This window comes from Ipomoea nil, unplaced genomic scaffold, assembly GCF_001879475.1.
Source record: "Ipomoea nil cultivar Tokyo-kokei standard unplaced genomic scaffold, Asagao_1.1 scaffold2975, whole genome shotgun sequence".
NCBI lineage: Eukaryota > Viridiplantae > Streptophyta > Magnoliopsida > Solanales > Convolvulaceae > Ipomoea > Ipomoea nil.
In genome coordinates, this window is record NW_017619403.1 from 797,137 (window position 1) to 941,315 (window position 144,179).

Here is a 144,179-nt window from a genome sequence, read left to right on the forward strand (position 1 = left end):
AAGTTGAACTTCATTATTAATGTTGTTGGGGCTTCATGTAAGCGCAATGACTAGTTAAAAGCTGCTCATGCCTCAAATATTGTGCACTTGCTTAGTATTGATGAGCTTGAAAGTGAGAGAGGTCTTAACCAGATTGGTTCTTTACAAAGGCCAAGTGATACTCGCTGGAGTTCTCATTTAAAATCTATATCAAGTTTAATGATAATGTTTAGTGCAACATGTGAAGTTTTACTTAATATTATTGAATATGGAACTACACATGCTCACCGTGGAGATGTCGATGCAGCTTATGAGGTATATATTCACTTATTTTGAATTTGTATTCATCATGCATCTCATGAAAAAGTTTTGGAGATTTCTAATATGCTTTTCCAAGCTTTGCAACTTCAATCTCAAGATATATTGAATGCAATGCATCTTGTGTCATCTACTAAATTGCTTATTCAAACTTTAAGATATAGTGGATGGGATGAATTAGTTGCAAGTGTGAAGTCTTTTTGTGAAAATGTCAATATACGTGTGACGAATTTTGATGCTCAATATATTGCAAGAAGAGGAAGGGCTGGACATCAACAAGATGAATTAACAATTGGGCATCATTACAAAGTTGATATTTTTAATGCGATGATTGATTCTCAGTTGCAAGAGTTGAGCAATAGGTTTGATGATAAAGCAATGGAGTTAATTATTCTCAGTTCATCGTTAGATCCAAAAGAGATGCGTATATTATTCAGAATGGATGATGTTTGCAAGTTGGTAGAGAAGTTTTACCCACAAGACTTTAAAAATTATGAGATTTTACAATTGAGAATGCAACTTGAACATTTTGAACATGTGCAACAATTTCCTAATTTTAGAACACTAGAAAGTATTTCAGATATATGTCAATGGTTAGTAAAAACAAGAAAATCGAACATCTATCATCTTGTGTTCAGATTAGTAACTCTCATTCTCACACTTCCAGTATCTACACCTACTACAGAATAGTCTTTTTATACCATGAATATAGTCAAGACTACACTTCGTAACAAGATGGAAGATGAATTTCTTAGTGATTGTTTGTTAGTCTACATTGAAAAGCAAATTGGAAAACAATTTAGTGTAGATTCAATTATAGATGATTTTCATGACATGTAAGAAAGACGATCTAAATTTTAGTAGATTTGTAATATAATGATTTATTTTGAAATATGTTAAATGAATATTAATGTATTTCATTATCCTCTTTTAAATCGTGATTGGTCCCCTGCATTCTTTAATCCTGGCTCCGCCCCTGGCTACTATGGCAATGCCCCACTAGAGGATGACAATGGCTTCTTAGACATGGCGGAACCTCCCAACATCAACATGGTGGAGGATAACAGTGTTGTTGGCCTTTTTGGCACTGAGGCGAGCAACTGCTTGCTTTATTGGGCATTTTTGTTCCAGTTCTTCCCATGATCTGCTTTTGAAAATGCAGTTGATAACCTAATGTCTGCCTGCAAGAAGGAAGCTAGGGGATTGAAGAATTGGAGTCCTTCTAGAGGTACTCCCAGTTTTACTCCCAAAACAACACTCCCTGGCGTATAATTACTTTTTATTAAAAAAAAAAAAAAAACGTAATTTATGTGCCTTAGATTGTTACAATTTTTTATTCATTCTCAACCCCATTTCTCTCTTTCTTCCATTTTTATCTCATTTCTTCTCCGTATGCTCTTCTCTCTTTCTCTCCGGTGCGTCGCTGATATGCTGCTATTGATGTCTCTCGTCTACTGCCTTCGACGGTTGGACCTTCTTCGGCCTCCCTTTCTTTCCAGCGTGTACAGATCAGCGAGCACGCACGCAGCTTCTCTGCAAGCTTCCTCCGACAAGCCTTGGTTTTCCGGCATTATCATAGTGGTGATGAAAGGCGACGGCAACTACCCCTCTCCAGCGGTGGATCTCCTCCGACGGCGACCTGGGCGGTAGCTAGCAAAATATCTCTTCTCAAGGGAAAAAAAAAAGTTGATGTGACAGCAACCAGCTAAGGAAGCCAGGTCAAGGAGTTTATTTTGGAAGTAAACTTTTCGCACCTTGTAGAATTTTTCGAAGAATTGGAAGGTAGAATGCGTAGCCTGTGATCAGAATAGAGCAGTCGATCTACTTGCGCGCAAGGCTGGTGATCTTGAGAGAGGAACGTACATACTGCAGCCTCCATGCATCGAAGTTTTAGACATTTTAGATGCTGATGTACTGGGTGTCCTGCGTGGCACCAATGGTAATTGTAATTAGCTCTCGGGTACCCCCTTCCAAACGATCTAAAAAAATAGATATTCACCAAAGTGCACAATACACTGTAAATCCTAGTCCATGATATAAGGATTGCAAACTCATGCCACCTATTTAATTTGAATTAAATTGAATTTTTTTTATTGAAACCGAAATATAAGTAATAAAATAATAAATACATAAAACTCTGTAATTATTAATTCATAAATTCAAATCAATTGACAAGACATAACAACATTATCTTTTTAAAAATAAGAATTAAATGCTCTTTATTGTACCAAATCGATGAAACCACAACTCAAAATGGCCCTCGGATCAGATTGGTCACTTTGCTAATGTGTGGTCAACACAAATATCACCATAATTGGTGGTTTAAGCAGCTGGTTGGTTAGGCAGCCCCTTAAGCGCCGACTAGACATTCTAGGCATCACCTAGGCTGCTTAGGCACCAATTAGGTCACTTAGTCGATCGATTAACTATTGTTCCCTTCTTTTTTAAATGAGTTATTTGACTCAAAACGAGTGAAATAAACTTAAATTGTTCAAACTCTAAATGTTTTTAAGTTATATTTAATATTTTAGTATTTACTATTAAAGTATTAAATAGTTTATAATTATCAAGTCTTAAAAAAATTAAATAAATTTAAATAAAATAAAAAATACGCGGACGCCTAGGCGCCGATAAATCGCCGTCTAGGCGCTAGGCTCTCCCGAGCGCCCGATGAGCGCCTAGCGATTTTTTCAACCATGATATACATACACATACATACATATATGTCCGCACGACCGCACGGGAGAGGAAGCCGTGCACGCGGGCACGCGCACACATATATGTGTATGTGTGTGTGTCAAATATCATTCTATATGTCAACATCAAGAATGAATTTGATTGAATATGCAACGCCATAAGGGGACAATTGTCATGACATTTGAGAACCAAACCGGAAAAAATAACACCACCACAGTGAAAAATAGTGTGTAAAGTTTAGATAACCCTTCTATAAGTCTATGATAGTTAACTGCTTTAGACATTTGATTGAATTAAACCAACTCAAACTTTGGAATTTTTTTTACTGATTCTTCGTTATGATACACGCTCCAAAAGATTTCTAACATATTTTTCTCGAGTTAATACCCAAAATCGTCCTCGACTATAGTGGTTTTTTTCAATTTCGTCCTAAACGACTTTGGTGACCTAATATCGTCCCAGACTTTTGTGTTTCGCTCAATTTAGTCCTCCATTTGTTATTCCGTCAAATTGGTGTTAAATAAAGGGACAATTCAGTAATGTCAATATTGATCTCTCTTTACTTTCAACTTGTGAAGTGCGAAATTCCTCTTTCTTGTACGAATTACACCCAGAATTACTCCCGGACCTGCAAATCAAATTTTATATTCGCAGTTTTAGGAGTAATTCTTGGAGTAATTAGTAAAAAAAAAAAACGATTTTGCAGTTCACATGTCTTTGAGTAAAGATATGCCAATATTAAAATTACTGAATTGTCTATTTATTTAACACCAAATGGACAGAATAACAAATGAAGGACTAAATTGAGCAAAAACACAAAAGTCTGGGACTAAATTGAGCGAAACACAAAAGTCTAGGACGATATTAGGTCACCAAAGTCGTTTAGGACGAAATTGAGAAAAACCACTATAGTCGAGGACGATTTTGGGTATTAACTCTATTTTTCTCCTACTGTCGGTTAAAGTAGGGAGACTTTAGGTACATATAAGATGGTGATTTTCTTGTTTCACGATCAATCTTTTTTTTCCCTTTTTTTTTTTTTTTGGGTCAAACAACATTTAGGTAGGGTAGTGTGACTTATTTTTTCTTTGGGTTTACAATTATTACAACATATACTTAAGAAAATATTTTAATTGTTCAGTTAATACTACATCAAAATACTACAGTGAAGTAGAATACATGCCAAACAATATATGTGATGCAACTAATTGATTCGGGTATGCGTGGATCAATTTAGTTCGCATAAAATATAAAGGACGAATGGTAAAAAGAACAAATATTGTAATAATAGTGGATGGATTAATGCAAAAGCATTACAAAGTGTATTGTGCAATAACGAGACCTGATTGAATAGAACATGTCAGTAGGAGAATGAGACATTTAAACAAGTTTGTTGATGGAGACAAAAAATGGTGTTGTCACAGTAATACTAAGACCAACTGACCAAGGGATGAAAAATAAAGTAAAAATTTCACTGCATTATTTTATCAAATTGTTTCAGATCAATGACTTTTTTGTCTAGATGGACGGCTAAGATTAGTTTGTAGTTTTCTCCCGAAAACAGGTTTTCATGTTTGGAGCACACTCACATGAAATGGATTGAATTTCATAATAAGCAAGGCATTAGGACAGAATTAAAGATATAACTTTACTAGCGATGAAGAACTTTCTCACAATTACATTATGAAGCCATATACTACAAAACTAAATTTTGCATTTGCATTTGCATTTGCATTCAAATATAAGGGTTAAGGTTGCCCTACTGGAGCATACAGTACAATTCAAACTAAAATTTATGATACAGATTATTTTTACATTCTAAACATTCATAATCAATGAATACTCCAGTGATAGATATACTTATGAAAAAGCAATAAATTTCTCTTGAATTTTAATAATTGTAATTATGATTACTCTAGAAATCAGTGTTCTATAAGCATCTAAGCTTATACTTCTCCCAGAAATCTCAGACTCAACACACAATCCAGCTATAGTTAATCATCAATGCTTACACTGCTTGTTTTGTGATGTGATCTCTAAATATATTATCTTTTCTACCATCAAAATCAAAATAATTTACACAAATTGAAGGAAAGGCTAATTCCTAAACTGGACTGATGCTTACAGAGCTGACAGACAGTTCTACTTCACGATTCCAAGGCCGATATGCCACAAAAGTGCCATCACTTGAGAACGAACCCGGATTGAAGCATGTAATGCCAGTGTACGTGAATGCCTTCTGTTCACTTTTGTCACCCAAAACTATCTGTGTTGCGGACCAAATACAAATAACAAATGATAATCAATGTTCCATACCATTACACAACCATCTTACAAGTTAGAACTGAAACCCAAAAAAATAAGAGTATATTTTGTTGAGGATAAATATGAAGTAATAAATGTGTTGTCTCATTGACAACTTATAGCCCTCAACTCATGACTCGTGTGTTTTTTCAAACATATCTCAGCATAAGGTATAAACAAGATGGTTCTAGTGACATTGGAAAGAAAACATCAAGAGCTACTACATCTTCAGTCAGATCCTGACGCCTAAATCCGAAGTTAAATTGGTCAAGACAGCAGAATTGGCAGATACGATTGCACAGAAGCACTTGCTGGAGTAGCAAAGAAAGATTCAGACCCAGCAGCAGTTCACTTACATAATGTCCAGAATCCATTATGCACATTCATTTATTTAATGGGAATTTCAATGAGATAGCTTTAGGTCTTCTACATGCCTAAGACAAGCAAAAATATTCCTAATTGCATAGAGTCGAGATGTGCAAGGATTCCAAATTTGGCCAAAAGTAGGCAAGTAGCCTAATACTGGGGGGGGTGGGGGGGTGGGGGGGTGGGGGTGGTGAAGGAGATATTTTTGTGGTTGTCATTCTTTCTATACATCTATTCATGTTATTTCTACTCTCGTATATTTTAGTCTATGATAAATAGCATGACGGCCAGAAACTGTCTAGGGCTCAAATTGAACAATATTTTGTTATTTATTTAATGAGCAAATTCCACTTTTAGTACTCGACTATTGTGGCATTGTCACATTTAATCCTATTCTTTTAATTTTGCCATATTACCTCCCTGACTTTCATTTGATTGCCACCATTAATCCTCCGTTAAAAATTCTATTAATTTACCGTTAGAATAGACAAATAACAAAGGAAAAATCCTTAAGGAGAAAATCTTGGCGCATTATTATGTTAATACTTCCAATGCACATTCAAGATCAAGAATCCTCTCTCATTTTACCTAATGACACATAATTTCCAGTGAGTTAATGAATTTGTGGTGTTCTTCGATCAAAACTTGTTACTCTGTGTATGTTTGTGTTAAATTGTGAATTGAATGGATTGTATTAACATAATAATGCATCAGGAATTTTTCCTTTGTTATTTGTTAATTCTAATGTGTTCAAAATATGAGTTACGATATGTGTAAGGATTTTTCCTTTGTTATTTGTCTATTCTAACGGTAAATTAACAGAATTTTTAATGGAGGACTAATGGTGGCAATCAAATAAAGTTAGGATGTAATATGGCAAAATTAAAAGAATAGGACTAGATGTGGCAATGCCACAATAGTCAAGGAGTAAAAGTGAAATTTGCTCTTTATTTAATTTAATTCGAGTTGGGAATTGAACTTGTAAGATCCTACCAAGAGTCATAGATTGACGTCACTAAAGTGACTAAACTATAAGGTCTTTGACTTTTGTGTTTGATATAAGTTCTTTATCACTCTTGTTTGACCCATGCAACTACAAATTTCACACTACTCTCATATAAGAAAAGGAACTAAATATTAAAGAAACCTAAAAGGGATGTCTTTTATAATCATTTCAAATATAAATAAGAAGTACCGTGTGTGGAGTCGGATAAAGGTGGAGGCTGTGGTCATAATTCCATATTATGGGTTGCACACTGAGAGGAAGGGGGCAGAGATGGCTTTGATGAGTGATAGTAGCAACAAGCTGCAGAAGAAGAAAAAAGAAAGCCATCACATCTTGGATTCCAACAATCTATGATTCAAGATATCCTCTGCATATGATTGAGGGTGGTAATAAAAGAATACTTACATGCTCAAATGGATCACTAGTCTCTTCTGTAGAGGGTGCCATTAGGCATGACCTCCTCATTCTATAAAGCAGGTCCTGCCGGAAAAATACTATTTCTTGTGTATAAAACTTGACTCTGGTTTCAATATAAGCACAAAGTGTTAAAAAAAAATGCAACATGATCATAAAACATATACATTTTAATACTAATGAAGTAATAGCAATAATCTCAGGCACATCTGTCAACATAGTAATTATTATTATTATTATTGTTTTGTTTTCCTTTATTAGCAGTACAGACTTGAAATAAAATACCTCGTTTGACATTTGGTCAATGTTGAATTAAAAATAATGTGGAAATAGTTGGAATGACTGCCGACAGATTAGATCCTCCACTACACACAATTTATCAAATAAAGTATACCTGCATGGATTGCTGGAGAATATGGCAGTTGGAATATGCTTTTGAAGCTCTTCCGTAATGTATTTTGGCAAACAACATCTAGGCAAAACTGTTGAAGGACCTGAAAATGAAGATATTTATTAACAGCTGCATAATGCTTGTCAAATAAATTTGAAACAAACCTGTTATAATTTATTCAACAGACCTACATCATCAGGACCAGGAATGAAAAGGAACCGACTGTGCTCTTTCAGTCGTTGGTGGGATGCAATAAGCTCCCCTAGTTTTCCAAACTGTGACCTAGACATTTGGTAGCTTTGTTACTTTTGTTGTTAGCTCAAGTAGCTGCATTAATTGAAAGAACAGAAGAAACTTTGCTGAGCACTTACCTGAGACTTGAGAAAGACTTGAAGGATAGATTGCAAGGATGAGAGCAGAAATTTCCCATGAAAACAAATAATGAAGGAACTACTTCTTCTTTCTCAAAACCACTGAGGACAATCTCCAGATTTCTCATAGTCTTCTCTAAGGTAAAGATAATAGTGAATTAGAATATAATCTTTGGACCAAAAGAAAAAGTAATGCAAAACTCACAGAAATAGCACACAAGAAAACCATATACCTCCTTGTTGTCCAGCCAGATATCAGAGAGGATGACAAACATGTCATTCACAGCTCTTTTTTCCAGCTCTGCCAGTCTTAGCTATTGCAATGGTTAACAGAACAACGTTTAATAATTTGAAATTTGCACAAATAATTTATAAAGAAAATTTCAAGAGTATTTTCAATATTGGCGATCACTGAAGCCTGCAAAGGATACAGTTTCCTCATTTGTAAGTAGACCACCACCAAAGAAGTCAATCCCTGAAGAAAATGCAGTAGACTTTTCTCTGTCTTCTAGAGGAGGAAATCCGCATGTTCTGACCTATCATAATATTTCTAAGCAAATTACTAATCAAGTAAAGAAAAGAAAGAAACAATAAGATATATGTCTTTAGCCTTACTCAAAAACTAAATCTAATAGACACAATATTTAACTATTAAATTATGTTTGAATACTAATCCAACTACAGACTATGGGGAACTTTCTCATTTAGTAGTTTCATCTGACTCCAGATATTGAAAATAAGAGCCCAAACTAACTTAAGAGATCATGAGCATCTACAAAGACAAAGGTTAAATGCTAAAGTTGCAATCCACAGTTGGACACTCATTGATTAGTCATCACTCATTTCATAATGCATATCCTGCAAGGATTTTTACAATATTCAAAAATCACAAAACAGGGAAAACTATATTATGGCAAAAGCATTTGCAACTAAAAGAGTAAAAAACTAAAAATAGCCAGATTAAACAAAATTTTAATTATTTCTTCATTTAGGTTCCAGAACATAGTACAATGAATTTTTAAGCTCAAAGCCTCAAACATGGCTATATGTTACCCTCTAAAGGTTTTTAAGTCTGCAAAGAGGATTACTTACCATCTTGAACATACAAAATGATCAAGTAAAAAAATAAAATATAAAAATTATGCATTGTCACAAAAATGCAAATTGTATCCAATATATATATAAAGCAAATTTAATAACTTCAGAAGACAAGAAAGGAAAGCGGACCTTAAAAACACCATCCAACTGCATTTCACCTTCTGCTAAGACAACTGTATTTTCTACAAAAAATCCTGTTGTTATTTTGTATATCTTGTTAAGGAAATGTGCATCTTTGTATCAACAGTAAAAACACTAGAACATTTATCTCAAGTAGAAGAGGATGAAGGGATGAATAGTGACAATACTGCAAGTTAGAACTTAGGAATGAATGGATCATGAAGTGCACATTCAATATAGGTTTACCCAAATGTTTCATCTCTCTACCTATAATGTTGACTATTCAGATAGTATCTTCAGATGGATAAATTAAAAGGAATCTATTATCAGGTGAAGCAATGGCAGGACCACAATATGAATACATCCTAGACAAATTCTAGGACTACAAATGTTTAACATCAATACAGGGTAAATAAATCAGATGGATGGATGCATGCAACTAATTTTTAAAAGACAAGTCATAAAGAAATTATGAAATGGATAGCATTGTAGTGCATGTGATGGCCCAGAAGGAACTTCTTGCAATCATTTCTTATCTTCAACAATGACAAAATGAAGACAAATGATTTACAACTACTTATGTGGAGGACAATTTTCCTTTCAACAAAGAAACTAGTGTTTGTGAAAACTATATATAATAAAAGATAAGCTTCAATACCAAAAAATATATATATATATTAAAAATACCAAACAAGCAAACAAACAAAAAGGATATTGAATCAGATAAGTTAACTTCAACAGCTGCAGAAAGGTCTTCCAAGTAGAAATGACCATCTTCCAATTGAGATATTACCCCCATTACCCATCTTCTCCCAGTCTGCCCAACCAGTGATTGGATTGGAGATATCTACCAAGAACAATGCATTACTGTAAGTACAATTTATCACAAGTTGAATCTACATTTAGCATATTTGCTATCTACCAACCAGTGGGAAGTTGATTACTACTTACCTCACAGCTGCCATACTCAGACACAGTGCTCCCAAAAGCAGGCTTGGAAAACCTAGGATCGCGGGAAAGCCGTTGGAATAACAACAGGAACCTATCTTTATATAGGGTAGCTTTTGCAGAGGCATCACCATGAATTGGAAGCTTCCCTACATGCCTACAGACATCAAAGAATGCCCATGCCAAAAAATTATAATCACAGAGTAATCAAGAATGCTTTAGTTAAAATTTCTAGATAAGAAAGAAAGGAATGAAAACCAGTCAATTGAGTACCAGGAACTATTTGAAAATGAAAACATAAAAATTTGAAGTACTTCACATATTAAAACCCAAAAGTTGATCATTAAAAAATGCAATTGCATTAATGTACTCTTACCAATAGCTTCTACCCCTGTTTAAATAGGAAGAAACATGAGAATTAAAACTGCACTATTTATACACTTTAAGGAGCAATATGTGAAGTACTTCACTAATTAAAAAACTCAAATTTGGGATTCATGGGGGGGGGGGGGGGGGGGGGGCATTAAGACAATTTTTGTTCAGGTGCAGATAAACTAAAAATAAAGATGCTGAAAAGGAGTCAAATCCTACATCGAGCTCTCAGAAGTAAAATAAGAATCATTAGTTTTCTTACTCGTAAAAGATCTTCTTGACTGGATCGTATCTCAATTTTGGGACAACAAAGGCATCGATGACTCGAAGCTCAGAGGCCGAAGAGCCGGCGCTGTTAGGATTTTCCTCGTCGGCGGCTTCTGCTTCCAATAATAGGGTCACAACTTTGTGCACCGGCTGTTTGTCAAGAATCGCCGATTTCACTGAAGCACTCAAATCAAAAGGCGCTCAATTTAAGTTGATAGGGTAACTAAAATAATTTATGCAAAAGTGAATAAAATTAAAAAAGGGAATATTTTGAAGAACGAACGTGATAGGTACTGGAGCTCGTCGAGGAGGAGGTCGAGGGCTTCGTCGTGGGCGTCGGAAGGGAATCGGTCGAGGAAGGAGAGGACCTCCGATAGGGCATCCACTTTGAGAGTGTAGCCCCTCATCTTGAATTTCCTCTGTACTTTATTCCTTGTTGCTCCTCCATTCATCTTCTCTCTCTCTCTCTCTCTCTCTCTCTCTGCTGTGACGCTGCGGATCTGCAATCTCTGCGAATGTGAATTGCGCGGGAGACGGCACTTCTTCTAGGTCTAGTTTCGGGGAAATAGCGGGAAAATGAACCTATTTTTTTCATATATACGAACATAGGACAGTTATACATGGAACCGGGTCCAACTTGTTAAAGGTGGTAGGTTTTACCTATTGAATGTTCACAACTCACAATTTGAATGGTAAACATTTATTAGTATATAAATTGTGTATGTAAATTATGAAAATTTAGTTTTAGGCTATCATTTGTTTTATAATTTTAGTAAGGACATTTTTATCTCTTTATATATTTCTTTTGTTATTTTTCTAGTTTCATCGGATTTAATTGATTTAAGACTTTACTAAAACCCGGTTGAAAAACATGATTACTATAAAAATTAGAGGTTACCTAAAGTTCTAAACCAATTAAACCAGTTAAAACTGAAAAATAACAAAAGAAAAATATTAAAAGACAAAAATATCCTTACTAAAAACATGAAAAGTCATGAGAATGACTAAAATTACCTAAAAATAATAATCTGAAATGTTAAAGAACAAAAACAATAATTTGAGACTAAATTTAAAATTGTCACCAAAAAAAAAAAAAAGGAAACTCGGATGGAATTGAAACGCAAGCAGATCTACTAAGCAAGCCTAGTCCATCCACCTAAGTGCTCGCATTAGAGGAAGTTATTTACATCATCTTGAGTGATGACATGTATGCACAAATCTTAACTTCTCATCAATTGAATATTTTCTTTTGGCCAAGGAAATAAAAATCTATAAGGGCATCAATATCAGTTGGGGTTATTAAGGGGTTATTGTAAGAGTGATTAGGAAATAGAATGTAGGATGGAAGAGAAAAAAGAAAAAAAAAAAAAACAAAAACAATAAACAATAAACAAAACTGATTTTTCTAAAAAATATATATATGAAAAGGTAATGGGTCAAGCGCGTGTTCCGAGTTATCCACTATAGTGTATGCTCTAAGGGCATCCCCATTAGGGAGATTTTTGCACATATTATAAGAAAAAAGTTGATGTATTAGAGGAGAGATGAGAGAGAGCGTTGGGGTTGTTAGGTTATTTAAGAAATTTTGTCAAAATTGTGGGGATTTTAGGGGGTTTTGGGGGGTTTTTTATGGTTTTTTCAGTTTTTGATTTTTTTTTTCTATTATTTTTTTTTTCTTTTTATCTATTTCTCTTTTCTAATCACACCTGTAAAATCTCCTCAAAATCCTACCACTATTGAGGATGCCCTAAGGGAAAGAAGCTGGCAGAAGAATAAGGACCATCTAGCGCACATGATGATAATGAAATTCAACAACACCTTCTTGAACGGGTACTTTGGAAATGATAAGAAGTTGGCATTATATTTGAAGCATTCAACAAGGGTGACTTCTATGAGGCTTTCAAGTTTTGTGATATTTCGGGGTACACCAAGGAGAAGCTTCATAACTGAGGGATTAAAAATGGATATAATTCAGGGACTGGGTTGTCACTACCATTATAATTCAAGGATGAAACTCGCCAAAGGAGAAATTAGATATAAAATAAACATAGTTCTTACATAAATAATCTTTTTTTTTTTTTCAAATGAATAACTTTTTGGTGGAGATTTTCGACAAATATTGCCTGTTATTTTATTTAAAATTGTATTTAAATACGTTAACTATGTAATTAAATTAGTTATTTCAAATTAAAATTCAAATAATAATACAAGTAACAATAAACTTTAAAATCAACATAATAATAACATAATTATGTCGTTATTCGGCATATCAACTCGTTAGTTCTCGCGTGATGATTGCACGGTAATTGCCCGGAGGTTCATATGTATGTATATGCATGTATGTATAACGAAGTAAAGGGAGAAAGAAGAAGAAGAAGAAGAAGAAGAAGAAGAAGAAGAAGAAGAAGAAGAAGAAGAAGAACACCAAATGTAGGGCACAACAACCATCTCATTTTATTAAGCTTTCAACCATATATATAGTGATCCATACAACCTACTCGCATGGGCTTAGCTCAATGGTTTAGTGGGCAGTATTTGGGAGATATTTGGGAGAAGAGACCAAGGTTTGAACCTCGACAGCGGCAATGTGAGAATTATGGGGCCCTTGGGGTTGGGGATTCAACATTTTGGGAGAAGTGACTCTTCAACATAAATAAGGGATTACGTGAAAGGCAAATTAAGGGTCTCATGGTTTAATGGCCATCAATATAAAATATTTATAACAAATTAAACTTTTAAAAATATTAGGCTAAAGTGTCATCTAGCACCATGAACCATATTCGATTATTCATCCCGCACTATGAACTTTCATATCATATATATCAAGTCACAAACCAAAAAGAAAAATCCATCTAGAACTTTTAGCAGGTTTATCTGTCTTCGTGTTGATATGGTGCCGGTTTTCCACTGATGTGGCATTTTTTGAACCTAATGTCGTCCACGTAAGCATTTACATATTAAAAAAAAAAATAAGAGACCACAATTATATATTTCGCTCAACCCTAATTCCCCCCAAATCGTATATGAAACCACGCTCTACAAAAGACGTAGCATTCAAACGAGGATGACCCAGGCGATGAAAATCCATGTTAAGTTGATTTAGTGGGTATGTTTCTAGGCGGAAGGCGACGGAAGGTTGAAGGTGACGGCAGGTTGAAAGTGACGAAACCTGCGCTAGCTGGGTTAACATGTATGTTTCTATACTTTTCTGTTATATAATATTTTTATATCTTTGTGTGAATTTGTGTGTGTGTGTGTGTGTGTGTGTGTGTGTGTGTGTTGATGTACTGTTGCTGCGCATAATATATATGATGTATAAAATTTTCTCTTTTCTGTGAATTTTATATATATATATATATATATATATATATATATATATATATGTTGATGTACTGTTGCTGTGAATACAAATAAATGTGTATGCTTTTGATACAATAGGTCCTACTAAGCTTCTTTGATTTGAAAAGATAAGAACATAGTTTTAGAAAAGTGGAAAAGAATACATAAATTAAAAGTGTTTATAGTTCTGCATTCATATACGATTATATGAAATTAGCTATTAAACCATTAGTTTATTAATTAATTAATACAAAATTGGAATATAGTGTTTTATTCTAAGTTTTACTAGCCATTGAATGGGGAAATCTTTTGGCCAAGGACTAAAGGTGATGAAATACTTGCCCCTGTTCCAAGGAAGATGACTGGTAGGCCAAAGAAAAAAAAAAAAAAAAAAAAAAAAAAGCTTGAAGAAAATGAAAAAAAAAAAAAAAAGAAGCAAAAAATGAGTGAAGATGTTAGAAAATTGTCTAGAAAATGAAGAATTATGACATGTCAATTATGCAAGAGAAATGGACATAACAAACGATTTTGTCCTACATTGTCAACCCAACAAGCAGAATCTGCTGGTTCTTCTGCTGTTAGAGGAAGAGGAAGACCATCGACTGTTGTGAGAGGGAGAGGGAGAGGAAGTGGAAGTGGAAGTGCAAGAGTGACAGACTTGTCTCAGAAAATCTTTGTTGGAATGTCAAGTAAATAAATTAAACATAATGCAGATTTAAATAATTCATGTAAATGGCTCTTAGCAGTATATGATTAATTGACAATGTTTTCTTCTTTTATGTAGTTTGCACAGAGTGAAACTCAATGGGACCATGAATGCAAATGAAGATTGATTGAGTCACTTTTTTTTTTTTCTCTCTTTATTTTTATTTTTGTTTTTTTATTGTTAACTAACTGGTGTTTATAGCTAGAGTTTTTACCCATTTTGGTCCCTTGACTATGACTCATTCTCAATTTTACATTCCGACTTTTAATTGCACCCAATGTGGTCCCTTGACTTTTAAAAATTACCCCAAATTGGTCCTCCGTTAGATTTTACGTTAACTGGGGGTTAAGATTGAGGGTATTTCCGTCCATTCACCTCCTTGCACCTATTTCAACTGCTATTTGGATGTCCAGATCACCTACGACCCCTCCCCGAAGTCCATTGGATGCACAACGTGAAGCACTCCAACGCATTCCTCCACCGAGGTCTGGAAACTCTTCGGCCGGCCGAGATCGGCCTCGAAAATGCGCAGTCTCAGCTCTCCGATGATGCTCCAGGCAAACTCGTGAGATAGCTCAGATCTCTGGTCAGTGACCTCACCGTGGTGTTAACGGAGTAGCCATCTTCAAGTTGTCAACTGGACATTTCCCGTGGATTCTGAGTTTTCATATCTATTCAGACTCTATTTTTGCGAGTTTGATCCTGAAATTGATGCCGTCAATGAATGAGTTCTCTCTGTGGACATAGCGAATACAACAGATGAGAGATATTTTGATGTTTTTGAAAGGGCAAGCGGCTCCAAAATATGATCTTCACGGAGTACATATTGCATGTGCCGGCAATAATATTGGATGGTCGCCCGAGCAAACAATATGTTTCAATGGCTATAAGGCCTAACATGGAAACCCGACCTGTATATGCGAATGCACTCTTCTGCGTTGTATTTTTCTCTTGTACGGTTCTAAATTAGATTTACCATCTGGTCCGAAATTAAATGGCAAAAAAAAAAAAAAACATTCTTAATGATCACAGATCATGTGTTAGACGCTAGAATTGCTTCTATAACCACCACAAAGTTAGTTGTAATGGAGTGTACAATTGCAGGCCATCATCGATGCTGCTTCGTATGTCCCACCACCTCCATCAGAAGAGCAAGTGAAAAGAATTGCAAAGTTGTAAGAGTTCACTTGCCCCGTCTTCGCCATTACTGTTTCTTCCATGGGATTGCAAAATTTTAGCTTTGTTAACTTTCCTAAGACTGCATTGCACTAGAGTTATGACTATAGCCCGACAATTGACCCCTCTTTCTTTCCTTACCTTTCATTATTCTCCACAACTCAAAGAGCTCTGGGGAGCGTATAAATTCCTTGACACCAAGAATGCTCTTTCCCAGAAGAAGGGTATGAGAAGAAGCAGGGATTATTGGGATTGAATATTGATTGATTTTACAGGTTTATGAATTAGGCGCAAAAGTTCTTTCCAAACACGGGTATAGATATGGAACTTCATCATCGATCACTTTCTGTGATCTCTATGTTCATAACATTGATAAAATGCACTGAGAAACTCATGCTTTAAGCTCTACAGGTATTTCAGGCAACCATCACTTGTCTCTAAAGGGGAAGTAGAAGTCACCATTTTCCCAACACAAAACAGTTTTGTCGTAGTGAAACGATTGAACAAGGAGGAGTCGAGGCAAGGGGAGAACGAGTTCTGGATGGAGATCAAGATGCTTTCTCATCTCCAGGTTCACCGTCGCAGGAAGGAGATAACGAGTTGACTGGGACGAAGCTTTGATGGCAAACCTAACTAATAATTGTCATGAATGGACAGAAATACCCCCGATCTTAACACCCAATTAACGTAAAACCTAACGGAGGACTAATTTGGGGTAATTTTTAAAAGTCAAGGGACCACATTGGGTGCAATTGAAAGTCGAAATGTAAAATTGAGAATGAGACATAGTCAAGGAACCAAAATGGGTAAAAACTCTTATAGCTACTATGTATTATGATTTTGTCTTTTAACTAGCTAGTGGATTATGAATTGGGAGTTTATTTTTTTTTATTCTTGCCAATATATATATATATATATATATATATATATATATAAAGAGAGAGAGAGAGAGAGAGAGAGATTCAGGTAAAAACACATCTTAAGATACAAACCTATGGACAATATGGGGCCATTGGATGTTGAGATTGGATGGTCCAGATGTGGTCTAAGTTTTAGCGCGTGCGGTAGGGTTTTTTTTACGTTAAGTGGTGTGTTTTTGCTTATAAGGGGTTATTTCTGGTATTTTACTATGTGTAAGACCTAGTCAACTTAGACCACATCTCCTCATCTCGCACGCGCATCACACTTCTGCAGCCTCTTCCTTCCGCTTCTCGCTGTCTGTCCGTGCGTTTGGCCGTACACTTCCGAGCTTCGCATCATTTTTGCGGATTCATCCCTCGCTTTTCATTACCACGTAGCAATGGTCGGCTGCACATCGAAGAGGCGGGGATCACCGGTGGGAGGTGTCGGCCGAGGTATGTTTTTTCGCGGTTTTTGTCTTTTTTCTTTTTTTTTTTGGTTTATTGTTGGTGGGTCTTTGCTTCTGCTTCATTTTTTGTTTTTTTTTTTTGGGGGGGGGGGGGTGGGGGGTTTCATTGCTTTTACGCATCTTGTGTGTTTTGTGGGGTGGTCAAGGGGTTTGTTGTCGAATTTATGCGATATTTTGGAGCTAGGGTTTTCGATTTTTGGGCATTTTTTGGCATGTGTTTGGATGGTTCAGTTTCTTTCTTATTTTGAATATTATGCCTACATAATGTTAGTTAGTTTGATTTGTTTCTAATTTTGATGCCTATATAATGCTAGATTGTTTGGAAGTTAAGAGTTCAATTTTTGTAGTTTTTGATTATCATTTTGCAAAATCTGGAGATGGGAATGGTTTCTGTGTTCGTTTTTGTTTCCAATTCTGCCGTTTTTTTTTAATAAATAATATGCATTTTGCCGTGTCGCTGGGGTTGGCGGGTTGGTGGTGGTGATGAATTTGGTTGTTTTTGGCTTCTCTTTTAATTTTTGGTTCATTATTAAATTGGTTTATGTTGTTTTGAATATAGTAAATCAGTCTGTGTTGTACTTTTAATCAATTTTTTACTATTTTTTATTCTAAGATACTGCTATATTATTTCTAAGTTTATGTTGTCAAGATACTGCAATCAATTTATGTTGTCTTTCACAATCGCCTTGCAAAATATGAAAATGGGAATGCTTTGGGTGTTGAATTGTTTTCCAATTGTGGAATTAAGCAAAATAAGAGGTAGATTTGGTGTTTTTGTAGTTGTAGTTGTTCTGCCTGGTTTTGTTTGGTTTTCCAATTGTGGATTGTATTGTTGTTTTTTTTTTCAGGTAAGAAGTCCAAGGTGTCGCGGTGTGTTCTAGGTGGGGCACCAAGTTGTGTGAGTGATGACGACTTCGTTTCGCCATAGTTGGCCTTCTTGGCAAGGTTAGAACAAGACCCGCTGTGGAATGCCCCTGATGATGATTCGATGTCCGAAGAGGAGTGTGCTCGCAGTTAACATGTGCACAACAGTTTTAAAATTAGTTACTTCTAATATTTTTGAGAGGGTGTGTGCTAGCTTTTGTCTGTAAATGTGCAGGGCACTTTGAAGTCCGGTTTCGTGTAATTGTTTTAGCAACTGTGTTTGTTTTTTGGTTCCTTCACTGTTTGTTCGGCACCATGTTGTAAATATATTTTAGAGGGTGTGTGCTCGCAATTAGCTAAACATGTGCACGACAGATTTAAAAACAATTACTTACTATATTTGATAGGGTGTGTGCTTACATTTGTCTGTAAAGGTGCACGTCAGTTTTAATTCCCGGTTTCATATATTTTCTTTTTAGCTCATGATTTTGTTCCATGGTTCCTTCATTTTTTGTTTAAAAACATGTTGTAATTATATTTTACCGGGTGTGTGCTCGCAGTTAACTAAACAAGTGCACGACAGATTTTAATATAGTTCTTATTATTTTTGATAGGGTGTGTGCTAGCATTTGTCTGTAAATGTGCACAACAGTTTTGATGCCCGATTTCGTGTAATTTTTTTAGCTCCTATTTGTGTTCTTTTGTTCCTTCAATTTTTTTTTCAAAAACATGTACTAAATATATTTTAGAGGGTGTGTGTTTGCAGTTAACTGAAAATGTGTATGGGCGTATGGTAGTTTTTAAAATAGTTATAATATTTTTTAGATGTATGCCCATTGTTTTAATAGCAAATGGTTTATTCAAAACCACACTAATCTGTGTTTAACACAAATTCCGAATAACGTGCACACATTAATTGATTACGAATTTGTCGTTCTTTTTTTGGTGTCTGAGGCTGCGTATGATATGCGTGTGAGGTGTGTGCAATGTTTATAATTTCCTGTGTGCGTAGCGATTCTTATTTTCATGATTTTCGGCCAGACGTCCACGTCCCTCGATTAGGATATATTTTCGCCACTGTGTGCACCGCAATATGTTACAGTGTGCTTGTCTGGGCAATATGGGTTTAATCCTCCAACATGTGTGCGCACATATATCTTCATGTGTGCGTATGTTACTCCACGCAACTATTTTTGTAAAAATCAAGTGCTAGTAATAATAAATCTGATAAATATAAATATTCAAGTACGGGTCCTTTGTATGGGGTCTTCTCATTTTGTGTTGCATGTTACCAGTATTTCGCTCCATCATCACCTATTTCCATAACACACTCTTGTGCATCGTGTTCACGTTGTTCTTCCCTTGTTGACCATTAAAAAATAAAGATTAAATTTGTGTTACATTTTAAATGATGTGCATGGGCATTCCAAAACAATCATTCTAAATAAGATAAAAAAAAAATTGTTCCATTTGGTCGTTCATTCACTGCCCTAATCTGTATGTGAGTTATTTCAGTTGGATTAGGATTTGGGGTGTGTGCATCAGAGTGTCTGATTGTGTGCGCGGTTGCGTAATCGTGTCTAACTGCTTGCCGTAGGGATTAGAATGTGGGATTGGGGGATTACGTCTGTATTGATTTTATATAATCCTATTGTAATTACATCAGAATCACAGTTTCACCATATTTAGGCTACCATGCAATTCTCTTAAATGCCCTTATTATTATTATTTACGTTCCAGGCATGCGTTTTTCTCATTAAATCTAATCTATTAATCTAATCTAATCTTATGGCCCATATTTGTCCACAGGTTTGTATATTAAGAGGGTTTTCATGTGAATGCAACCCTATATAGGGAGCCATCAAGTAGGAACCATTCAATAGGTAAGAACATAAGAACTCATTCCAGCCTTTGAATCTAATACAATTAATGGTTTAGATTAAGCAATCGCTAACAAGGAGATCATTAACATAAATAATTTAAAAGGATATTAGGGTAATTACAGACATCCATCAATTATTAATTAATAATATATTAGATTTGATTCCAAGAATTTAGGAGAAGAAGTTAACAAGAAGTCCACTTGGACTCCAATTCTCCGAATGCAACCTCTGCTCCAGGATTCCTTCCGACCAGTCTACCTGTGAATTACGAAAGATCGTGTGCATCTGGAAAACGAAAGAGGAATTCGCCGGAGAGAATGGCGGCAACAGGAACCCACGAAAGTAAGTCCTTTCAACCAATACCTGACTGTGTTCGTTATTGAATTTTAGATTCAAAAAAATTTGGGATGTTGGGTTTTGGCATGCTATTAGAAAGATCATTAAATCCCATACTGCTGCTTACAAACGCATGCGGAACCGGGTATGTTCACATCTACATGCGACACACAATGTAATTGTGGGGCAACAGCACCCCCTACAACACTAAAGTGCATAGACAGAACTGGGCATCTTTGCGTGTGTGCACCTGTGTGCTGATGTACCTGTCAAATAGGTCTGCGAAACACAGGCGCGGGTATCTTTCGATGTGTGCACACGCATGTAAATGAGAGTGCACATTCGTAAACCATGTGTATGCAGAAGTGCACACGCTCCCCAAATCAAGAGCACACACCGATAACCCAAGAAGGGTGTAGTTCTGTGGCCTTTTACGAACCCAACTTTTCGCAGACGTGAAGAGTGTGTGTGCACCTACGTGGTAATGCGTGTGTGCACCTATGTCGTAATGCGTGTGTGCACCTATGTGATAACAAATGTGCCAAACAGGTTTACGCCACAAAGTGGGCGTGAACAATGGCTATAACCTTAGAGCCATGTTGGTTAACCACATATTGGACTAATAAGTTTACAATGCTCTACAACTGAAGTCGGCTCTACAGGCTGTGTGATGAATATCTCTCCTGGCTCAAATACGAACACCATGATAGTCGCAACTGCTTACTCCGACCGACGACCAAAAACCACAAGCAGAAAAAACGAGAATAGTCGAATGACCCCGGGCGGTCGAACTGTGCACCTGCAACCAACAACGTGTTCCTGACAGAGATATTGTACTACTGTTTTTTACACATTCTTTATTACCGTATTTGTGTACGAATAATTATCTAACAACTTGATTTTACATAGTCAAATAAGTGCTGGCGTGAATTCAGGAAATTCTATCTGTTTGAGATGGCATGTTTATATTTGGAATAGGGAAGGCTGTGTGCACCTGAGATCAGTACTATATGCCTGCCTGCGATCCAGGACTACAAGTTTTTACTCACTAATTAGTATTGCGTTTGCGTAATAATACTTGACAACCAACTACATTTTACAAAGACACTTACGTGTTGGTGTAAATCACTGGGACTCAAACCCCTGGAGATTGAGTTGGCTGTGCCAAAATGTTTGTAAAGGAAAAACTCAAGTTTGTGTGCACATGGGTTAAACTCCGTGTGCCAGAATGCCAAGTAAGCGCAGAACCTAAGTTGATCTCTAGAAATAAGTTGATAAAATGCACTGAGAAACTCATGCTTTAAGCTCTACAGGTATTTCAGGCAACCATCACTTGTCTCTAAAGGGGAAGTAGAAGTCACCATTTTCCCAACACAAAACAGTTTTGTCGTAGTGAAACAAAACACTAAAGTTGGAATGCACATGGGTTATACTTCGTGTGCTAGTACATAAAGTAGAACTAACAGATCAACCCAAAAGGAAACCACCCAGCTGGGGGACCCCATTTCTAAAATTGCCGCCAACGACTGTACGAGCATGAAGTGTTCGACTAATGAACTAGCATGAAGGGTTCATTCTGGTTCGTGCACACTGGGATAATAAACTGTGTGCCATTATGTGTTGCGTAATTGTAGACATGCCCTGATGTGCATGCACGTTGGACTCTATGTGCCATTGTGGCCGATGGTACTGCCAGAATTAAACACCACTCATAAAGGAAAAGTAACCCCAGAAAAAAAGTATAAATTTATCTAGGATATGCTAACAAAAAACATATTCACCAAACGTAACCAAGTGAACTAAATTAATCTACTAACCAACTAGCTAAGAAACAAAAACACAAATCTATCTTTGTCCGATGGCATCATGGTATCCGACTACACTACAAATGTTCTTGGAATGGTGAGCGTTAATCTCAGACGTCAAAATCTTACGCATATAAGACCTCTTCAACAAATCAATACCCCTAGTATCACCCTTCTGTAGACCACAATCCCATGCACTGCACAGATTGGCCCAGAAAGGACTCCATATGGCGCATTGCATAGACACCACAATCCACTTTGTTACGTGCATCACGCCAGCGCATCTGCATCTTTCTCGGGGTAACCCTTCGTACAACAGTCCCATATCGCTCATCAACCTCATCATCAATGAACACAGACAACAAATCTTTATGTCAAAAGACAAAGAGTACAACGAAACAAGGTCAACTAAATAATCCAGAGAAACCACCAATCGAGGAAAGACAAGTGTGCACCCAGGAAGATATGTGTGTGCCATACTGTCCAACAGGATAGACTACCAAGCAGCCATGGTAAGATACAGTGCGCCGTGAAAAAAAAAACAAATGATAACAAAACACATACCAACTCCTGAGGTGTCGCACCGTACTTATCCTCATTAGTCATAGCAACCGAGGAATTGTAAATTATGTCAATTTGTTTCCAGACCATGTTCACAATAATAACATAGTAGTGACCACTTTGTAGAATCGGGAAAATAAACTGCACACATACAACATAGAATGCAAACGACCATAATGACCAAAAACAGCTTACAAAATGTCACAAATATACATTAACAAACCCCCTAAAAAAATTCATCACTCCCCAAAACACAATGAACATTAAATAACCGAACTAAAACCAATAGTTTTAAATACCATGAACCTAGTCGGGATGAGGTCAACAAAAAACCCCTGAACCTAGTCGGCACAAACTGTTAGGAATATATTGTAATAGATTTTGATATGCCAAATTGTATTTTAGAATCCCCAATTTTATTTGTTAAGTCTAGGCGTGTCATAGACCATGAAAGGAAAATTAACAAATTGAAGAAAGGGAAAAATACGAAGAAGAAGATGTATGCGTATGATATGTATACTAAAATAAGCCCACACGCCCAACTCAAAGAAGAAGTCATACTGATGAATCTCATACAAAGAAACGAGAAGCAAACCAGAATTCATGAAGTTATCTTGAAGATCAAGCATCTATGGAAAGAAAGAAGTACATCAAGAGGAATGCTATAATGACTAATAATCCGTACAGCCGAGATGGATGAAAGCTTGATGTATAAACCGCAAGGTCTCAGGTTCGAAACTCACTCTCTACAATTTTATAAAGAAACCTTAAATCAGTTCCAAGAGATAAAGTAGGAGCTGAGGTTTAAAAAGAGGTTTTGAAATTAATTCAAGTAAATAATAGCAGCGGTTGGAGCTCTGAGGTTTCAAAAGAGGTTTCGAGACTAAGTTGGAGCAGAGGTTTCAAAAGGCATCAATTAAATAATAGAGATTGGAGATAAAGTTTTGCAAAAGTCAAAGAGATGCAGTTTACAAGTCAAAGTCAAAGAGATGAAGTCTCATCAAGCTATATATAGTAAGAGCTGAAGTTGGAGATGAAGTTCCAAAGCTATATATAGTAAGAGCTGAAGTTGGAGATGAAGTTCCAAAGCTATATATAGTAAGAGCTGAAGTTGGAGAAGTCAAAGAGATGAAGTTAGAGATGAAGTCTCATCAAGCTATATATAGTAAGAGCTGAAGTTGGAGATGAAGTTCCAAAGCTATATATAGTAAGAGCTGAAGTTGGAGATGAAGTTCCAAAGCTATATATAATAAGAACTGAAGTTGGAGAAGTCAAAGTCAAAGAGATGAAGTTAGAGATGAAGTCTCATCAAGCTATATATAGTAAGAGCTGAAGTTGGAGATGAAGTTCCAAAGCTATATATAGTAAGAGCTGAAGTTGGAGATGAAGTTCCAAAGCTATATATAGTAAGAGCTGAAGTTGGAGATGAAGTTTCAATCAAGGATTGAATTCTCACCATCAATATGTGACCCAGATCAAGAGATCTCATTGGCCGAAACACTTCATCAGTAGCCATACATAGAGAATAAAATACACAGAAGATGAAAGTCCCAGAAGGCGCATGATCTACATCAGAATTATTTTAAAGACCTTCACGTGAAGATAAGATCTGCATCAGAAATATTTTAAGTCTCTTCACATGGACCACATGCTAAGCAACAGCCAAAATATCAGAGATATCATTTTTAATATGATCTTCTGAGAAAGCTACAGATCCTCTGCAAAAGGCTACAAGAATTCAAATCTGAGATTTGGAATTCAAATTTGAGATTTACAATTCAAATTTGAGATTGTCTTTTTCCAACGGACAACTTCTCAAGACCAGCTATAAAAGGATGAAGAATGAAGCAGATCAACTTACTTTCCACAGCACTTCCAACGAGCCAAAAACGTGAGATCATACGAATCCAATCTGCTTGAAAAAGCTTACAAGTGAGAAAATATTCAAGTGAGAAAAACACTCAGAGAGCTCAAAGAGAAAATATTCAAGAGTGTTTAATTCTTCATCATTGAGAGACTTGCTGCATATTGAAGATCCATTCAAGAAGTCTCAAAGTTAGAAAGTCAGTGTAACTTGTTTTTCTACAAACAAGTGAATCAACAGTGTTGGAGAACACTGGACGTGATTAGTGCGGGCTTTGTGATCAAAGCACTAGATCACGGGATACGTCGAAGACGGGGGGAGAGTAGCACGGAGTTGTGAAATCCTGGATTGTCACACGGAGCTGTGAGATCCGAAACAGCAGTGTCGGAGGCACTGGCGTGATTGGTGTGGGCTTGGTGATCAAAGCACCAGATCACGGGATACGTCGACCGGATCGTGGAAGACGGGGGGAAAGTAGCACGGAGCTGTGAAATCCTGGAAAGTAGCACGGAGCTGTGAAATCCGAAGCAGCAGTGTTGGAGGCACTGGGCGTGACTAGATCACGAAAATTCATTGTATCTAGGAACCAAGAAGTGGTGGATATAGTGAATTGCTCTTGGACTATAAGAGCAAGTGGAGTAGGGGGATTACATCACCTCCGAACCACTATAAATTGCCTTGTGTCATTTACTGCTTTATTTACTTACTGCTTATCACGTGATATACTTGACACATTCATCACACACACTTATCTTTATTATTCCGCTGCGTACAAGACTCTAACAATCTAGTTAAGAGTCTTGATCTCTCTGTTGCCTTAGCAATTGTTGTATTCGCGAAAAAGTTTAAAAGTCTATTCACCCCCCCCCCCCCTCTAGACTTTTACCACACCCCCTTTGGGACCAACACAAACAAATGGGCAAATGTGCACACCTAACTAGAAGCAGACATACATGTTAAATTATACACCAGACGAGCACACAAGACCACACAGGAGCACATAGCTAGCAGAAACACACACTCCACGCCCAATGAACAACAAAATAGTACGATATATGTCATGTTTTTCAGAGTAAATTTTCATGCATATTTCTGTATATTTATATTTGAATATTATTCTAATAAATTACAAAAAATTGTTTACGATTCTGTAGTATACTAATCTTTCTGTTGTGTGTTCCTCTTTCTATTTCTTGTATATGTGATTATAAATTGATGTCTGGTTTCTTCATGTGAGCTTGGTTACAATGATGAAGCAATTAACTCCGATCGTTTTGTTTTTCCTTCAATTCAACAAATATTTGTGCAATATAATGAACTCACTTGCTGTTTAAGTAATTTCCAATTACAAGCCAATCTAAATTAATACACTAATTAATACGGAGTAATAGAAAGGACTCGCTGACTTGGGGATCACAACGACAAAATAGTCACACATTCCACATGTGCACACACAGCCTTACTAACATACACACGCCAAGAACGGTAAACCAAACAACACACGGAAGCACACCGAAAGGAAACAACTACATAACATTCAAACAATGTGCACACCCACCTGTCATAAAAGGCACAACCCAACCCCCTACTCCTAAATGCCACAATGAACCGAGGGAAAACTGCATGCCTAAACAAGTGCACACACAATTGTGGAAAAAGGCTCACTCATCCCACACCCATGCCCGATAACAACATCCAGGCTAAACCCATTCAAGGCATAAAAAAAAAAACCCCCAACAAAGGGGGAACTACCACCACACACCCACTCACAACACCACAGATAACAAAGGCACAATAACCCAGCCCAAAAAAACAGACATTGAGGACCCCACACCGCACCACCTAACACCAATAAGCAACATGCTCGAGAAAATGGAGAAGCAAACATGAAAAAGGAAAAATTTAACGTATTAACACCTTGCAAACCAACTTAACAAACACATAAATCATGAAACTAAACTACCTTAGAAACACCCACCAACACCACGAACAATACAAAACACACCATAACCAAAAAAAAAAAAAAAAAAAAAAAAAAACTCCATAGTTTCCGGCCACAAGCACACCTAAAACCCCAACACGATTAAAATAGACATACTGATTGCACATGAAATCGAAACTTAAAAAGGGAAGAAAAAAACACAAAACCCACCTCAAGCAGCGGAAGACGTCGTCTCCGGACGAGGACGCTTGGGGTTCCTCACAACACCACCGGCCATCTGAGACAGAATGCTGGAGAAGAGACGAGAGAACACGATCTGGGCGTCAAACGAAAGAAACAGCGAATCGCGTGGCGTTTGGGGTGAAGGAGTCCAACAATGACAAGTTTGAAAACCCCAGCAACAAAATAGCAGCTTCCAATCTTCCACACACGTAGCAGTACTTAAATGCCCAAAAATACCCCTCCTAGCCTAAAATACACTAGCATCAGCATTAAAAAAAATAACACAAAAAATAAAATAAGAACCGTAAATTAATACAAATCAAGGGCTAAGATTGGTTCTTAAGTTCCTACCTAAAGAGGGGTTCCTATATGATTGTTAATATATATATATATATATATATATATATATATATATATATATATATATATTACAGTTTATATTAGTAACTTCATTTCATTTTTTAATTTCACTTGGTTTAGTTGTTGACAATCTTGTTAAGGAATATATATTTGATATATAGAATCTCTATATATTAGGCAGTTTAGGGTTTTAGGTAGGTAGGACATATCGAAACTTGTTTCCTATTCGTAGTTTTCTGGTACCTATTTATAGGGCTTTGTATTTTCTATCCCTATGAGAGTTTGATATAATATATGACAACACATTAGAATTCACGTTCATAACATGGTATCTGAGCCTTTACGATAATTTTTTTCCGCTCCGTTGTCGTCACGTTTTGACTAGCGCGTGAGCCTCACGTGCCGCCGGCGCGTGAGGCTCCTCCAACGATTGAAAAACGTTTTGGTCAACTTGTTCCTGGGTCGCCTAAGTCTGTTTGTCTTGGTTCTGGACTTAGTTTGGACCATTGCCTTTTGTTCTACGGTCAGTTTGTCTCGTTTTGGTGCTGTCTTGCTTTGTGTTTTAGTGCTGTCTCGTTTTGTGTTTTGGTGTTGTCTTGTTTTGGTCCTATCTTGTTTTGGTGCTGCCTCGGTTTGGTGTTATCTCTCCTTCGTTTTGGTGTTGTCTCTCCTTTTTTGATGCTCGTTGATTGGAGCATGCTTCCCTTTTGTTAGTAAAGATACTTCCCTTTTGCTAGTAAAGAATTTGTGTCCTCCAGTTTGGAGTTTGTCTTCTTTACTTTGTGTGTCCAAGCTTGTTCGGTCCACTTTTGGTTCACCCGAATTTGCGGTATTGGTGGAGTCCAAGCTTCTGGTTCAGGGGAGGGTTCAATCCCAAGCTTGTTCGGTCCACCACGTTGAGTTCACCCAACTGTCCGTAGGTATTGGTGGCGTTCACAGCTTTCGTTTCAGGGGGAGCATCTAATTTCAAGCTTGTTCGATCACTTTGTGTTCACCCATTGTTCGTGGGATTCGTGGCGTTCGAAGCTTTCGTTGGAGGGGGAGTATGAGTATCCAATCTCAAGCTTGTTCGGTCAAATGAGTGTCCTAAATGGACTTGAGTTATTTGTTATTTAGTTATTTTGGGTTATCACTCATTTGTGTAACAAGTTGGGCATTATTAAAATATATGCTCCAACTTGAGGGGGAGTGTTAAGGAATATATATTTGATATATAGAATCTCTATATATTAGGCAGTTTAGGGTTTTAGGTAGGTAGGACATATCGAAACTTGTTTCCTATTCGTAGTTTTCTAGTACCTATTTATAGGGCTTTGTATTTTCTATCCCTATGAGAGTTTGATATAATATATGACAGCACATTAGAATTCACTTTCGTAACATCTAAATGGTTTTATGTGGATGAGTAAGCAATATACATTCAAAGTGCTGGAGGATATATTTATGTGGGAAAATACTAAACAAAAAAAATAGCATTTCTATAAATTAGGAAAACTGGAAAAATACTAAACAAAAAATTAGCCAAAAAATATAAATTCTCGAAGAAAATAAGAAAATTGAAATATTGGAATTGAAAATTTGAAAAAATATAAATTATGAAAATAAAGAGAAGAAAATTATGATTTTTTAATATAATAATTTTTATTCTTTAAATTTTAAATATGTAAATGCTTACATGGACAACATAAGGTTAAGAGAAATGCCACATTAGGCGCCATGTCAGCAGGAAGATAGGGTAACCTGCTAAAAGTTCTAGGTGATTTTTCTTTTCGGGTTTGTGGCTTGATATATACAATATGAAAGTTCATGGCGCGTGATGAATAATCAAATATGGTTCATGGTGCTAGATGACACTTTAGTCAAAATATTATAATATTAACATAATTAAACTTAGTATCATAATATTACAACAATACCTATAAATTTTTGTCACGAGCAAATACTAGTGTACATTATTCTAATAGATAAAGTACATTATTCCAACTTATAAAATTGAAAAACTGTGATCCACACAATAATTATTTGGCAACACAGATCAGACACACCCACGGCACCCAATAATATGATTCTGAAAATTTTAAACTATGAAAGGAGACCCTTTATATTATGGAAAAAGAAGAAGAAAACCCAAAAGAGAAACATCCCTTGCATAATACGGAGTATTGGTTTACCTTTATCCTTAGTTAATTTATAGCAGATGCCAGGTATTAAAGGCACAGAGAGGAACATATGAGTTGCTTGAGTGAGGAGAAAAGATAAAGATGAAAGAATCAAGTTATGAGTGTTGTGCTTCTTCAACATTTTACATGAGTTTCACTCGATCTGCTAGCTTCATAACAGCTGAGTTATGAAGTGAAGTGAAGTATTGGATTCTGAGATTTGAAAAAGTGAAAGCTGGAAGGGGCAAAGATCTGCGACTAAGACTTAGATGTGAGTCCTTAAATATGTGTGTTTGTTTGTAGCATGGATCCACAATACAAAACCCCACATAACAGAACAACAGGAATTCGAGAATCCACAATACAGATGAAAACAACAGAAGCGGAATTAGAGATCATAAACAAGTTGTTTGATGAGTGCATGAACAAAGAATGGAAACAAGTTTCAAGCACTTACTCCACTCATGGCTTTGTTCGTCCAGCGAAGCTCAATAAGTCAGAAGACACGGCTCTGCATTTAGCTATCAACTGTTACAACCCGAGGCATCCATCCAAAGATCATCTGCGGTGCATTAAAGAGATGGTGACTAAGATACCTAATGATGAAGTGTTGTACATCTTAAAATTGAAGAATGACACAGGAGACACCCCTCTTCATCTCGCGGCTCAACTTGGAAACGTTGAAATCTGTACATGTATTCTTACCAAAGTCATGGAACCCCACAAAGCTCATGAACTCATCCGGGAGCGAAATAACTTAAAGCAGACTCCACTTTTCCTGGCAGCTCATCGTGGCACGGTGGATGCATTTCAATTACTTTATGAGGAGATTAAGGCAAGAGAAGATCGAATCTATCTGTGTAGGATGGAAAAGGGGGAAACTATTCTGCACTCTACTTTGTCTTCGGAATACTTGGGTATGTATATATAAACCACTTATTATTAGCACTTAACATATCCATATATATGCTTGGATGTTCGTCTGAAAAGTGAAAACTAGCTAACACTACCTCTCCCCTTCCATTCCTTCATTCCACAGAATTGGCCTATGACATAATTGAAAAATTTCCAGAGCTTGTGAATTATGTGAATGAGGATGGCACATCTCCCCTGGATATTCTAGCCAGGAAGCCACATGTATTCAAGAGCAGCAGCAATCTCGAATCCTATGAGAGCATTATCTACTACTGTAAGAATATACATATATTTGGGAAATTAAATTTAAGCTCACTCACGGCTGGAAATTATGGAATTTCCGACCACCTGAAAGTGATCTTAAATTAAGTCGAAAGCCTTGTTCCGACCACTTTTGGCATCTGAAAAAACCTTTGTTGCTATTTCAGACCACTTTTTGCTTTCGACTTGATTTAAGATCACTTTCAGGTGGTCAGAAATTCCATAATTTCCAGCAGTGACTTGTCAATTGCTTTTCCTACCTTTAATTTAATTGCTTTAAAGTTTTAACTCATCTTTTAATAGGTAGCAATGACCATATAATTATATTCTTCTACTTAAGAAGGCTAGGCTTATCTGATCTTCCATTATATATATTGGGTATTTGTTCTTAGGTACGGACGTTAGACACTTTTACAGACGAATATTTACTGAAGACGATGATCATTTTTCATTCCCGGAAAACTGGAGGACACTTGTGGACTTCTGCGAGCTCATTTGGAATTTCATGAAGAATATTTTGATGGGCATTGGAAATAGTAGATACATACAACTTCTCCTGCATCACTTCTTTACGCTAGCTTAGCTTTATATGGAACCTAACCATGCTAAGCTAGCTTCTTTTCTTTCCAGCTTTTAAAATAACTGCAAAACAAAATAATGATCCAGAGAATCAAGACCGTCAACCTCACGGTATGTAGCTAGACATATTATTATTATATATTGATTTATTGTAAGATGACCCATCCAGCCTTGCTCTATACATATATACATTAATTAAATACTAGCGCAGGCTGCGCAGCATTATTTCAAGTTTCAGGTAACATAAAATATAATAAAGGGACAGATGAAGACGACCAAATGCCTGTAGGAGCATTTCTCAGAATTCGTTACTACACCGTCTACACAGTTATTGTTTTCCTCAAGTTTGTAATCAAATACATGCTCGTCATCATACTGGGAATTGGTAAGTATATATTATATATATATATATATATATATATATATATATATATATATATATATATTTTCCATTTCTTCAATTTTCCAATTGCTTACCGTCACTGCTCTTCACTACATACTATACAATATAATATAATATAATGATGTAAATTTCCTTAGAACAAACCATTTTTTGGTGATTTCTCTAATCTCTCACATTTAATTTTGAAACTGACCAACAAACTGTTGGAAAAAATAGTATAAATTGACATTTTAAGTAGCTATTTTGTGGTATAATTATCAGTGGGATCCACTTCCGATTTGTGTCGGGTCAAAGTGGATTCGGATTCTTCGTAGTGAGACGAACAGATTGATATATTGTATGCTCAAAACGGATAATGGGTGAATGAGATATTGATTCTCAAAGTAGACCCATTTGAGTTGGAAAAATGAAGGTAAAAAGTGAAGCTTTTGTCCCACATTGGTTTTGGAAGTGGATTTGCTCCATTTATACAAGAGCTCTTTAAGATTTATTGAATTGTATAGCATAGAGGTTCTCTCTTACATGCAGGGGGAGGGGGTTGCAAATCAAATCCCAAATTCCAATTTTGAATTCCAGAATTAATCTCCATGTTCAACAGTCAGTTTTTGAAGGTTTTATTTAAATGCCAAAGTAAATGCTATTTACACCACCTTCTCCTATATAAGAAGTAGTAGTAGCAGCAGAGTTTCACACACAATAGAAAAATTATACTTAGCCTAATTGTGTTCAAAGCTTTGCTCTTGTTCGCGGGGTTCTTTGTTTGGGTGCTCAAACACTGAATCGTAGCACGTTTTATCCTGGGAAACCTAGGCTACAACGCTCCTAGCACTTGTGGGATGTAGCAAATAAGGTTTTAAGAAAAAGAACGATTTATTCAACTCGTGCTAACCACTAACCGGATCATCCACCCTTTCCTTCCCAAATATTAGCCCCTTTTTTCCATATAATAATAATCTTTTCGTAGGATTATTATTTTTGGGTTTTCCACCTTATTACCCAACAGTCTTAAAACCTTATCTACCTTGTTTCCTGTTGGTTGTGCTTTGTCTCTAATTTCCTAAATGAAATGGAGAACCCCGTACTGCCTAATCAAGGGGAGGAAAATGTTGTTGAGAACAACAATGGTGGGAATGGCAACAACGTTGCAAATTCCCAAGTACCACCAGTGAACGTTGGTTCACAAGATGGTGGGAGCACCGAGGGATACATCCCTACGATGCAAGTACCTACGGTACCAAGTGATTCGGCTGAAAGACCCGGAGAAGTTCATCGGTAGTGGATCGAACTTCAAAAGGTGGTAACAAAAGATGTTGTTTTACCTGGCAACTCTCGGCTTGGCAAGGTTCTTGACCGAGAAGGTTCCGGAGTTGAAGGAACAAGATGCCCAATCCGTGATGGCGGTTGGCTATTGGAAGGACTCGCACTTCTTTTGCCGAAACTACATCCTAAACGGATTATGTGATGCATTATACGATGTATATCGCAAGATTAGCACAGCGAAAGCGCTGTGGGAAGCCTTGGATCATAAATACCGAAGCGAGGATGCTGGCACAAAGAAATTTGTAGTTGGCCGATTCCTTGATTTCAAAATGGTTGATTCCAAGACCGTGCTAAGTCAGGTAGAAAATTTGAAACTAATCTTCGATGAGATCCGTGACAAAGGTATGGTGCTGAGTGTTGCCGAACGAAAGAATCGTACATTGAAAGATATGATGAATGTGATACTTATAAGTTCGGGCCTACCTCAAGGTATGTGGGGTGAAGCAATTTTGACAAGTAATTACCTTTTAAATAAGGTACCCCGCAAGAAGCTCGATAAGACTCCCTATGAGCTGTGGAACGGTAGGAAACCTTCCTACCAGTACCTGAAAGTGTGGGGGGTATCTTGCCAAAGTGTTGGTGTCAACACCTAAGAAAGTAAAGATAGGTCCTAAGACGGTGGACTGTATCTTCATTAGCTACGCACATAACAGTAGTGCTTATCGGTTCTTAGTACACGAGTCCCATAATCTAGACGTACATAAGAACACAATAATAGAATCAAGAAATGCATCCTTCTTTGAAAATGTATTTCCTTGTAGGTCCAGCGAGGGACTGAGTACGTCAAAATGAACATTTGACGAAACTATAGATAATGTAGTGGGGAATCTGAGAAAGAACTCGAGCTCGAGCCAAGACGTGGTAAGCCGGCGAGAGTTGAAAAATCATTTGGTCCTGATTTTCTAACTTACTTGTTGGAGTATGATTCGGGTACTCTAACTTGTTTATTAGAAAATGAACCCGATGTTCTATCTTGTTTGATAGAAAACGAGCCTCGAACATACGTAGAAGTCGTGACTTCTATGGAAGGACCAATGTGGAAAGAGGCTATTAAAAGTTAAGTGGACTCTATTCTAAAGAATCACACTTGGGAACTTGTTGATCTTCCTCCAGGTAGTAAACCCTTAGGAACCAAGTGGGTCTTTAAAAGGAAGATGAAACCCGATGGTTCCATTGAGAAGTATAAGGCTAGGCTTGTAATCAAGGGTTATAAGCAACGCGAGGGCCTTGATTACTTCGACATGTATTCTCCCGTGACGAGAATAAACTCCATTAGGATGATACTTGCCATAGCCGCGTTACGCAATTTGGAAGTTCATCAAATGGACATTAAAACCGCTTTCCTAAATGGCGAGTTAGATGAGGTGTAATTTTGCATATTCTCTCAATCCAAATAAAGATTTAGTTTCGCTAGCACTTGTATACAGATTGACTGACTTAGATTCTTGTTTAAACAGTCATTCAGACAGAAAGGCAGATAAAGCTTAACGCGGTAGATTAATGCAGAAAGTAAATCAACACATATGATTGTTTACCCAGTTCGATACCGTATGTATCTACATCTGGGGGACGATCACCGATGCGTCCAATCCACTAACTCATAATCCAATGTACAAAGGTAGAGAAAAACAATTTCACCTAAGTGCCCCACACAAGGTCAGTACCCAGTCTACAAAGGTTTAGTGGATTGTTAAGTCGGAGAGCCACGCATTCAGAAGTCCAATGAAATCCCTTCAATTGGAGAGCTAACTCTGATGTAGTCCGCTTCAATGACACAGTCCCACGTTGTTCCCACAATTGAGTGATCTTCGCGTCCTGTAGTTTAAGCAATGTTGATGCTTCTCAAGTTCTTCTACGCAATCACCAAGAACTCATAGTCTTGAGAAGAGGCATGACAACCAGAGATGTATATTCTGTTTAGTATAGAGTGTTGCGCCTTCAATCAATGCAACCCTAACTTCTGAGTTAATAAGAATATATGTACTTCTTTGATTTGGACACTCTCCAAATATATCTCTGATTGTAGATGGTAGGACTTTTTGTGAAGATTTCAAGAAATCTTAAGATTCGGTCCATACCTCTTAAGCTGATTCGCTGATATTCTTTCCAAAACTATCATCTCATAACCGCGTTCCATGTTTTAGAAACTTTCCTTTATCAGATCTTCGGTGGCTTGATCCAGAGGCGCGTCTGTTGGTTGTACTAATCAATCAGTCATCTTCAGGGACAAAACAGACACCAAGCTAAACCCTATCTTAATTTTCCATAATAATACTGCCAATTATATGTTGGGGTTTTTCTCAAAAAAATGCACTAACATGAGAAAATCTATATGGAACAACCCGAAGGGTTTGTGGTTCCGGGCCAAGAAAGGAAAGTGTGTAAGTTGGTTAAATCGCTCTATGATTTGAAACAAGCGCCTAAGCAGTGGCACGAGAAGTTTGACCATGCGATGTTAACTAATGGGTTTAAAATAAACAAAAGGGTGACAAATGTGTCTACGTTAAGAAAACGATAGAAGGCTATGTCATTCTTTGTTTATACGTAGATGATATGCTCATCTTTGGTGGTAACGATAAGATGATCAAGTCTACAAAAAACATGTTAAATGCGAAATTTGACATGAAGGATATGGGTTTGGCTGATTTAATTCTCGGGATTAGAATCATTAGAAGACCTGATGGTCTTGTGTTGAGCCAATCACATTATATTGATAAAATTCTTGAAAAATTTAACAAGGATGATGATCAAAAGACTAGGACGCCATTAGATCGTAGCATTCATCTAACCAAGAACCAAGGAGAGTGTATTTTTCAAGTAGGATACGCTCAGGTTATTGGTAGTTTGATGTATCGTATGAGTTGTACTAGGCCGGATATTGCCTTTGCGATCAGTAAACTCAGTAGATATACGAGTAGCCCCGGTACCATGCACTGAAAGGCAATAGTGAAGGTTATGAGATACTTAAGGTATACTCAGGACCTTGGACTGCACTATGGGAGATATCTTTCTGTACTTGAAGGGTATAGCGACGCTAGCTGGATATCTAATATTAAGGACTCTAAGCCCACGAGTGGCTACGTGTTTACACTAGCCGATGCAACCGTTGCATGGAAATCCTCTAAACAAACCGTGGTAGCTAGATTCACGGAATCTGAGCTGATAGCCTTGGACAAAGGTTGTGAAGAGGCTGAATGGCTACACCATTTTTTAGAGGATATTCCTAATTGGGAAAGACTTGTACCTCCAATATGTGTGCATTGCGATAGTCAAGCCACAATTGGGAGAGTACAGAGTCATATGTATAATGGTAAGTCTAGACATGTGTGTCGTAGACATAATACCATTAGACAACTTCTCGCAACTAGTGTTGTCTTGATTGACTACGTAAAGTCAAAAGACAATATAGCGGATCCGCTAACCAAAGGGTTATGTAAAGAAGTTGTGGAGAAGTTGAAACGAGGAATGGGTCTAAAGCCTTTGGTATAAAGTTCTATAGTGGATACCTAACCTAGCTGGCACCTAAGTTCAATGGGACAACTAAATTATGGAATAGAGCATGTCACTGTGGGGATCTCGGATTCCCTTCCACTCCTCGTTAGAACAGTGGCTCACGCACAAGGTCAGAATGTTGATGCTTTAGTGATTCGAATGTCAGTTGACATGTGTGAGTATGCGGGACACTTGAAAAAGAATCACATATGTGAAAGAGAAGTGAAGGTCGGTTCAAAGGAAAATTAATGGGCACAATTCTTCACAAACTCTTGCAGAACCAGGAATGGTGACCCACGACAGGACACAGTCATGAGAACAGAGCATGGTTGGGAGGTTCCTGTGTGAGATATGTCATCGTCTACACAAACGACAGTCGGTTCAAAGACATCGCGTTCTACCGTACAGACAATAGAGTAAATGTATCTTCACAAGGGAAGGTTTAGTCCCTACCTATCCTATGCAGGGATGGACCGTTGAACACAGTTGTTTCCGGTTTCAAAATACCTTGAAAATTAATTTTTCATTCATGTGAGGGATTGTTGGAAAAAATAGTATAAATTGACATAAATGACATTTTAAGTAGCTATTTTGTGGTACAATTATCAGTGAGGTCCACTTCCAATTTGGGTCGGGTCTTAGTGGATTCAGGTTTTTCGTAGTGAGACGAATAGATTGATATATTATACGCTCAAAACGGATAATAGGTGAATGAGATATTGATTCTCAAAGTTGACCCATTTGAGTTGGAAAAATGAAGGGAAAAAGTGAAGCTTTTGTCCCACATTGGTTTGGAAGTAGATTTGCCCCACTATTTATACAAGAGCTCTTTTAAGGCTTATTGAAAAAATAAGACCGAAAAGGCTTGCTTCAAGCCTAAGCTCGTGTGCGCCCAGTGTACAATAGTATTGATTAGTTCAGTTGATTGTTTGATTGTCCGGTTCAACTCGTGCTAACCACTAACCGAAGATTATTATTTTTGGGGTTTTCCCCCTTATTACCCAACACTAACTTCACACTCAGCAAGCTAAGTTTCTCTGTATAGTATTATGTTACTGTAAAATGTAGTGCTTCAAAATTCACCATTATATTCAATTCCATACAAAAAGAATATTATTTAGCCAAATTAAAGAAACTTGTATATATGACAACAATATAATAAGATGCATGCATGCAGGATCTCGTAGGTTATCGGTAATCCAAAAAAGAAAAGAAATGCACACATGGGCAGTCGAGATTTTAAAAAAATTGATCCTCAATGAAGCTACTTACAAGTATCTGCATTCTGGGGGTAAACCTCTGCATCCTGTGGAAGATCCAAACAAACCAATTGACCTTCCTATCACACCACCTGATACAGAGGAAACAATATCACAGCAAAAAGAGAACCACCCTGCACTGCCTGCAGGTAAACAATATAATCTATTCTCCAACTAGCTTAGATCAGATGCATAATTATTTATACTCAAATTACACACCTATTGCTTTCCTTAACACCTATCTACACATCAATCAATTAAATTCACCTTAATTATTAGCTAGCTTGTAACAAATTATAACATAACATGTAATGTAATGCTACTCATATATTTGTTCTACTACGAACACGTACTACTACAGGTGCAAACAAATATAAGGAGACACCTATATTAGCAGCAGCAAAAATGGGAATCAAAGAGATAGTAGAGAAAATCATCAAAAGATTCCCAACATCTATTTATGATGTGGATCCAAATCAGAAGAATGTCTTACTTTTGGCTGTTGAGAACAGGCAAGTTGCTGTCTTCAATTTCTTACGAAAGCAAACACTCCCAGCATTTGTGTACTATCAAGTGGACAACAAGGGAAACAGCGCAGCGCACCTTGCTGCAATGTACAGTGGTCTAAAATATTGGCAAAGTCCTGGTGATGCATTGCAGATGCAAGGAGAACTCAAATGGTACAAGGTAATTAAATTAAATTAAATTAAAACACTTAAGCTTATTTTTCACAACAACAAAAAAATGGAATTTCATATTTCTCAATATAATATATATAATTTAGGAATAAATTAAAGATCAAATAAGCTACGGATGAACTCAAAAAAACTGCAATTGGGTCCATGAACAATGCAAAATCAAACAATTGAACCAAACACGATTTCCTGTTAGTTGCTAACGTGGCGGTTATCAAATTAAAATAATAAAGTATTTTAAATTTTATTTTAATAATTTAATTTTTTTTTAAAAGAAACATGTGGCTTCGTCTCCGGGCTGTCAGAGATAGAGCCGTCAAAATGGATTTTTCCCGTAGGGTCAACCCGTCCTATTCTGCCGTAGGTAGGGGGCGGGTTCATCAAATGTTCAACCCACCAAGAGGCGGGCTAAACTGCCTGGGTCACGGGCCTAGGCGGGATGCGGGTTTAGCCCGCGGCCTACTACTATAAAAAAAAAAAAATTAAAACTTAATTTAGTAGCTTAGGCGCATCAAAGCTTGGGCTACGTTTTGGAGTTCTTCTACTCTAAATATAAGAAAACTTTGAACATAAAAGTTGTAGTAGCACTCTCTTAGCTTTCCATAGCAACTTCAATTACTTGAATTGGACATTATATGAAGGAGATATGATCAAAACAATATCAACATGTTACAGGACAAATTCCTCAGGATGTGTCCGAACGAATGTTCTGATTTTCTGGTATCAATGTATCTGGAATCTCATAAAGTGTTCAACATTAAAGTTGTAGATGAATTTCTTATCTTTTCATTGATACTTGAATCATCTCAATTGAACTCCGTATGAGAAAAATATGGCCAAAATACTCTAGAATGTCGCCAAAAAAAATGTTTGGCAGGCTTTGGCATGATGGGGGTGGGCCGGCCACCTTCCAACCCTGCCAAAAGGTGGGCTTTTTAGGCCGTCCCGCTATAGGGGTGAGCTTTGACCCATCCCATCCCCGCGGAACCGTTTTGATGGCTCTACATGTTTATGTCGAAAACGAAGATCCGGCCGGGTGTAAACGAAGCCACATTTTTTTAATTTAAAATTATTAAAATAAAATTAAAAAAAAAATTAATTTGGTAACCACTATGTCAGGTAAACATGGCACTTTTGATTTAACTGCTTGATTTTGAGTTGTTGAGAACCGAATTATAGTTGATTTGAGTTGGATAACTCAATTACAATTTTGTATGTAATTCAATGACGGGTCTATTTGATCTTTACTTTTATAATATATATATGAGATGCAGTATGTGAGGAGTTACCTGCCACGAGAATCCTGTGTTCGTTACAACAATGAAGGGCAGTCTCCAGCAGATGTGTTTTTAGACACACATGCTAATCTAACTAAACTTGGCACCACATGGCTCAGCAAGACCTCGGAATCATGCTCCGTCATCGCAGCACTGATTGCATCTGTGGCATTTGCCGCATCAACAACCGTCCCTGGTGGGCTGAATCAAACCACTGGCTATCCAATTCTTGAAGGGCAACCCGTGTTTAGTGCATTTGCATTGTCATCACTCATAGCTTTCTGCTTCTCGATCCTTGCCCTCATTTTCTTCCTCGCAATCCTCAATTCGCGGTGCCAACAAAAGGATTTCAAAACAAATCTCCCAATAAAGCTGCTATATGGACTCACTTTCCTCTTCACATCCATAGCTGCTATCTTGGTCGCCTTCTGTGCCGGTCATTCTTTTGTTATCAAGAGTAAACTCAAACTTGTGACATTTCCTATATACGGAGTAGTGTGCTTACCAATCATAATTTTTGTCTCCAATGGGCTCCTGTTGTACCTCGATCTTTTCATGTCTATCGTCCAAGTAGTGCATTTTCGCAACTTCAGAGTTTCCTATACCGGCAAGCCACCTAAGGACAACAAAGACTCCTCAACTTCAAAGGATCAGTAGCACAACACAATTAAGATAAAACTAAGGAGACACAAGCTAAGTGTGTTTCTATGAGTGATTTTCTTAACTAGAATAAGCTAGCAAGCTAAGGTTTGTCCAAACTTGAATTTTCTATTTCATCCTGGCCGGGCCCGTTAATGTAATGTGTTGGATATTTTAGCATAAATGGCAATTTATAAGTGGTTATTTTGTGGTACAAATATATATGGGTCCACTTTTGATTTGGGTTATGTCAAAATCGATTCGGGTTTTTCGTAGTAAGACGAAGAAATTGATAAATTGTATGCTGAAAATGAGTATTAGGTGAATGAGAAATTGATTGTCAAAGTAAATCTATTTGAGAGAAGTCAAACGTTACGATGCACCTTCGGATGCTCTCCGATCGAAGAGTAAACTTAAGGTGCTTGTTGCACCTTAAAAAAAGGTGCACATGCAGTAGTCACCTAGAGTGCTTATCTTAGCACTTATGAGAAGCGCTAAGTTGATTAGCACTTACGAAGAGTGCTAGATAATTGGCATAGTGCGTGGAAATTAGCACTTTATGGTAGATGCTAATTGTGCACCTTAATTACATAAAGAGTTATGAAAATAGCACCGAATGGTGCTAGGTTGTAGTACTCTTCAAAAGGTGCTAAGCAATTTGATGTTTTGACTGTTCGGATAATTCTGAATGGTCTGAATGGATAATGTAACCGAGAAGCAAACGTACCTTCCGATCACTGGCGAGAGTCTACTTCTCAACCTAGTCAAGAAGTAAGTTGATTTCTCGGAGTCACTAAAAAGTCTTTTTACTTTTCGGGTAATCCACTTCTCATACGTAACCTTCAGGGTACCTTTCGAGTAACCTCTCAGATGTACGTCTTCAAGTGTCCACGATAGCATCGGTAGTGTTAAGTGTATTTGCTAAAGAGAAAAAACAATGTCATTGATAAATTTATTCTTATAAGAAAAAAGTGGAAAACCAACTTAATCGTAGAATTAAGACGGTTAGAAGATACCGTTGTGGTGAATATGTGATTTCTGCACAAGCGTTGGTATTGTACTTGAGCGTACAACACGTCATTCACCTCAATCGAACGGTGTTGTCGAACATATATAAATTGGTTCGGTGCAATGTTAATCAGTTCATCGGTGCAATGTTAGTCAGTTCATCGGTGCAATGTTAATCAGTTCATTGGTTAGGAGCTAATGGCCAACGGGCATCCACTTCACAACAGTAACATATATAGTAATCTGATCAATTGCTTTGAATTAATAAAAGTGAAATAATAAAGTTGTGATCTCTAGCATAGTAATCAAATCAAATGCTTTTGGATTAATAAAAGTGAAATAATAAAGTTTTAATTGGTAACATAGCATGCAATGCATTTTGAAAATCGCGGAGGTCCTACGTACAACACTGTATGCTAGAGCAAGAACACAAATTAAAATAGCATGATGGTGAAATAACAGCATTAGAGTTAAAAACATGTCTACCATAGTAATCTAATCAATTGCTGTGAGTAGAAGTGAAAGAGAAACTGAAGTGAAAGGCAACTGGTGACTATAAAACAAGAATACTGCCAATACAAATACAAACACACACATTGGATATCCCAAAACCACCACCTAAAATGAATTGTGTTAGTCATGTTTCAGTTGGTAATTTGACTAATTTCCCAAAGAATCCAAAACGAAATCATGGATCATAACTGTATCATCAATCATAAATCATATCAATCATCATCATAATGGTGGGGAGGTAGGACTTCACCATACATGAACGAACCTATACAGGCACGGTTACGCATAACCGGCCTAATCTCAATCTCATCACAAAACATATACATAATGAAATCAAGACTGTACCTTAAGTGTGTACACCCTCTAACTGGGATTCCAAGCCCAGCGAGTAGTATATAAGCCCTACTAGCCCAGGATTTTTCGACCAAGCTACTTCAAACTGTCCGGGAATTTTCGACCAGACCAACTTCTATTTACTTCCGAGGGAGCAATGCTCCCACGGGACCTCCAAAAATATACTTTCTCACACGTTTGAAAAATATAAGTAGTGTAGCACTTTAAAATCGATATTTCTAAAAATTGTTTCCATACTTGATTTTTATTCATAAATAGAATATAGATATATCATTTGAAAATAGGGAAAGGGATAGATGATGGAAATAGAAGTTGTATTTGGTAAAAGATGGAAAGTCATTTATGCAAGCAATGCCATTACTAAATGAATATAATACATGTATACTTTTTAAAGAGGGAATAATAATATAAGGGTATGTTTTCAAAACAATGGTTGATCAATGGCATAAAAATCATAAGTTCGAGAAAATGAAGCTAATAAATCAATAATGCCCTAATACGATGAATAGATGCTCACATACTTTAAATACACAGAAGTACGACCAAACATCACGATCAACCTTACTATTATCCCTACCGAACATATACTCCATCACATTAAACACAAAACTCACGCACATTAAGCATAAAACCCATGCACTTTAAAGTTTCAACAACAACTCACATTAAGTACACACTCGCACATTAAATACAAAACGCACGCACATTACGCACAAGACTCACGCACATTAAGTACAAAACTCACACACATTAAGTACAAAACTCACGCACATTAAACATTACACACTCACGCACATTCAGCACAAATCACACGCACATTAAGCACAAGACTCACGCACATTAAGTACAAAACTCGCGCACATTAATACCCGCACAATTGCACGGGAAACACTTAAATGCACCTGAATCTATATATATATATATATATATATATATATATATATATATATATATATCCAAAATCATGACAGTTGAACTTGGTATTGAAGTTGAAACATTAGGGGAGTTGAGCACTGATTGATGTAAAGCTTTAGCAAAAGAAAGAAAAAGAAACAGCCCAATTGGCACAGCATCTAGTATTCTAGCCAAAGTTAAATTATTGCACTCAAACTTGCTAGCAAATTAGCAATCGAATGTATTTGACTATTAGGGGATATGATATCCCCTAAGTAGGGTCATATTGTTTAGGTCTTTAGTGCTGCCAAAAGATGGGGACTGGAAGTGGGAAGACAGTGGAGAGAGGAAAGAGTGGTAAAAAATCCCCTCCTGTGTTTGAGATTGCTTTTGTTAATACTACCGCACTCAAGCATAATCAGAATATATCATCGTTAAGAACATTCACCTGACTCCAATAATCAATGCTGCTTCTCGCCTGGTCATTACGGGTTCAAATCCATCAGGATAAAACCTCCGAACTCGAGGGGCTACTTTGAATGCTTCCCATGCTCTTACTAGGTACCTTGCTCCCAGTGCAACACTTCCAACTGCTGCTCCCATAACCAAAGGAGTTGTCTGAAAGCCAAAATGCCAAAGAGCATTATACTTTCACCTCGAGAAACAGTATCTTCAAAGTACATCAATCCATCTTAAGCATCATTACATTACAAGTACAAAGCTATTATTAATCTATAGCTCAGCAAATCACACACATTGCCAATTACTTCTCTCTGCACCATGAAGCCCAACACCGAAACCTAGTAATTACAAATACAAATTCCCTCCCCTAAAAGAACTAAACACCTAATGCCCATAATTTGAATGATATTTGACCTTCAGGAGTAAACTCATCTAGGCATCTTGTTTCCAATATTCACAATTTACCCCAACTTTCAAGGCCCCATCCATTTGCAAATTATCAATCCCAATTCAAAAGAAGCTAGACCATATGAAGAAATTCAACCAAAAGAGAACAAGAAAAAACTAATCAACCTTTCATATTATTAAATGTTTGCATACTCTGTACTCACAAGTCACAACCAATCAATAACAAATATCAAGAACAAAGAAACTTTGTTCTGATATGCAATGGCAATGATAATACAATGCCTAGAATTTTCCTAAAAAAGGGAATGAAAATAAAAACTTTCTAAAGGAATTCCCAGCGCTGATTATATTATAAAAACTTCCTAGTCTGCAGTTTCGCAACTCAAAACCATTTCTGGAAGACGGAACTAATTAAGCTAAAAGAAGAAGAAGATTTACCATATTGGAACGAATTCAATTTCGAATCTTGTTCTCTCTGCAGCTGACGCTGAATAGAAAGGGAAATAAATAAATAAATAAAAATTGCGACGAAATGAAACATATTTTCAGCAAAAATAACAAATTTCCATAGCTTACCTGGTTATGAACTTCTGATCGCTCGCTAAAAGTATATTGATTGAATTTTGTGCGAAGGCGCGAAGATTCTGGCGGTGAAGTACTATATAGTTTTTAGATTTTGGGAGGGGTTTTAGAGGAGAATAGGTCGGCGATGAATAGATGGCTTGGACAACAAGAATAAGCATCGACGGCGTCCAATGCTCCATCTCAACCCTTACAGCCGTTTTTTTTTTTTTTTTTTTTTGAAACTCCCTTACAGCCGGTTTGGTTGGTCAATTTTTATTTTTTATTTTTTTTTCCCAAAAAGAACATCATTTTTAAAAAAAAAAAATCTTTTTTTTTTTAATTTGAGAACAAATGAATTTTTTTTAATGTCTTTGATTTATGAAAAATATTTTTTAGCAGAAAATTTTCTATTCAAATATGAGGAAAAAATAGTATTTTTTTCTAGAGTCACACTTGTGTGAGACGGGTCGAATCTAGGATAATTCTTTGTTACTTACGATAGAAATCATACTACTTATTACATAAAATATAATACCAATTTCAATTTGAAATAAATAAACTATTATTACTTATAATAGATATTGTAATTTTATATGTAGAATTGTGATACTATTTTGGTAAAATAATTGTTACTAATGATAAATATTGTAATACTTGTTGGTCCTGGTTGGGTTCTGGTTGGTCTACGAGGAATTCACTATATCAATCACCCAAATACAAGATATAGTGAAAGGCGATCCAGTGTCTTGATCACAAAGCCAACGTCGGTCCCAAACTCCAGATATAGTGCCTTGAACACAAAACCATCACTAATCTCAAACTCCACAAATTGAGTCCTTGATCACAAAGTCAACACCAATCTCACAACCTCAGTGCCTTGATCACAAAGCTAGCACTAAGCACAAGATTTCACAACTCCGTGCTAGTATCCTCTCTCTCTCTCTCTCTCTACACTCAGTAGAGATGATTTTACAAAGAAAATATTTTTCTTTTCTCTCCAACTCTTAGAGACTTTTAAAAGAATGAATCTTTTAAAATTTCTAAGTCTCTTTTCTAGATGAAACTCGTAAGAATAATTTTACTTCTCTTGTATCACTTTTGCAGCGTGTAGCTTCTGTAATTAGTCTCTCTCTCTCTCTTGTGTTATCAGTTGTAACTTCTATCACTTCTGTGTCCTTATTCAGTCTTCATCTTCTTTTATAGCTCTGATTTGAAATTTTCTGTTGGAGATAAACAATTTCAAATTTGAAATTTTGTACGTAGATCTTGCAGCAGTGATTTGATATGTTGAATTTTTGATACTATAACTTTCTCATATATTAGGATAATTTTTTACTTTGTAAGATTTTTTTTTTTATTTTGCAAGTAATTTTCAGAGCTTGATTTTTTTGATTTTTAAATTCTTTTTGTGGTAATCCTTAGTTTCTCTCAACGTTCATTTTTAATCCTTGGCTAATCAATTTTGTCTCACTATAAAAAAAATTGAACATAGACAACGGTAAAAAACTGTTGTCTTTAAGGTAAAATTTCTATTGTTGAAATTAGTGTTGTTGTAAGTCCCGCTCAAAGACAACAGTTTTTAATCCTTGAATACTCACCTCTAAAATTTGTATTCAATCTTCTTGATTGAGGGCACTGGATTGAACTCCTTTTAGGTTCTCTCTTAGTAGATCATCTCTCTTGAAATATTTTTTTTCAGTTCATACTTTGTGTTAATTTTTCTCTCAAATCTAAGTCTCTCTTGCCAAGGACCTTGTGATCCAACGGCACCAAGTTGAACTCTCACATGAGAGGTTGTGGATTCGAGTCTCAGTGGGGGCGTTATTAGCTCAAATTTCCAAAATCTCCATATTCGAACTACCTTCAAATTTCCAAAATCTCCATATTCGAACTACCTGCAAAATTAGTATATGAATGAGTGTAGTGCTGAATTGTGTGTGTGTGTTTGTTTTGAAAATGATAATTTAAAAATTCACATTGGACACTGGACTATTTGCACAATGTGCGTGTGGTAACTAATTGATATATAAAAATAAAAAAAGACTAGTTGATATATAAAAATAAAAAAAGACTGCAAAACACAATTGTTTCGCTATAATGCATAATTATAGAATCCGGCTTGAACCTTGGTGTTAGACTAATGAATATTCTGGGGTAAGATAATATATTTTATAAGTTAGAATAATGTATTTTATGTGTTCAAATAATGTACTTTATATGTGTTTGAATATTGAAATTACTGGGGCAAGATAATGTATTTTATGAGTTAGAATAATGTATTTTAATTTATGTGTTAGAATAATGTATTTTATGAGTTAGAATAATGTATAATGTACTTTATGTGTTAGAATAATGAAATTTCTTGGGTAAGATAATGTATTTTATAAGTTAGAATAATGTACTTTATGTGTTAGAACAATCTATTTTATTAATTTGAATAATGTACTTTATGTGCTTTTGAAGTGTGGTCCACACAACTATGTGGACCACAGTCTACGCTATAATAATTGTATTAGCAAATTTTTTTTTTTCAATTCTGAATCGTAACAAGAACCATCATATTGTTTCAGTTCAATTGTTATAGTGTCCGGTTCTTTACAAATCGAATCATAGTCATCTCTACATATAAGTAATAATTTGTTAGAGAAGAAAAATAAATGAAATAATTATTTTAAGGGTAAAAATGTCCATTTAGCATCAAAGGGAGAAAAACTGCCACTTTAAAAATAATTGAGGGGCAAATGTGGATACGTGAATAACTCAGTGGAAAAAGTGCTATAAGCCTATAATTCAGGGGGAAGATATGTCATTTTTCCTTTTTATTATTTTTCATACTTTACCCTCTAATATATTATTTAATTTTCTTAAATACCCATGCATCCTATCAGTGTAAAGTTTAGTAAGGCGATATTCCGTTAACTATATATTATTCTTTAACTTACTCATTTATTTTCATTAAGGAATATCTCAGGTTCGAATCTCATCCCAATCAAAATTGATATAATTGTTAAACATATAATATGAATATGTTACAGTGTATTTAAAAAAATACAATATAAAATTTAACATGAATCTTAGTCAATTAATTAGAATTACGTATTGGGCATTGATGAAACGGTACACCTAATTTATAGTATATATTCAACAAAAATGAGAAACTATGCCCATTATCATTGTCTTTTGGGGAAATGAGGATTTGGTTCTTTTTTTGAATGTACACTGCGCCAAGTCACTAAAATTGCAGTGAAGCACACCAGAGGGATAGATTAAATCAAGAATTCATTTCTGGCGGAAGTAGCAACAAGAGGAAGCATGGATCACGCCAATTAATAGGGTTTTGTGTTGCAAAAATTATGCTTGTGTACTATCCAGTGAGGCTGTTTCCTCTAAAACTGCTATTGCACCAGTTAATTTTTATGAAAAATTATGCCACATGTCATAGTTATGCATTCTTGAAATATATATATATACTTTTATGAAAAATTTGATAATCTTGCGTTGATACATGTCAGATTGCCAGGATACCGAATGATACTATGATAAATTTTGAAACACTAATTTAAAAATACACATTGGACATTGGACTATTCGCGCAATGCATGTGTGGTAACTAGTTGATATATAAAAATAAAAGAAGATGGCAAAACACAACTGCTTCGCTGTAATACATAAATTATAGAATTCGGCTCGAACCATGGTTGCGGAGCTCTGATTTTATTTTTTTTTTTATTTTCCTTTAGTATATTACTCCCCTGTCTCATTTTATGTGTCGAGTTTGGTTAACGATGATTGACTTAAATTATTTACAATTTAATTTTTTTTATAATATTAAGTTTATAATTAGTGTGTAAAATTTATATATTTAGAAATCTTAATTATAATAAACACTACTACAGAATTCACATACAACATCGGGCCTTTAACGTCGGCTATATACATAGCCGACGTTAAAAACATTTTAATTTTTTTTTAAATTAAATTTATAACGTCATAGCCGACGTTATAAATAAAAAATTAAAATATAAAAGAAATACATAACCTACGACGTCGGCTGTATTAATAGTTGACGTCGTAGGTTGTTTATTATTTTTTAAAAAAAAATTATTTATATATAACGTTGGCTAATTCCGATTAGCCGACGTTATATACTAAAAAATAAAAAATAAAAAAGAAATAAATATAATACAACGTCAGCTAACTATCTAGCCGACGTCGTATGCTTTTTATTTTTTATTTTTTTTTGTTTTCTTTATAACGTCGGCTAAAAGCTTTTAGCCGACGTTAAAATTTTATAAAATAACCCCAGTTGGTCAGTTCTCCCGCACCACATCGCCATCCATCTCCTCCATTCATCTCTTCATCCCACCGCCGACGTCGCAGCTGCCGACGCCGACGCAACCATCCGCCGACGCCACCGCTGCAACTCGCCGACGTCGTCGTCCCCGCAACCTCCTTCGCCGTTGCACCATCTCCACCCCGCGCCGGCGCTGCAACTTCAAGCCGCCGCTTCACCCTCTCCTCCCCGCCGCTGCACCGTCTCAGACCGGCTGCTGCATCGCGTCGCGCCTTCGCCGCCGCCGCTACGCCATCGATGCAGGTACGTTTTTTTAAAAATTATTATTAATTAATTTCAAATTTTAGTAATTTTATTTGCAATTTAGGGTTTATTTGTATATATTTGTAAGTTTTATTGATTAATTTTGAATTTTAGCAAATTTATTTACAATTTAGGATTTATTTGTATATATTTGTAAGTTTTATTGATTAATTTCGAATTTTAGTAAATTTATTTGCATTTTAGGGTTTATTTGTATATATTTGTAAGTTTTATTGATTAATTTTGAATTTTAACAAATTTATTTGCAATTTAGGATTTATTTGTATATATTTGTAAGTTTTATTGATTAATTTCGAATTTTATTATATTTATTTGCATTTTAGGGTTTATTTGTATATATTTGTAAGTTTTATGGGATTAATTTCAAATTTTAGCAAATTTATTTACAATTTAGGATTTATTTGTATATATTTGTAAGTTTTATTGATTAACTAGTAATTCACCCGCGCGATGCACCGGAAAAAATTATGTTATTATAAATATAAATAAAAAAATAGAAAAAATAAAAATATTTTAAATTGTTTAATATAATAATATTTTTGAGCTTCCATTGGTCAAGTATTTATTATTTTTATAGAATACAAAATTATAATTAAAATTTTGTATGGTTAATATAATCTCTAATTATGTACCTATTCTAATAAACTTATAGAGAGAATTTACATAATTACATTGATTTATTCTTAATTGTATTTCATCTATATTATAATTTTCACAATACGAATAATAACTAAGATAATTACATTTAGAAAGCAAATTTCAAATTTTGTATGAGTAAATTTAAATTCTAATTGAACATATTTTTTTATATGATTATATAATATATTCTTTATGCACGTGGCATTCCATAAACTCAAATGTCATTTTATAAGTCGAAGACCACTTTTTGTGGAGATAATTCAAATGTATTTTTTTTATTTTAAAAGTTCTAAGTTTAGACATCCAGAAAAAACATTAAAGACCCATACGATATATACATTTGTATATATTTAAATTTTTATTTATGGCTTAAATAAATTATTTTTTTATTCTAAAGTCCAATAATTGACCCACGGCCCGCAACATTTTCTTTCTTCATCCCTTCTCGCTTCTGCCATTTCTTTGAAGCATTTGAGAGGGAGAAAAGTTATATGTAGAGGCTTGCATTAATTGCATTGTTTCAGATATCGAATAAGCTTTCATCGAAAATTTAATTAATATTGTAATTCCAAGAACCACCATAAATAACAAAAGCATATCAAATAGACTTTCATTGTAAAGCTAGAGATTTAATTAATATTGCATCGTTTCATATTTTCTATTAATCGGGAATCGGAATCCTTAATCCTAATATCATAACATTTAATAACTTCATTAATTCAATAAATGCAATCCTTTGTTATGGGCGAGAAAAAAAAATAGCTATTTTATTTTTCAAATGTTGTGTTTTTTTTTTTAATAGTAAAAGATGTTGTGGCTATTTTATATTTATAGCTAGTAATAATAATAATGTTGGTAATTAATTGTGACATTAATTACTTCCCAACCATATAGCTTTATTATATGTAAGATTTCGAATTTTAGTAAAATATTATTTACAAGTTACACCAAAATACATATGTAATATTATTTACAAGTTACACCAAAATATTATTTACAAGTTACACCAAAATACATATATAAAAATATATTTGATGTTTTTATATTCACAAGTTACACCAAAATATTATTTAATTTTCAATTTTATATATAAGTATTCTATTTGTAGCTTTCAATATGTAATATTTTTGTTGTAATAATAAAGTTGACTTTGTTATTAAATACATATACAAATTAGTAGGACTTATTCAATATAATTTATATATTCAAATCTGTCATTAAAAAAAATGTTAAATAGGACTAGGTCAAAGATGATAATTATCATGCATGGACTGTAACACCCACGAATTTCAACAATTTTTAAAACTTAATTTAAAGAGATTAACAGTCTAAACATCAACATTAAGCAAGGCGGAAGCTAACTACACAAATCCGGGAGATGCTATGCCACACCTATATCAAACATAGGTGCACAGGCAGATACTACAACTACAGCAGTCTAACAATTCAACTACTTAGGCTCACAGGCCTCAACAACTATTACAGAAAGGGGTTAAACTATCTACAGGCCACTAGCGCGCTCTCCAAAGCTACCCAACCTGTAAAGCAACAAATAGAAACGGGACAACGCCCGGTCAACAAATAATGCTGGTAACCCACCAATACCTGTTAAGTATCATACATAGATAGGATATATATACAAAATCATTTCGAAACGGAATACATATATATAAGTCAAAAACCAAGAGTAATAGTCAACACAAAACTCAAACACTCTCAACAAGAACACGGGAACATATCCCAAGACTACAAAGAACAACAACGACTCACAAGAAGTCTCAAGGTACAATCTATCATCACACAATAGATTAATACCCGACATGCATAACTCAAGGAATAAGACACGACAAACGGCAACATATGCCAAGGCAACACATGCCTTTGTGACTACACACGTCACAAGAAGAGAACTCACAACAACGGCTACACAAGCCCTCGTGACATCACCCATCACGAGTTGATATGCCTTTCTTATGCCCGGTTCCAACCTTATGGCTACCCCCAACCTTATATCTAATTCCAACCTTTACCTCTAGGACCCCTGTACACCAAGTCCAACCTTATTCCTTCAAGGATCGTCATCCCCTCTCCAACAAATCTCCAACAGAACCACCGATTTCATAGTACACGAGGGTACCGATCACGCACACGACAACACATGCCACCCAAGAAATACGTGAACCTTACACAAAGGTCACAACTCCATAATCACGTCATGGCCACCACGAGGACCACTGCAATACCTTGGTGACTAGTGTCCCATACCACTAATCGTGCAATCCAAGTAAAACCACACACACATCACACCTCAACAGGAATCAATCAACGAATCACAACGAAGATATGAAACCATACTGAATCAAGGAATGGATCACAGTCCAACAACAACAACGATGAATAACACAAGTTATCATCAACCAATAAGAAGGTACAAACAACACACGCTAGCATTCAAACACCGAACTAGCATGCTTATCAAACGAGTAAACCGAACGTAGTTCCGTAGAACACACAAGACCCATCACAGTTCAACGAAGCACAATGTTGAACACTTAGCACGATTCAAGACACCAAAACCTACATGGATTCCTACCATATAGTTCTAGACATACGAAACATCAAGAAGACGCTCAAATAGTTCCACAAAAGAACAACGGGAAGTCAAAAAACCAAATACCGAGTCAAAAGAATCACGGGGAACAAATCCCGAACATCAACCATGATGTTCCCCGCGGGTGGGACCACAGGTAGTGCCCTACCTGTGCTCCTGCCCGCGGGGTACATACCCAGCGCCACATTGTTCCTCACGGGTAGGGACACGGGTAGTGCCCCACCCGTGCTCCTGCCCGCGGGGAACACGAAGCCACACATAAATCCCTTCGGAGATTTTCAACACCAAGGTCAAATTCAAGTCCAAAACATGTCAAATCTCACCAAATACAACAAAATGACTTGAATCAAAGGAATAGCCAAGCAATGACACACAAGAACCCTAAACACAAGCTCTAGATATGTATTTTCACAAGACAATGCATAAGCACTCACATTTCATAGCAAAACACATGTAGAATCCAAGAAATATTCACATAGGTAAGCAAAATAGATTTTGTAGAGCATGGGTTACCTCATTCGCTTATCCAACCAAAAACAACGCCAACTTAGGCTAGTCTCAACTCATAAGCCAAACAGGAACCTGTGAATCACATCTAGTGCTGTCAATACGGGCTGGCGGGGCGGGGCGGGCCAAAGCCCGGCGGGCCGCGGGCCTAAACGGGGCGGGCTAAAAAAACCCACTCCTAAACGGTCCTAGGTTTGACAGGCCCGGACCGCCCCGCCAATGGCCCGCGGGCTAGGCGGGCCCCCGCCCAAAACCCTTTTTAAAAAAAAAAAAAATTGTTCATCAAACATCAAACTAATTAAAATAAATTGATACATAAGTCATAACTCACATGAAACATAATAATCAAACATAAAGTTCAAAGTTCATAGTTTATCAAACATCAAACTAGTCACAACTACAAAGTCCAAAAATATTACACATAAAAATAATTTTAAAGTGCATATTTTAAATAAAAATGTTTTATATAAAATAAAATAAAATAATGGCGGGATAGCCCGCGGGCTTGGCGGGCCGCGGGCCTAAGCGGGGCGGGCTAAAAAAGCCCGCTCCTAAACGGTCCTCTATTTTCAAAACCCGCCCCCTACCTAAGTAAGGGCGGGGCGGGCCGGCCCGGCGGGCTAAACCCGTTTTGACGGCTCTAATCACATCGGCTTTCACTAATTAACAAACAAGCTATTAAAACATTAATAGACTCTAAGGGGATTTGAACTCTAACCCTTCCCTAAATTACCCACAAACTCAATCATCTAAGCTAAGCACAACTTAGTAACCTAATTAAGGCATTAGAACTAATAATCAAGCTCAAATATCAAAGCTACTAATTAAAACTATTAAGCTAAGTGAGATTCAAACCAAAGCCCTTCCCTTAACACTAAACACAAGCTTAACCAACCAAGCTAGAGATCCTATTGTGAATTAATCACAACATTAAAAGACTAAATGATAAGCTCATAACAAAAGGTTAAGATAAAACTAATAATTAAACAAGGGCTTAACTTAATTAAAACTAACCTAGGATTCAAACCCTAGCTAACCCTTTAGTTTAAAGGGCACATGTCTAACCAACTCAGCTAAACACCCACTTAAGAAATCTAATGAACAACAAACTACTTAACCCGAAATAAACAACAACAACCAGATTAGAAGCTCACCACCGTCTTCTTCTTCGTCTTCATGCAAGCCATGCCGCGGGTGGAACGCGGGCACACCACCACCCCACCAACTACCCTCGGGGAACACCTGAGCCACCACGTCGCCGGAGAGGACTTGTCGGAAGGAGGAGAACGCCACTGCCGAGCTCCGCCGTCGCCACGCACCACCACTGCTACGAGCCTCCAACCACTGCCGGAGATGCTCTGCCCACTGGAACAGGGGACGCCGGAAAACCGGAGGGAGGAGAAGAGAAGCTCGCCTGGCCCGTCGCCGTCCACCGTCGAAGAGAACCTGAGGCCCCCGGAGCTCATCCCGTTGCTGCCAAGCTTCCAGCTTTACCGGAGATTCTGCCTTCAAGGGCGTTGTCGAGAGGAGGAGGAGAGGGATGGTTGGTTGTTTCCGGATTTCATGATGCTAGATGCGTGGTGGAGGATAGAAGAAGACAAGATGGAGGGTTGTTTGGTTTTTGTTGCTGCTGCGATGGTGAGAAGAAGCCACGAAGAGGGAGCCGAGAAACAAAGATGTTGGCTGCTAAGTGTTGAGGTCAATGAGAGGGAATGATACAATGCATACACATACACACTATGGATAGGGTTACTCAAAGGGAAAATTGACTGAAATGTGACATTAGGTTTTTGCAATTCCCAGAATATGAAATACGTTTTATCACATTTCGGGTCAACACATAAAACGCAAGTGGGACTTGTGTTTCTTGAACAACGCAAATCCTACTTGCGTTTCTCTCTCTTTTTTTTTTTTTTTTTGGGTCTTCGGCCGCTTCTCTGGTGATGGAGAAGGCAACCACACCATGACCTGTAACGATCACACTTCCGTCAGACCACCACCGATCGCCGCTCCACCGTGCCGGCTTCCCATTAGCCCGAAGCCGCCGCCGAGTAGCATCGTCTACGTTGACCCATCTGTCACCAACGTTCCGGCGAGAACAAACTCCAAAATGAGTCAGGAGAGATGATGCCAAAGCTTCGTTGTTAGTAGTGAAGGAGGGCGATGGGCAATTTTTTTTGTTAATGGCAGATTATGTGGGCGTCTGTCTTGTGAATTGAGGATGTGGGCGGTGGGCAGATTTCAAAAATCTTGGTTCTCTAAAACATGCATGGCAGCTCTCTATAATTTTGGTACTCCACAAAAGTAAGAGCGAAGTAATGGCTGACAGCTTGCGAAAATAATAAGAGAAGGGAAATTCTATTTGCACCACCCATTTTACTATTTGCACCCCTATTTAATAGGTGTAATAGCTTTATCGGTGGTGCAAATAAAAAAGTGCTATTTGCACCACCTCATTAAATGTAGTCAAACATTAATCTTTATTTTTTTATTTTTATTTAATAATCAATCTCTTTATTTTTATTATTATTATTATTATTATTATTATTATTATTATTATTATTATATTATTATTATGTTTTAATGCATAATTATTTTGTGCGTGTAATATTTTTTTAAGTTTCTTTTTTTCAATACATCTTTTTTTGTTCAATACATGTTTTTTTAAGTTTATATTTTCAATACTTATTTTTGTTTATGTTTTAATTTTAAATAAAGAGAAATAATAATTAATTTTGTTATTCTAATATTTTTTATAACTCAAATTTGTTGTATACATTGTTTTAAATTGATTTAACTATAAATTGAAATATAAAATGATTACTAGTGATATTTGAAATGAATAAATATAAATTGATTTTCTACCTATATTTTTATACTGTAAATACCGTAACAATTTTATAAAGATATATGTGGGTTATAGTTCTAACAATTTTGATGTAGTTAAAATTCTATAAAGATATGTGGGTTAGAGTTCTATTGAGACTTTGAAATATAAATTAATTTTCTACTTATCTTTTTATACTGTAAATACTGTAACAATTTATAAAGATATGTGGATTAGAGTTCTAACAATTTTGAGGTAGTTAAAATTCTAATCATAAAATAAGTGGAGGTCAAGGCTTCTAATCATAAAATAAGTCTACTGCATGCCTTCCTACACTCTTTCTATTTTGAATTTTGTATTTATGGTTGTCTTTCCGTCTCTGTAGAATAGTTTCCTGCAATTGTGTATTCTTTGTAGTATATATATTGCTCTATGTACTCAATATTACTCAATAAATTGATTTTTTACCTATCTTTTTATATTGTAAATACAATAAATTGATTAATTTACAACTATATTCACAACAAATCAAATTAATTCAGTATATAGATAGACTCACCAGTCACCCAATAAATAAAATCCCAAATTCATTACTCTTTATACTATAATTTTCTCTCTTGAAATGGATCAAAGAGATTGTTATTTAGTCAATTGAGAAATTATATCTAATTTAAATGAATCCTAATTACCTAGCAAGCAAGAACAAAGTGGCTTAAAATACAAATAGCAACACCCATAGAAATAAATAACAATTCATTAACAATTCAATTCTGTCTATTTGTTTATACTGTAAATACAATAAATTGCTTAATTTACAACTATATTCACAACAAATTAAATCAATTTACAACTATATTCACCAAATTGATTAATACTATAATTTTCTCTCTTGACATGGAACAAAGAGATTGTTATTTAGTCAATTGAGAAATTATATCTAATTTAAATGAATCCTAATTACCTAGCAAGCAAGAACAAACTTGCTTAAAATACAAATAGCAACACCCATAGAAATAAATAACAATTCATTAACAATTCAAATTCAAATAACAACTTAAAATACCTCATATATAATGTCCTTGACTTTGATTTTGATCATTGTAACTAAGTAACTGGCTTTGATTCTGATTATTGTAACTAAAAAAATCTTCTATTCAATCATCCATGGCTTATAGATTGTGTGATACATATACATAACACACACCCCACATATATATAGAGTCATATGAGTCCAATTTGTATTCTCTGCCGCCCAAATTATCAGTAATTTCATCTCACAAACATTAATATTGACTAATTGTTTAAAAAAATATGTATTGAAATTATAAACTTAAAAATATGTATTGAAATTAGAAACTTAAAAAAAAATGTATTAAAATTAGTAACTTAAAAAAAAATATGTATTGAACAAAAAGTATATATATTTAATAAAAAAAAAAAGATGTATTGAAAATAGAAACTTAAAAAAAATATTTATTGAAACTTAAAAAAATATTGCATAAATAATTAGGCATTAAAACAAAAAAAAAAATAACAACAAAAGAAAAATAAAAAACAAAAAAAAAAAACAAACAAAACAAAACAAAACAGTGACTGGGTTCATCTTTTTTTAAAAAAATTAAAATTTTAATTAATTAGGTTTTGAATTAAAATATTATTAATTATACCTCATAAATATTATTAATTAGGTTTTGAATTAGGTTTGAAGCAAAAGCAAATGTTGTTGCTGGGAATCGAACTTGAATTTTTTTTTTTTAAGGTAGACGTGCGTTTTTAATAAAACGACGTCGTTTTTGCATCCGTATGCACTATGCATTGTGCATACGGATGCACAACATAATTTGCCTGTATTTATACAACATATGGGCTTGACTAGTTTAGGTTCAAAGCTTACATAACTTATAATAAATAAATACATTTTGGGCTTAGGAATATTTGGGTACGAAAATATCAGTTCACCATACTAAGTGGACCCGAGCCCATTTTAAAATAAATAGGTATATAAATATTTTTGTTAAAAATATTTATTATCGGGACTATAATTTATTTTTAGGAAAATACGGGGTGTCACATGGACCATGGTCCACCTTCTACTATAGTTCATATTTCATTATTATAAAAGTGTTGGTTTTAGTTCATTATTATAATAGTGTAGGATCATTTGCATGACATCAATTTGAATGTTGTAAGAAGAAGGATTTAATTTGAACAAGTTGCCGCAAAAATAAGGACATTATGATATTGTATATATATTTGTAAATATATTTGCATTTTAGGGTTTATTTGTATATATTTGTAATTATTATTGATTAATTTCGAATTTTAGTAAATTTATTTGCATTTTAGGGTTTATTTGTATATATTTGTAATTATTATTGATTAATTTCGAATTTTAGTAAATTTATTTGCATTTTAGGGTTTATTTGTATATATTTGTAATTACTAGTCTATTTTCACCACAACAATTATTTTAGATAGAGTTGAATCAATGTTAACAAAAGTTTAATTGGAATTAATATTATCCTAGATTGACTTGTGATCGATAAAAGTTGGATGAAAGCTTCTCGGTTGAGTACGGAATATGAAGCCGGAGTTAGAGAATTTATAGAGTTTGCAAAACGTCATCTTCCAAATAATGATGCGGCGTTTTGGTGTCCTTGTAAGAAGTGTTGTAATCTAAAACTATTAAGTGCAAAGGACATATATGATCATCTAATTTGTGATGGAATTAATCTAAATTATACAAAATGGATATGACACGGTGAAGGAGGAAGAGGGACTAGTACATCTAACATGTATGTTGACAACAAAGCAAATAAAGATGATGAGTCTGAAGATAGGTTGGACGAAATGTTCCGTGATGTTGGAGAAGAGTTCACAAATCGATCAAATGAGTTGGATGAATTATTAAATGATTCAAAACAGCCTTTATGGTCCGGGTGTAGTAAATATACTCGCTTATCTGCTGTTTTGAAATTATTCAACTTAAAAGCTGGGAATGGATGGAGCGACAAGAGCTTTACTGCTTTACTTGATTTAATAAACGATATTCTTCCAGAAGATAATGGACTCCCGAAGTATGGCATGTGGATATTATGTGATGAAATACATGCTTGAAATTCTTTCCAAAGAAGCATGTGCGGGAATAGATAAGGCATGTAATTTAATATAATACCTTTCTCTTTCTAATTTTAAAAATGCTAGCTTACTAATTATTTAATAATTATCAACTTTGTAGATTGTTGAGAGAGTTCGTGGATCGAGCTACACTCAACAAGAAATTGATCAAGTAAGAGACGTATGGGCCGACTTCTTTGTTGATGTATGCTTAAGTATGTAAATTGAACAAATTGATATTAGGTTTTGATAATGTTAACTTGTATTATTAATTAGTATCAAATTGTGAGATTTATTACTTTTATTACTTGTTTCATTATAAATATTAGATTCTACATATTTTATTGTGATTGTGGTGCAATAATTGAGCACGTTTTGGTTGTGGTTGTGAAAAATTGAGCAGGTTTTTGGGTGTAAATGGACAAATAAACTGTATATTAAAAAAAAACATACAACATCGGCTAATTAGTATTAGCCGACGTTATATATATTTTTTTAAAAAATAAATACAGTTTACAACGTCAGCTAGTTATACTTAGCCGACGTTGTATATTATTTTTTTTTAAAAAAAAATAAAATACCTACAACGTCGGCTAATTGGTATTAGCCGACGTTGTATATTATTATTATTATTTTTTTAAAAAGATAAAATACCTACAACGTTGGCTAAATGCTATTAGCCGACGTTGTATAGTATTTAAAAAAAAAAAAAGATAAAATACCTACAACGTCGGCTAATTGCTATTAGTCGACGTTGTATAGTATTTATAAAAAACATAAAATACCTACAATATCGGCTAATTGCTATTAGCCGACGTTGTATAGTATTTATAAAAAACATAAAATACCTACAACGTCGGCTAATACCAATTAGCCGACGTTGTAGGTATTTATTAATTAAATTAAAAATATATATATAACGTCGGCTATTTAAATAGCCGACTTTATAGATAATATATACAACGTCGCCCAGAACAACTTCGGAACTTAGCCGACGTTAAAAGTGCTATTTAGCCGACGTTAAAAACCTGCTGTGTAGTAGTGAAAGCTATATGGTCTTGTGAAAATTAAATGTTGATATTAATGGTTAAATGTTGGTATTAACAACATTTAATTTTCACAAGACCATATGGCTTTAAGAAGCATGCATGCACACCACACATGCAACCCCAAAGTCCATAAGTTTGAAATTAATATATAGCATAGCTAGGCGGCCTAATATTTAAGATTGTTGATGTGCATATCAAGGACTACGGAGACAAAGATGTGTTATTCGTGGATTCATCGGATACTATCCAACAACACTCTCCAACTTAATTGACGTGAAGTAGGCTTAGTACCATTAAGATTATATTCTCGAATTATTAGTTCTCATCTTTTATTGATTACACACTTAATTTGATAGTATTTGGAATGAAAAAATCAATGTTCGAACTAAGATTGTGATTGTTTGGTCTTTAAAGGTCAATTGTATGTTGCTACATCTAGAGTTAGAAATCTCAAAGGTCTAAAAATTTTGATCCGTGATGATTCTAAAATTGTAATTCAATTACTATTATAGTTTACTAAGTTGTTAAAAATTTGTAATATTAAATACTATGTACTAAATTTTTAATATAGTTTAAGATTTGTAGTAATCACCCACCTTAAATATTATTTTAATTGTAAATATATTTATATGTTCATAATTTTATCATAGGAATTCACACATAATAATTATTAAATAACAAAAATTTTATATATGAATAAACCTCATATATGGTATATTTTTATAACATATTTTCCGTGTATATCACGGGACAAATACTAGTTACATTAAAAGTACTATTAAACATTTAAAATCAAATTTTAAAATTATATGTAAATGATAATAAAATAAGAAAAGAATAAAGAGGTTGTTTGACCAATGAATAGTAAGTATGACAGATAAAATGAGACAAAGGAATTACTTTTTATAAATTAAATACGGACAAATAATCATAGTTTGCTCTGTTGTAGCACTGGTTAATTCATAAATTTGAATTGAATCTGGGTTTGAATCCCGGCAGTAGAATTATTATTTTTCCCAACTTATTTTGGTTCTGATTTAATTTTTTTTTTTTTTTTTTATGTTAGTATATATTAAATACAGATTATCAAACCAATCGTTATGCCATGGAACGGATGGTGAACACGGTCCCAAGCGGTAATGGTGCCCGTAAGTGGTATCGTTTTCTTCCACCAATCTTTTCTTTTTTTTTTTTTTTTTTAATTAACAGCGCGATTTTTCTTTTTCATTTTCACATTTCGCGGTTTCCCTTACTCTTCGCGCAAGCTTCTTCAACACTCATAAATTATGAATGTGCAGGCATGGATTTATGAATGTGCAGTTACGAAATTATGAATTTTCTTTTATGAGATTATGAATTTTCTGTTATGAAATTATGAATTTTCTATTATGAGATTATGAATGTTCTATTATGAGATTATGAATTTACAGAAAATTCATAATTACATAACAGTAAATTCATAATCTCATAACAAAAAATTCATAATTTAATAAATATTTTTCTTTTATGAATTATGAATTTTCTGTTATGAGATTATGAATTTTCTGTTATGAAATTATGAATTTACAGAAAATTCATAATTAAATAACTGTAAATTCATAATCTAATAACAAAAAATTCATAATTTAATAAATGTAAATTAATAATCTGAACATAGAATGCAAAACGTCGTTAACAGCACATTAACTATTTTTTTTTTCCGTAAAAACGACACAGTCTTGAAACGTGTTCACAAAACATGGTGAACACGTTTCCACGGCATAATTTGCGTTATCAAACACAGTTGGCTCCGCTGTAACACTGCTTAATTCATAAAATCAATTTGAATCTGGGTTCGAATCTTGGTAGCGGAATATTTTTCCGCTACTTATTTTGGTTATTTAGTTACTGACAAGTGACAATTATCTATATATATATATATATATATATATATATATATATATATATATAAACAAAAAATTCTCTTATTTCATTTTCCGCTCAAACTTTTGTAGTAAAACTTATTTGGTAAGCAAATGTAAAATGGAAATTAATTAAAATTTAATTATTGGTAATATTACATAATTACACTTTTTTTTTTTGAAAAATTATACAAGTTTATAATTCTCATATTTTTTGCCTATAAATACAATGGATTGGTGAGTTTGGAAATAATAATATTTCCTTTTGCACTGTTTCCCTCTTCTTCCCTCTCTGTGGAATCATATCTTGGTGTTGCACTCATGAAAATGTAAGTATTTTTTTTTTACAGTTTTTAAGATGATGATGATGATGATGATGATGGTTATTATTATTATTATTATTATTATTATTTTTATTTTTTTTTTATTTTTATTTTTTTGCAATTGTAGCTTGAAGTATTTTTAGTGTCGATGGATCCAACGGATTGGACGTTGATGGAGACCCTAGTAACATTGACTACAAAGCTGATTTCTTAATTTTTTGGAAGGACCGGCGTTTTCCTTATCAGAAATCAAACTCTTCTTCTCCTCACATGCAACGAAGCGCTTTGCCGAACCGGAAAGTGATTCTTTTCTTTTTCTCTCTCTCTCTCTTTAGTCCTCTGAGATAATTACAAGATTTTTACGAAAAACGAAACAGAACCCTGGTTTCAACACAAAATATACAGAAGTTAAGGATAGAGATTGAAGACTAATTCACATATCTGAACTAACAAATATATATATATATATATATATATATATATATATATATATATATAAACAAAATCCTCTTATTTCATTTTCCCGCTCAAACTTTTATAATAAAACTTATTTGGTAAGCAAATGTAAAATGGAAAATTAATTAGAATTTAATAATTGGTAAGATTAGATTTTAAAAAAACAAAAAAAAAAAAAAAAACAAACAAACAAACAATGTACGGAGTATTTCTTTTCACTTTTTTTTCCCGGTTATTTATTATCTTTTTAAATTTTATATGTTCATCTACAAAGGTGTACCCCTTCAAAAAAATAAAAATAAAAAAAATCTACAAAGGTATACACCTTGATAGGGTCGTTTAAATGATAAATGAGCCTTTTTTTTTTTTTTTTTGTGGGGAAAAATTTTGAGATAACTCGAGTTCGATTTTTACAAATGATGATTTTCTTTGCACCAGCTCTCGTGCCTCCCAGAGCGCAAACGGACCGTTCATTTTCATTCAAGATTCTATTTCTGTAAAAAATTTTGACATGAAAACATAAAATACTATTACGCCATATATAGTAGCAATAATATTTCAATATTATTTAACTACTATACATTATATAAATTTTATAATTTATTTAATTAATGATTATATTTTATATAGTAAGGATTTTGTGGTTTAATGGTACCAAGTTGAACTCGCATAAGAGATCGAGGTTGTGGGTTTGAGCTTCAATAGAGGTGCTATTGACTCTCTGTGTTTCAGTAGGTTAAGATACTACATTGTAATGGAGTTAATAGTATTTAAAAAAATGATTATATTTTATATCTAATAGACTATCTAGTTTATTGGGTACTTCTGCTTCATAAACTAAATCAGTCTGCTTTTATGTTTTTTTTTTTTTTTTTTTTTTTGGGTGATAAGGAGGCTTGTCTGCTTTTATGTTTCTGTATATAATTGACACTTGTTAGTAACTAATAAATAACCGAAAAAAAAAAGGAGGAATTAAAAAAACTAATAAATAACCAAAAAAAAAAAAGGAGGAAAAAAATTATAATTCCACTGCCAGGATTCGAACCCGGAATCAAATTATATCAAATTTTTGAATTAACCAGTGCTACAACGGAGCCAACTGTGCCCATTAGTCCGTATTTATTTTATAATAACTAATATACTAACATAAGGGAAATAAAAAATTAAAATCACAACTCCGAAACCACGGTTGGAGCCGGATTCTATAATTTATGTATTACAGCAAAGGCAGTTGTGTTTACAAGATTTAAGTGTTTAAAGTTACATAGTAAAATTGATGATAATTATAAAAATGTTACTGTATTTCTTTGTTAAAATAATTTGATTTAATTCATTAATTTTTTTTCAAATGTAAGGTTAAAATTGATTCTTATTTTTCTTATAAAATTTTTTTCTCATTTGATCATATATATATATATATATATATATATATATATATATATACACTAGTATTTGTCCCGTGCGATGCACAGAAAATATGTTATAAAAATATACACTATATGAGGTTTATTCATATATAAAATTTTTGTTATTTAATAATTATTATGTGTGAATTCCTATGATAAAATTATGAACATAAATATATTTACAATTAAAATAATATTTAAGGTGGGTGATTACTACAAATCTTAAACTATATTAAAAATTTAGTACATAGTATTTAATATTATAAATTTTTAAGAACTTAGTAAACTACAATAGTAATTGAATTACAATTTTAGAGTCACCACGGATCAAAATTTTTAGACCTTTGAGATTTCTGACTCTAGATGTAGCAACATACAATTGACCTTTAAAGACCAAAATCACAATCTTAGTTAGAACATTGATTTTTTTCTTCCAAATACTATCGAATTAAGTGTGTAATCAATAAAAGATGAGAACTAATAATTCGAGAATATAATCTTAATGTTACTAAGCCTACTTCACGTCAATTAAGTTGGAGAGTGTTGTTGGATAGTATCCGATGAATCCACGAATAACGCATCTTTGTCTCCCTAGTCCTCAATATGCACATCAACAATCTTAAATATTAAGCCACATAGCTATGCTATATATTAATTTCAAACTTATGGACTTTGGGGTTGCATGCATGCTTCTTAAAACCATATGACTTTAAGATGTGAAAATTAAATGTTGCATTTAATTTTCACATTTTAAAGTAATTTTCACATCTTAAAGCCCATTTAATTTTCACAAGACTTTCACATCTTAAAGTCATATGGTCTTATGAAAATTAAATGCAACATTCAATTTTCAAAAGACCATATAACTTTATTATATATAGGATTTATTTGTGTTAAACTCATAATAATCATATTAATTAAATTTATGAAGTCAATAGCAATCAAACTTAAATAGTTTATTCCAAGTTACTTTGGGCCTACCATATTTCTTCAAATCATGAGTGGCACAGGGTATCCAGAAGAACAATCATTAGAGCATTCTCATGAGTCAATAGTTATGCTGTACATCCGTATGCACCATGCATGGTGTATACCGATGCCAAAACAACGTCGTTTTATTAAAAAACGCGCGTCTCTGCTTTAAAAAAAATTCAAGTTCGATTCCCAGCAACAACATTATATTGTTCATTCATTTTGGAATTTTAGTTCATAGATTATGGAATTATAGTTCATTGATTATGGAATTATAGTTCATCGATTCTGGAATTGTAGTTCATCGATTCTGAAATTTTAGTTCATAGATTATGGAATTTTAGTTCATTCATTCTGGAATTTTTAGTTCATAGATTAGATTATGGAATTATAGTTCATCGATTATGGAATTATAGTTCATCAATTATGGAATTATAGTTCATTGATTATGGAATTTTAGTTCATATGTTGTTGCTGGGAATCGAACCTGATTTGTTTTTTTTAAGAGGAGACGCGCGTTTTATTAAAACGACGTCGTTTTTGCATCCGTATGCACCATGCATGGTGCATACGGATGCACAACATAATTTGCCCTCATGAGTTGGAGAGATTTAGGAGTTATTTGTGGGTCCCAGCTTCCACCTCATTCTTCACTATCTCATTCAATCACAAATAACTCTTCTCTATATCAGTTTGAAGTTATTTCTTAGTTTTTTGTGGACCCCACCATTTAACCCACTATATTTTAATTATTTCTTTATCCATTTTATTTATAAATTTATATTTTATTTCTTTATCTATTTTACTCCAACATGCATACGGAAAATGTACAAAATATGCAAAGTGGAATTGTTAAAACAAAAAAAGAAAGATAATTAAAGTCAATTACTTAAAATAAATTAAAGTACATAAACATTAAAATACAAAGTCATTAAAAATAAATTAAAGTACATAAAAATTAAAATACAAAGCGGTTAAATTAATTGTCGTTGTTGCTCCATATATGCTCAACCAAATCCGCGCGGAGTTGATGATGCAATTGCGAGTCATGTAACTCGGCATTTCTTTCTAAATAGTGTTGAAACTCTTCGGTTGATCCTTGGGATGCTTCTGTTGTTGTTTCATTTTCTTCGCCCACCCAAGTAGTTACGTATTCACCTTCATCCTCAACAATCATGTTCGCTTTGTGTAGGAAAAGACGAAAATTGAGTAAATTGTATATTACCCGGAATTTGGCCACTTGGTATGTTGATAGGAAATTGAGAAGACCCCGCAAATTGAGAGTTTTGAAATATAGGCGGAAATGAAGAAAATTGAGTATTACCCAGAAGTTGGGCATTTTGTGGAAATTGAGAGTTTTGTAAAAATTGAAAATTTGGTGGAAATTGAAAATTTGTTTGAAATTGAGAATTTTGGGAAGATGGTTGAGAAAAAGGGAAATTGGATTGTGAATTTTGATTGGAAGTATTGTATTTTTCCATTATGATAAAAGAAATTGAGAGAATAATAGAAATGAATTGAGAGTGGGATAAAATGTAAAAAAATTGTGAAGACATGTGGTATTTATAGATAAATATATATTATATTTATATTTTTATTTTTAACTATCCGTTGCCATCAACGGCCGGAAATGTGACCGTTGCTGGCAACGGATACAATTCTGGCCGTTGCTCGGCCAGCAACGGCCAGAATTGTATTCAATTGAGAGTGGCCGCCAGCTGGGTGGTCAACTGCGTCTCACTGCTTTATTTATTATTTTTTAAAAAAAAAATTCTGACATTATGCCTTCATTTGCAGGAGAGTTATTTTTGGATTGAGTTTTACTACATAAACTCCCAAAATTCTACTCCCTCATTTATACTCCCCCTGAGGTGGCAAATCAGGATTGGTTATTTTCATCATGTGGGTCCACTGAAAAGTGTCTATATCAAAAGCATGTGAGAGGGAGTACAAGTTGAGAGTTTAAAATGGGAGTACACCAAGTATTTTCCTTTTGGATTATCCGCACCCCACATCAGCTATTAACTCTAATTGGGAAGAATTCATGTAGTAATAACCCCATATTATCCACTAGTGTGGATGCTCTTATATCGTGCATTGTGCGTTTCATCTTGTCCAAAACGATGTTATTTTGTTAAATTGTGTGAGAAATTGACGTGACGAATATCGTTTTATATGTATTATGCTAAGAATTTATGTGTATTATCCTTTCAAAAAAATTATGTGTATTATGTTAGGAGTTTATGTGTATTTTATTATACAATTATGTACATTCTATTATACGATTATGTACATTCAAAATAGGGTTTTTTTTTTTTAGAGTTAAAAGTTTATGTATATTATGTTAAGAGTTTATGTGTATTATATTAGATTATGTGTATTATCCTTTCAAAAAAGATTATGTATATTATGTTAGGACTTTATTTATATTCTGTTATACAATTATGTATATTCGAAACATGGGAAAATGAAAATTTACAATATATATATATATATATATATATATATATATATATATACACACACACACACACACACACACAAACAATGTTGTTTTGTGCCAAAGCGCACAATGCATTGTGTGCCTTAGTGCACGATATAATTTGCCCCAAAAAACCAATAATTATTTTATGGACTATGTAGACTATATATAAAATGTTTTAAAAGTACATATACATTAGTTAAAAGTATATAATTTGAATATAAAAGATACATTATTTTGTATACTATCAAATAATGTACATTCTGTACATAAATAATGTACTTTTAATATATTAAAAATGTATCTTTTATTATGGTCGTTGGAAGAAAAATTTGCGCCAATAGAACAGTACAAAATTTTCTATATAAAAAGCAGATTAATGTAGTTACCACATGAGTTTGGTTGAGATGTCTACAATGTAGTTCAAGTGTAAATATCTTATCCAATAATGTGCTAGAAACCAGTCGATTCTTTAATATATTTCTATTTGAACATCATAAATAAAAAAGAAAAGAAAATGAACATCATATTCACACAGTCACTTTGTAAATACAAAGGATAGCAAATCCATTATAAATAGCACTTTCCTAGACAGATTGTGATGTAGCTTACAAATTACTATGTGCCTCTTGAAGAATCAATGTTGCAACAGTAAAATGCTTAAATTTTACCAACAAAATTTGGGTTCACAATTACCCGAGTCAATAGTATTAAAAAAATTACCTTTAAATTGAATTATTTAAAACGCAGAATGACTCTTGGTTTTCCCCAGTAAGAGTTCTTTGGCTTCGTTAATTTTAGATGCAATATAATGGCTGCCACCAGCATCTGGGTGGTTTGCTACCATCACTCTCCTGTGTGCCTCCTTGATCTTCTCTATAGCAGCTCTCTCTCTATATGCATAGGAAGCAAACAGAACAGGGAGTTAAAGATTATTTCACAAGAAGAGAACATAAACATGATGAAACTTCAAAGAGCTAAAAAGCCAGGGGCATCCATTTGAAAATATATATATATATATATATATATATATATATATATATATATATATATATATCCAAAATCATGACAGTTGCAAAAACTTGTGTACTCCGACTTTATACTCCCACACACAAAATCTTGATATAGACACTTGTATTAGGACCCACATGAAAAAAAAATAGCTTATCAAAGCCTGCTACATCAGGGAGTAAAATTGAGGGAGTACATGTAGTAGAATTAGGTAAAAAAAAAAACCCCTCCTGTGGTTGAGATTGCTTTTGTTAATACTACCGCACTCAAGCATAATCAGAATATATCATGGTTAAGAACATTCACCTGACTCCAAGAATCAATGCTGCTTCTCGCCTGGTCATTACGGATTCAAATCCACCAGGATAAAACCTCCGAACTCGAGGGGCTACTTTGAATGCTTCCCATGCTCTTACTAGGTACCTTGCTCCCAGTGCAACACTTCCAACTGCTGCTCCCATAACCAAAGGAGTTGTCTGAAAGCCAAAATGCCAAAGAGCATTATACTTTCACCTCGAGAAACAGTATCTTCAAAGTACATCAATCCATCTTAAGCATCATTACATTACAAGTACAAAGCTATTATTAATCTATAGCTCAGCAAATCACACACATTGCCAATTACTTCTCTCTGCACCATGAAGCCCAACACCGAAACCTAGTAATTACAAATACAAATTCCCTCCCCTAAAAGAACTAAACACCTAATGCCCATAATTTGAATGATATTTGACCTTCAGGAGTAAACTCATCTAGGCATCTTGTTTCCAATATTCACAATTTACCCCAACTTTCAAGGCCCCATCCATTTGCAAATTATCAATCCCAATTCAAAAGAAGCTAGACCATATGAAGAAATTCAACCAAAAGAGAACAAGAAAAAACTAATCAACCTTTCATATTATTAAATGTTTGCATACTCTGTACTCACAAGTCACAACCAATCAATAACAAATATCAAGAACAAAGAAACTTTGTTCTGATATGCAATGGCAATGATAATACAATGCCTAGAATTTTCCTAAAAAAGGGAATGAAAATAAAAACTTTCTAAAGGAATTCCCAGCGCTGATTATATTATAAAAACTTCCTAGTCTGCAGTTTCGCAACTCAAAACCATTTCTGGAAGACGGAACTAATTAAGCTAAAAGAAGAAGAAGATTTACCATATTGGAACGAATTCAATTTCGAATCTTGTTCTCTCTGCAGCTGACGCTGAATAGAAAGGGAAATAAATAAATAAATAAAAATTGCGACGAAATGAAACATATTTTCAGCAAAAATAACAAATTTCCATAGCTTACCTGGTTATGAACTTCTGATCGCTCGCTAAAAGTATATTGATTGAATTTTGTGCGAAGGCGCGAAGATTCTGGCGGTGAAGTACTATATAGTTTTTAGATTTTGGGAGGGGTTTTAGAGGAGAATAGGTCGGCGATGAATAGATGGCTTGGACAACAAGAATAAGCATCGACGGCGTCCAATGCTCCATCTCCAAGTCCTTTCCGACTTTGCAATTGACTATGGGGCTCTCTCCCTCTCAACCCTTACAGCCGGTTTGGTTGGTCAAAATTGTTTGTTTGTTTGTTTTTTTTTTTATTTTTTTTTTATTTTTAAATTTGAGAACAAATGAATTTTTTTATGTGTTTGATTTATGAAAAATATTTTTAGCATAATTTTTTTAAATTCAAATATGAGGAAAAAATAGTATTGTTTTTTTTTTTTTTTTTTTTTTTTGGAATTGACACTTTTTATCCCTGAATTATATACTTGTAGCACTTTTCCTCCTAAGTTATTCATGTATTCACATTTGCTCTCTCAGTTATGTTAAAAGTGGTGAATTTTTCTCCTTTTATGTTAAATGGACATTTTTACCCTTAAAAATAAGCATTTCATTTATTTTTCTTCTCCAACAAACTATTGCTTGTATATATGGATGACCACAGTTCGATACGAACCTAACCGGACACTGTAGCAACTGAATCAAAACAGTAGAGACAATTCTGGTTACGATTCTGAACCAGAAAAAATAAAATAAAATAAAATAAAACAATTATTGAATTTAAACTATTTTAAAAATAAATAAATAAATTTATTTTTTCCGGTTTAGAATCGTAACCAGAACCGTCCCTACTGTTTTGATTCGGTTGCTACAATGTCTGTTTAGGTTCGAACCGAAGTACCAAATCGTGATCATCCATACATACAAGCAATAATTTGGTGGAGAAGAAAAATAAATGAAATACTTATATTATCGGTAAAAATGTTCATCTAACATAAAAGGGGGAAAATTGCCACTTTTAACATAACTGAGTGGACAAATGTGGGTACATGAATAACTCCGGGGAAAAAGTGCTATAAGCATATAACTTAGTGGGAAAAAGTGTCATTTTTATTTTTATTTTATTTATTTATTTTTTTTTTTGTTTGTTCAGAGTCATACTTGTGTGAGACGGGTTGAATCTAGGATAATTGTTTGTTACTTATGATATAAATCATACTACTTATTACATAAAATATAATACCAATTTGATTAAATAAACTGTTACTTATAATAGCTGGAGGTTTTTAGGCTTGGCATGAATAGAATTATCAGATCCTCTCTAAACTCTCTGCAATTCTCCTTCTCTTCTCCCTTTCTCCCTTTTCTGCTCTCTTCTTCACCTTTCTCCTACTGTTTGTTCTTCTTCATTACTGCAAAGCCCTAGGTTCATTACAATTGGTATCTGGTGCGGGAGGGGCTTCCCGTGCCGTTGTGCAGTTGGACTCACATTAAACATTATACTGACGCACTTTACGTACACAACACATGCACATTAAACACACAAACAAAATACTTTCAGAACACAAATTCACGCATATTAAGCACAAAACTCACGCATCTTAAGCACAACCTTCACGTAGGGTTGACCACGGTTCCGATTCCGGTTCGGAATCGCCGATTCCGTAAATGGACAAATCGAAACCAGAACCTTATATAAAGGTTCCGGTAAGAACCGCCGGTTCTAACCATTTTTTTTTTTAATTTTTTTTTAATTTTTTTTATTATTATGATGTTTTGTTGCTTGATAGATTTAAAAAGGATTCCAAATTCTAACAAAGTTGGAATTTGGAATCTTTGGCACAAAGGCCAAGCGTGGGCCTGGCCTTTGCGCCAATCTACTCCACTGCCTATGCGAGTGGGCACTAGGCGGTCGCCACACGCCCACAAGCCACCTAGAATATTTTATTTTATTTATTTATTTATTTTTATGGTTTAGAACCGGAACTGGCGGTTCTGATTCCAATAGTTCGAAAACTTTAACCGCAACCTTATTGGTTCCGGTTAAGAACCGGAATCGTATCGACAGTTTCGGTTCGATTCCGGTTAGCACAATAACGGTTATGGTTCGAACTTACGGTTAGAACCGAACCGTGGTCACCCCTACCCCCACGCACCTTAAAGCACAAAACGCACGTACCTTAAGTACAAAAACACACGCATCTTAAATTTCAACAACTGCTCACATTAAGCACAAACTCACGCACCTTAAGCACAAGACTCACGCACCTTAAGCACAAGACTCACACACCTTAAGTACAAAACTCACGCACCTTAAAAACAAAATTCATGCACCTTAAGTTTCAACAACTACTCACATTAAGTACACACCCACGCACCTTAAGTACAAAATTCACGCACCTTAAGCACAAGCCTCACGCACCTTAAGTACAAAACTCACGCACATTACTCACCGCACAACCGCACGGGAAACATGCACCTGCACTAGAGAACTTAGTTATATATATATATATAACTCACGCACATTACTCACCGCACAACCGCACGGGAAACATGCACCCGCACTAGAGAACTTAGTTATATATATATATATATATATATATATATATATATATATATATATATATATATATTAAGTGTTGCAAAAAACGTGCCCAAGTGCGGCGAGGAAGGCCGGAATCGGCCTCCTCCATGGCCGGGTGGCTAGGTGGCCGGCTGAATCGTTCATCATTTTCTGTTTTTTTAAGTGTTATTCACCAAATGACCAAAATACCCCATTTTACAATATTAGTGTTGACTTGTAGAAGTTTTTACTAGTTGCAAAGTGTAGAAACTTTGGTCAGACATAACTTTTGACTCGGTTATTCGTTTTGGATAATTTTTATTTTTTTGAAATCTTGTATTTTTTCGAGATCTATCCAATACAAACAATTTTCGGTTATCCGTAGGTAGTTTGCCCTCCAATTTCTCAAAAAAAAAAAGCGTATTTTGCTCTTAATTTTAATTTTTTATGTATTTAGATGGTTTCAACAATATTTTGAACAATTTTACAACCACTTACGTAAATAGTTTGTAAGGAAAAACTAGAGGAACCTTATGTTTTATTAGTGAATTTTTACAATCTTTAGTTATTTTTTTTTATAAAAAATTAAAAAAATATTTAAAAAAATAAAATAAAAAATAAAAAATAAAAAATCGGGCGCCCCCTCGGCGCCTAACGTATTTTTCAACATTTAACACACACACACACACACACACACACATATATAACAAAAAAAAAAAAAAAAAAAAAAACTAAGAATCAATCTCAGCCTTATATCTAAAAAAATTGTTGATGTGGAAAATATGAACTTGAAAATGAACATATGCAAAATGGATGTGAAAATTATTGATGAAATTGGACATGTTGCATCACCAGTATTCGAACTACCTGCAGAATTATTGTTGTGACTATCAAGTAAACAAGTTATGAAAATATAACAAGAGGTAGTACTTGGAATTAGTATGAATGAGTGTAGTACTTAATTTTGTGTGTGTGTGTGTGTGTGTGTGTATGTGTGTGTGTGTGTGCGTGTGTGTATGTGTTTGTTTTAAAAATGATAATTTAAAAATTCACATTGGACATTGGACTATTCGCACAATGCGTGTGTGGTAACTAGTTGATATAAAAATAAAAGAACTGCAAAACACAATTGTTTCGCTATAATACATAAATTATAGAATCCGTTAGGCTAATGAACATTCTGGGGTAAGATAATATATTTTATAAGTTAGAATAATGTATTTTATGTGTTAAAATAATATACTTTATATGTGTTTGAATAATGAAATTACTGGGGTAAAATGATGTATTTTATGAGTTAGAATAATGTACTTTAATTTATGTGTTAGAATAATGTATTTTATGAGTTAGAATAATGTATAATGTACTTTATGTGTTAGAATAATGAAATTTCTTGGGTAAGATAATGTATTTTATAAGGTAGAATAATGTACTTTATGAGTTAGAGCAATCTATTTTATTAATTTGAATAATGTACTTTATGTGTTTTTGAAGTGTTGTCCACACAGCTATGTGGACCACAATTTACGCAATAATAATTGTATTAGGAATTTTTTTTTTTTCAATTCTGAATCGTAACAAGAATCATCCTACTTTTTCAGTTCAATTGTTATAGTGTCCGGTTCTTTTCAAATCGAATCATAGTCGTCTCTACATACAAGTAAATTTGTTAGAGAAGAAAAATAAATGAAATAATTATTTTAAGAGTAAAAATGTCCATTTAACATCAAAGGGAGGAAAACGATCACTTTAAAAATAAGAGTTAATTATCGAAATGGTCCCTCGACTATTGCAAAATTACTAATTTGGTCCTCGACAATTTTTCTTACCCAATTAAGTCCTCGACTTTAAAAATATTAACCATTTTGATCCTCCGTTAAAATTCCATCCATAAGCTGGTAAATTTAAAGACAAAAAGTAATTTCATATATTTTATTTTATTAAAACTTTTCTTCTTCTTGTTTATCCAGTCCTACTGTTCTGGGAATCCTTGGCAATGGTCATTGAATGGGAACGGTTCACAATCGCTGGCTCTAGAATTGGAAGAGCCGCCTCTCTCTATCGCCGCCCTTGCGGTTGCGGTAGCCGTTGCTATCTCTCTTCCCCCAATAGCCCGTATCGCCGCCGTTGCGGTTGCGGTTGCTATCTCTCTTCCCCCAACAGCCTGTTTCTGAAGACGCTGCTGCACGCGCATTTCTTCTTCTTCTTCTTTTTCTTTTTCAGCAAATATTGAAGCTCAAGAAGGATCAATGGAGGCTGACAAGATTGATGCCTTGCCGGGGCAACCTGTAGGAGTGAAGTTTAACCAGTATGCGAGCTATGTAACCATGGACCAGAAGGCCGGAAGATCTCTGTTTTATTACTTCGCGGAATCACCCTACAATTCTTCTACCAATCCTCTGGTCTTGTGGTTCATCGGGGGTACCAAACTCCTTTCGTTTAAATTTAACAGCTTATGGATAGAATTTTAACGGAGGATCAAAATGGTTAACATTTTCAAAGTCGAGGACTTAATTGGGTAAGAAAAATTATCAAAGACTAAATTGGTAATTTCGCAATAGTCGAGGGACCATTTTGGTAATTAACTCTAAAAATAATTGAGGGGGCAAATGTGGATACGTGAATAACTCGGTGGAAAAAATGCTATAAGCCTATAATTCAGGGGGGAAATATGCCATTTTCCCTTTTATTATTTTTCATACTTTACCCTCTAATATATTATTTAATTTTCTTAAATACCCATGCATTCCGCCAGTGTAAAGTTTAATAAGGGAATATTCCGTTAACTATATATTATTCTTTAACTTACTCATTTATTTTCATAAGGAATGTCTTAGGCTCGAACCTCATCCCAATCAAAATTATATAATTGTTAAACATATAATATGAATATGTTATAGTGTATTAAAAAAATACAATATAAAATTATTTAACATGAACTTTAGTCAATTAATTAGAATTACGCAGGTGGCATTGATGAAACGGTACACCTAATGTATAGTATATATTCAACACAGATGAGAAACTATGCCCATTATCATTGTCTTTTTAGGAAATGAGAATTTGGTTCTTTTTTTGAATGTGCACTGCGCCATGGCACTAAAATTGCAGTGAAGCACACCAGAGGGATAGATTAAATCAAGAATTCATTTCTGGCGGAAGTGGCAACAAGAGGAAGCACGGATCACGCCAATTAATAGGATTTTGTGTTGTAAAAATTAGGCTAGTGTACTATCCAGTGAGGCTGTTTCCCTCTAAAATTGCTATTGCACCAGTTAATTTTTATAAAAAATTATGCCACACGTCATAGTTATGCATTCTTGAAATATATACTTTTATGAAATTTTGATAATCTTACACTGATACATGCCAGGATACCGAATGATACATTGATAAATTCTGAAACACTAATTTAAAAATACACATTGGACATTGAAGTATTCGGCAATGCACGTGTGGTAACTAATTGATATATAAAAATAAAAGAAGATGGCAAAACACAACTGCTTCACTGTAATACATAAATTATAGAATCCGGCTCCAACCTTGGTTGCAGAGCTTTGATTTCAATTTTTTATTTTCCTTATGTTAGTATATTACTCCCCGTCCCATTTTATATGTCGAGTTTGGTTAACGATGATTAACTTAAATTATTTACAATTTAATTTTTCATAATATTAAGTTTATAATTATTGCGTAAAATTTATATATTTAGAAATTACATTAAAAGTACTATTAAATATTTAAAATCAAATTTTAAAATTATATAAAAATGATAATAAAATAAGAAAAGAATAAAGAATTGGTTTGACCAATGAATAATAAGTATGACAGATAAAATGAGACAAAAAAATTAGTTTTTATAAATACGGATAAATAATCACAGTTCGCTTTGCTGTAGCACTAGTTAATTCTTAAATTTGAATTGAATCTGGGTTTGAATCCCGGCAGTAGAATTAATATTTTCCCCTATTTATTTTGGTTCTGATTTAAATTTTTTATTTTCTTTATGTTACTATATATTAAATACGGATTAACAAACACAATTGGCTCCGGTGTAGCATTGGTTAATTCATAAACTCAATTTGAATCTGCGTTCGAATCCTGGCAGCGGAATTTATTTTCGCTACTTATTTTGGTTATATTTAGTTACTGACAAGTGACAATTATTATATATGGAAACATAAAAGCAAACTGATTTAGTTTATGAAACAGAAGGGCCCAATAAATTAGATGGGCTATTAGAATATATAATCATTAATTATATAGATTATAAATTTTACATAATGTCTAGTAATTAAATATTATATAATATTATTGCTACTATATATGGAGTAATAGTATTTTATGTTTTCATGTCAAAAAATAATTTTACAGAAATAGAATTAATCTTGAATGAAAATGCATGGTCTTTAAATTGTAGGCAATTTATATTGTGGTCTAGGATCAACATAGCATTGTGGACCCTGAATCAAAATAACTTCGTTTTAATATTTAAGCTTTAACAGATTATGCAGTTGCTATGATTCTTCTCTTTCAAGGTGTGGGGATCCCTCCTTCTTTTGGAGTGTGAAGAATCACCTCTCTTCACTCCCTTTGTCTTCCTAAGCCGCCTCGAATGTTAGGGTTTGAAGGAAATAATGCTATATACCAGTGTTACGAAAATCCCGCCAAGGCACCGATTAATCGGCGCCTAAGCGCTAGGCGCTGGTCGGCCGCCTAGCGTATTACCATAATCGATGGTCTAGGCGACTGACCGGCTAGGCGGCCGACTAGGCCGCCTAGGCATCCTAGGCACCGACTAGGTCACCTAGTCGGCCGATTAACTATTGTACCATTCTTTTTTAAATAAGTTATTTCACTCAAAATGACATCGTTTTGAGTGAAATAACCCTAAATTGTTCAAACTCAAGTTGTTTTTAAGTTAATATTTAATATTTTAATATTAACTATTAAAGCATTAAATAGTTTATAATTATCAAGTTTTAAAAAGTTAAAAAAATTTAAACAATTTTTTTAAATAAAAAATTCATGAGCGCCTAGGCGCCGATGAATCCCCGCCTAGGCGGTAGGCGCTCCCTGAACGCCTAGTGATTTTTCAACCATGCTATATACAGTGGGGTGGAGAATGGGGGTCAAAAAAGAAAATTTTTGCAAAAAAAATTCGCAGATCTGGAGCTCAATCTCGACGTGTCGAGCCATTAAAACGTGAAATCGGGACCATTCTGCCTATTCTCGACGCGTCGAGAGTGTCCTGTGACACAGGTTCGGTTTGTAGGCTAATTTTGACACTTTTCCCTTCTGATCTAGATTTTGATGTCTTCATAAGAGTTGTAGCCCTTTAAGTCTTCTTTTCAATGGCTCTAGAATAACTTCATTTGGATATTTCTATGCTGAGATATGGTCCAAATACCGAACAGTGGCCAATCTGTGTGATAACCTACGACACACATCTCACAACGCATGAAACATGTAGGGGGAAAACTACCACTACCAAATATCAATATGTGCTTGTAAGATAAAGAGTTAATAGTACAATTAAGATCTCATCATATACACAACAAGACAAATATAAAGCTTCCTAAACCATAATCTTATTGCATGATGAATCCATCTATGCTACCACCAGTAACTCAATTGCACATGACACACTACCAATAAAAAAAAAAAAAAGATGACATATACTGAAGATAGAGACAATGACAATGCTACCCAAAAGAGAATTAAGAAGAATTAGAGAAATTTAAACCAAAAGTAGTATTTATTTAGACTATCGTTTTTAGATTAAGTATTTAGACTAGTGTTACTACAAAGTTGCAAACATTTATTTTAGTGACAATATAATCAATCTCTCATATATTATCTTGCATTTATATACTTTAAATTACGGATTTAAATAAACAAATTCAATATTTATTTACTTATGTATGAACATCTCCGATATAATATTGTCTTGATATACTTTGAAATAGTTATTTAAAAATAATCATTGGACATTATTCCATAAAACAACTAGTAATTTAATAAGATTAAAATATAGTACTAATTATGCCAACTTTGATTGGGATGTGGTTCGAACCTAAGACCTTTTTTATTGAAAAGATAACGAAAATTAACGAAAAAGTTAACGGATAATCATATTCATTAAGGATAAATTAGGAAATCTTTAGGAAAAATTAAAATCTGATCAGAGCCATTCATTTGATTAAAAAATTTGACCGTCCACATTTTTTCTACCCATTATAGGCCTAATTCTCTTGGGCTCTTATTAGTATAGTAGATAAACAAATGAATTAATGCACATTTTGCATAAAATCAAAATATCTTTCACTCAAAATAGGACTTAATTAATGAATTTTATTGTTTAATGATAAGTGTGTTTATGTTCATATTTCTATCTCATATATAGAGTTATTTTGAGTTTATTAATGGAAGAAAAAAAAGTTGAATTCAATGTTTCAAACTCACATTTATTTAAGAATTTGCATTTTAAATTTTAATTAACATTTTTTTAAATAATTTATATTTTTAAGATCAGAAGGAAAGAAAAATCCAACACCAAAAGTTGGCACTATCCTGCAAGGCAAATTATGTTATCGACCCGTGTCCACCATGTGCATAGTAAAGACACTATATATTCATAATTTCTATACAGTAGATTCATAATTTCTATATTGTAGATTCATAATTTCTAAACTGTAGATCTATAATTTCTATACTGTAGATTTATAAAATCTATACTGTAGATTCATAATTTCTATACTGCACATTCATAATTTCTATACTGTATGAATCTACATTATAAATTTTATGAATCTACAGTATAGAAATTATGAATCTATAGTATAGAAATTATGAATCTACAGTACAGAAATTATGAATGTGCAGTATAGAAATTATAAATCTACAGTACAGAATTTATGAATGTGCAGTATAGAAATTATAAATCTACAGTACAGAATTTATGAATGTGCAGTATAGAAATTATGAATCTACATTATAAATTTTATGAATCTACAATATAGAAATTATGAATATACAGTATAGAAATTATGAATGTACAGCGTGTCTACCATACACATAATAAACACGGATCCATAGCATAACGCTCCCTCGTGCAGCATGCCTCAACTGAGGAACTCCCGTTCTATCTTTCTCAATTTTCATTTTTATTTTTTTTATAAATAATGCATTCGATCAAAAGATAGGTGAAATTAAATTTAAAGTCAAACCTACCACTTCAAATCCAATATAATTTCTTTCAAATTGTAACTTTTTTCTCTTTATTTATGTTTGCATCCACCCTAATAATGATGGAGAGGAAGAGGTGAATGAGTACAGAGTTGGATGAAGATGTAAATTAAATGGTTGACCAGCTTTCTACAATTATTTAAAGTACAACTTTACTATACAACTGTATACGGAGTAATTATTAAAAATGGAGCACTTTTTTTCTTTACTTTTGTAAAAGAAATTTTAAAATTGATGGAAAATGATTAGTGAATTTACAGGGAGTAAAATTAAATGTTATACCGTGGACTCCACATTATAAGGTCAACCATTAATCTAAATATTTATTTTTACTTTTTAATATACTAAAAGTTCACTATGTACCAAAAAAATACTAAAAGTTCATTTTTAATGTACTGCCTAGCTACAATAGATGAAAAATAATTTTTCAATATACTACGGAGTAAAAAGTAACTTGTATCAGTGGTCTACCGCAAATTATTATGTGGACTCGGGTCCAAATGTTCATAATTTACATACTAAATGTTTAAATTTACCTTTTAAAAATTCACAATTTGTATACTATGAACACACAATGTTAACATATATGTAATTGATTACCTTGTTTTGTATTAACAAGTTCCTTTCAAAAACTGCACTCACACAATTTTTAACAAATTAGGATTTGATGACCCCATATTGTATTCAATTCACAAATTCTCTTCTACAGTTGTTATGTGTTTTGACTTAGAAACATAATTTATATTCTAGAAGTTCACAATTCCAATACTAAAAATACACAATTTATATGTCATTTAGGACTAAGGTCCACCTTGCAATATGGATCATGATTCACAATTTCACGATATTATTTACTAAATAAAATTATGTCATACATATCCTAATTTTATTGGAGAAAGAAAAAAGAAATGTCATAAAAATTGTGACAAGCTAATTTATTGATAAATTAAATTAAAGTGTGTCAAGTCAATATATAGAGAATAAAAAATTAAGTAAATGTGAAAATATTTTTAGTAGTATTAAGATTATTACTCTATTTGTCCCATTATTATTCATTGTTTATTTTCTAATATTATTATTTGTTTTATATAATTTGACTTTTGTATTTAATTGTACTTTGAATATAGTTTTTAAATATTTAAATTTTATGTACTAAACATCTAAAAAAACGTGTACTAATAATTACTAAATATTACAAAAATGAAATTGTACGTAAATATATTAAACCAAGTCTTGTTAATCAAATCAAATAAATAAAATGGGACAACAGAGTATATAAAAATAAATTAATAATATAAATTAATTCACAATCTTTTGAACTAAATAAGTGCAAATCATTTATATTAATGTAATCTTAGAAAAATTAGTTAAAAATAGCATCTAAAGTGATCATTTTGAGTGAGGTCTACTTTAAGTTCTCCTAGTTGAGAGAATTAATTTAATATATTATATATTCAAAATAGATAATTAGTGAGCGATAATTTAATTATCAATTTGTACCATAAGTAGGAAGTCTAATGTTTGATTAAGTATCTATCATTTGACCAAGGCTCTACTGTGTTGACCATGTATACCACTACCAGTAAAGGCATATATATATATATATATATATATATATACACACACACACACACACACACACACACACATATACGTATTAGTTTCTCCACTGAACAAATATATCAAGTTTACCATTCGAGACTTATTTTCTGAAAGTTAAAGTCTTTCAGAATAATAGTTTTTATCGTGTGTATATCTACAATTTTACCTCTTTACCGAATTTAAAACTTTACTCTTAGAGCATCTACTGAAATTCATTGAACAAATTAAATCTAGTCATTTTTAGAAGTTACATAATTTAACTCCAATTTAATTGAGATTTAATTTTGTAACTGTACTTTTAATTTTGTAACCGTAGATTTAATTCTATGACCATTGTTATCAATTTCACATAAGTGTGGAAGTTAGAAAATTAAGTTTCATGAATGCTATTAATTTTATGTATCATATATATACGTACTATTCGGCAAAAGTTTTTTAATGATACACTTTGAAAATTTTCTATTTCTCTCATTTTCTGTCTATACTCTCTCTAAAAACTCTGCCAACATGCAATTTCTCAAATTCTAGAAGTGTTCACCTTTGTTCTAGTTCACTGAAAGCAATATATATATATATATATATATATATATATATATATATATATATATATATTTGAGTGTTCGAATATATTGTTGTAATTCATTGTATGTTAGGAAACTTACGCTTTAACGCTCATAACACCATCGAGAGGAAGTGAATTGATTTTAATGAAAGTATGAATCTCACACCTCATATTAACCATTTCCAAAATTACTGCACCATTTTTGAATAATTTTTATATTCGATTTATTCCATATTTTTTAGAAAAAAAAAAAAAAAATCAACATGTATAGTAACGCCTTTATTTTACTTTTGCTCTCATAACTATAATAATATTTATACTTTTTTTTTTATCCTCAAAAAAAATATTTATTGACTTTAAAAATTATTTCAATTCTAGCTAGTTCAAAATACACTTAAATCTAGTAAGATAAATTTATATTTTCACGAAGTAATTAAGGACATTTTGAATTAAAAGTTGAACCCTTTTTAAAGTTGAATACTAACAACATGTTTGGTTCACAAAATAAATTTTGAAAGAATAGAAATCTTATTCCATTGAGGATGGAATAGACAACATACGAATATAATATGAATTTAATTTTACTATTTGGTTCATGAAAAGAATAGATTTGTGAAGAATCTTGTGGTCCAATGACACCAAGATGGTCATTTATAGGGGAGGTTGTGGGTTCGAGCCTTAGTGAAGGCGATACTGGCTCTTTATGTTTCATTTGGTTGAGAAAGTAGTTATGAACATATAGATAGGACTTGCGGGCCATGGTCCATGGTATAATTTGCCCTTATTATATGAACCAAAATGTAGACCTTGTGGTCTAGTGGCTATGGTTGAAAAAATCGCTAGGCACTCTAGGCGGGGATTAATCGGTGCCTGTGTATTTTTTTATTTTTAAAACGATGTCGTTTTAAGTGAAATAACTCATTTAAAAAAGAATGGAACAATAGTTAATCGGCCAACTAAGCGACCTAGTCGGCGTCTAGGCGGCCTAGGTGACACTTAGGCGGCCAGCCGCCTAGACCACCAATTATGGTGATACGCTAGGCGGCCGGCCAGCGCCTAGGTGGAATTTTTGCAACACTGCTAGTGTCACCAAGTTGCATTCTCATAGGGGAGGCTCTGGGTTCGAGCCTCAGTGGAGTAGTTATGAACAGATACTGCATTGTAACAAAAGTTCTTTGTGCACCAAGTTGCACTCCCATAGGGGAAGTTGTGGGTTCGAGCCTCAGTGGAGTAGTTATGAATAGATACTGCATTGTAACAAAGGTTCTTTGTGCTTCAATAGGTTGAGAAAATAGTTATGAACAGACAATAGAGGCAGTTATGAACAGATAATACATTGTAACAGAGGCTCTTTGTGCTTCAATAGATTGAGAAAGTAGTTATGAACATATATTGCATTGTAACAGAGTCAGTAGTATTCAAAAAAAAAAAAAAAAAAAAAGTGAAGGAGCAAATAATAACAAAATACATTATTTTTTTTCTATTACATTGTAGTATCTATTCATCTATACTTTCTCAACCGGTTGAAGCACACAAAGCCATCACCACCTCCACTAAGATTTGATCTCATGACCGAGAGAATCACTATATATTTTCTAAGCACAAGGTGCTTGATATTAAAATCAGAGTTAATAGTATAAATGTTCCTTTGACTTTTTTGAAATTCAAAATTGGTCATTGAGTTGTAGTTGAACAAATTAAATCCTTAATTATACATTTGTTACCAAATTAGTAATGTTAATTCTTAAAATTATGGGTATCTCTAGGTACATTAAAAGCCGTTGCCATGTAAATTGTAGTAGTTTCAAGCACCAGACTTTGGCATTGAAAAGGGTTAAATAAATTAAATCTAAGTAATTAATTTTATATATTCCCCATCTTTATGGCTATTTACAATCCTCGGAATTGAAATGCTTTTCAAGATTATCACTTTACATTATCCTTCACTGATAGCAAAATATATTATGGCGTAATATAATCATTTGCCATTACTCAATCTAGAGATCCAATCAATAATAATATAATATAGGCTTTTAATTATTGAAATTATCTAAATCTTTATTACGTACGCCAATGTTTTTTCAATACATTGTTGATGAGGAATAAATTTTGTAGGTTTGAAGAGGTTATTTAATCAGATTATTCTTGCAATTATTATAGATTATAAATAATAATTTCCTTAAAGGCATATAATGCCGTAGATTTTTTTTTCACTCCGTATATATTAATAATAAATAATAATTTAATACACAATTTAAAATTTTTGTATAATTTTATCTGATTTTACTATTTCACCCAAAACAATCATTTGCTCTAACCTAACACTTCATGAATAGTCAATCAAGAGATCTAAATAAGAGTTAATTGTCAAAATGGTCCCTTGACTATAACAAAATTACTAATTTGGTCCTAGACTATTTTTTTAATGAATTAAGTCCCTCAACTTTAAAAATCTTAACCAATTTGGTCCTCCGTTAGTTTTGCCATTAGACTTCCGTTAACTTGGGATCAAATTGGTAATTTTGCTATAGTCAATGGACCATTTCAGTAATTAACTTTAGGGGTGACAATTCGGTTCGATTTTCCCAAACCGAACCGTACCGAACAACCAAACAGTAATGAATTACTGTATACCGAACGATTCGGTTAAAAACCGAAAGGAAATACAGTTTGATTTTATTTAAAATATGATGATAATAATAATAATAATAATAATAATAATAATAATAATAATAATAATAATAATAATAATAATAATAATCAGGGCCGTTCCAATAAAAATGGGGGTCCTGTGCGACATCGTAATTTGGGTCCTTTTCAACTATTTCATATATATATATATATATATATATATATATATATATATATAATAGTTGTTCAATTGTATAAATACGTTGCACTACTCTAAAGGATCAAATCTCTTACTTTGCCACAACTATTTGCAATATCACCATAATCGGTGGTCTAGGCGGCTGGCAGGCTAAGCGGCTGACTAGGCCGCCTAAGTGCCACCTCGGCCTCCTAGGCGCTGACAAAACCACCTAATCGGCCAATTAGCTATTATTTCATTCTTTTTAAATAAGTTATTTCACTCAAAACGATATCGTTTTGAGCGAAATAACCCTAAATTGTTCAAACTCATCTTTTTAAGTTAATATTTAATATTTTAGTATCAACTATTAAAGTATTAAATAGTTCATAATTATCAAGTTTTAAAAATTTTTAAAAATTTAAAAATTTTAAATAAATTTTTAAAAAATAAAATAAAAAATACATGAACGCCGAGGTACCCTAGACGCTAGGCTCCCCCGAGTGCTCGAGGAGTGCCTAGCGATTTTTTCAATCATGTATATAAGTATACAATTTTTTTTTTTTTTTACAATTGTGCTCCCAATTGAAAAAAAAAATTATATATATAATTAATATAATATATGTATATAAGTAATTTTTTTTTTTTTACAATTGTGCCCCCAAATTTGGGGGCCAATTGTAAAAAAAATTATATATATACACATACTATACAGCAGGCAGTGCTGCCTGCTGTATAGTATATGTATATATGTTTTGTAATTGGGGCCCCCAAATTTTGGGGGCCCTGTGCAAGGTCCCTGGGCAAACATGCCTAGGGACGGCCCTAATAATAATAATAATCAGCTCATATTCTCACGGTATCTCTTGTGTAAATCTAAAATCTAATACATAACAAAGCTAACTGATGTTTACTATTTTGTTATAAAATATTTACAAGAGATACCAATGATAATATGAGCTAAGCGGCAGAGCAGGCAGAAAGAGACTTGGATTTACTTATTATTATTATTATTATTATTATTATTATTATTATTATTATTATTATTATTATTATTAAAAAATTCAAACTGTATTCGGTTCGATTTAATTTTTTACTTAAAATTCGGTTCGGTTTAGTGTTTTACCAAACCATTCGATATACAAGAATCTATTACCTTTCGGTTCGGGAAAACCGAACCAAATTGCCACCCCTAAAGATAATCACTGAAATGGTCTATTGACTATAGCAAAATTACCAATTTGGTCCCAAGTTAACGGAAGTCTAACGGCAAAACTAACGGAGGACCAAATTGGTTAAGATTTTTAAAATTGAAAGACTTAATAGGTCAAAAAAATAGTCGATGACCAAATTAGTAATTTCACTATAGTCAAGAGACCATTTTGATAATTAGCTCTCTAATTAATTTGTTGTCAACTAACCAATGGACAAATAGGATCATATTGTAATATTGGATTATACTCCGTATATATTTTAGTTGAAAAGTGTTAGGAATAAAGTGCAAATATAATTTTGATGATATATAATGTAATTGATGATATAAAAAGTATTCTTAAATGGTCCAAACAATGTAACATAGAATTAAAAGATAGTAAAAGAGATGTAAAGAAGGACGTTCACAAGTATTGATAGTGAAACAAGTCTCAGAAGGCTAATAAGACACCTTTATTATAGTAAGACTATCTCACAACGCTTGATAGTGAAACAAGTCTCAGAAGGCTAATAAGACACCATTATTATAGTAAGACTATCTCACAACGCAATAAGAAACCCTCATACTAAAAGTTTAAGTAATAATAAGGAAACATTTTTAATTTCAAGATTACAAGAGATCTAAAAAGCAACAAGGCAATAAAATGGAAACACTAAAACTCAAAGATGACATAAGTCTTATGACAATGAGCTGAGTAGGGTAGGACTCAATAAAATAGCAAGACAATAGTAGATCAAGCAAACAGTAAGGCAAGTTAGTAGTAAGGCAATCATACTGATGGATATATTAGGAACGAGTTCGGGGTAAACCGATCCGGGAAGGCATTGTGCAAGGGGTCAAGGGCGATCCCGGCACGGGCCGACTAAGGCCTCGACTAGGGGACTCCCGCGGCCTGGCCAAGGTCGACTCGGGAAGGCGTGGTTCAAGGGACCAAGGGCGGCCCCGGCACGGGCCGACTAAGGCCTCAGCTAGGGGACTCCCGCGGCCCGGCCAAGGTCAACCTCGGCAAGGGTCTACTTCGACCCGTCGGCCACGGCTGGGGCCTTTCTCGACCCAGGGGCAGAAGGCTGCCCTGGGTCCTCGCGTGGACTCGATCAAACCGCGATCCAACCGCCCCACGAGAATAGGGTGGACGATTGGTATAAAAGGGGGATCATTGTCTTGTTGAGGACATCTACTACATTGTCTAAATATCAAATATCCCTTGTAATTCTCCAACAAAAGACTATCAATACGAAAGTTGTCCCCGCGACACATATTCATTGCTTTTTCCTATCTATTATTTATCGAATTTAGTAATTCGGGTCCACCCGGGTAATTAAATCCATCATTGGTGCTCTTGTTGAGAGTTGACGTACAAGCTCGAGCGTGCTCCATGTTCCACTAGTTATGGAAAGGTCGAGGTCCAACTCTCGCGGCTCCCGTAACACCCGTGCCTCCCCTATCGGGGGTGGCCTCAACGGGACCACCAGTCAGCAACGAACCCTTTCTTTGAGGTCGGCGGGTGACCTCAGAGATCACCTCACCAACCACCGCAATGGTGCGTTGGCCCCCTTCCTCCTCCAAATCTCGCTCTTTTCCGGGAGGGGGCGACCGCCCTTCAGTAGGCCTCAGTGACACTGGCTCGCCTCGCGGAGGGGCTCTAAGGAGGTACGCAGGTCGGCCCGGAGGCCACCCGAAGGGTGCCGACCCTGCCTCCGCCTCCCTCGAGAGGGCGCAGTGGCCCAAGCACGTGACCACCTAGCGTGCTCGGCACCCAGGTCGAGGGGCAGGCCAACTCGCCCCGACCCCCACATGTCGGGCCTCGACAGGGACGTCATCACCCACAGGCTCGCCGTCGACCCCACAATCAAGCCGGTGCAACAACACAAGAGGTATCTCTCCGCGGAGAGGAAGGAGTTCGTGAAGAGGTAGGTCAACACCCTCCTCGAAATAGAGCACATTGAGGAGGTCCTATACCTCCAGTGGCCCGCCAACGTGGTCCTAAACCCCAAGCCGCCCACCTAGAGGGTGTGCGTGGACCACACCAACATCAACAAGGCGTCCCCCAGGGACTCCCCGGGGGGCTTGGGCCGCGACGAGCAATATCATTGTTCCAGAAAAGGGGGCACCTAGAGACCCCACCCCTGAAGCCCAAAGTGGGGGGCTTTGACCCCGAACAACGGCATATGTTCTCCCTAGTAGAATCGGCGAAGTCTAACCTCGCCTAGCAGGAAGAAGATTATTAACCCATGGTCGCGGTCGTGCGCGCCGGCCCGACCTAGACATTCCCTAACGGTAGTATCGGGGAGACGCCCCCGCTCACTACTACCTAACGGAAGAACCTATTATGGGCTGCTTGCCTCTTGACAAGGCCGAGGTCGAGCAGGTATGGAAAACCTACTCGCTCCTCGGTGATATACTCTATAAGAAGTCTTATAACGGCACACTATTGCGATACCTATACCATGAGGAGGCGAGGCCAGTCATTGAGGAAGTACACTAGGGGACCTACTTGGCCCAACCCCTCAACCTTGGTCCGAATAAATCTCCAAGATTGCCCGGTGGAGGACCTCAAGAAGTCCAATTCAGAGGCCTACCTGGTCCTCCCCGTGCAAGCTCGAGCTCTCTACAGGCTAGACCACCTTAAGGAGTATAAGAAGACAGGTGTCCTCCCCAAGACGAGGTGGACGTACTTGGCTTAGCCCCGAACACATCTCCAAGATAGCCCGGGAGGAGGACCTCAAGAAGTCTACATCGGAGGCCTACCCGGTCCTCCCCGTATAAGATCGAGCTCCCTACCTACCTACTCCTCGAAGACACACTCCACGGAATACCTTACAACGACACCCTACTACGCTACCTATACCCCAAAGAGGGTCACCAGGGAGACCACATTCTCCTCGTCCTACGGCTTTGAAGCCTGAACCCCCTCTGAGGTAGCCATACCTTTCCCCCGGACAGAAGAATACGACCCCGACCTCAACGAGGGCAACCACCGGACCTCCTCATCGAGAATTACCAACACCAAGCTAAGGCCTACCGCGACACGTGTGTCCGACCTCGTTACTCCCAGGTCGGCGACCACGCTTGGCGAAGGCGTGAGTCTAGCCAGCCCCAGGAGGGGAGCAAGTTCGCAAATAGGTGGGAAGGCCCATACGTGGTAGCAGCCATGGTCCGTCCTGGCAGCTACAAGCTCAAGACGCCAAAAAGAGAGATGATAGATAGAGTATGAAACTCCGAGCACCCGCTCAAGTATTTCCAGTATTTCTATCTTGTAAGGTGGTCCGTCCCCTTAACTTTAATAAAAGCAGTAAAAATTCACCGTAGACTCATTTTCACTACTCGTAGAAGGGGTGGAGGGTACCCATCCAACCTCTTCAGTTACCTTAAGGGGGCACGAGGCCCGACCTCGTTGGATACCCGATGGAAGTACCTAATGGCCCAAGTCCGGTGACTTGGGGCCGACAGGCTACCCTAAGGGGGCACGAGGCCCGACCTCGCGTACCAACCCCGACGGAAGAGCTTAACGGCCCAAGTCCGGTGACTTGGGGTCGACGGGCTTACCCTAAAGGGGCACGAGGCCCGACCTTGCGTACCAACCCCGACAGAAGAGCTTAACGGGCCAAATCCGGTGACTTGGGGCCGACGGGCTTACCCTAAGGGGGCACGGCCTGACCTCGCGTACCAACCCCGACGGAAGAGCTTAACGGCCCAAGTCCGGGGACTTGGGACCGACGGGCTTACCCTAAGGGGTCACGAGGCCCGACCTCGCGTACCAACCCTGGCGGAAGAGCTTAACAGCCCAAGTCCGGTGACTTGGAGCCGACAGGCTTACCCTAAGGGGGCACGAGGCCCGACCTCGCGTACCAACCCCGACGGAAGAGCTTAACGTACTAAGTCCGGTGACTTGGGGCCGACGGGCTACCCTAAGTGGGCACGAGGCCCGGCCTCGTTTGCCACCCGACGGAAGAGTTCTTGGACCAAGGGGTACCCTTAACCAAGCAACTACACCTACCCAAAAAAAAAAAAAAAAAAAAAAAAACTACTAAAGCTAATCCATGGCAAAAGGTCAAACCTCTAAGTAGAGCCCAAACTCCGGGCCTTGGCCGAGGCAATGAGGATATTCATCAACTGAAATCAAACACGGCTAAGGAAGGCGCAGGGGGACTCGAGCTTAGCCCTCCCAAGGCGACCTTAGCTGGGATTGTCCCGCCTAGAGGCGACCTCGGCTGGGGTAGCCTCGGCTAAGTGTGGCCTAGATCCCGACTCTCTCTAACAAAGGGCTACCTCATGAGCTCGCCCAAGAGGAGAACGCATCAAGGAGGCCACCTCATGAGCTCGTCCAAGATGAGGACGGCTACTTCATGAGCTCGCCCGAGACGGGGATGGCTACCTCATGAGCTCACCCAAGAGGAGGACGCATCAAGAGGGGTACCTCATGAGCTCGCCCAATAGGAAGACGACTACCTCATGAGCTCGCCCAAGAAGATGACGTATCATGGGAGCCACCCCATAAGCTCGCCCGAGAGGAGGACGGCTACCTCATGAGCTCGCCCAAGAGGAGGACGCAACAAGGGGCCTACCACATGAGCTCGCCCAAAAGGATGACGCATCAAGGGGGCTACCTCATGAGCTCGCCCAAGAGGAGGACGACTACCTTATGAGCTCGCCCAAGAGGAGGACGCATCAAGGGGACTACCTCATGAGCTCGCCCAAGAGGAAGATGCATCAAGGGGGCTACATCATGAGCTCGCCCAAGAGGAGAACGGCTACCTCATGAGCTCGCCCAAAAGTGAACTCAGGAATCAAAGTCTCATACACGATGCCAAAGAGTCTAAGACTTATTAGTATTCTTGCGAAAGAGAAGAAGTCCCGATTGCGATAGAATCACACTGAAGTCGGCCAAAGAGGAATGCGGAAGAGAAGAAGTCCCGATCGCGATGGAATCACACCAAAGTCGGCCTAAAGAGGAAGGAGGCGGGGCGGACGTCTTCCCGTGGGCTTGGGGTCGACCTTCGACTCGAGCTACTCTCCTTCGTTGACGACGACTCGCAACTCGGAGAGTGGGGGGTTGATAATGGATATACTAGGAACGGGTTCGGGGCAAACCGACCCGGGAAGGCATGGTGCAAGGGGCCAAGGGCGACCCCAGCACGGGCCAACTAAGGCCTAAGCTAGGGGGCTCCCGCGGTCCGGCCAAGGTCGACCCGAGAAGGCATGGTGCAAGGGGCCAAGGGCGGCCCCGGCATGGGCCGACTAAGGCCTCGGCTAGGGGACTCCCGCGGCCCGGCCAATGTAACACCCCAGATTTTCAAGACATTTAAAACTTATAATAAAGGTAGAATCTTATTAAATCCCAAGATATAAATACAAGCGTTCGGGGTGCTATGCCACACCTGGGCTAGAGAACCCAAGTGCACAGGCTAACTAACTAATATCCTCAAAGCGTAAATACGTAAACGTGGCACGCAGGCCAAAAGGGAAACTATCTACTTCTAAGTTCTAGCGCACTCCAGTGACTTAATCTTCTGTGCTTGAAAGCCAAATATATCTGTTCAGCGAGAGATTCTGGTAACCCACTACAACGCGTTGAAATACAATACATATAGAGATATATATAGATATACGAAAACCATTTTGAGCATGAAGATGTATCCTACGAACTCTAGCTTTAAAACCGGGAATGACTCGACAGATAAGGCCAGACACAAGCAACAGTTATAACGAGCATATGCAGTTCACAACAGAAAAGGCAGATAAGGCAAAGCATAAACAATAATCACAATCCAACATAAACAATCCCCAACATAAATCCCACAGTCACATTCCCCCAAGACACTCATAATCACAACTCATCCATATCACAACACATAGCACACTTTGTTGGCGCCACAGGACCAATCGCATGCCCATACATGAGGGTATAGCTCTGACACGGCCCTGCAGCACCCTGCCCCGTCTCACATTACGGAGGAGCCGATCACAACCGACTGATGGACCTTTGTCCTACATAATATTTATATACCTGACCGGTCTTTACCAGCCTGGTTAACAGTTGGGATGGTTCTCAGCCCATTCAACTGCCCGTATAGTGGACCTTTGTCCTATATAATATTTATATACCTGACCGGTCTCTACCAGCCTGGTTAACAGCCGGTATGGTTCTCAGCCCATCCGACTGCCCGTATAGTGGAACTTAGTCCTATATAATATTTATATACCTGACCAGTCTCTACCAGTCTGGTTAACAGCCGGTATGGTTCTCAGCCCACCCGACTGCCCGTATAGCCCGATTGATCTTAACCAACTCGGGGTTACATACACACATAACACATAGCAAGTACATGCAACCCACATTAACACATTGGGAAGGGGGAGAAAACGTATAACAAAACCTATGCGTGATCCATCACATACTAAGAATAGTCCTAAGGGGTTCATACTTCTTCCACCTAGGTCAACGGGATACCAATTCAACTAGCATGCAATATAATAGACTCATAAACCTACGAACGGTACCCGAAATATCAAACTAGACAAAGGCACGATTAACGGAGTCCGTTGGGACACCACGGGGGACGGGGAAACATCAAACGGGGAAGTCGAGATCCCGAGGGAGATAATTTTCCAGCGGGTAGCCGGTGGGTGGGGGCCACCTGCCGGCTGCCCGCCGGGCATTACTGTTCCGGGCAGCGGGTCGCCGCCGGGCAGCTGCCCGCCCGCCGGCCGCCCGCTGCCGGAGATGTGTTTTCCGGCCGTGGGTAGGTGGCGGGTCCCCTACCCCCCACCTACCCCCCACTGACTCTTTATACACAATTTCGCCCCGGGAACCATTGTGGAACCCGAAACCATGCTTAGACACTTTACAACGCAATTAACGACAACACGTAGACAATTAACGGATCAAATACGAGAAACGAACGGCACATAACCTATCGTGCTTTTCTAAACATAATCAACACCCAAACATGCGATTTCCCCACCCGATAGACCAAGAATAATATCATACGATACAACCTAGGGTTCTAGTCACTTTTATATCAACAAGAATACGGTTCGTCTTCTAATTGCAAGATTCGGTAAGAATAACACATAAGCATCAAGAACAACACACAACTATCAAGAACATTATATAATCATCAAGAGCTCCATATAATCATCAAGAACACCATAACCATCGAGAATCTCCCAATATCAAAATTACCAAGATCCCCCATGGGATCATCACATCGATCATGTTTAATATCATCACAAATCCGCAATATACAATAATATGGGGAAACCCTAAGGGGGAATTATAACTATGAAAATAGGTTTTGTTGAGACATGGGTTACCTCTTAGCCTTAATTAATTCCTTGGCTATGAAGGATCTTTCTTTAAGCTTTCTTGATTTCTTGATTTCTCCTAAGGGGATTCTTGGAACTCTTTGGGTGGTGAGAGATTATTGTGGTGGGGATTCTAGGTGCCTCCTAAGTTCCCTATTTATATATTTAAGACTCCTAGTTAGGGCCTGAATGATATGGGTTTACTAATTCTATTCCTTATAGGGCTAGGGCTTGTTTTAGGGATAAGGGTCCATGGTCCATAGTGGACCATATTAATTAAAGAGGATCCTAATCATAATCTGAATAGTAAAAGGCCTACTTCCTTTATTCCTAACAGGCTTAAGATTCTTATTCGGGCAAGGGTCCACAGTTCATGGTGGACCTCACTAATTATTTAAAGGTAAACCTAACATAATTAAATCATATTTAATTATTATTAACGGGATTAATTAAATAATTAATCCGGGATTGAAGGCCGTAACACGGGGTGTTACACTCTCCCCCCCTTACGAGAAGCTTCGTCCCCGAAGCTTGGAAATCATTGCAGGGTTAACGAGTCAAGAGAAGAACCGTGGTCCTATAAAGAAGGTATTCCACGGGGAAATTGTATACTTGCACGCCTATGTGTGTTGGGTTTTTGGGAACGATTAGGTTTACAGGGCTAAGAGAGTGGGTTTCAAACTTGAGGACACGGTGAAATCAGGAATTAGGATCAAGTTTTCGAGGTTGCAACTTAGGTTGTGAGGTTGTCACTTGTATGGAATCGTTAAAACATGGGATTGAGAATGGGGTCTGAAGGGTAGAAAGGGTTTTGAAATAAGGAAGGGGCCGATTTTCCGAGGGAGGGAAGGGAATTCGGCTAGGATGGGTTAAGGTTTCTCGATCCCAAGTGACTAATCTGGTTAGATGCTTTGATCACGATGCGCCGACGAGCTGATGATCCTCCTTCTTTGGTGTTGGTGCTTGTTTGACTTTAAGATCCTTGTTAGACCTTGCTTCCCAGGCTAAGGTTTCATCCTTCTCTTCTTTCTTGAGGGAATTTCCCGTGGTGATTCAACACTTACTTCTTTAATGCGCCCAAGGTCTTGACCGAGTTGGGTCAACCAAGCCAATCTCTTAGGGCGCACTTCCCAAATTCTTCCCAAAGTCTCTTGGGAGTCGATGGACTTTGGGTTGAATTTCTCTTCTTATTGAATTTCATCTCCTCTTTAGTGGATGAAATTCTTAGTAAGACTTCATGTCTTACCCGAGGTTCGGCATTGTTGTGCCCTGTTTGTGTTATTTTTAATGATGAAGGTGTCCTTGCGTGCCCTTTTTCTTTTAAAGCGCAGTCGGTTACCAAATCTCGTTGTGGGATGACTCGGCGACTTTACGAGTCACCTCATTTCCTTGTGGGTCCTTAATGACCCTTGAAGTCTTGGCGCGAATGTGTTCTTCACCCTTTTGCTTAGCACCATGGGCTACGTAGTTCTTGATTCCATACAACTTGTAAGGAGTCCTCTGATTTGCTCGAACGATGTCCATGGTTTGGAGGAGTCCCGGTCCCTCCTTAGCATTTTGACTTTTAAGGTTTTCGTGGGTTCTTAATACGAGTTCCCAACTCGCCTCCTTGGTTTGCGCAATCCTTTACGGCAAACATCCCTAGTCGGTTGTATTGTAGGATCCGATTTCAATGACTCGTGCAATGTAATTGATTGTGATTTCCCGATGGTGTCTCGTGCGTCAAGGTCTTTTACGTAGGACACTATGTTTGGGTGGTCCATGGTTCCTTACCCAAGACTCACATTCCTCAATCGAGGCACACAAGTGCGCCACAAATCAATAAAATGAGGGGTTAAGAAATCAGCACATTGTACCAGTGGGCGCAAGGTGGGCGGTCGTCCGCCTGCCAAGCTCCTGCCAAGGACCCGCCAAGGTACCGTCAAGGACCCGTTGGGGACCCGCGGGAAAGTTACTAGGAATAGTCAATTCCTTCGGGAAAGACCCCAAAAATGCACAGATTCATGTCCTGACAAGTCCCATGCCCTTGTGCACAATAAAAGGGACTTGGATACATAGGATGACCCATCGTACAATGTTCATTGATCCTTAAGCACGAGTTCTAGAGGTAGATATACATATATATATATATATATATATATATATATATATATATATATCTATGTTTTCTTGGTCTGGGTTTAAAGGGGTGTAAGAAGTGCAAGGGCTAGGTTTCAAAGTCGAGGGGCGGATAGGGTCGATGTCTCAAGGTCGTAATACAGGAAGGAAGGTTGCCACCTTGTACGGGTTTGTCTGAAATGAGGGATCAAGAGCGAGGTTTGGAGTGATAGGACGGATTCTTTAACGAAATGGTACTTGATTGGCAAGGGGAGGGAAAGGGGCTAAGGACTCTTGGCTTCGAGTGATTATGCCTGTTTGGGGCTTGGTTGTGGCGTGCAGTCGAACTGGTGATCCCTTTTCCTTGGCTTTGTTTGATTCTAAGATTTTTGTTTGATCTTCTCTTCCCGTGTCGAAGTCCCCTTCGTCTCTATGGCTTCCAGGGGAATTCTCGTGATGGTTTCCATGCACGTTCCCCTCGGATGTCCAGAAGTCTGGACCCAGTCGGTTTAGTGGGTCAAACCCCTAGGTCTTGACTCCTAATCCTTGCCGAGGGTTCTTAAGGGTAAGGGGGGTTTCGGGTTAGTCTTTCTTGTTCTATTGGGTTTCATCCCTTCCTTGGTGGATGAAATTCTTAGCAAGGCTTTATGTCCTCCTTGAGGTTCGGCCTGTTGCACCTATTTGACGATGTTTTCTGTAGCGAGGGCCCCTGACACATTGGACGTATTTGTTTGCCCGCTCTTGTCAATGCATGGCGTTCTTTGGTGGCGTACGTACAGGCTATGGTTTCTCGTGAAGCCTTCACGGTTTTCGTGTAAGGGTGGGGTGATACGTATTCGTAACCTCCACCTACTTCGCCGATTCTTATCTAACAACTTATTTTAATATTGAATTAATGAATGTCGGTTCTTCACGCCCCTGGGCAGGGTAAGGGCCTTATGCTGCTCTACGGTTTTTTAACAGGGTTTCCAAACGGAGTGGGGATATGAACTTAGACTAAGGGTAATAAAAATTTAGGGTTTCCGAGGGTTTGGGTTAAGCGCAACAAAGGGTGAGCAAGGTCATGACGGTTGCGAATTTGCTCTTAAGGTAATTAAGGATTCGGGGTGGGAGTTTTCAACAAATAGGGGTATCAAGATGCTGGGGTTTCAGGGCGGATGATATTTTAAATTGGGGTGGTGGGGTCGCAAGGTGTCGCGATATACTTACCTTACACCCAAGGATTCGACTAATGGTGTCGTTCCTTCGCTACTTTAATAGGTGTCCTAGTGCTCATTCCTGTTTGTTGTAGCCGCAACCCGGGTTTGCCGAGATAAGGCAACTTGTCGGAAGGTGCATGTCATTTGTCTGACTCGGGGGTTATCGTGTTTACCCTGGGTTGGTGCGTATTGCAGTCCGTCCCTTTTAGCAGTCCTGACTGTAACGCCTCTTCTTAGTAGTCATCCAAATCTTCCTTTTCTTTGGTCAGGGTCCTTGTCAAGTCTTTTGACGGGAGTTAGGACGAGGCGATTTATCGGGTAAGGTACGTTACCCAGTTGTTGAAGTAAACTTATCTATTCGCACCCTTACCTAGTGAGGTAAGCGTAGGGGGAGGTTCCTTTAAGTTAGAGAGGGATGAAGTGAGGGGAGGTTATGTGTAGGTTTCACAATCTCACTGTGCGTCCTAAGATTCCTGGACCCTATGTTCCTAAGTACCTAGAGTTCAAGCCTAGTGTCCTAAAGTCCGGTCTTAAGAGTCTTATCCTAGGGTCAAACTTAAGCTCTGATACGAACTGTAACACCCCAGATTTTCAAGACATTTAAAACTTATAATAAAGGTAGAATCTTATTAAATCCCAAGATATAAATACAAGCGTTCGGGGTGCTATGCCACACCTGGGCTAGAGAACCCAAGTGCACAGGCTAACTAACTAATATCCTCAAAGCGTAAATACGTAAACGTGGCACGCGGGCCAAAAGGGAAACTATCTACTTCTAAGTTCTAGCGCACTCCAGTGACTTAATCTTCTGTGCTTGAAAGCCAAATATATCTGTTCAGCGAGAGATTCTGGTAACCCACTACAACGCGTTGAAATACAATACATATAGAGATATATATAGATATACGAAAACCATTTTGAGCATGAAGATGTATCCTACGAACTCTAGCTTTAAAACCGGGAATGACTCGACAGATAAGGCCAGACACAAGCAACAGTTATAACGAGCATATGCAGTTCACAACAGAAAAGGCAGATAAGGCAAAGCATAAACAATAATCACAACCCAACATAAACAATCCCCAACATAAATCCCACAGTCACATTCCCCCAAGACACTCATAATCACAACTCATCCATATCACAACACATAGCACACTTTGTTGGCGCCACAGGACCAATCGCATGCCCATACATGAGGGTATAGCTCTGACACGGCCCTGCAGCACCCTGCCCCGTCTCACATTACGGAGGAGCCGATCGCAACCGACTGATGGACCTTTGTCCTACATAATATTTATATACCTGACCGGTCTTTACCAGCCTGGTTAACAGTTGGGATGGTTCTCAGCCCATTCAACTGCCCGTATAGTGGACCTTTGTCCTATATAATATTTATATACCTGACCGGTCTCTACCAGCCTGGTTAACAGCCGGTATGGTTCTCAGCCCATCCGACTGCCCGTATAGTGGAACTTAGTCCTATATAATATTTATATACCTGACCAGTCTCTACCAGCCTGGTTAACAGCCGGTATGGTTCTCAGCCCACCCGACTGCCCGTATAGCCCGATTGATCTTAACCAACTCGGGGTTACATACACACATAACACATAGCAAGTACATGCAACCCACATTAACACATTGGGAAGGGGGAGAAAACGTATAACAAAACCTATGCGTGATCCATCACATACTAAGAATAGTCCTAAGGGGTTCATACTTCTTCCACCTAGGTCAACGGGATACCAATTCAACTAGCATGCAATATAATAGACTCATAAACCTACGAACGGTACCCGAAATATCAAACTAGACAAAGGCACGATTAACGGAGTCCGTTGGGACACCACGGGGGACGGGGAAACATCAAACGGGGAAGTCGAGATCCCGAGGGAGATAATTTTCCAGCGGGTAGCCGGTGGGTGGGGGGCCACCTGCCGGCTGCCCGCCGGGCATTACTGTTCCGGGCAGCGGGTCGCCGCCGGGCAGCTGCCCGCCCGCCGGCCGCCCGCTGCCGGAGATGTGTTTTCCGGCCGTGGGTAGGTGGCGGGTCCCCTACCCCCCACCTACCCCCCACTGACTCTTTATACACAATTTCGCCCCGGGAACCATTGTGGAACCCGAAACCATGCTTAGACACTTTACAACGCAATTAACGACAACACGTAGACAATTAACGGATCAAATACGAGAAACGAACGGCACATAACCTATCGTGCTTTTCTAAACATAATCAACACCCAAACATGCGATTTCCCCACCCGATAGACCAAGAATAATATCATACGATACAACCTAGGGTTCTAGTCACTTTTATATCAACAAGAATACGGTTCGTCTTCTAATTGCAAGATTCGGTAAGAATAACACATAAGCATCAAGAACAACACACAACTATCAAGAACATTATATAATCATCAAGAGCTCCATATAATCATCAAGAACACCATAACCATCGAGAATCTCCCAATATCAAAATTACCAAGATCCCCCATGGGATCATCACATCGATCATCAATAATATCATCACAAATCCGCAATATACAATAATATGGGGAAACCCTAAGGGGGAATTATAACTATGAAAATAGGTTTTGTTGAGACATGGGTTACCTCTTAGCCTTAATTAATTCATTGGCTATGAAGGATCTTTCTTTAAGCTTTCTTGATTTCTTGATTTCTCCTAAGGGGATTCTTGGAACTCTTTGGGTGGTGAGAGATTATTGTGGTGGGGATTCTAGGTGCCTCCTAAGTTCCCTATTTATATATTTAAGACTCCTAGTTAGGGCCTGAATGGTATGAGTTTACTAATTCTATTCCTTATAGGGCTAGGGCTTGTTTTAGGGATAAGGGTCCATGGTCCATAGTGGACCATATTAATTAAAGAGGATCCTAATCATAATCTGAATAGTAAAAGGCCTACTTCCTTTATTCCTAACAGGCTTAAGATTCTTATTCGGGCAAGGGTCCACGGTTCATGGTGGACCTCACTAATTAATTAAAGGTAAACCTAACATAATTAAATCATATTTAATTATTATTAACGGGATTAATTAAATAATTAATCCGGGATTGAAGGCCGTAACACGGGGTGTTACAGCCAAGGTCGACCTTGGAAGGGGTCTACTTCGACCCGTCGGCCACGGCTGGGGCCTACCTCGACCCAGGGGCAGAAGGCTGCCCTGGGTCCTCGCGTGGACTCGGTCAAACCGCGATCCAACCGCCCCACGAGAATAGGGTAGGCGGTTGGGAGGTTAGCTAGTATAAAAATGGGGATCATTGTCTTGTTGAGGACATCTACTACCTTGTCTAAATATCAAATATTCCTTGTAATTCTCCTACAAAAGACTATCAATACGAAATTTGTCCCCGCGACACATATTCATTGCTTTTTCATATCTATTATTTATCAGATTTTGTAATTCGGGTCCACCCGGATAATTAAATCCATCACATACATAGGTATCTCACTACTAATTTTGATAACAAGAGATACCTACGATGTTTTCAAGATAAGATAGGACAAGTAGTATCTTACTGTTAATCTTGGTAAAAAAAGCTACATATGTTTGGTTCACTTGTAATTTGTTGAAGACAAAGATACTAGTGGATTTCCTTCTTAGTGAACAAAGGAGAAAAGTGGAGTAGAGGAATTATATCATTCTTGAACCACTATAAATCTCTCTCACTCACCTTACTTTATTGCATTTTATATTCATATTTAGTTTTATTCGTTATGAAAAAAAAGAGTTTACAAATCTATTTATCCACGTACGTGTGCTAAGATAATTTTTCACTACAAATCTCTCATAAAAAAAATGCCACTTGATTCTCACCTGAAATGATATTAACTTTCACATGATTTAAAAAATATAAACCTTGCAAATAACTTGTATTGGTTTAAATTATATAAGTGTAGTGGAGTTTCTCATTTTTTTAAAATGAGAAAAAAAAAAGTTGATCGACATAACCTTAAAATGTTAAAGCTATTATATATTGAATTCACTTTGTTGAAATTTCTGTAGATAAACTCTAGTAAATGCAAGTTTGAATATATTATTTGCATGTGAGATTAATTTCTCTCAAGAATATTATGTGAAATTTGTGATTATGTTGTTCAACTTGAAGTAGCAGCATGCAAGCAACATTATTTCTTTGGCTTACTGGCAATGATCATATCATTTATATATATTATTTACAATCTTGGTTAGTCATGTTTAAAGGGTAGTTATGGTGGTTTGAGGTAACCAAGTTTTTGAAATATATTCAATTATTGAGTATGTATCAATTAAGTGTAGAGTTACTATAAAGTTTCACAAAACAAACTTGCAGAACTCAGTCTACGTGCAAAGGACACAATGTTGGGCACCAAAGACCAATCTGGGTAAGAGATCAAGTACTTTTGAGAAAAGTATTTGCAAATGTTGCATTGTGGGGGTAATTAGCTCCTTATATTTCTTCTCTATTAGTCTCTCTATGGTACCGAGAATAATGATAAAAGAAAATGTTTCATGTGAAGCATGAAAATCTCAATGAAATTATTTGTGAGTAAATAAAGTACTCGTTGAAGTGTATGTAAGTTTGATCGAGATGATCAACTTACTTTAATAGAGAAGACTAATTATGAGGTTAGTCGTTAAATTATTGATGGAATGAATTAAAGTCCAAGAGGTGATGAATTCATGTTGGATCCCACTTGTGTGGTCAAATGAAACCATGGAAAGAATCACAAAGTAGTACACTAATTGGTCATTCCTATGATATGTATACTGGTGAGGTTGAGCTACAGCTCTTAATGAATTTATAACTCTATGAGACGGGTGGTCCTATTGAGACGGACTTACTGAATTCATCGCTTAATAATTGAGAGGGTGAGCATAAAATGCTCTTACTGATTTCATACCCTAATTTGGGTAGTCTATATTGAGATAGACTTAAAAAGATCACATACTTGAGTGAAAATGGTTAGTCGCCTTTTATGAAAGATAATGGACTATCTTTCTAGAGCACTCATGAGAAACTCAAAAGTTCAGTTGGGCTAAATATATATGTAGTTTTTCACAGAATTTACACAAGATATAATGTTTGTTGTGTGTCAATTTGGTTTAAACCTCTAGTCTCTCAAAATTATGCAAGTCAATAGATAGACTTTTATGTGACTCTCAAAATTACTGATGATTCGGTCTTGGTATATTATTCACCACAAGTTGTAACTGACCAAGATTTGTTAGGTAGTGTGTGGTCATAATCATTTGACATATACTATTTAAATGGAGGTATTTTTTAGTTCAAACAAACATTGTCTGATGTTTCTATTATCCTCTTTTGGACTCTGAAAGTGTTGTGTATGTAATAATCCTTGCTCCGAGTGCACGGAGATGGGAATTGTTGTGTTAACCTTCATGGGCGACGCTATTGTTGTGAGCTTGCACCGGTAGCGGCGAATCCACTCCTATGACAATGATTATACCACGACACAACAGTTATTTATTTCACTTTAACAGCCTATTTTTTCAACAAGTAGTAGAGATACAAATGCTATGTATTTCGTTGTATTATTGCTTGCTTTGGCTTTTAATAAAAATTGGGTTTTCATTAAAAAAAATACTACGTAAAAAAAATTATATACAAGTTTTAAATTTGGTATTGAATTGGATTCAAGTGTTGAATGCTTTCACATTAAGTGGCTATTGTTTTTTTTTTTTTTTTTTTTCTGGGGTAAGGAGGAGTAAATCCAAAATCATTAGTTGATCCTTACAGTGTTCATCTCGCTAAGAAGGCCAAGCTCATCCTCGCATAGGAGTTTACTAATTTCTCTAGGCGAGTTCTCGAACCAGCTGGACACCTCTGTTTCCTTACAAGCTTGCTTGGCAATGGCATCCGCCACCTTGTTCTGCTCTCTCGGGGCATGCCTTATGTAGATTTCCCAGTTACGGTTTTTCAAGGATCTGCACATTTCAACAAGGTTCCCGGCAGGGCCTTCGTGGTCACCTTTGTCATTAACCCATCTTGATGGCTCTTTCACAATCTAATTCGATTTCCACTCTTCGGTATCTCATCTCCCAAGACTTCTCCATGGCCAAGTAAATGCCCCACATTTCTACCTCCAAAGCTCCACACCTCTCGATCTGCTTCGAGAAAGCTCCTAAAAGATCAGTGTTTCCGTTTCTGAAGACACCCCCATAAGCAGCTAGGTTGCCGATGCCAGCGCAGCCGTCAGTATTGATCTTAACCCAGCCAGCTTCTGGTGGTTTCCACGGTTGGCAGCGCCATGTGTCTCTGTTTTTTCTACCTCCTGGACGTGAGCTCCTCTCCAATGCTCCTTCAATCTCTTTGAACTTTTGGTGTAGCCAAATTACTCTCTCATCGATCGTTTTTTCCACGCCATTGAAAATGGAATTATTTCTCCATTTCTAAATCCACCAAGCGCTGTAATTGCGAATCTAGCGCTCTTTTGCTTGCTTCTCTGCCCACCTCGGCCACCTGCCATATTAGAGTTAAGCCAAATATTAAAATCCATAGAGGAGGGGGTAGCTTGAGAGTCCAGAACATTAATATGCTTCTAGACTTACGCGGCTGCCGGGCAGCTCCTGATTGTGTGTTCTACATCTTCTCTATCAGCTCCACAGAGATTGCATCTTTCGTCTGCCGTGAAACCTCATTTATGTCTCTCTGTATTACACATGATTCTCCCATGCTTGACAAGCCACATGAATGAGCGAATTCTGTTAGGAGTCGCAGCTTCCAAATATCGCCCCAGTCTGCATTTTCCGCGTTGTTGCTTTCATGAGTCGTTAGGCCATAGGCAGATTTGGTTGAGAAATCGTTATCCTCGGTCTCCTTCTTACTATCTTCACTCAGGATGATTTTCGCAGCCAGTTCTTCTCGTTTGTTAGGATGCAGGCCCACGTCAATGTGACCCCATTTCCACATGCCACGCGATTCCCATACGTCTGCAACTCTCATGCCTTCGTGTTCTTTGTTGAGAGGGCCTATCACCCAACTTCTAAGAGGTTTACTACCAGCCCAACGGTCTTTCTAGAAGGACGTCTCTCGCCCGTTTCTAACCACCATCATTGTTCCATTTTCGAGAATAGGGATGGCAGCACAAATACCCTTCCACACGTTAGAATCTCCTCTTCTACTTTTCATGTTAGCAATGCAGCTCCGTCCTTTCATGTACTTACTGGACATAATCCGAGCCCAGGTGCTATGTCTTTCTTTCAACACCCACCAGCCAAGTTTGGCAAGGAGAGACACATTAAGGTTGCACATTGATTTAATTCCAAGCCATCCTTTGTCTTTGGGCATAGTGACTATGTGCCAGTTCACTAAACTCGTCTTCCTTTTGGTCCTTGTAGTTTTATCTACTGAGTCACACACGCCTTTAGAGAGAAACATTGTTTGCATGGTGTACGAAGGAATAGCGTTGAACATGGACTGTGCCAAAACCTGTCTCCCCACTAAGCTCAAGAAGCGCGCCATCCATCCTTCTAATCTGCCTTGGACTCGATCGAGGATGTTTTTGCAATGTTCCTTCGTAATTCTACCATGAAGCGAGGGGACTCCGAAGTAGCATCCTAGGTCGTTGATCAAAGGGATTCCAGCAAGCGTCGCCTACTTGTTCGCCTCCTCTCTGCAAACATTACTCGAGAAAAAAAATATTAGATTCTAACATATTAACTTTCTGAATGGAGCACTTACAGAACCTATACAGACACTCCATAATAGTGACGATTTGGCTTTCTTCGGATTCCGCAAAGAGAACCATATCGTCTGCAAAGAAAAGGTGGGAAATGCTTGGCCCGTCCCTTTCCACCTCCCTTGAGCTACGACTTCTGTAATGATATGACCTAGACGTTTGATGCAAAGAACAAAAAAGATGAGATATAGAATCTCCTTGTCTAATTCCACACCCAGGTTTGAAACTCTCTAGTTTTTTTCCCTTCCCACAATCCCACATAATGGACATTTTAGCAATTTCCACACATCGCGTAACGTTTCTGACCCAATCATGGTTAAGCCCAGCCTTCTGAAGGGTTGATTAAATGAAGCCCCAGTCTAGCCGGTCATAAGCTTTCTCGAGGTCTATCTTTAAAACCATATAGCCCGACTAGTTTTTCCTTGTTCGAATAGTGTGTAGGACACGAAACTGCTTTGATTTGGACTGATAAGGCTAGGCATAATTCTCTTGAGCCTGTTGGTCATGACTTTGGTAACGAACTTATATGCCACGTTACAAAGGCTTATGGGCCTTAATTGCATGACCTTTTCCGGGCTCTGAACGTTGGGAATTAATAAAATGTTGGTTTCGTTGAGACCATTAGGAATAGTACCACTGCGAAAGACTCCTTCCACCAACTTATACATACATTTTCCCACCACGTGCCACGATTTTTTATAGAACATAGTAGGGAAGCTATCTGGGCCCGGGGCCTTGAGAGGTGTCATTGCCATAATAACATCCTTCACCTCATCGATGGACACCTGCCTGTTCATGAAATTCCATTGTCCCTCCTCAAGGATGGGGAATGTACCAGAGGCCTCTTCGGTATCAACGGTCGCATCATCCCTAGCATAGAGCTTCTTATAATACTCTTGTATCATGACTTCCACGTGCTCCTTTTCATAAACCCACTCATCATTGTCATTTTTAAGGCCATGAATTTTATTTCTAGCACGTCGGATCTTTGTGGCCGCGTGATAGAATTTAATATTGAGATCTCTGGAGTGAATCCAATCTTCCTTGTATTTTTTGAACTACTTCAACTCTTCTTGATGGAGAGTTTCCTCCATCTCTAAACGAAGCTTCTTTTCCAAATTAAGAAGACAATTGGTTGGTTGATTTTCCATGCATCTTTAAAGGCCATCGATTCTCGCCAAGAGCCTTTTTTTTTTTTTCGTTTGATATTGCCGAATTTTGCTGCATTCCACTCCCTGTAATTGGACTGCATGGATGAGAGATTTTCCAGGATCGAGATGTTCGCATCGTAGCCTTGCTCTACTACCTTGGTGAAATTCGGGTGCCTTGCCCAGGCAGCTTGGAAGTAGAAAGGGTGATCGTTGCTTCTGGGTGATGGGACATCCACTCCATATTATAGAGCGCACGATCAAGCCTCACTCTAGTAAAGGTGGTCTTTTCTTTTCCATGCATCCATGTGAACCTGGAACCCAAAAAAAACCCATGTCAATTAAACCCTCTTTAAAAATCCATTTTCTCATACCTGTACATCTCTAGCTTTAGAAACTGTCCTTGTTGCTCACGTCCTCAATGCTAGTCACTGCGTTGTAGTCCCCTATAGTAAGCCAGCCCTCATCCATGCAAAAGTTATCGTGTGAAAGACCTTCCCAAAGCTCGTTTCTGTAGCAGTGCATCGGGCTCCCAAACACAAAGGAAACCAAACCCAACGAGCTGCTACCCTAGCTAAGTCTTGTTAGGACGAATTGAGGGTTGGTGGCAACAATTTCAAAACTTAAATTATTTCTTCAAAGGATCCATATCCCCCCGCTGAAGCCGATAGCTTCCAATCTCATCCAACTTTCAAACCCAAAGCTTTTGCAAACTTACGTATGCTTTGACTTTATTCACCAGAAGAAGGAGAGCACGTCTAAAACCGGTAGACGCTGCCCCCTGGCAATTCTAGCTGAGAATAATCATAGAAAAACCAAAAGAAAAGAAGCCTAAAAGAGAGACGAGAGAGGCATAAAAAGGTGCCCTACTGCAACGCCACGCCTAGGCCAGCCAACTCCTGGCCAGCTGCATGCTCGATATCCCTCATGGGTCTTCGGGTTCAATCGCACAGTCCATCATGGTGCTATTTGGAGGCAAGAACTGGTGATGGTCACCTACCTCGTTGGTAACCTGCACGTCTTCCATAGCTTCCCCTTCCTAATGATCATGGTCCGGGTAACTCGACTTACATATTGTATCCCCTCACCACTGTATGGCACTCCGTTTCCGTCGCTTGTCTCAACTTCCTGCCACTCCTTGCCATACTCTTGTTGTTCTCGTTCCTGCTTCCCATTCCTTTCCTGCCCGTGTTACTTCCTCTGCTGGGTTCTGCTTTGTCATTAAGAATTTGGGCTTCCGATATTTGGATTCGGGCCTCTTGCCTTTACCGGATAAGATGGCGCCTGTTGGCCCGTCAGGTCTCTCCAAAATTCCTTCTTCCTCTTGGATTTTGGTTTCATTATCTTCTTCCAAATTTTGAAGCACTCCAAATATAGTTATTCCAAAAATTGAATCCTTCCTTATTGAAATTGATTCCATTAGTGCCCTGATTCCCTCCACTTTTCCTTTTTTACGTATCATTGTTACCGCCATTATCTTTTCTTTGATTTCGTTTGGGGTCTCCCCTTCTTTGGTAACTTCTAGGATTTCGCTGAGCAATCATCCACGTACCATATTTATCCTCTGACCATTGTTTGTCCTGATTTTTCAAGCTAGTATCACCTACTTTCCATACTGGTTCGGTCTTCTTCTCCGACGTGTTGCCGCCCTCCTATACCGTCGCGTCATTGCCAGTTTCCGGCGTACTCTCTTCCTGTTGATCGTTAAGCAGCTTGCATGCCTCCCTTATGTGCCCCACCATTCAGCATTGAAAGCAAACCAAATGGAGGCCTTCATATTCGATTGTTCTAACCTTGTTTTTAAGTTTGAACCTAGCTAAAAAGGGCTTAGTGATATCGATCTCCACACACACTCTTGCAAACAGACCACGAGATGCTATGCTCATCGGATGATCAACTTTAATTCCCGTTCAAAACATATCCCCTACCCTCATTAGAAAATCATAGTCATAGTATTCAATAGGGAGGCAGGAAAACCTAATCCAAACGAGAAATCTCTGTGTTTCATCCCGCATTGGGTCGAAATCCGGTTCCCAATCCTTCACTACGAGGCAATGATCAAGAACCGTTCAAGGGCCCTCCAACCTCGCATGTTCATAATCGGTCACCGATGCGAACCTCGCCAGATGGTAGCCATTTTGGATGGCGATCAGATCCATGCCGGACTTCGGGTTCCGTCCTTAGCCTTCTCAAGAGGTAGTTATATCCCACTATTTTTCCTTGGACTTTCACGATCAGAGTATTCTCCAAGCGACGTCCTCGTTCTTCGTTTCTCCTCTTTAGTCAATTTCACAATTGGGCAGTCCGGTTCATTATCTTCCTGTTCTCTGGCTTCATCGTCCGAGACATCGTCGGTGGTCCCTTTGTTGTCGTTCAGGCTTGTCAAAGCCCTCTGAAGGATTTCACAGGAATCTCTGGTGTTTGGCTAGGTTGAGTATTTGTGCTATGTTGGAGGAGGTCGGATTCCTCCATGGTGTCTCCGGCCAGCTGTTGATTTTTCGATTGGCTAGAGAGCATTTTCGCTTAGTTATGCTAGTAGAGATTTTAGATTTTCATTTAAAGACAACATAATATTGAAAATCATATTGTTTTTTTCTTTTTCTTTTTCTTTTTTCGGAGAAAGGCATGAATGCTATTAGGTACATAATCTCGCCGGAAATGAAGGCGGTTATCCGGCATTTACGCTCAGCTCCGCCACATTCACTGTCCCGGCCCGAGCACCTTTTGTATATCTCTCATCACCTTTAAGAGCTCCTAACGGTATCTAGCTGTTAGTAGGTATTCGTAATTACTAGTAATAATTATAAAACATTCACTTAAACTTTTTGAGTTTTCGTTAAATTCTTTTTGAATTTGAACTTCAATCCTGAAATTATTAATAAAGCAAACAACTTTTTTGGATGGATTACTTCTAGTACGTCTAGCAATAAACACCTTAGATTTATGTACCAAAAATTAATGTAAAACACACTAAGACTTGTTTGGATCGGAGGAACCTAGCCATGTTAATATGACTATTGACTTGTTAATCACGTAGTTACAAGTTGATTTTTAATGGGAGCAGCTTATTGGCATTTTTGGTTTGAGCTAATTATGAACAACCTATGCTTGTTTACCTTTATCCTTTTCTAGCTAGGGTCACAAGGCGAGACTTACCCAAGAAAGAATTAGTTTGACCAATAAATAGTAGGTAGGACAGATAAAATGAGACAGAGAGAATAATAAATTTTTATATACTCATTATATATATATATATATATATATATATATATATATATATATATATATATATATATATATCGTATCAAATGCGAATGATAGTTTAGGTGAAAAATAGGGTTTAATCTCATCCATTGATATAATTGAAATTTTATAAAGAGAAAAATATAACACACCAAAAATATAATAAGTTGAATAACTTTCATTTTTGATACATAAATTGTTTCGATTATACATCTTTGTTCCTTCAAGTGCTCAATTTAGCCTTCGAGTGCACATTTTTGTGTATTCAAGTGCACAATTTTGAGCCAGTGCATAATTTTGGCCATTAAGTGCATATCTTTATACCTTCAACTCTTCCAGTTCACAATTTTGGCATTAGAATGCATATTTTTTGTCTTCAAGTGCACATTCTTGTATAAAAATTTTATTTTAAGAGTTAATGATCACATTTCTCCACACTTTCGCATGAGAAGTTGTCTTCGCATCTGATCTAATATATATATATATATATATATATATATAGAGAGAGAGAGAGAGAGAGAGAGAGAGAGGTTCCAATAAGAACACTTGCTTAGGTGAGAACGTGAGAACAAATCGTGTGCATCCATCTAATATTTTTTAATTGTCTAGATTAGATTAAGTGTGTGCAAACGTGAATTAAATGTGTGCAAACGCACTTAATCGCGTTTGCACACATTTAATTCGTGTTCACACACACTTAATCTAATCTAAACCATTAAAAAAAAATATTAAATGAATGCATACAATTTGTTCTCACGCTCTCACCTATTCATTTACCGTATTTAAATAATCTTTTACCCCAAATTTTTTATGGCAAACCTAATGCGTGTGTAATTTCAAAAGTTTGGGAAGGCCTAAGTACCCTAGCCCTCCACTCCCCCCCCCTCCCCCCCCACCCCCCTAACTCAATCTTTGATTGCAATAATCAATAGGTAATTAGGGATGGGAATTGTAATTCAATTCGCAAGTATTTACTCTTCTTCTTGAATTTAACTTTGCAATTATATCGTGCATCATGGTACACAAACCTTTATGGGTCAAGGTTAAAAAATGACGTTGTTTCTTTAAGTAAGACACAGCTGCCGTTATGAGCTATGTTATATTTGTTATATTTAATTCTCCTGTATAGTTAGTTAGTTTGACTTAGCATCCCTAAACTATAGGAGTAGGTTACATATGTTTAAACTCCTTTAGGCTTTGTATCACTAACTGTTAATGTTGAGATTAATCAATCGATCAATTCACTTGTTCATCTGGTATCAGTTAGCCAAAACAACAATCTCACCCTACTTTCTCTCCTCAAACGTTGACCTCCTCAGTTCCACATGTCGACTAACAGCTCCGAGCGCACGGTGACCACCACCACCGCCGCAGCTCCGATCACCACCAACCCTTTGTCCATCGCCGTTACCGCTTAACGGATCCCGTATTTTTGGTGTGTTGTTAATTACAAAATGAAACTACAGTGTATCTAAAATGAAACTGCCTCACATATTGTTATTATATAATCAAATGAAACTGTAGTTGAATTGAAATGAAACTGTAGTTGTGCTGAAATGAAACTGCAGTGTATATAAAATGAAAATGAATAACAGTTTCACATATTTGAGTGTATATTGTCCAGTGAAACTGTAGTTATATCGAAATGATACTGTAGTTGTGTTGTAATGAAACTATAATGTATATAAAATGAAACTGAATAACAGCTTCACATATTTGAGTGTATATTTCGAATGAATTGAAAATGTAGTTATATCGAAATGAAACTGTAGTTGTGTTGAAATGAAACTGCACTGTATATAAAATGAAACTAAATATGTTATACAAACAGAGTTATTTTTTGCGAAACGGAGCGAAACATCTGCTGTTTCTTTTCATTAAAAAAAATGACACCGTTTTGATGCCTGGACTACAATACATTGTGGACCCCAGTTCACAGTAAAATTTGCCAATTTAGCTAATGTAGATCATTTTTTAAAATGATCAGAAGTGGGTTTTAAAATGTGCACTGATTGTTGGTTTGAGTCGGGTTTGAATTTGTATATATCATCCATTAAAAATTCATCCAATAAAAATGAGTAGGTATTCGTGATGCGTACCCACACACTACTGGAAATTATGGAATTTCTGACCACCTGAAAGTAATCTTAAATCAAATTGATACCAAAAAGTGGTCTGAAATAGCAACAAAGGTTTTTCCGGATACCAAAAGTGATCGGAACAAGGCTTTTGACTTGATTTAAGATCACTTTCAGGTGGTTGGAAATTCCATAATTTTCAGTAGTGACACCCAATGAAGTGGCTGGATGTGATATATTTAGCCACTTAATACATGGTTAATTTTAACTATATATAGCTTATTTTCTTAAATAGGTTAAAAGTGTTGAAAAAATCATATTAAATTATATTGATACTCTTATACGGTAAGTATTTAAAAGAGTATTATATGACTTTATTCAATTTAATTAATACAGAGTATAATTTAATTTTGATTAATATGGATCTTACACTTTTGAAATTTATTAGATTATAGATAAAGATTAATGCCATTAATTCAAATTTAATTTCTAATGTAGTTGTTGATATAATGATTATATGTCAAAAATTCGGCACATTATATTAGTTATGTCAGTATGGTTAATAATGGTTTCTATTAACAACTCTGTCGGGCCGGGGTGTGGGGGCCCTTAGGGTTGGGGTTCAGCCTTTTGAAAGAATGGTTTCTATTAACAATTGCATGGATTATTTAGTTGGTTTTAGTCAAGATAAATATAGAGTAGAGTAGTGGTTTTAATTTGCATCATCTTTTAGAAAGTTTGAGGATATGCCAATGACTTTACTTGTGGTCTAGTGGCACGAAGTGACTCTCCCAAATAGAAGGTATTGACTTTTGTGCTTCAATAGGTTGAGAAAAGTAGTTATGAACATATACTATATTATGTTTCGGGCATTCAGATTAGCTTAGCAAGATGTTGTGTTAATTGTATTGATTGTTTACTTTCCTTGTTCTTCTTGATTTTTGTCAACTTATTTGAATTCAAATGGAAGATGTGTTTCATTTCACTATTTTCGCGTTTTTTGTAGTGATTTATTATTATTTATTATATTCAATATGTCTCTTTGTTAGCCATATTATATTAGTGTTATTAAATGTAACATTATATTAGTTTAGTTAGACTTTGATTTAGTCAGTAACTGCTAGCTAATGTATAGAGATAGTTAAGCTAGTCATCTTTGTCTATTGTATCTCTGTGTAACTGTTGGATTAACCAATCTACGCAAACTATTCTCTAATCCTCTTTAGGATCAATCATGCTCGGAAATGACTCGGATCTTGTTGCCTCTCTGCTGCGTCAGCTCTCTACGACATTCAAGATTCGTGACTTAGGGACTCCCAGCTTTTTTCTTGGTATTGAAACAGTTTCTTTTGAGGGCGGTCTTCTGCTGTCTCAGCTCCGCTATATGGATGATATCTTACATTGGGCGGGGATGGATGTCCGACTGCAAACCTCTATCGACACCTGCGGCTCTCATTCAGGCCACATCTCCAACCACTGAACCCTTCGAAAACCCCACTCAGTATCGACGACTCGCTGGGGCTCTTCAGTATCTCACCATCACTCGGCCAGATCTTTCCTATGCTGTCAACCGACTATGTCAGTTCATGCATGCACCAAATTACGAGCACTGAGGTCTACTCAAGCGAGTGTTACGCTATGTTAAGGGTACTTTGTCATACGGGTTACGGCTTATGGCGTCACCATCTACAGACATTCATGCCTACTCCGATTCTGACTTGGTCGGGTGTCTTATCGACAGGAAATCTACCAGTGGGTATGCTGTCTATCTCGGTTCGAATTTCATTTCCTGGGTATCTCGCAAGCAGCGTACTGTCGCGCGATCGTCTACCGAAGCTGAGTACAAGGGTATTGCTAATGTGGCGGCTGAAGTCACATGGGTCGTATCTCTCCTCCGGGAACTAGGGCTACATTCTAGGTCTCCTGCAACGTTATGGTGTGACAATCTCGATGCAACTTATATGTGTGCTAATCCCGTTTTTTACGCCAGAACTAAACATATGGAAATTGACTACCACTTTGTCCGGGATAAAGTGGCCTCAGGGGACTTCCTTGTGAACTTCATCTCAACCAAAGACCAGCTAGTAGATATCTTCACGAAGCCGCTTCCTGCGGCTCGGTTTACTACTTTGCGCGACAATCTCAATGTTCTTGCTTCACCACCTTGTGCTTGAGGGGGAGTGTTAGCCATATTATATTAGTGTTATTAAATGTAATATTATATTAGATAGTTAGGCTAGTCATCTTTGTCTATTGTATCTCTATGTGACTGTTGCATTAATCAATCTATGCAAACTATTCTCTAATCATCTTTAGGATCAAATTCATGAATTTTTGTAAAAATAGGGTGGACAGAACCATGACCTTTTGCATACGTAGGAGTGGACCGAACTCATGACCTTACTTATAGGTAAGAGTGTGAGAATGTATTTTATCTCAACTAAAAGTCTAAGTAATAGATAGACTGTACATACATACATACATATATATATATATATATATATATATATATATATATATATAATTTCAATTTTGGTCCACTGACTATTGGAATTGTGTTAATTGCAACACTTACTTTCAAAAATGTTAATTTAGTACTTTGACTATGCAATTTCTATCAATTTTGGTCACGCCAGTCAAATTGCCGGCCAAATGTCACCGAAAAAATTTAATAGGTCAAATAATGAGGGTATTTTAGTCATTTTACCCATTTTCTTTCTTCTCCGATGAGCTTCTCCATTTCCGGCGACGTTCTTCTCCCTATCGATGTGTCTGTGTAAATGCCAACGCCTTCATGTATGAACATGGTGCGGGAAGAGAGCTGCGAAGAATCTTGATTTGCCGACCGACTCAATATTCCCGTCCCGTTCCCATTTTGCTCCATTCAAGCACATATTTTTCTTCTTCTTCCTCGTATAATCGCTGCCATTTCCCAGAAAAAGAAGGCCCCAAAAAAACTTCCAGAATAAAGAGAAACAGTTTCCAACGACTGCAGATGAAGCTTTGTCCTGTTTCGGGAACATACCCAGCCTTTTCTTGATTCTCCGTTCACTTTTCTTTTTCCGGCTTATACTGTAACTTCACTGTAGAAGCTTTCAGAGGTTTTTGGTAGATGTGGGCTCGTTCAGTTCATGAACAAAAACAAAATCATATGGAAGAGCTCCGGAATTCATCGTCAATGGCGGCTCCTTCAGAAGGAGAAGCGTCCGCTCAGCTCACTGTTGTATCCAAGAGAAGGCGAAGCCTTCCCGGAACGCCTGGTAATTTTTGTTGCTCGTGATGTTCGGAAATGGTGGGGTTTTGTTTTAATGGCGACTGTGTTTTGCAGATCCGGATGCGGAAGTGATAGCTTTATCGCCGAAATCTCTGCTAGCGACGAATAGATTCGTGTGCGAGATCTGCAGCAAAGGGATATAGCGGGACCAGAATTTGCAGCTTCACCGGCGTGGCCACAACTTGCCGTGGACGCTGAAGCAGAGGGGCGGCAAGCCCAAGAGACGCGTTTACGTCTGCCCGGAGAAGAACGTCGCCGGAAATAGAGAAGAACGCCATCGGAAATGGAGAAGGAAGAAAGAAAATAAATGACTAAAATACTCTTATTATTTGACCTATTAAATTTTTTCGGTGAGATTTGGCCGATAATTTAGCCTGACCAAAATTAATAGAAATTGCATAGTCAAGGTACTAAATTAATATTTTTTGAAAGTCAAGTATTGCAATTAACACAAGTCCAATAATCAGTGGACCAAAATTGAAATTTTCCCAATACAAATTAATGTATTGTTAATAGTTTAAATTAATATTAACCCTATTCTGATGTACAAAATTGCATTCCTAGCTCCACCCCACAAAAAAAAAATAAAAAAATCAAAAATAAATAAAAACATAGAAGCCCTAAGAATCAATTCATAAATTTACTGCATGTGCATGCAATAAGAATTGTAAGATGGCATCAATATTTTGCCCATAAGGTGCGTGTAAAATATTGCATATTTCTTCCAACTTAACTACAATTTTAGACTAGGACTATATGGTCTAATGGTACCCGAGTTGGACTTCAATTTGAAAGGTTGTGAGTTCGAGCCTTAGTGGAGGCATTATTGGCTCTTTGTCTGTATATGAACAGATACTACAATTTAATAGAGAGTTACTTTAAAACCCGAGAATAATTTTAAAAGATTTTTTTTTTAAAAAAAAAGTTGCTTAAACTTAAAGAGATGTTAAAGTGTAAATTCTTTATATAGTACTAGTTTCACGCAAATTATGCTATGGAAACGTGTTCACCATGCCCATGGTGAACGTATATAAGGGTAGATCCATAATTTTTATACTGTAGATTCATTTGTTTTTTTTTTTTTTTTTGAAAACGTAGATTCATAATTTTATTTTTTCATTTGTTGTTACAGATATTATGAATCTACAGTACAAAAATTATGAATCTACCGTATAGAAATTATGAATCTACAGTACAGAAATTATGAATCAACAGTACAGAAATTATGAATCTATAGTATAGAAATTATGAATCTACAGTATAGATGTTATGAATCTACAACTTAGAAATTATGAATCTACAGCTTAGAGATTATGGATCTATCCCGTTAACAACAAATGAAAAACAAAATTATGAATCTACGTTTTCAAAGAAAAAAAAAATTATGAATCTACACTATAGGAATTATGGATCTACCCCTGTGTTCACCATGCGCATGGTGAACACCTTTCCACAGCATAACTAATGTGCATGGCAATTTATATCATGGATCAAGCTCCACATAGCATTATGGACGCTGAATCAAAATGATGATGTACAAAAATCATACTCATAAGGTACAGAATTGCATAACACAAGACACAAAAAAATTATAACACAAGACACATACCAATGTTATATTTACTTATTTTTCAAATATGATTTATGTAACAAAATTTGTGTTCATAGGCATAGAATTTCACAACACAAACACAGAAATTCATAGCATAAGACACAACTACTAATTTGTTTCAGGTACATAATTCATACTCTTAAAGTATAGAATTTCATAACACAAAATACAAAAACTCACAACATAAAACGCATACACGTGCACCAGGATCCACAGTGTATTGTGAACATACCTTGGTCCATGGTATAAGGATCCGGGATTTATAGATAATATGAGAAAATTAGAATTAAGCCCATAGAGCCAGGAATCAATTGTTATACTATGGACTGGTTCATATTGCATTGTGAACCATGGTCTAAAAATTATGTGTCTGTAGATAACATATTTTGTATTTACAATTAACAATTTCTGTACATGTAAACAAATTTAAGGCACATAACATGGTAATTAAGATGTTGGTTAACATGTTATGTGCACATGTAAACAAATTTAAGGCACATAAGATGTTGGTTAACATGTTATGTGTCACCTGTTAACACAATCTATGCCTACGCGCAGTTAACAATTTATGTCTTTAGTTATCATGTTATGTGTTTGTAATTATCATGTCATGCGTCTTCAATTTGTTTACAGGTACAGAAACAGTTAACTACATGTACAAAATGTATCAACTGCAGACACAAAATGTCAAAATCGAAAAGTTATTTTTGAACTAGAGTCTACAATGCAAGGTAGACCTTGGTCCATGTTATAATTTGCCGTCAGATTGGAAAACTTATATGTTTTATTATCGTGCATTCTACTATCTATCTTGTAAGATGGTTCTGATAAAAGTTTATTTTTAGTATATTATATATTTATTTTTAATAAATTTATTATATCTTAATATAGATTTATTTTTAGTGTAATGCAAGTCAAAATAAACAAGTATCAAATATTGGTCTTGTTACGTTGACACTGGTCCACGGTACAAACATTGTGTTTTATTCACACATTAATCCTGCTTGGATTTAGGTTTCAACTTTAATATGTTATATTCGAGTTTTATTTTATTAAAAATAAAATAAAACTAATTTTACTATTGATTCAAATTAATTTTTTTTTTGAATTTAATTAACTCAATAGTTTGGGTGGTTGGTAAGTAGGTTCTTGCTAATGCAACCGTAAAATTAGAACTTCAAATTTTGTAAAAGGTCTGCCATATTGAAGAGCTTTAGGTCAGGGTTCTAGGTAGGTATGCAAAATAAAATAAGACTAATTTAATTTTACTATTGATTCAAAATTAAAGATCAATTTGGAAACTCAGAAAATCTTTTATGAAAAATGATTTTTAAAATATGACACATTTTACATTAAATATTTTTATCTTTTAGTGTTTGGTTGAAAGTTTTTTTTTTTAAAAAAAAAACAAAAAAAAAAACGATCTCTTTTCTGTTTGATTGAAAATTCAAAATTTATATTTTTCTTGTTTTGTTCATTTTCTGATAAATGAATAGAAATTTATCACAATGTTATATATTATAAAACTAGTATTTTCTATGCGCGATGCGCAAAAATATGTGCTCAATATTATTAATTTATATTAAAATCTTAAATTTATTTAAATTTTAGATATTCATATTATTGTAAATAATAATAATAATGTAAAATATTTTTTTATAAATTTAAAATTTATATTTTAGAAAATAACTAACATATAACTCCAATATAATGTGTATATATTATTACTCCGTATTATTGAAGAATATAAGAAAATATATGGTGGATGCGTGTGCATGGTAATAATAGAAAAATAACGGAAGTTACAAAGGTAGGGGTATGTTTGTCTAAAATATTGTATAGTACAACTCTTATAGCATAATGTATTAAAAAATGGTAAACAAAAAACAGACATAAATGAATTGTATAACCTTCATTCACACTTATTAGTTTTTAAATTAGATATTAATTATTTTAATGGTGATAATACTTATTATTTATATTAAAATAAAGTTACAAATTAAAATGTATAATATAGTTATAACGATTAACAGTTATTATAATAAAAATGTGTAAATAATTTTTTTTTTTTACTTTTAACTTATTATAACCAAAATAAAAACATAAAAGTGATAAATATAATAACCTAAAATAAAAAAAAATAAAGAAAAAAACTTATGCTTTAAAAAAAAAAATTGGATGCGGAGTTTCACCATGCCAAGATTTTTATTGTTTAGTTTTGCTCAATCAATATTTAATTGGGTATTGATAAATATAATAACTTTAAACTTAATAAATTGAATACTTATTTTTTACAATTTTTGAGTTGTGAGTCAATCATAATTTTTATTGTTTGGTATAATTCAAACCAACTCATATTTAATCGAACATTGATAAATGCAATAACTATATATTAAAAAATTTGAAGAAAAAAAATCATTTTTTATCTTTTAGGCAAGGTCGGACTAATATTTTTTTTGTTTGACTCAGCCTGACATAATCCATATTTTAATTATGTTAGTTCGATCATGTTCAAATAATAACTAGATGGATGGCATGTCAACTTGCCATTTGACAGTTTTTGTTGAGTTCATTTTCCTTTTTATAGCCAAACATCGAAAAATGAATTTCAAAAGACATTTTCAGAATTTTCAATCCCATTAGCTGAGGTGTTGACAAAAATCAAATGCGTGACATTGAAATTGAAGAATTATATATGCTCCACCCATTAACCTGCCACTTTCAAGATAACGTTTTCAGTTTTAATAACCAATTATGGTTTGTTTCACTTTTAGTCTTAAGTATTCAAATATTTTCCTTTTTATTTTGATTTGATCATAGATTTTCTCAATCAGTCATTAAAAGTAAAATTGAACCAAATTTAAAATTTAAAATTAAGTTATCATTATAATTGAGCTAATCGTGTGCGTTTTTGTCCTCAAATTGTGTCACTTGCATAAGTTGCATTCATCGGCATTCTGCTATAAATTCTAACCGGGACTTTTTTTAAAAAAAGAAATAATTGCAATTTTTCTGCAGTAAGTTTAGTCTCTAATTACCATAAATTGCAATTTTGATCTTTTATTTAATCATAAAAGTAGATATTTTAACCCTCCGAAAGACCAAAATAATCATTTGTAAAAGTTACAGTTTTGGTTTTAATTAATATAAGGGAAAATTGCATATTTGGTCTATGAGTTATACCCAAGTTCCGACTCAGTCCTGAGTTATGACTGTATCTATTTTTAGTCCCTCAGTTATGAACGAAGTAACACATTTGGTCCCCAACCGTTAAAACTGACGGATTAATTAAAAAATATTTAAAATTTGAGGGGTAAAGTAGAAAATTCACATTTTATTCTCCTTATATCAAAACCACTTTCACAACATTATTTTTCACTTTTTAGTCTCTGCAATTCTAAAAACATTTCAATAACTTTAGTATGACTTAGGAACCTAACTCTCGTATAACAAGCTTAAGACTTAGCACAAAGAAACAAACACTTGATCATTGTCTTTAGACGTGTGAAACACACTACATCCTATTAATTTTTAATTTTCTCTACTAAGCAACAAAGGTAATCAAACCAGAACTTTTGAGATACAAAATGATGTCAAATTTTTTAGGTTGTTTTTATGAGAAATTCACCAACGGAATGACCTGAGATTTTTAGTATGTAAAAATCTTTCATATGCAGTAGTTTATTAGTCAATAATCGTTTTTAGAAGTTACAAAAGTTTTTAGAATTTTCATAACTGAGTCTTAGGTTCCTCATTCATTATTCTGGTTTTTAAGAAGACAGAGGAGGTGATGAATATATATATATATATATATATATATATATATATATATATATTCTCAGAATAGTGATTAAGTTATTGCAAAGCTTACGAAAGAATTTTATGTACTAAAAATCTCAAGTTACTCCCTTGGTGAATTTGTCATAAAAATAACCTGAAAATTTTGATATCTTCTTGTATTTCAAAAGTTATGTCTTTGATTACTATTATGTTTAGTAAGAGAAATCAGAAACTTTTAGGATGATGTGTTTTACATGCTTGAAGACAATGATAAAGTGTTCTCTTGTTTGTATTGAGTCACAGGTTCCTTGTACGTGACTCAGGTTACTAACAAGTCATACAAAGATTATTGAATTGCTTTTGGAATTGAAGAACCTTGAAATAGAATGCTAGAAAGTTGAAAATAATGTTGCAAAAGTGGTTTCAATATAAGAAAGTGAATAAAATGTGAATTTCCTACTTTACCCCTAAAATTTTAAATATTTTTTAATTTTTCCGTCAGTTTTAACGGTCAGGGACCAAATGCGCCACTTCGTTCATAACTGAGGGGCTAAAAATGGATACGGTCATAACTTAGGGACTGAGTCGTCATTACCATTATAACTCAGGGACCAAACTCACCATTTTCCCTAAAATTTTTATGTTTTGTAACCATATCTAATTATGCACAACAATTATATCTAAACTTTCAAACTTTTGCCAAAGAACTTGTGGTCAAACAACATGAAGTGACTCTCCCAAGTTAGAGGTCATGGATTCGACCGTTAGTGGATGTGGTATTGACTTGTTGGGTTTCAGTAGGTTGAGAAAGTATATATAAAAATATACTACATGTAACAGGGTCAATAGTACTCGAAAGAAGGAAAAAAAAAAACTTTTTCAAAATTTTATACTAAATCTTTGTATTTTACAATAATTATAATTATAATTTTTAATCCAAAAAATATCCAAACTAAATTAACTTTCTTGAGTTAGCGCTCAAATTATTTAAAAAATGACAACATAATATTATTTTTTAAAAAATATAATATATCAAAATAATAATCTCTAATTCATACAACTAAAATTAAAATTCAAAATTAAACCATCCAACAAGACATCATACATATATACAAGCATATGTTCAAACATTATAACAACCAATTAATATCTAAATCAATAAAATTCAATCCAATTAAAAAGTTATGTACATGATTTTTTTTTTTTTTGTTCGAAATGACGCATACGAAATGTATTACAATATATAATCATTCACCCAAACAAACAAGAGTGAACTACCTTTGCCCGCACGAACAGCTCAAGTGGTCATAGGAGTGAAGTTTGAAAAGAAGAGTGAACTACCCTTACCCCAAAAAATAAAAAAATAAAAAAAATAGTCAGATTTATGGACTACCATCTAAGGTCCTATGATATTGGTGGTTTCGTCAAGTTTAGTCGTAAACTTTCAAATTGATCACCTGTGGTCTTTCGAGTTTTGAATTTCGATCTGCCGTAGTCCTTTCATTAACATATGTCGTCTACGTCGTGAAAATTAAGGACAAAAGAGTCTTTTTACGTTCAGCCCAGCCAAAATAATTAATTTCCCTCAAGAATTAGCCCTAATATGAAACACAATAAATTTGAAAATAAATATGAAACACAATAAATTTTAAATGAAAATAACCACAATTATCCAATCATGATAAGTTTAAGTGTGGGAGCAACCTCTCAAAGTGAGGGGGCTCCTTGTGCGCAGTAAGCAAATATTTAGCCTATGTGGTTCACCTGAGTTACCATGATTTACATCCTTCCAGATGCTTTGTCAAGTTGGGGTGTAGGATGCCCTTGGGGTTAAGGATTCAACCTTTTGGGAAGAATGATAAGTTATATATATATATATATATATATATATATATATATATATATATATATATATATATATATATATATATATATGCAAGTAAAAGAGGGAGAGAAAAAAAAAATATTATAACTTAAATTGAAAACTCCTATATATAAGGTACAATTAAGATCAATTAAAATAAAAATGGTGTAATCTAGGTGTATAGTACAGGTAATTTAGAGCAGATTTGATTATTATTATTATTAGATTAATAAAATTACTAGGAATCTACTTATATAACCCCTTCAAAATTACAACGGGTGCATTAATGAGAGTGGATTGACTGTGGGGATGGAGTAAAAATATTCAAAATAGATTTATAGATTACATCAAGAAAAGAAAACGCACAGAAGACGTGTAATCAGAGCACCATAAATCCGTCGGTTACAACTTACAACTAGCAACACACACGCGTACACACACCCACCCGCACAGGTATAAATTAGCCCTACTGTACGCAACCACGTACCTATAGGTATATATATACATATATTATATTAGTTGAGAGTTTAATGAGTTATTGTTATATGGAGTCTTTTGAGTATATGGTTGTGCGTCACATTTAGTCTTAAATTTTTAAATTGATCATCGATTATTCATGGTCTTCAATTTCAAATTGTTACCTTTCGTGGTCCAGATAATCACTCATGGTTCTTCGACTTTCAAAATTTGACCAGCTGCAATCATCTTGGAAGGACCATGAATGGTTAAAATTTGATAGTTGAAGGACCATGATTGGTTAACTTAGACCACATATGGTAAAAATTTGAAAGTCGAAAGACTATAGGTGGTCAATTTGAAAATTTATGATTAAACGTGATAAAACTACTATACTTGAAGAACCACAGATGGTATTAGCTCGAGTTTAATTTATTAACTCCCGACTTCTTGAAACCCTCATCTTATGTATTTGATTCGATTAGTGATTTTTTAAAAAAAAAAATTGTATATATAATTAAATTTGTTAAGAAGAAATGATACTTTTAGTCCATTAATTATATATAATATAATTATTTTTTGCTGTTTAGTTTTCTGCTAATTAAAGTGATTTTTTTATATAGAACAGATACTACTTTGTAATTGAGTAAATAATATTTTTTAAAAAACGTGATTTTTTATGTTCATCATTCGTAAGTGATTTTTTAATGCAACCTAAATAATATTCTAAAACAAAAAGGTCACTTCATAGACAATCAAAGGACCAGAAAGCAATAACAGATATAATTAATGGAAGAAAATTGCTATTTTCCTCTATAAATTAGGGACAATAATGTTATTTTCCTCGTTTATTAAAGGATCAAAAATTGAATAAACGTGATATAAACATGTTTTTTAAATAACAAAATATAATTTTTTGAATTAAAAAATAACTACCGCAAATGCATTTCTTACAAAGGCGCAACAAGCAACATAAATAATGAATAACATAATGACATATTGAGCTTTTTAGAAGATGAAATAGCTGGCTTCCCTTCGTGGAGATTTAGGTATAACACACTCTGATTTTGCTTTGTATTCCTTGGGTCTCCCCCTTCCTAATAATAAATAAAAAAAATAATGAATAACATAAACAAAATAAGAAAGTTTATTCATTTTTTCAATCAAACCAGGACTTATTATATTTCCACAAAAACGTTTCTCTTTAATTTTTCTTCTTTTTCACATCTCAAAATTAGACCTATTAACAAAAAAAAAAAACGAAATATATGTAGTATTTCTAATTAATTAGAAAAAAGAAATAGAAATTAATCACAGAAGAAAGAGGAAATTAAAACATAAAATATTGAATGATTAAAAAAAAAACGAATACTATATAACATTATTATTATTATTATTTTAATATACTCCCTGTCCAATTTTTATCATTCCATTTATTATTTATATGTCATTTTTTTAGTGTTACTGACTCTATTACAAGTATAATGTAGTATTTGTTCATAACTACTATTTTTTTCATAACTACTATATATATATATATATATATATATATATATATATATATATATATACACACACACACACACACACACAGTTATATTAAATTTTAAAAATCAAATTTATAAAATACAAAGAAAAGAAGATAATAAAGAAGAATTAATTTAACATTCAAAATTTAAATATGACAAACAAAGTAAAATGGAGTATTTATTTATTAGCTAACTAGTCCAACCATAACATTGCTAAGTAATAAAATCTATTTTGTATTTATTACCCAATAATAATGTCACCAAAAAAAAAAAACAAAAAAAAAAACACAGTAATGATGATCCTTCAATCATCTAACTACCTCTATATATAAAAGTTTATAAGAAAAATGAGGTTATCCCATTTTAATGTCGAAACGTGTCTCGAACTACAATTCAGTACCTATAGTAATAGTTTTGCAGTGCATTTTTGGAATCAAATTTAAACCTTTTTATTTATTTATTTATTTTTAAATAAATCAAAATTTAACTTTTTAAACTACAATGTTAGAACATTATATTATCAATTAAGCAAGACTGCAAGAGTAGCCTAATCTATTGTAAAGTATTATTACTCTCTCTCTTTTCTTTTTGGCATTTTTTTCTTCCAAAAAATCTTCAATTTATTAATCCAAAAGTTAACATATACAAAGTCAAGAAGAGTAGGTTTCGAGTCCAAGAGAAGCTCACACAAAATCAACAAGTGTCCAAGTAAGAAAGATACAATTTCGTCAACATTCCTATGCTTAAAATAAACTAAACATAGTAAAAAGACCTTGCCCAAGCCGCAACCACACATGCTAGACGAGATAAACCAAGAACGTCCAAATCTTGCAAAAAATTTGCCCACATAGCAAATTGACATTTGAAATGAGACTAATGTAGTTAGACTCACTTGTACTTGCCTTATTCGAGGATAACTCTTGGGTGCGATACATATTACTCAATCTATGGGAGTGCAACAATACGCTTCGATTGATTTTTGATTAATAACCGTAATAACTAAAAAAAAAATTAAGATGATTGTAACTGACAACAAAAAATCAATATAAACGATATTTTTTAAACGTCATAACCAATAACTGAAAATTGCAACCCCGAAACATAGGTGTCTGCTAAATTCCCAACTATTCACAATATCTACAATTGACTAAAAAGTTGAAATAACTAAAAATTTTAAAATGAACACCGACGCAGCTGTTGATAATTCCAATAACCGGATAGGGTGTTGAGTGATGAGAATGGCCAGTTCTTGGCGGCAGCTAGTACACCAGGCAGAGAAGCGTTGTCCCCATAGGAGGCGGAGGCTATGGCCATAAGGGAAGCTTTGAGTTGGATAAAAAGGATGGATCTCCGCCATGTGCAGATTGAAAGTGATGCGCTGCAGGTTGTTCAATCCCTCAATCATGTTCAGGATGTGTCTTCATGCGATCTTGTCCTTCTTGATGTTAGAGATATGTTACGCTCACTTACCGGTGTTGCTATCACTCATGTTAGTCGTACTGCTAACAACGTTGTCCATAATCTTGCTAAGGAAGCTTGTTCCATGTCTGTATGTATGGAGTGGGCTACTACCCCTCCATCTTTTATTGTAAATGTTCTCTATGCTGATTTAATTTAATGAAGTTTTATTTGGTTTTCAAAAAAAAAAAAAAAAACTAAAAATTTTAAAAACTTCATTATTGATATATGAAACTTTGATCAATTCAATTAGGCAAATTATTGGGTGCACCATAAGAAAATGTACATTTTTAATGTACTAAATGTATATTATTTGTGTACTGTATGTACATTATACAATATAATGTACACTTAGTACAAAAATAATGTACATTTCCTGAATACAATGTACATTATTTTACAGTATACAAAATATGGTCCATACAACTTGTGTGGACTATGATCTACACAATAATGATCGATTCAATTATCAGTCTTTAGTTTGTAGTTGATCCATTTTTTTTCTCAGCCCTAATTCAATATATTTAGTTAGGCAAAAACTTGTGTGAAACCGTCTCACATATCATTGATATCTATTATAAGTAACGAGTTATTTTTAATTGTAATTGATATTAGAATTTCTATACTAAGTATTACAATTTCTTTCATACGTAACATTTCATAAGTATTACAATATTTACATTAGAATTACACTTTGTAAGTATCACAATTTCATTTATAAGTATTACAAAATTTATCGTTAGTAATAATCATTTTATCCTAAATAATATTAATTTCAAATTTTATCAAAATTTATTTATTTCAAATTAATATTAATTTTTTTAATAATAAATATATGGAGTTAATTCCATTTTTGGTTATAGATTTATAGGTAACAGTCCACTTTTAAGTCTTTTTTATAAGAATATTCATTTTTAGTCCTAGTATTATTGTGACATGATCATTTTTGGTCCTTTATTAACAAAACAGTTTAAATATCGTTAAATACAATGACATATCGGTCTTCAATTATGGATGTTTTCAAAAATTAAAAAAAAAAACATAAAAATCATAGCGGTTCAACCTACTTTGTATAAAAAAATTGAAATATCTTTGTATTTAATAACATTTCAACGATTATGTTAATTGAGGACTAAAATAAAAATGTTCTAATAAAAAAAGAACTAAAATGGACTGTTATATATAAATTTAGAACTAAAAATGAAATTAACTATAAATATATGTTATAATTTCTATTATGAGTAACAAATAATTATAATAGATTCAACTAAGGGTCTTGATGTCCCACAAGGTTCACTCATTTAGTTATTGTAAAATGAGGTACTAAAATTAAGTTTATTTGGTGATATAAATTCAAATGGAGGGAGTAGCATTAGTGAATTATTATTACTATTACCACCTGCCACCTTTCCCTCCTCATCTTCCCCTCTCTCTCTCTCTCCCCCCCCCCCCCCCCAGCTATACTACTACCACCATTATTATTCTTCTTTTAATTACCCCACCTTCCTCGCCAAGAGTAATTTCTGCCCTTTCTCCATTTCTTTTATTTATTTTTAATTTTCTTGTCTTGACACCAAAAAATCCTCCATTCTTCTCTCTCTAATTTCATGCTCTCCATATCATAACACTGTGTATATATATACATATATTTATTTATACATCTCTGTCTAATTTTCCGTCTGTTACTCTCAATATATAAAACCACTACTTTTATAAACAAAAAAAATGCCCTCACCATCATCACATGCTTAAATTCTTCAACTTCCCCCCATCGTTTTCTTCTTCCCTGATTTCTTTTTCGCTGTGCTTTTTGAGAAAAATCTAAGTTTTTTTTGGTCGTGTGATGGGCTGGAGTGGCAGTCTTTCTCGTGCTTCTTGTTGGGTTGAGGAGTTTTGAGGTCCGGTAAAGATCGATGGAGTTCGGCGGCGGCGGTGGCGGCGGCGGCGCTGGTGGCTCCAGTGCCAGCGGCAGCGGCAGCGGCGACCACCATGATCCCTCCGATCGTAACCGGAACAAGAAACGTTACCACCGTCACACCGCTAACCAAATTCAAAGACTTGAATCGTAAGCCATTTTTCTGGGTTTAATTTGCTTTTTTGATCGGATATAAACAATGTTCCATTCATTTTAATTTTTTTTTTTATGAAAAAAAAAAAGAATTTTCAAAGAGTGTCCACATCCAGACGAGAAGACGAGGCTGCAGTTAAGTAGAGAGTTGAGTTTGGCCCCTCGCCAGATCAAGTTTTGGTTCCAAAATAGGAGAACTCAAATGAAGGTATATTTAATTATTATTATTAAATTGATTGATTAATTAATTTCTGTTGAGATTTTTGAAAATGATAGCTAAATATAGTAAATTTATTTATTTCCCTGCTTAATTATATAAAAAAAAAAAATTAGGCACAACATGAACGGGCAGATAATTGCGCTCTCCGGGCAGAAAACGACAAAATCAGGTGCGAAAATATTGCAATCAGAGAGGCTCTCAAGAATGTCATCTGCCCGTCGTGCGGCGGCCCGCCGCTCCGGGAAGATTCTTACTTCGACGAGCATAAACTCCGAATGGAAAACATGGCGTTAAAAGAAGAGGTACTTTAATAATTTATTATATATTATATATTATGATTATGATGATGATATATATATGAAACCCTATTTTTTTTTTTCTTGGTATATAGCTTGATAAAGTTTCAAGTATAGCTGCTAAGTATATAGGGAGGCCCATTTCACAGCTTCCACCAGTTCAACCTATCCATCTATCTTCACTAGACCTGTCCATGTCTAGCTACGGTGGCCATGGAATTCCCGGCGGCCCATCCCTTGACCTGGACCTCTTGCCGGGGAGTTCCGGCGCGGCGGCGATGCCGGGGTTTCCGTTCCCGGCGTTGAGTCTGTCGGATATGGACCGGTCCCTGATGGCGGATATTGCGGGGAACGCCATGGAAGAGCTGATTAGGCTGTTGCAGGGGAATGAATCTGTTTGGACCAAATCGTTGGACGGGCGAGACTTGCTTAACCTCGAAAGCTACGAAAGGGTTTTCCCCCGCGCTAGTAATCATATGAAGAACCCCAACATGCGGATCGAGGCGTCGCGTGATTCCGGTGTTGTTATTATGAATGCTCTTGCGTTGGTCGACATGTTCATGGACGCGGTCGGTCGGCTTTCCTTGTTTTCCTCGAAAAAAATTAAGGTTGCTTGTTACTGAACAGATTTTCTATGATTGTTGTTGCAGAATAAATGGGTGGAAATGTTTCCTACGATTGTTTCCAAGGCATCCACGCTCGAAGTTATATCATCCGGTGTATTGGGCAGCCGAAGTGGGACATTACAATTGGTAAGAACTAAGAAATCCTCGAAGGAGTAACTTTATTTTTTTATACAGTCACACATTTTCAAGAGTGTTGGACCAGCCTCTGCCCAATAATCCACTAGTCATATGGTGCTGGCAGGATTTGGCCCTTACTGGCTTCCACCCAACGAACCCAGATTTAGTTTAATAGAGATAGGTGTATTATTTGTGTGTTTCTTGAAATTGATTTTGTTTTGGGGTTCACAGATGTATGAAGAGCTGCAAGTGCTATCTCCATTGGTTCCGACAAGACAATTTTACTTCTTAAGGTTTTGTCAGCAAATTGAGCAAGGGTCATGGGCAATTGTTGATGTTTCTTATGATGTTCCTCAAGATAATTATCAATCTCCTTCTTCTTGCAAAGTTCATAGGCTCCCTTCCGGGTGTTTGATTCAAGACATGCCCAATGGATATTCCAATGTAATGATTGATTCAATTCCCTTAAATTAAGGTTTTACTATTATTAAGGTTTTGATTAAATTGGGAATTTACTTGTTTTGCAAGAATAGGTTACATGGGTGGAGCATGTGGAGGTGGAAGACAAGGTTATACTACATAAGCTGTATAGAGATGTTATCCAAAGTGGAATTGCTTTTGGGGCTGAAAGGTGGCTCACTGTGCTTCAAAGAATGTGTGAGAGATTTGTTTGTTTAATGGTTAGTGGCTCTTCTAGTCGTGACCTTGGAGGAGGTAATTTCCATTTCCATTTCCATTTCATACTACTAATTCCAATTAAGTCCTATTAATTAGGTAAAGAAATTGACAGTTTTATTATATGAATGAAATTTGGTCTAATTGCTGCTTCTTCTGACCGTACCGGACTTGATTGAATATTACCAAATTTGATAGACTAAAGGAGTAACCACAAGGTTACCAGTTTGAATTCCAATTTTTTTCATTTGAGGTCGGTTAGCTATGACCAACATAGGCTGATTTACCTTTTTGTCGTCTTTTGTCGGCTAAGGTCACGAGATGAGGTTTACCCAATGCACAACTCTTAAGTAGTGGTTGCGGGTTTTTTTTCTGGTCACCCAAATTAGAATATTAGTAATTATGGGATGGGATTAATTAATGAATGGAAATTAAAATGCATGGCAGTGATTCCATCAGCAGAAGGGAAGAGGAGCATGATGAAGCTAGCGCAAAGAATGGTAAACAACTTCTGTGGGAGTGTGAACCCATCCAACGGTCACCATTGGACGACGCTGTCGGGGGCCAACGAGTTCGAGGTACGCGCCACCTTACAGAAGAGCACCGACCCCGGCCAGCCCAACGGCGTCGTCATCAGCGCCGCCACCACCATTTGGCTCCCAATTTCTCCCCAGCTTGTCTTCAATTTCTTCAGGGATGAGAGGACTCGACCACAGGCATATATACTTCACTTCCCATCTTCTTTAAATTTTTTTTTTTGATAAATTAAACACATTTAATTTTTTAAAAAACAATGAAATATGCAGTGGGATGTTCTTTCCAATCAAAATCCTGTCCAAGAAGTAGCTCATATTGCAAATGGCTCTCATCCAGGGAATTGTATCTCTGTTCTCAGGGTAATCTATTATTTATTTATTTACTGAAAAAATTACATTTTCAGTCATTCAGTTATATATATATCCGTGGTACAGTATTAGTCTCTTAAGTTATATATGTGACATCTTTTAACCCTTAAGTTATGTGCGAAGTGACAATTTTAGTCCTCAAGACCTATTTCTGCAATCAAAGTGGTTGTTTTGGTCTTTCGGGACTACTTCTCACATTTTAGAGGTTACACACATAACGTATGGACTAAATCTATTCCAAGAATATATACTTAGAGGACCCAAAATTTAATTTTTCTCATATTTATTTTTCTTATTATGTCAATGAATAAAATATATAAAATTTGTGCAATTTGGGTAAAAGAATTTGTTTAATGTTGGCATGCAGGCTTACAATACAAGCCAGAACAACATGCTAATACTTCAAGAAAGCTGCATAGATTCCTCAGGCTGCCTAGTGGTGTACAGTCCGGTGGACTTGCCGGCGATCAACATGGCGATGAGCGGCGAGGACCCCACCTACATCCCGCTCCTCCCGTCGGGGTTCACTATCTCGCCGGACGGCCGGTCGGACCGAGGTAATAGTACTAAGATAAATATTGACCAGGCATCATCAAGTACAAGCAATCCAGCTAGCAGTACATCTACATCAGCAGCAGGTGGTGGGGAAGGCGGGTCCCTCATCACCGTCGTGTTTCAGATTCTGGTGAGTAGCTTGCCGTCGGCGAAAATGAGCCCGGAATCCGTCGCCACAGTGAACAGCCTTATCGGAAACACCGTCCACCAGATTAAATCCGCCTTGAACTGCTCCGCCGTCCCCACCTCCGCTTCTTGAATTCCCACCATTCAAAAATCAAAACCCTAAAAAAAAAATAGTTTCTTTATCATTAAAACCATTCGTTTCTTTGTTTCAAACCCAATTTTACTCCCTTTACTGCTTGCTGGGGCATCCATCTCAGTCAGTATGAATCATTAAACCTTATCTGATACCTCCAACAACCCACCTTCAATTCAAGAGAAAATTGTACTGTTACCACGCCTCTAACATTATGTCATCAGCCCCACTGTTCCTCGGGATTGATGACCCAATGTTAGATCGCGTCGTAATAGTGGAATTCACTAAACCCGAACCCGAGCCAAAGCCTGAACCAAAGCATGAGCAAAGCCATCTTTAAATATGGTACAGTTGAGAAGGAGAATTGAAGTTTACATTGCTCTTGAATTGAATGAGGCAAAGAGAGTTAATTTTGGGTTAGTTGGGAAGTATGAATGCTAGCTAGCTATGCTCCATGAATGAAGAGCCAGAAGCCTGCCTCTCTCACTCAATGCCATTTATGCTTGCTTTTTTTCTTTTTATTTTTTTTTCTTTGGAAGCAAATTTTTCTTGGGAAATTCAATTTTAGTTTTATTTTTATAATTTTTGGTGTGGGTTTATCTTGAACATTGATTTGAGCTTAAAGATGGAGTCAAGAACGCACCATACATGTCCAGGGTTTCTTGCTTATTGTATGGTTCGGGTATTGACTTCTCTTAATGAATTGAAGTTTGTTCTATTTAATGACATTATTATTGTGTCCAAATTGGAACCTAATAATATAAACCAAACATGCACACACATGCACACTCTTAATGTATGTATCTGCATGTGTAACTGTTATACGTAGTGGTCCAGTCTTGGGTTTTAAGAGGTAGGGAATACAATAACTTTATGTCGACACTCAAGAATATAATGTGTGTATATATATATATATATATATATATATATATATATATGTTTAATTTATTGTTTTAATTATTATGATTTAATAGTGATTGTCGGTTTAATGTTATTATTATTTGTGTCGTGTATAGGAGTGGGCGCAAGTTCAGTTCAGGTGACAACTGAATTTTATTTTGGATATTCAAAAATTTTGAGTGATGTTTTTGACACCCGATATTTGAATCAAATTTAATTTAAATATATTTGGTTCGGGTGAAATTATTTTCTATTTATTTCGGGTTGATTTGGATATATTCAAAATTTTATTTTTATTTATTTTGAGTTTTTTTAACAATTTTATTATTTTTTTATTTATATTTTTTCATATAGTATCAAACTAAAAATAAGACAAAATAGAATTAATATATATATATATATATATATATATATATATATGAAATATATTTAAAATTAAATATATAATTTATATTATTATATTTATAATAAATAAATTTTCGGTTAGTTTGGGTTTCAGTTCTGGTATAGATAAATTTTTAACACTCGATATTCGAACAAAATTTAAATTATCTGAACCGATAACTTTTCGGGTTCACCCGAAATTTAAGATTCAATTCAGATTTTGAGTGGTAATTCGGATAATTCAAATTACGCCCACCCCTAGTCGTGTATGTTGAATCATAAAATATTAAAATATTTTAAAGTAACATTATATTACTCTCATGACTTTTAATTTTGATCTACGGAAATTCTATTGGCAAAGGTTCATATATAGGAAGCTAGGTAAATTGGTTTTAAGTTGACTTAAATTGAGAAGGTCAATAAACAAATTTTTACAGAGAGTTAAATTTAGAATCTTATGGTTATTAAATCAATTGCACGACCAACTCGACTAGGTTGTGACTTTTAACTTTGACAAATAAGGTGTGCAAATTAATTACAACAGTTGACCAACTCTAGTCTTTGTTCTTAACCCAAAATTTTAGAAACAATGAAAAACGTTGTGTTACGTATGACAGAAATTTAAGAATGAAAAATGTCACGATAGAGAAAGATATGTCACTTTGTTAAAAATTTATTAACCTTACTTGAAATGTTTAAGGTACCGATTAACATCGTTACTTGTGTCTATTCCAATCATATGTATACATGATATGTCTAATTGCACTGAGTGCTGAAGGATATATTAATTAACCACATACTATTATGTCAAAAATTATAGCTAGTAACGGATGCTAATAAGTGATGTAAGAGCAATGTAAACAAAAAACAAAAAACAAAAAAAAAAAAAAAAAACCTCTACTTAAGAATAAAGTGATTTTATTTTAACCTAAATAACAACAACAATAATATTAATGTATGAGTGTTGCAATAAAAATTGTCAATAAGTGTGTGGTCCCAGCTAGGCATTGGGTTGTGTTCAAACTTCAAAAGTCATGAAATGGGGCCCAGTGACAAACTCCTGACTCTATAGTTTGTGTGTTTACAACTAAACATCTACGGAGTAATTGATGCCCCATTCTTATACTCTTTTCGAGTTTGTAAGACTTAAAATTATATTTTAAACTCGAAGAGAAAAATAAATAAATATTTAATTAAATGCGATAAATAAATTTTTTTTTTATTATCATGTAGTTATAAATGTGTTAATTAGAAAGAGAAAAATAAAGAAAGAAAATGAAAAGAAAAGAAAATGGTGTGGTTGGAATAATGGTTTGAATTAGCAATCTAGAAATCTGAGCAACTCAATAAATATTTGGTAGATTGATTAAATGATGCATGAATGGAATGGAGAGAGTGCCCTTTTAATGCTCATGGCCTCCTTTATTCTCATGCTTTTGATCCGCTTCACAAGTGCACCATTTAATGCAATATCTGACGACACTTTTCATAAATCCACATTATTATTATTATTATTATTATTATTATTATTATTATTATTATTATTATTATTATTATTATTATTATTATTATTATTATTATTATGCTTTTTCTAATTTTATTTCTTTCATATTATTACAATATATAGTATACCAATGATTTGTATTAATTAATTGGATTTTTCAAAAAAAAAAAAAGTATTAATTAATTGGATGAAATAAATTTTTTACTTAAAAGGGATTAATTAGTTATTACTCTCCCACACTAAGACTACTTAAGTTCAAATACGAGACTTCTAATTAAGCTAGAAGATACCAACACCAGCTCATCTACACTTTTAAGGATTTTGGTTTTTTATTTTTAGTAAAACTTTTAATATAGTTTTAAATATATAAATCTTTACTACTAAATAAGTATTATGAAAAATTGTCAACTACTACACTCTGTGGCTTTGTTACCATTCCAATTGAGTGGTCACATGATCAAACTCTTGGGGTGAGGGAATTAATTCTTTAGGCTCAAAAAGATTGAGAAAGTGTAGAAAAATACTACATTGTAAACAATAGATCGTTATGCTGTGCATCCGTATGCACCATGCATGCTGCATACGGATGCAAAAACGACGTCATTTTATTAAAAACGCGCATCCCACTTAAAAAAAATTCAGTTTTGATTCCCCACAATAGCATTATGTTGTTCATTCATTCTGGAATTTTAGTTCATAGATTCTGGAATTTTAGTTCATAGATTTTAGAATTTTAGTTCATAGATTTTAGAATTTTAGTTAATTGATTATGGATATTTAGACGTGAATCGAAACTGATTTTTTTTTTTTCATTCATGCTGGATATTTAGTTCATTCATTATGGATATTTAGTTCATTCACTATGAAATTTTAGTTCATAGATTCTGAAATTTAGTTCATAGATTCTGTTATTTTAGTTCATCGGAATTTTAGTTCATTGATTCTGGACATATAAAATGAGATTAAGGGAGTAAGTTGATATTTGAATATATTGTTGACATACGTACTTTAAAAAAGAAAAATAGAACTTATTATTAGTGGATTGCATGCCTTTTAATAATATTAAAATTATAATTTTTCACTGACCATAACTCTAACGTGTAATCCTATCTTAATATTTTAATGCGTTAATCTAAGTATGTTAAACATGTGAAAGATTTTCAAAGAATTTATTTTTTCCATTTATTGCCATGTAAAAAATCTAGATTATATAAAATATATCAAAATACTACCAAATTGTTGTAGAAATGGTTATTTTTTTGGAAGACATTAAGGGATCGTTTACTTCATTTCTCTGTTTTTCCATTTCCAGTTTTCCATTTCTCCATTTCTCTAGTTTTCCTTCTCCATTCTTCCAGTTTTTCATTTCTCCATTCCTCCAATTTTCCTTCTCCATTCTTCCCGTTTTCCATTTCTCCATTCCTCCCGTTTTTAATTTCTTAAATTTTTATTTTATTACTAGTATTTTTATGCACGATGCACAAAAAATAGGGACAAAATATTAGTACATTATATTAAAATTGTAAATGTATTTAAATTTTAAATATTTAAACTATTGTAAATAATAATAATAATAATAATGTAAAATATTTTTATAAATTTGATATTTATATGTTAGGAAATAACTAACATATAATTTCAATATATATATATATATATATATATATATATATATATATATATATATTGTTGAAGAATATAAGAAAATATATGGTAGATGCATGTACATAGTAACAATAGTGGAAAAAATAACGGAAGTTATAACGGTAATGGTATTTTTGAGGGAAAAAAGTAGAAAAAATGATAATAATAATTTAATTAGTAATAACAATAAGGATGAGAGAAAAAAAAAAGAAAAAATGATAATAATAATTTATTGATAACAAAAATTTAATTAGTAATAACAATAAGGATGAGGGGAAAAAAAGAAAAAGAAAAAGAAAAAGAAAATAATAATTAGTAATGCGGAGCAACAATAATTAAAGGGGGAGGGGAATGCATGACCAACAGTGAGCAACTCAACAAGGAGAAGAAGGACGCGCATGCACCTAGCTGGAATCGATCCCTGAATCTCAACACAAACACTGTTCACTCATGTCTTTCCATTCCTCCAAATGGAGAAGTTGGTTTTTTCTTTCTCCAAAATCCTTAAGAAATATGGAGAATGGAGATAGAGTAAGAATTTGGAAGAATGATTTTAGTAAACAAGTTTTCCAATTTTCATTTTTCCACTTCTTCAATTCTCTATTTTTCTGAAAAATCCTCCATTTTTCCAAGTTAGTAAACGACCCCTAACTTTTTCTAGTGTTTAGCTTAAAATCAAAAAAATAATCTTTTCAAGTTTTGCTAAATATTAGAAAATTATATATATTTTTATGTTCGTTCATTTTTAAAAAATATTAATTATCATATAAAATGAGACGTATGGAGTAATATGAAATATAAATATATATATATATATATATATATACATATATATATATATATATACATATATATATATATACATATATATATATATATATATATATATATATATATATATATATATATATATTTATTTATTTATTTATTTATTTATTGGAAAGAGTATTTTATGATACGTAGTATAACAAGGATTTGTATAACACGTATTTTTAGGCGGTGTAGATAGGCATGTCTTCAGCAGCGACTGACGATGGCCTTTAGTAAGCGGTGGTTGTTGTTGTGGTCGGTGGCGGTAGCTACTGCTGCCTGGGTCAGTGGCGGCTACTACTGCCTTGAACGGTGGGGTGTGAAGGATATCTGTGGTTGAAACCTTTTGTCTCTGTTTAGTTCTAGTTATGCTCCTGTTGAATAGTAGTATTAGACTGGTTGTTACAACATCCTGCTAACTACCTGCTATCTTCTCTCCCTTGTATTCTATTTAAAGTTAATTGTTTACATCAATAAAGTCAGTCAAGTTCATAATCTATTATGGTATCAAGAGCCTAGTTTCTCATACGAAGTTTTTTTTTTTTTTTCATAGTTTTTTTCCCACTTCTACCCAAATGACTTCCATTACTACAACCACAAATGCAATAATCCAATTAAATGCCTCCACGCACTTCTCAATTAAATTCACTATCGTGAATTTCTCGGTGTGGCGACGTCAAATTCATGCCACACTTGTAGGGTATAATCCCCTTGGCTATGTTGATGGTACAACCAAAGAACCAGCCAAATTCACTGATCCCGCTCAAACTATTCTCAACCCGAAACATTTAACTTGGTATCGTCAATACCAAGTTATTGTCAGTGCTCTGTTTGGAAGCTGTACTAACACCATACAACCCCTTATCTCCTCGGCTACAATAGCCCATGATGCTTAGCAACGGCTTGTTGCTAGTTACGCCAGTGCCTCTCGAGGACGTATCATATCCCTCAAGGCCAAGCTCACGAGGAATCCGCGAGGGTCTCGGTCCCTCACCACTTACCTCAATGACATGCGAGCCATAGCTGATGATCTGGCGTTGGTTCAGTGCCCCGTATCTGATAAAGATCTAACCGTCTACATATTGACTCAGTTAGGAGAGAATTACAACTCCATCATATTGGCTATTCGCGTTCGTGAGAAGCCTATTTCTTTTGGCGAGTTGGCAGATGTGCTAACTGATCATGAACGCCAATTAAATGACGCAGATGATTTGCGTTTGTCTTTATTGGTTACTGCCAGTGTTACTCAACGCACCTCGCCACCCCCGCGGTACAACCAGCACTCCAATTCCACCCGGAGGGCTAGCAACAATACCAATCATTACGGCTCCAACCGACACAATTGGCAACAAGGGGATCACAATCGCTCCGGCATTGTCTGTAAGTTTTGTCATCTCACCCAATAGTTCATGCTACGCAGTTGTCTTGTTTGTCTCAGTGGCACCAACAACTTGGCCACCCGTCCAATAAGGTGATGTAACTTGTGTTGCAACGCTGTAATGTTCCAATCTCTATGTCATCTCTACAAAAAATTTTTGTGTTAAGGATATCTGTGGCTGAAACCTTCTGTCTCTGTTTAGTTCTAGTTATGCTCCTATTGAATATTAGTGTTATACTGGTTGTTACAACATCCTGCTAACTACCAGCTATCTTCTCTCCCTTGTATGCTATTTAAAGCTAATTGTTTACATCATGGTGTTTGTAAACCATTTTTGAAATTGGAGTTTGGAATTGGAACTGCTAGAAATTGGAGTTTGGAAATTGGCTGTTACTGCTTTGGACAGTATGCTGCTGTGGGCTGCCTGTTTAAAATTTTAAATGAATAAACATTATACATAGTATTATAGTATTGCTATATTGGCACTAGTATATGTATTATGTTAGTAATTTAGTATGTTACCTACTTAGTACTTACCTTGTTTAGTTGTTTATGAAGTGCTAATTTGTAATAATAATCATAAGTGTTGGTTCTTATTGTTTATTAAGTGTTTGTTGCGACTGTTATATTATTCAACGAAGTGCTGGTTCTTAGTGTTATAATATTTAATGTTAGATACTTAGATAGTTAGATGTTACCTTGTTACGTTTATGTGTATTGACTGTTAAATATTTATGAGATTATATTGGATGACAAGTAACAATACAAATGAATCTATTCCTGAACAAGTTAACGAGTAAGTTGCAACTACAACTCCATCAATTTGTTCAAGTCAACCAATTGAAATTAACAATTCTAAAGAAGTCGCTACGGGTGATGATGATTCAATCATTAAAAAAAAAACGGCGATATTAATTTTTGGACTCACATGCAAAGAGTCTTACACAGTATAGGCACTTCCCCTTTATTAATTTTCCCTAAGTATCAAGGATCTTTTCAAAATGATCCCATACTTTTGATCTAGACTCAACCCCCTTCCCCCCCCCCCCCCTTTTTTTTTTTTTTTTTTTGCAAAAACAACAAGATTCAACTAAGGCTACTGAGCAGGTGTCTTAGTGCCTTGGACTTGTCCTCCATCTCCCTCCTGAGTTTAGGGTTGAGGTCCCGATTGAGTGATGCTCACAAAATATTCACCACAGATCACAATATATCACAAATAGTTCACTACATTTCATAAATCAAATTATATAAACTAGGGTTTGCAATTTAACACTGGTTCCACCCTAATGGCATAATATATCACCAAATATTCACCACAGATCACAATATATCACAAGCAGTTCAATACATTTCATAAATCAAATTATATAAATTAGGGTTTACAATTTACTTGATTTCTCCCAAATAATTCCCGGAGAACAAGGGCTTCTAAGCAGTAATCACCACGACTCCATGAGTAGGCACTAGGGCTTCCACCACTCCAAGCCTCAACGGCCACCGGAATCACAGACGACTTTCTGCCTGTCTTAGACTCAGAGAACACAGAATAAACTAATAGAGACTACAGAATCGGAGAATCGGAGAAGAGGAGAGATCTCAGACTCTCAGAGAGAACTCAAACTCTAAGAGAATCAGAGAAGAGCGAATAGCGAAGTCGCAATTCGCGAAGAGAAAGGAGAGATGTTAGAGAGAAACAAGAAACAAATGTTAGGTCGACTGCGCAAATGATAGAATGAAGACTAAGTCTTCGTTCAACATCTATATATACTTAATAAAGTGATGCCGTTTAATACAAAGCCAAACATAACCCTAACAAAGTTTGGATATTCGGGCGGGTCAAATATCAAAATATCCTACCTCACCCGAACTACATTAATCGACGTCGTTTAGTGTTGCGAATTAGATATGGAAGGTCGGGTTCGGATTGGGTTGGATACCATTGTTTCGGTCGGTTGGGTTCGTCGGGTCAGTTAGGTTATGCACAGTCCTAATGTCTTACAACGACTCTTGTGTAAGAAGTTTGAAAGAAAACACGTTAGTTGAAACCTGGTGGACAATTATTTCATGTTAGATGTTGTGCTCAGATTTTGAATTTGTTGGTGCAAGATGTCCTTAGCACTATTAAAGATGTCATTTACAATGTTCGTGAAAGTGTCAAATTTATAAATTCTTCAGATGCAAGGCTAAAACTCATTTCATGAATTTGTTGAATTAAAAATATTAAAAGAAAGGAAAGTTATTCTTGATTATCCAACAAGAAGGAACTCCACATTATATTCTTGATGTTGTGTACTGCAATTAAATTTAAGCATGCCTTTTAAGATTACAATGAAAAAGAGCCACATTATAAGCATGTTCCATCATTTGAGTATTGAGACAAGATTGATAAGGTTTGTCGACTTTTGGAAGTTTTTAATGATGCCAATCACGCCATCTCAAGATTGAGATGGCAATACATATGAAAGAAAAATTTGATAGATATTGCGGAGAATGTAATTTGCTAATGGCTATTGCATGTGTTTTAGATCCAAGGATGAAATTAAATGGTATTCAGATAAGTTTTTCCTTATTGTATAAAACACAAAGTGATGTTGAAAAGAATGTGGAAAAGGTGAAAAGGGCATTAAAAGAATTATATCTTGATTATGTGAACTTGTATAGTCAAGATGCTTCCTCTACCAGTGAACATAGTGAATTTGATGTTGAAAGCACCACTTTGGTTGATGGTGTAGGACAAATGGATAAAGGGATGCAAGAGTTATTGACTATGCTCTACCAAAGCCAATCAATTCCTCTTACGAAATCAGAGTTGGAGACTTATCTTGAGGAAAATCTTTTTTTTTTTCCCCTTCTTCTTCTTCTTCTTCATCTTTTTGTGCCTTGCAGTGGTGAAAAGATATTAGTGCAAATTAAACTTTAACGTTTTATCATATATGGCTGCTGATATACTAGCTATTCATATTTCAAGTGTGGCATCTGAATCCACATTTAGTGCTCAAGGAAGGGTGATTGATGAATACCATGCTAGATTAAATGAAAAATCTATTAAACCTCTTATTTGTGATGGGATTGGCTTTATATGGGATGAAGAAAAAACAAAAGGTAAGAATCTTATTTTATATTATTTATTACTTTATAGTTATGATTTATGAATTATGAGCACTGGAACTTGTAATGGACTTAGTTATTTATTCTCAATTTATTTTTTTATTGTGTAGGAGGATTCTGAACAAGAGGAGATTATGCTGAAGCATGGTTGAAAAAATCGAGGAGCGCCTAGGTGGTGATTAATCGGCGCTTAGGCGCTTGTATATGATTTTATTTTATTTTTTATTTTTTTTAAGATGTTTAAATTTTTTTAATTTTTTAAGACTAATAATTATAAACTATTTAATACTTTAATACTTAATACGGAATACTAAAATATTAAATATTGACCTAAAAAAATCTAGGGTTTGAACAATTTAGGGTTATTTCGCTCAAAACGATGTCGTCTTGAGTGAAATAACCCATTAAAAATAAGAAAGAAAGAACAATAGCTAATGAATGACTAGGAGGCCTAGACGGTCAGCGTGTAAGCGGCCACCTAGACCATCGATTATGATAATATGCTAGGCAGCCGGTTGGCGCCTAGGCGAGATTTTTGCAACGCTTTGCTGAAGTTGTGACTTGTTGCATTTTATGTTTGAATGCTATTATGTTTACATTGTTGTTATTTATGGATTTTCAAGACATTGTATTAAACTTATGTTAGATTTTTGTATTATTGACTTATGATTTTGTTGTTGTTAAACTTGTGTTGGATTTTTGTATGATGGACTTATGGTTATTAAATTTGTATTGTTGAATTATGTATTATCAACTTTTAGTATTGGATATTGTATTATGAACTTATGGTTTTGTCATTTTATGATTATTGATTTTTTTTTTGAAAAATATGATTGATTGTAATTTTATATATGATACATGGATTTGTGGTAATATACTTATTAGTGCCAGTTATGTATTAGTTATTTTTGTAAATTTTTTAAAATATGTATACTTTAAACAATAGTTATGCTGTGGAAACGTGTTCCCCATGCGCATGGTGAACACAGGGGTAGATCCATAATTTATATACTGTAGATTCATTTTTTTTTTTTTTGAAAACGTAGATTCATAATTTTGTTTTTCATTTGTTGTTAACGGGATATATCCATAATTTCTAAGCTGTAGATTTATAATTTCTATACTGTAGATTCATAACATCTATACTGTAGATTCATAATTTCTTTACTGTAGATTCATAATTTCTATACTATAGATTCATAATTTCTATACTGTAGATTCATAATTTCTATACTGTAGATTCATAATATCTGTAACAACAAATGAAAAACAAAATTATGAATCAACTTTTTCAAAAAAAAAATAAAAAAAATTGTGAATTTACAGTATAGAAATTATGGATCTACCCCTGTGTTCACCATGCGCATGGTGAACACGTTTCCACAGAATAATTTACCAAAAACGGCTTTAACATATAGGCCTTAAATAGCCTCAAAGCCTATATATGACCTACTTTGAAGCCTTTTTAATGAGTCGTTATATCTTGCACCGCGGTGCATAATTGATTATGCACCGCGCGTCAGACACTACATTGTGTCTACAGTGGCTCACATATTATTTTTATATTATCAAATGAAACTACATTTATATCAAAATGATACTGTAGTTGTGGTGAAATGAAACTATAGTATATATAAAATGAAACTGAATAACATTTCACATATTTGAGTGTATATTATACAATGAAGCTGTAATTATATTCAAATGATCATGTAGTTGTGTTTTAATGAAATTATAGTGTATATAAAATAAAATTAAATAACATTTTCACATATTTGAGTGTATAAATATTGAATGAAACTGTACTTATATCGAAATGAAACTGTAGTTGTGTTGAACTGAAACTGCAGTGTATACAAAATGAAACTGAAGAACAGAGTTATTTTTTGCGAAGATTCTGTTTCTTTTCATTAAATAAAACGACGTCGTTTTAACAGTGTCGGTTTGGACACACTGTAGAGTGTTTGACGCACGGTGCATAATCGGTTATGCACCGCGGTGCACGATATAATCTGCCCTTTTTAATAGCCGGGCAAATTATGCCCTGGAAATGTGTTCACTATGAATGGTGAACACAAGGCCAAACGACGTCGTTTTTAGGCAAAAAAAAAAACAAAAAACAAAAAAATCGCGGATGTAGAGTTAACGGCGCGCGTTGATCAAATTATGAATTTTCTGTTATGAGATTATGAATTTTCATAAAATTCATAATCTCATAACAGAAAATTCATAATCGCATAACAGAAAATTCATAATCTCATAACAGAAAATTCATAATCTCATAACTGAAAATTCATAATCTCATAACTGAAAATTCATAATCTCATGGTTCCAAAGTGAATGTGTAGGCATGGTTCCAAAGTGAATGTGCAGGCATGGATTCATAATTTATGAATGTCCGTGATTTCGGACGGGAATGTGTAGGCATGGTTCCAAAGTGAATGTGCAGGCATGAATTCATAATTTATGAATGTCCGAAATCATTGTTCACCTCAAATTAAAGTGAAACCGCAAAATGTGAAAATGAAGAAGAAAAGTCACGCAATTAATTAAAAAAAAAAAAAGATAACGGTGTACTAACACCGTTGGAACCGTGTTCACCATGAACGGTGAACACGGTTCCATGGCATAACGCTCCCCTAAATATTAAATAGGCTTTTAAAAAGGCTTCAGACCAAACCAGACGAACTATAAGTTCAGGCTTGAGCCTAACAAAAAGCCTACTTACAAGCCCAGGCTTTAGATTTACATAGCACAATCATTGTTGTGTGGATCATGGTCCACACAAGTTGTGTAGATCATATTTTGTCTACTGTAAAATAATGTACATTCAGTATAAAAATAATGTACATTATATCGTATAATGTATATTCAGTACAAAAATAATGTACAATTAGTATATTAAAAATGTACTTTTTGTCATGGTGCACACAATAATTTACCTACATAGCATGTTCAGGCCTAATTTTTTAAAGCACGGCTTGGCTCGACCTATTTTCATCTCTAATGAAGACACTAACTAGCTTATTTACCCTTTTAATGTAAAAAAATATTCTCACAGATATTAAAATTTTGGTGACGGAGAATTATTATATCACCAGAATTAGTAATAAAATTATGACCATAATATATTTAGCCATATATCCCATAATTACATTTGGTTCCAGCCAAATTACATCACTTTTAGTGACGACAAAAGTGTAATGGATTCTAAGTTGCACCAATTAGCATTGCATTAGTGAGAAAATACTAAGGTATAGTATTGCAATTATTATAATAAATAAATAAATAAATAGCGTTAACCAATAGTTTTTGTCAAATTTTTTTAATCTTTGTGATAAAGTAATAATATGGTATAAATATATTGCCAGTATATTTGTTCACTATATTGTTGCGGTGAATGTTTAAACTTCTCACTTTGTTACCAATAAATGATTGATATTAACATGCATTTTTTTTTTAATACAATATATGCTCGGGTACAATTCAAGTAGAGGTATATAAAACTATATAATCACTTTGTTTGACCGAGGATTGGTTGAATTTGACCTTCAAACCTGCAATTTGCAGTGTCCTTAATTGTGGGTAATTAACTTTACCTATATGTCGTGGAATTTGAAGAAACGTTTATGGCCGGGAAGCCGTATGATTTTATCATTAAAAAAATAAAAATACGGGTTTAGCTCATTAATTTAATAAGCAATATTTAAGAGAAGAGATCAATCCCCAAGCTTTGACTGCGGCAATGTGGGATTAGGAGCGTTATGCTGTGCAACGTAACCGTGTGTACCATGCAAGGTGCACATGGAATTAGATCCATAATTTCTATACTATAGATTCATAATTTCTATACTGTAGATTCATAATTTCTATACTGTAGATTCATAATTTCTATACTATAGATTCATAATTTCTATGTTATAGATTCATAATTTCTAAACTGTATAGTTATCAAATTATGAACATATAGTTCAGTGATTTGTGAATACAGAGTTCAACAATTGGAAATATGAACATTGAAAATTAGAGTTTTTACCCATTTTGGTCCCTTGACTATGGCTCATTCTCAATTTTGCATTCCGACTTTTAATTGCACCCAATGTGGTCCCTTGACTTTAAAAAATTACTCCAATTTGGTCCTCCGTTACCTTTTCCATCAATTAGGCGTTAAGTTGAGGGGTATTTTGGTACATTCATCTGTTGTGTGCCTAATATACATGCCGGTCGTCTTTTTCAAACGCCGAGGTATGTTCAGAGCAAACGTTGGCAGCGGCGGCCATGCACAGTACGCTCAAAATGTGGGTGACGGCGGCAACGGCGGAGCACAGTTCAGTCCACACATGGGTGGCGGGGGCAGAGCACAGTTTGGTCCACACATGGGTGGCTGTAGCGGCCATTTCAGTCCAATGGTTGGCGGAGGCGGTCACCACTTCCCGGTATGGATGCCGAGAGTCGACCGGAGATTATTAACTTCAAAGCAGGGAGGAGGACCAGGAGG

At 35.3% G+C, this 144,179-nt stretch overlaps 5 protein-coding genes across 6 annotated transcripts; 3 read left to right on the plus strand and 2 right to left on the minus strand.

The window, feature by feature from the left end:
- Nucleotides 1-4,851: 4,851 nt before the first annotated feature.
- Nucleotides 4,852-67,972, minus strand: LOC109163129 (DNA polymerase epsilon subunit B). Of its 2 annotated transcripts, XR_002051201.1 has the most exons (15): nt 67,912-67,972; nt 10,935-11,151; nt 10,647-10,827; nt 10,016-10,169; nt 9,780-9,911; nt 9,074-9,151; nt 8,278-8,382; nt 8,080-8,160; nt 7,847-7,977; nt 7,663-7,757; nt 7,479-7,578; nt 7,076-7,190; nt 6,860-6,970; nt 5,039-5,260; nt 4,852-5,001 (listed from the first exon to the last, which is right to left on the minus strand). XR_002051201.1 is itself a non-coding variant. In XM_019311866.1 (14 exons), the coding sequence occupies exons 2-14, from the start codon at nt 11,101-11,103 to the stop codon at nt 5,099-5,101; spliced, it is 1,614 nt and encodes a 537-aa protein (XP_019167411.1). In that variant the 5' UTR covers nt 11,104-11,151; nt 67,912-67,972; the 3' UTR covers nt 4,852-5,098. The 2 variants fall into 2 exon arrangements, 1 of the variants encoding a protein (XP_019167411.1); XM_019311866.1 differs by having other exon boundaries at nt 4,852-5,260.
- LOC109163035 lies at nt 29,542-37,644 on the plus strand. The gene is made up of 6 exons (XM_019311755.1): nt 29,542-30,154; nt 30,277-30,426; nt 30,806-30,949; nt 31,044-31,103; nt 31,204-31,377; nt 37,385-37,644. Exons 1-6 carry the CDS (start codon nt 29,542-29,544, stop codon nt 37,642-37,644), a joined length of 1,401 nt encoding a protein of 466 aa, XP_019167300.1.
- On the minus strand, nt 67,901-69,718 carry LOC109163130 (mitochondrial import inner membrane translocase subunit TIM14-3-like). Its single transcript, XM_019311867.1, has 4 exons — nt 69,504-69,718; nt 69,366-69,414; nt 68,506-68,675; nt 67,901-68,081 (listed from the first exon to the last, which is right to left on the minus strand). The coding sequence occupies exons 2-4, from the start codon at nt 69,366-69,368 to the stop codon at nt 67,928-67,930; spliced, it is 327 nt and encodes a 108-aa protein (XP_019167412.1). The 5' UTR covers nt 69,369-69,414; nt 69,504-69,718; the 3' UTR covers nt 67,901-67,927.
- A 43,321-nt stretch (nt 69,719-113,039) lies between these two features.
- Nucleotides 113,040-113,773, plus strand: LOC109163131 (protein indeterminate-domain 1-like). The gene is made up of 2 exons (XM_019311868.1): nt 113,040-113,519; nt 113,588-113,773. Exons 1-2 carry the CDS (start codon nt 113,372-113,374, stop codon nt 113,674-113,676), a joined length of 237 nt encoding a protein of 78 aa, XP_019167413.1. The 5' UTR covers nt 113,040-113,371; the 3' UTR covers nt 113,677-113,773.
- A 12,002-nt stretch (nt 113,774-125,775) lies between these two features.
- On the plus strand, nt 125,776-130,681 carry LOC109163127 (homeobox-leucine zipper protein HDG11). The gene is made up of 10 exons (XM_019311864.1): nt 125,776-126,297; nt 126,391-126,508; nt 126,634-126,822; nt 126,912-127,385; nt 127,467-127,568; nt 127,791-128,003; nt 128,093-128,273; nt 128,682-128,950; nt 129,041-129,130; nt 129,507-130,681. Exons 1-10 carry the CDS (start codon nt 126,146-126,148, stop codon nt 129,951-129,953), a joined length of 2,235 nt encoding a protein of 744 aa, XP_019167409.1. The 5' UTR covers nt 125,776-126,145; the 3' UTR covers nt 129,954-130,681.
- The last annotated feature ends 13,498 nt before the right edge of the window (nt 130,682-144,179 follow it).

Coding starts and splice junctions, on each gene's coding strand:
- LOC109163129 (XM_019311866.1), bottom strand. CDS start 11,103: ATGAATGGAGGAGCAACAAGGAATAAAGTACAGAGGAAATTCAAGATG. Junction 9,152..9,779: donor AAGTTAACTTATCTGATTCA/ATATCCTTTTTG, acceptor AACAAGATATAC/AAAATAACAACAGGATTTTT. Junction 7,758..7,846: donor AAGTCTTTCTCAAGTCTCAG/GTAAGTGCTCAG, acceptor CCAAATGTCTAG/GTCACAGTTTGGAAAACTAG.
- LOC109163035 (XM_019311755.1), top strand. CDS start 29,542: ATGGATCCACAATACAAAACCCCACATAACAGAACAACAGGAATTCGA. Junction 30,427..30,805: donor TGAGAGCATTATCTACTACT/GTAAGAATATAC, acceptor ATTTGTTCTTAG/GTACGGACGTTAGACACTTT. Junction 31,104..31,203: donor TCAAGACCGTCAACCTCACG/GTATGTAGCTAG, acceptor ATACTAGCGCAG/GCTGCGCAGCATTATTTCAA.
- LOC109163130 (XM_019311867.1), bottom strand. Junction 68,082..68,505: donor GCATTGATTCTTGGAGTCAG/GTGAATGTTCTT, acceptor CTATGCATATAG/AGAGAGAGCTGCTATAGAGA.
- LOC109163131 (XM_019311868.1), top strand. CDS start 113,372: ATGTGGGCTCGTTCAGTTCATGAACAAAAACAAAATCATATGGAAGAG. Junction 113,520..113,587: donor AAGCCTTCCCGGAACGCCTG/GTAATTTTTGTT, acceptor TGTGTTTTGCAG/ATCCGGATGCGGAAGTGATA.
- LOC109163127 (XM_019311864.1), top strand. CDS start 126,146: ATGGAGTTCGGCGGCGGCGGTGGCGGCGGCGGCGCTGGTGGCTCCAGT. Junction 126,509..126,633: donor ATAGGAGAACTCAAATGAAG/GTATATTTAATT, acceptor AAAAAAAATTAG/GCACAACATGAACGGGCAGA. Junction 127,569..127,790: donor GAAGTGGGACATTACAATTG/GTAAGAACTAAG, acceptor TGGGGTTCACAG/ATGTATGAAGAGCTGCAAGT.